This window comes from Barbus barbus (genome assembly GCF_936440315.1).
Source record: "Barbus barbus genome assembly, chromosome: 3".
NCBI classification, from domain to species: Eukaryota; Metazoa; Chordata; class Actinopteri; order Cypriniformes; family Cyprinidae; genus Barbus; species Barbus barbus.
The window spans coordinates 20,368,478-20,490,373 of record NC_136731.1 but is presented as its reverse complement, the minus strand read 5'-3'; the positions used below and the strand labels follow the sequence as shown (position 1 = coordinate 20,490,373).

At 41.3% G+C, this 121,896-nt stretch overlaps 3 protein-coding genes across 5 annotated transcripts; 1 reads left to right on the top strand and 2 right to left on the bottom strand.

Moving 5' to 3' along the window:
• Positions 1–2,115: 2,115 nt before the first annotated feature.
• LOC306855705 (serine/threonine-protein kinase LMTK1-like) lies at positions 2,116–79,061 on the bottom strand. 2 transcript variants are annotated; one of them, XM_079394518.1, is made up of 14 exons: positions 78,851–79,061; positions 40,632–40,765; positions 21,557–21,698; positions 16,775–16,854; positions 16,391–16,509; positions 16,084–16,171; positions 13,976–14,109; positions 13,577–13,661; positions 13,347–13,468; positions 12,647–12,796; positions 5,887–9,190; positions 5,610–5,754; positions 5,337–5,537; positions 2,116–4,380 (listed from the first exon to the last, which is right to left on the bottom strand). In XM_079394518.1, exons 1-14 carry the CDS (start codon positions 78,939–78,941, stop codon positions 4,352–4,354), a joined length of 4,824 nt encoding a protein of 1,607 aa, XP_079250644.1. In that variant the 5' UTR covers positions 78,942–79,061; the 3' UTR covers positions 2,116–4,351. The 2 variants fall into 2 exon arrangements, with proteins under 2 accessions (XP_079250644.1, XP_079250645.1); XM_079394519.1 differs by lacking the exons at positions 2,116–4,380; positions 21,557–21,698; positions 40,632–40,765; positions 78,851–79,061 and adding an exon at positions 17,063–17,185 and having other exon boundaries at positions 4,565–5,537.
• LOC306855715 (E3 SUMO-protein ligase ZBED1-like) lies at positions 25,663–27,764 on the bottom strand. Its single transcript, XM_079394541.1, has 4 exons — positions 27,475–27,764; positions 26,799–27,307; positions 26,408–26,594; positions 25,663–26,241 (listed from the first exon to the last, which is right to left on the bottom strand). The coding sequence occupies exons 2-4, from the start codon at positions 27,107–27,109 to the stop codon at positions 25,768–25,770; spliced, it is 972 nt and encodes a 323-aa protein (XP_079250667.1). The 5' UTR covers positions 27,110–27,307; positions 27,475–27,764; the 3' UTR covers positions 25,663–25,767.
• An 11,172-nt stretch (positions 79,062–90,233) lies between the features above and the next one.
• LOC306859372 (4-galactosyl-N-acetylglucosaminide 3-alpha-L-fucosyltransferase 9-like) lies at positions 90,234–99,316 on the top strand. 2 transcript variants are annotated; one of them, XM_079400387.1, is made up of 4 exons: positions 90,234–90,405; positions 90,789–90,849; positions 90,941–91,011; positions 98,250–99,316. In XM_079400387.1, exons 3-4 carry the CDS (start codon positions 91,005–91,007, stop codon positions 99,311–99,313), a joined length of 1,071 nt encoding a protein of 356 aa, XP_079256513.1. In that variant the 5' UTR covers positions 90,234–90,405; positions 90,789–90,849; positions 90,941–91,004; the 3' UTR covers positions 99,314–99,316. The 2 variants fall into 2 exon arrangements, with proteins under 2 accessions (XP_079256513.1, XP_079256514.1); XM_079400388.1 differs by having other exon boundaries at positions 90,234–90,679.
• Positions 99,317–121,896: the final 22,580 nt, after the last annotated feature.

The following is a 121,896-nucleotide window of genomic DNA, read 5'->3' as shown; positions in this document are numbered from 1 at the left end:
TATTTGCGCGCGTTCTGAGGCGCAGGTTTGTGCGCTTCTGATGAGCGCACGCACAAATCTTCTCACTGCGCGCGCGAGCTCGCGTCCTCTGGCTCTTAAATATTTGAGCTGGCAAAGCTTACATGACTTTAGTCTAAACGCCGATATCAACGTGTGCTGTTCAGGTCTCACCTGTGCGCGCGCTATCAGCACCCGGGTGACGATGGAATAAATGCTCATATTCCAGCATACGGCACTCGCATTGAACAAGAGTGAATGATTTGTCCACTTATTTTTTTTTTTTCCTTCTCAACGCTGTTGTTATAATGTACTGGGAAGCCAGAATGCGCATCCATTAACAGAAACATACATTAGCGAACCCTATTTGTTTTAGGTGTTATTTATAACAAACCACATGCGTTGTCAGAATTCAGTTGAACCGCGGTCCTAGCGCGTGCCGAACCGTGTGTGGAGAACCGTGCGGTTCGGTTTTTTTCCGCGAACCGTGCCACCCCTAGTGTATATGTATGTGTGTGTATGTATGTGTGTGTGTGTGTGTGTGTGTGTGTGTGTGTGTGTGTGTATATATGTGTATATATATATATATATACACTCACCTAAAGGATTATTAGGAACACCATACGAATACTGTGTTTGACCCCCTTTCGCCTTCAGAACTGCCTTAATTCTACGTGGCATTGATTCAACAAGGTGCTGAAAGCATTCTTTAGAAATGTTGGCCCATATTGATAGGATAGCATCTTGCAGTTGATGGAGATTTGTGGGATGCACATCCAGGGCACGAAGCTCCCGTTCCACCACATCCCAAAGATGCTCTATTGGGTTGAGATCTGGTGACTGTGGGGGCCATTTTAGTACAGTGAACTCATTGTCATGTTCAAGAAACCAATTTGAAATGATTCGAGCTTTGTGACATGGTGCATTATCCTGCTGGAAGTAGCCATCAGAGGATGGGTACATGGTGGTCATAAAGGGATGGACATGGTCAGAAACAATGCTCAGGCAGGCCGTGGCATTTAAACGATGCCCAATTGGCACTAAGGGGCCTAAAGTGTGCCAAGAAAACATCCCCCACACCATTACACCACCACCACCAGCTTGCACAGTGGTAACAAGGCATGATGGATCCATGTTCTCATTCTGTTTACGCTAAATTCTGACTCTACCATCTGAATGTCTCAACAGAAATTGAGACTCATCAGACCAGGCAACATTTTTCCAGTCTTCAACCGTCCAATTTTGGGGAGCTCGTGCAAATTGTAGCCTCTTTTTCCTATTTGTAGTGGAGATGAGTGGTACCCGGTGGGGTCTTCTGCTGTTGTAGCCCATCCGCCTCAAGGTTGTGCGTGTTGTGGCTTCACAAATGCTTTGCTGCATACCTCGGTTGTAACGAGTGGTTATTTCAGTCAAAGTTGCTCTTCTATCAGCTTGAATCAGTCGGCCCATTCTCCTCTGACCTCTAGCATCAACAAGGCATTTTCGCCCACAGGACTGCCGCATACTGGATGTTTTTCCCTTTTCACACCATTCTTTGTAAACCCTAGAAATGGTTGTGCGTGAAAATCCCAGTAACTGCGCAGATTGTGAAATACTCAGACCGGCCCGTCTGGCACCAACAACCATGCCACGCTCAAAATTGCTTTCTGACATTCAGTTTGGAGTTCAGGAGATTGTCTTGACCAGGACCACACCCCTAAATGCATTGAAGCAACTGCCATGTGATTGGTTGATTAGATAATTGCATTAATGAGAAATTGAACAGGTGTTCCTAATAATCCTTTAGGTGAGTGTATGTATATGTATGTATGTATATGTGTGTGTGTGTGTATGTGTATGTATGTGTGTGTATGTATGTGTGTGTGTGTGTGTGTGTGTGTGTGTGTGTAAATGTATATTAGTGTTGTCAAACGATTCATCGCATCCAAAAAAGTTTTGGAAACATTTTTCTGAAATATATACATGCATGTGTATATTTATATATACATAATAAATATTGTCTATATAGTACAGTACACACACAAATATTATGTAAACAAATCTTTTATTTTGGATGCGATTAATCGTTTGACAGCACTATATATATATATATATAATTGTCACAGGCACAAGGACAAACTATAGTTTGGTTTATTTTTAGAATAGTACAGTAGGACAAGTCGTGAGGACATACGGTTCGACATCTATGAGGCAGTAACAACAGACTTCTCCCCTCAACGCTACATTCAACATTCAGTTCACTTTAATGTGACCTTTCTTTGGCAACCACAACCAGCCTAATGAAGCACTGATGTTCTGAATGAGAAAAAGTACCTACTGCCGCAAGGTTTAGCACAGTATAAAACTCTTGAAAGGCATACAGCGAGAAAGCGAGGGTACAAGTGCAGTGATTGTGACTTACAGCATTGGCACAAATGTGTATGGGCTCCAGTGATTCAAGGCAGAGCATGACAGGTACAGCTGTACGTTACATTTAAATAGATCATCGTGTAAAACAGGTCATAAGTTTTCTCGGTGTTACACCTCAGATCATATAGGGACAAAATATACTGAGAGAAACTTGTAGAAACACATGAGGCCCACATGCCGTCTGGACCATCTGAATTGTTTTGTAGTATATTTTTGAACATCTATTTGTTATTGGATTTGACAAAAATAACACTTTTTACACAAGGCATCATCATAGACGGAGGATCAGATCTGCAGGAGCTGCCATTATTGTTTGTAACACATTTTGTTCACAGACGAGATGGTCACTCTTCTCTCTATAACTTGGTTGTGTCTTTGAGTGCCACAGTTGTGAAGTATACACCTGTGATAACCCGCTGGTTTATCCTGAAATCAGTTACTGTAGCTCTCGGATTCAAACCAAAAGTTATTCATGAGACTGATTACTGTGATGGACTTGCTAAAGACCTGATCCTGACAAGCACCAATAAACTTATCACCATCAGTACCACCAGGGTCATTCCTCTTATACTTCCTCTTATTTTCATGCCCCTATCATATACTGGATGATATATTAAATTCAAGTTTTGGAACACAAAGTGTTGAATGTCTGAGCTACAGCTCCATAGATGTATCATAAATGTAGTATTTAATTAATCCAAAGTCATACAGAAGCTTTGTGAAGAACAGACTGAAATTGAAATCGTTATTATAATCGCTTGATAATTATAAACATAACAGTGAAATCTTGCACTCATGTAAACAGTTGCAGTAAAGAAGCATTATGACTGTGCCATTCCAAAGTTTGGATGTATCTTAAATAACTTCAATTCTTCTATTTCTCACATAAAGTTACGGACCTCAGAGCACACAGAATGTAGCACATGAGCTTTTTTAAAGTGTTTAAGTGCCTTATATTTATGAAAGTTTGAATTGCTGCATAACAGGAATGACCCATATGTGAGCTATCATATTTATGCATGCTCCCATAATAGTTGAAGGAAAGATAGCTGGTTATTATCTGTTCTCCTGCAACACTGGCATTGCTTCTCAGTGCAAACAAGTACTGTAATACATCATTGTCATCCATAAATATTTTGGATATTGTGATTAGAGATTTAAAGATCTAACCAGAGAAGACGTGTTAATGAGTTAATGATTAAACTGCACTTTTAATAATATATAAATAAGATCTTGATTTTGATGAAGTACTTGATTATGGGGTAAGAGATGTATAAAGATATCTTAATTAATGAAAGTGCAGGGAGTTGTATGAAAGTTCTTCGGCATTAAAAATAAAGCAAAACACTGTTTAAGACTGTATGAAGACATTTAAGTGTGATGGTTTATATTGTTAATATATCTACTTTGTATGAGGGCAGAACATCTTGTAGCTCATTGGGTCAACCTGAAAAATGTGAAGCACTATGACAGATCTTTCAGACTCTAAACCACATATTGACAGTATGGGGCATGACAAGCAAATGAGGAGAGCAGCCTTGTATCTATATTGTTTCCTACAAGTTATGTGTAAAAAAAATGATGATTTCAGCATGATACTGATACTGAATTGTGCAAATAAGCTATAATCTTCATACTTCATGTCCTAATACATAGATAATAAATATGTTGTTATACAGAGCTCTTCTTCAGTTTTTATAACTGTTGTCCACAAAAAACTGTCACTTAACCACCATCTGTCTAGGAACACAAGGGAAGGGTTGGCTAATCCACTACAATATGAGGCACTGTGTCCAAACAGCATATCGGGTTGGCAGGACCCTTTTGTCCAGCACGTTTAAAAGAACAAAAATATAGCGATATGGGAGAGACCACAGCCTGATGAGACCAAATCAAACCATACGGGTTCTAAACACCTCTTCAATTAAATGGGTTAATGACCCCTTCACTCCTGGGCCCCATTCTCACTGTTACCTGTGTGACAAAAAGAGAGAGCTAGTTAACTTTCAATGTCAACCCTGCATACAGCAACAAACTCAAATGTAAAATCATTAGATCTAGCACCTAATGTTTCTGAACTGTATCAACCATGTCTTTATGTCTCACACTGCGAGCCTTAGTGCTCAATTCCGATTTTTGCTCAGATCCAATTTTTTTTGTATAGCTATTCACATTGTTGTTTTAAATGTGGCCAATATCATATTTCCAGTGTGAACAGATCATTGTTCTGAACTGACCCGCATTGCTTCTCAAAACTAGTCCAAAACTAGCCCAGTCATGTTCAGGGTCATGTTCACAATTGTGGGGTTGCATCAACCCACAAATTTGAAAAACACAGCAAAAGTGGAAAAAGTAGCCTAACTCCTCGGGGAAACTGTGGATTTGGCAACACTGTCATATGGAAGTAACAAACTGTCATATGGAAGTAAACACGGAGGACATAAAGTAAGCAATTATGTGTTTTATTTATAGTGTGATCTGCTGCAAAAGCCACTGAAATTTTGCGCAGGCAATATGAAAAATAAAGACAAGGATGTGACAAAAGAGTCACAGTTTCAGAGTTTTTAAACTTTTATGATACGAGCCCTCATGTTTTGCTTGTATAGAGTTGTCATTGTAATACTTATGAGTTCTGAACTGATCTTAGAAATGTCTCCCATCAGCACGGAATCATAACGAATGTCGATCTAGAGTGCCGTAAAAGTCGCATGAATTCCGTCATGACTGTTCACACTGCGGTCGCATTGCAAAACATCTGACCTGTATCGAATTTAGTACCACATAAGGAAGTGGCACAAATCGGAATTGAAAATATTAGATTCCATGTGGTTTGTGTCATGACAAAAACAGATCTGAGTCACATGCGAGCAAAAAAATCGGATTTGGGCCACATTTACCTGCAGTGTGAACGTAGCCTATGCAGAACTGACCTCCAATGGAGTCCATGTCAGAGTCAGACACATGCGTAATGGAAAAACGAGAGACACTAAATCGGGAAAGTGGTGGTGCTGGTTTTTCATCTGGAGACTTGACGGGAGAGTTGGGTGGTGTAGCAATCTCTTCAGAGCCAGGTTCTGATGTTGAAGGGCTTTGAATCAATGGAAAATCATCTTGCCACTGAAATGCCCCACCTGTTTAGGGTGAGAGGCTTGTGAAATGTCACTAAACGAGAGGTAATACCCAGGAATTGTTATTGAACTCACTTTCTTCTGAGACATTCCTTCCTGGTGAATCCTCAGGGTCAGTGACCCTATCCTGGGGTTGTGGCAGCTCCACTTCTGAAGCCTGGCCATTGGGTTCTTCCTCCACAGGAAAACTGTAGTCCCCAAGTTCACCTGTGGGGCTCTCCTGAATTGATACACAGCAAGACACAGGCTGTGAGTCAAATTAACACTGCACAAATCAATGTATTATTCTGAAAAGAAAATAACATGCTACTCAATGCACTAGCGCAATACTAAACAATATAATTCTACAAACCTGATCAAACAGAAACACGGTGACATCATCAAAGAATGACACCGCTTTTTTCTTGCTCTCCAGCTCATCGCAGAAAGACTGTGTAAGTATGGAGGGCATTTTGAGGAGGCTGCGTAGATGCCGTGCACTGCTACGATCGCTCACAATGACAGGCACCACAGGGAACTCTTCATCGCTCTCATCACTCTGCTCCTTTATGTTGTAGCTACGAAGTTCTTCATCAGACTCATCACTATCCTCTGAGTCCTCTTCATCCGCCTCCTCTCCATTCCCCAGTGGAGCTGGAACATCTAGGTCTTCTGGCAAGGCTGGAAGAATATTCTCCAAGGATTCATCACGCTTTGGTTTTGAAAGTGCTGAACCTATGCCACCTTCCTCCACTGAATCTTCCATTTCCTCGTTGCTTCCTTTCCTTGGAAGCTCCGGATTGTCCAATTTGTTACAGGCCTCTTGCTCCTCTGCTTGGATTATCTCACCACTGAAGTCTACTATGGTAGAGTCTGAGCCTAGTAACTCTGCTGAGGAAAAAACTCTGGTGTGTCCGTTAGCCTGCTCCTCCACACCTGAGGCCTCCTGTGTTGAGGAAGAACCTTCAGACACTGTGGAAGAGTAGCATTCAGAGTTTGGTTCCTCTCCAGAGTGATCAGATTCCAGCCCAATACCATCATCTGGAGTTGACTCCTTGGTCAAGCAACCCCCCATCTCTGGAGGAAAGGGCGAAAGCATAGATATCATTGGAAGCGATGCAGGTGATGGACAGAGATTTGGGTTTGTCTTTTTAAGACACAATTGTTTAGCATTAAGGGCAGCACTGTTGTCCTTTGTCACAGATATGTAATTTCCCTTCTCACTCTCCATGCTACGTCCTTCTCTCCCAAATGTCTTTTCTGGTCCCTCCTTTTCTGTTTTCAGATCAAAGGCATCATCCTCATCTTGGCGATTGAAGAACATGTGGACCCCTTCACTGGGACTCTTGTCATTCTCCATGTCATAGTCAGAAAAATAAGCAGAGTCTCTGTACTGATTCCTCTCACCAAGGCTGATCAGCGGTAGATGACTGCTGGATGGATGCAGGAGCATTACATTGACATCTTCATCTAGGTCCATCTGGAGAAACATGTCACACTCGTCTGATTCTACACTAGTGCTAAGGGCTGGATTCCCTTCAAGGTCTTTCAAGATAAACTCTGGGGATTCATTATTCTCCGTGTCATAGCCACTGTCTAAGGATTTCGGCTGAATGGACGTGTGGTAACTATCAGGGGTGAAGGCCTCACATGGACTGCTGCTAGAGGCAAGATTGTCCTCGCAGTGTCTGAACCCAGTCTCTCTCTGCAGTGTTCTTTGAGTTAGGTCAATATTGCCCACCTCTGCATAGTCCAAGGTATAATCTGCTAATACTCCAGAGGGAATGTCCATGCAGTCATCACTGCAGTCATTAATTTCCACTAGACTGACACTGGAGTTGTCGGGCACCATTCTGCTGTCTGTCAAATGGCTACACTCTGAGACGGTCTTAGATAGATCCGTAGGGCATGACACCATTTTTACACAAACTCCAGCAGAACCGTCTGTCCCAAGTTTCAGTTTTTGTGCAGGGGATATCCTTGTCTCAAGCAGCACGTTTTCTTTAGTCACTACAAGCTCTGATGAAAGAGTTGGTGGATTCATTCTGCTGCAACCTCCTACATGGAAGTCTGATGTATTATTTTTTATATGTTTATGAGCAATGTTCTTCTGCCGTGTATGAATAGGCTGACTTTCTGTGACAGAATGACATTTGGAAGATGATTCAACATCCTGAGTACTTTCAGGGCTTAAATGTAGGTATTCATCACCCTCTGAGTCAGCGTGAGGTTTACTAGCAGTGGGCATACTATCCGTGGCTTTCATGTATGAGTGGTCTTTGAGAGAATCGATGGAATTATATGCACAACTGTTGCTTGTCTCCAACACTCTTGATTTCAAATTCCCGACTTGAGAAGAAGGTGTCGGGTGACGTAAATCAAGGTATGCATCTCGAAAACCCACAGCTTGTGTACGATCGCTTAAACTGTTGTTGTTTGCTGAGTGGTTGGAGTTCCAATTTGTTAACATGTTCTGAGAAAACAGATCATCATCATCTTCTGAATCAGCACTCCCCCTGCCCAAATGAAGGCTATCACCCGCATCAATATCAATGCTCATGTAGTGGGGTCTGGGCACACTCTTTTGTAAGGGGCCCATCATGTCATAATAGGCCTTATTGGCCATACTTCTTTCTACAGTTCTCTGGTTAGACTCAAGGTATGGGTCACAATGTGCCAAGCTGGGACTACTAAGAGAGACTGAAACTCCAAGTGGGCTTTCCTTTACCACCTCCAGTCTATGGCAGAGGCTTCCCGACCCTCTTCTCCGCTGATAAGAGTCTGAACCATGCCCTCTTATCAAATGAACATCTAGCCCTGCTTGAGGTAATTGTTCACACTGTAAATTGTGCCTGTCATTGGAAGAAAAATAAACTTCTGACTGGTTTATCTCTACCGAGCTTGGAACTCCTCTTTGGAGTGGCTCCATGGTTAGGCTACTATCTGAATCATAATCATTACTGTTGGGTTCTTTAGCTGCTGACCAGTAGGTGATTGGCTGAGACCCAATGGGGCTCCTCCTGCCTGTAGAGGACGAGCTACTGTTGCTGGCTTCAAGTCTTGGGCTGTAATCAAGATTGGTGTCTTCTAAGTTGATGTTGCACTCAACTGGCTCCTCGATGCGGATGTAGTACTCACTACTTACTGAGGGGCTATGTGCACTTAGCACTGGAACCACACCTGGATGGTCTGACTCATAGTAGGATGGAGAAACCCCAAGAGGGAGGCTCTCACCCTTGCAGCTACCCGTGGAATTGCTAAGAGGGTAATACACCTCCTGGTAATGGGGATTATTCTTTCCCAATGGTCCACTAGCTGAAGAGGAGCAGTAGGGCTGCTCAGCTCGTGCCTGATCCCATTTATACTCAAAATTGAGCCCCTGGCTGGTCTCAGTTACTGTCAATATATCATCCCCATTCTCAGACTGGAAGCTGTCTGCCATAGAGAAGTGTTCAAGTAGAGGAAATGAAGAAGAAGTAGAAGAGGCTACTTCAGGTGCAGGTGTCCTGTGAGAGCTGCCGGAGCCCAGACTTGGCCTGAGAGAGTTCCAGCACTTCTCAAAGTCCTCCTTAGCCTCAGTCGCACCCTTAGCACACAGGTAGCTTAGCAGGAGATGGACTTCCTCCACAACAGGCCTCTGCTCAGGTTGCAGCCAACAGAACTGCATTACCTCATACCTGCTCACACACGCAACAGAAAAGCAAATATTTTAGATTATAAACTTTTATGAGAAACAAAATTGGTTGCCTGTAAAGGATTAGAAAAGAATAGGACCAAAAACTATGTTTTAGTATAATTTTACTAATGATTTATTAGTAGGGCCTCCAACCCTGCTCCTGGAGAGCTACCATCCTGTAGATTTCAGCTCCATCCACACCTGAACCAGCTAATAAAAGGGTTACATGATAATTACAGGCAGGTGTATTGGAGCAGGGTTGGAAATGAAGTCTGTAGGACAGTAGCTCTACAGGAGCAAGGTTGGAGACCCCTGCTCTATTATCTTGTTGTTATATGAGTACTTAAAAATGGATGCTAGTATGGACGATAGCCAGAACCCCATTTGTGATGATTTCAAATATGGACAGTTTAGCATGATAGTAGCCTTGCCGTCTTAAAGTAGGGTCATTGATTGTTTAGTATCCTGTGGGGAATGGAGTGGTATACTTGTACGCATGACTGCTCTTGATTAAATGGACAATGATTGGAGTGTTTGAGGGTAAAATTAATGAATGTGTGCTTCCAGGACTGGATAAATGTATGATTGGTGGCCTTACAGAGGGGGAAATTAATGATTGACCACACTGGATTTGAGGAGTATTGATTTGTTGGTCCTGCCAGAGGAACACTGTTCATCGCTGTTGGAGTTTATGTTCGTGAAGTGTCGACCGTTCTATCTGCCATGGGAGTTCACGGTCATTGTTATCGTTGCGGTCTACATTCCCCCGTGTGCAAACGCTAAGGACGCGCTTCGTGAACTGTACAGCGCTATCAGTGAACAACAAACAAAAAACCCCGACGGCTTTTTCATCATAGCCGGTGACTTAAACCACGCAAACTTAAAGACAGTTTTGCCAAAGTTCTACCAACATCTGAACTTTGCAACAAGGGGAAACAACACACTGGACTTTGTTTACACAACAGTAAAAAATTCTTACAAGGCTGTACCCCGCCCCCACCTCGGGTACTCAGACCACATCACTGTTATGCTAATCCCAGCATACAGACCACTTCTCAAACTCGCCAAACCGGTTCAAAAGCAGATCACAGTATGGCCAGACAATGCCACCTCAGCACTGCAGGACTGCTTCCAAGACACAGACTGGAACATGTTTAAAGAGGCAGCCACCTACAACAACCACACAGACCTGCATGAGTACACTGAAACTGTGACTGCTTACATCAAAAAGTGCACTGATGATGTGACAGTCACCAAGACAATCACCACACGTGCAAACCAGAAGCCATGGATGACAGCAGAGGTTCGTGGGCTGCTAAAGACCAGAGATGAAGCATTCAGATCAGGAGATAAAGCAGCCCTCAAAACAGCAAGAGCCAGTCTGTCCTGTGGCATCAAAAATGCAAAACGGTCATATGCTCAAAAAATCAACAACCACTTCACAGACAGCAGAGACACACGGAGCCTGTGGCAAGCCATTCAGACCATCACTGACTACAAGCCCCCGCCACAGGCCTGTGATGAGGACACATCCCTCCCCGATGCACTCAACCACTTTTATTCACGGTTTGAAATGCAGAATGACACACCTGCACAAAAACTGCCCACACCTCCCAACGACCGGGCGCTCTGTCTGTCTCCAGCCGACGTAAGGAAGACCCTATCTAGGATTAACCCACGCAAGGCTGCGGGTCCTGACAACATACCTGGCCGTGTTCTGAGAGACTGTGCTGCACAGCTGACAGATGTCCTAACAGATATCTTCAACACCTCCCTGAGCCAGGCAGTTGTCTCCACATGTCTCAAATCCACAACAATCATACCGGTACCAAAGAAATCACCTGTGTCCTGTCTAAATGACTACCATCCCATAGCACTGACTCCAATCATGATGAAGTGCTTTGAGAGGCTAGTCATGCACAACATCAAAACCAGCATCCCCAACACACTCGACCCGCTCCAGTTTGCATACCGTCCAAACCACTCTACGGACGATGCAATTTCCTCCACCCTCCACCTGGCTCTTACCCACCTAGAAAATAAAGACTCCTATGTTAGAATGCTGTTCATTGACTTCAGCTCGGCATTCAACACAATAATCCCACAACAGCTCATAAATAAACTAAACCTGCTGGGCCTTAACAATTCCCTGTGTAATTGGATCCTGGACTTTCTAACCGGAAGACCTCAGTCAGTCCGTGTCGGCCACAACACCTCGAGCACTACCGCAGAAGACAAAGGAGGTTGTGATGGACTTCAGAAGAAACTCCGTTGACCACCCCCCACTGACCATCGACAGCTCGACTGTGGAGAGAGTCAGCAGCACTAAATTCCTGGGGGTGCACATCACAGAGGATCTCACCTGGACCACCAACACCATGTAACTCTCCAAAAAGGCACAACAGCGCCTACACTTTCTCCGCCGGCTGAAAAGAGCAAGTCTCCCCCCACCCATCCTCACCACATTCTACAGAGGCACCATTGAGAGTGTGCTGACCAGCTGCATCACTGTCTGGTACGGGAACTGCAGTGCTGCTGACCGCAAGACCCCCCAGCGGACAGTGAACACAGCTGTAAAGATCATCTGTGCCCCTCTCCCCTCCATCCTGGACATTTTCCTTACACGATGCTCCAGCAAAACCAACAGCATCGTGAAGCACTCTACCCATCCCTCTCACAGTCTTTTCCAGCTCCTACCATCAAGAAGACGGTACCGGAGCATCAGAGCCCGCTCCGCCAGACTGCTCAACAGCTTTTTCCCCCAGGCTGTGAGAGCCCTGAACTCAAACCACCCCGCCCCCCTCTGAAACCCCATGCAAACCCCTACCTCCTGAAACATGGATATATGTATGTTTACATGCTCATGCACTACAAATCATCCCGCACTGTTCCCCAACCAGCTGCTTGACTCAAAATATCTCTCTCTGCACATGTACAGTATTTGTGAAGCATTCGTATAGTTTGTACTTTTATCTTCTATTTTTTAGTTTGTATAGGGTAAATATTTATGTGAAGCATTCGTATAGTTTGTATTTCTTATCCTTTATTCTCTTAGTTTGTATAGGGTAAATACTTATATATAGTATACTTATAGTTAAATCTGTCAGTAGGTTAGTTGTGTATAGGTTTATAGTGGTTTTTTTTTCCCCTCATTGTTGTATGTCTGTATTTATGTAGCACCGTGGTCCTGCGAGGCACGACATTTCGTTTCACTGTATGTATCCACGTAGCGGAATGACAATAAAGCTCAACTTGAACTTGAACTTGAAATAGCAGTGACTGGTGGAGGCACCTGTGGTTGGAAGATATTGATTGCTTTACATGTATTTAAAAAAAAAGTGATTGGTGGGTGTGTCTCTGGAGGGGAACACTGATCGGTTTGGATGTGGTGATTGCGATTGGCAGATGTAAGGGTATGGGTGGCTCATAATGATGATTTGGACTTGAGACGACTCACCAGCGTTCACACAGAGGTACTTTCAGCAGGGGCTTTGGCAGTTTGAGCTGCTGTTCCTTTACAGCATATGTTAAAACCTGCCTATCAGAATAGTGCCTATAAGGCTGGTTACCCAGTTCAAACAACTCCCATATCGTCACACCTAATGACCTGCAGAGTAAAAAAAAAATTAAAACAGAAACTATAACATAGAACGTAGAAAATTAGTTTAAAGTGCAAAAAGTCTGGAGAAAAGAATTTTTCTACATATAGCCTATAGTATGTCACAGGGCAGAGGTTCTAAAGCTTTTTTGTTGACTATACCTTTTTATACCAAAGTTTTTGGGAATTTGCAGAGAATTAAGGATATTGTATGCTGTGAATGGAAATTTTGATTATAAATGTTACCTTTTTTAAAGGTGCTGAGCTTGTGTTTTGTGCTGAAGCTTGTCAAAGCACAGCATTATCCTTGAAAGCATCTCCTCTTGGATAAGTTCTGCATGCTAGTTCTTCATTCACCATTTTCTAAATTTGCAACATCCTGATAGTTATACTGATTTAATCTTTGCGCTCAAGTTATATTTTAGTGCACACATCATGGCATATTTTATATATAAATTTGTCCTAAATTATGCAAAAAATCTTAATACAATAAAGATTGCAATTTAAAACAAAGGTTGAGAACCTCTGCCATAGTGTTTTTCTCTGAATTATTTCTCACCAGACATTGCTGGTCTTGGTTTGGTCCACCACTAAGAGATTGCCATGGACTTCATCAATAAGTTCTGGGGCAATCCATCGTAGAGGAACCCATATTTGATCTACTGTCACATAATAGTCATCCTAACAAAGGGAAAGGATGCACTGATATTCAGCAAGAAGAAATACTGAGACAACATCAAAATAATAGCATCAGCATGGCTGCAATCATAAAAGCCTTCATAGACTCGCCTTGTATTTGCTGTGGCTGAGGCCATAGTCCCCAATTTTAACTGCCAGATCTGAGGTCAACAGGCAGTTCCTTAGGGCCAGGTCACTGAGAACAGGACAGAAATGTTTGCATCATTTATAGTTCCTGTCATTGGCAAACTTTCATGACAAAGGAAGTCTGCAGTGTCATCTCACATTGTCTTCATGGGTGACTTACAAATAATTGATGATGTGTGTTGAGCAAGGGGTTTTCCCCCAGCAACAAAATCACTGATGCTGGAGTCTGTGACATGTACTCAGGCAGCACCAGGATATTGTTGCCAGGAGACACCAGAGCTGGACGTCCAGTGAGCGGTGGGGTGAAAAATAACCGAGAGAATCATTATGCGGGGAAAAGGCCAAAGGTTAGTGGATCCTCACCTGTGAATGTAATTGTGTTTGTGAAGGTACAGAAGACCAGAAGCAATCTCGCATGCCATCCGCTGAAGGATCGAAGGGTCAGGGGTCATTGAGTCTGCTGCCCAACAGCTACGGAGGTATCCTTTAACATCTCCCTGTTTAAAGGAAACAGTATTCTTAAGGAAAAACACAAGAATTATAATTTGTGTTATAGTGAGCAACTGTAATTCTGGTACCACTGTATTAGTTTGTAACTGTGCAAATGCACAATTTCTAATATGACCAGCAGAGGGAGCATTAAGCTGTTTAATTAACCCTATGCTAAACTCCACCCCCCCCCCCCCCCCCCCCCCCCCCCTGGATGATCAGACCAGCTTTACAGAAATGAATAGGACATGTCAGTTAACAGCTTGTTTTTCAGTTAAATGTGCTCATAAATTGGTAGAAATTGAGGGAATGTTATTCTTTTCTGTCTTGGAATGAAACAAAACAATGCTGTTTTTCTTATGTGAAATCAGAATCAAGACACACCACAATCTAAAAAAGCCTCAGTTATTTATAGTGCATATTAAACAATGAATAGATTAGATTGTGGGAAAGATATTAACATTACTTGGAAAAAATGTAGATGTTTTTATAGATGTTGCATGTTGATTTGTGAACGAGGTTGACCATCTAATACACAGCATGAACAGCATGAAAGTGGTAACATACTACATGCATTTTCTCTGTGTTCCTTATGTCTCTATTATACTGAAGGTGACCTGGCAACAGAGTTTAACATTAATTTTGTAATATTTCGGATTTAAAAACTACCCAAACCCACAGATTCTCCATAGACTTACATGAGAAAAGAACAAAAGTCTGATTATACTCTATGGCAAGAGTTTCTAAGATCAGATTGGAGTTTAGCAATTTTGAAGGCGTGGCTTAAAGGATTAGTTCACTTTTAAAAAAACTTTTGCTGATAATTTACTCACCCCCATGTCATCCAAGATGTCCATGTCTTTCTTTCTTCAGTCGAAAAGAAATTAAGGTTTTTGATGAAAACCTCTCCCCATATAATGGACTTCATTGGGACCCAAACGGTTCAAGGTCCAAATGACAGTTTCATTGCAGCTTCAAAGGGCTTTAAACGATACCAGACGATGAATAAGGGTGTTATCTAGCGAAACGATCGGTCATTTCAAAAAATAAATAAAACAGTTTAAGTTTTATAAGCACAAATGCTCGCCTTGCTCTGTTCTGTGATGCGCATTCATGACGTCACGTAATACGCAATTACGTGGAAAAGGTCACGGTTGAGGTAGGCGGAAGTACCGAGTCAGTAGGCTTTTTAATATTAAAACACCCAGGATTACGCACACGAAATGGGCATTTTAAACGATAAACTGACACAAAGACATTTGAATATGTGTATATGGTCCTCCTTCCGCACATTTGTAAACACTGACTCGGTACTTCCGCCTAAGTCAACCATGACATTTTTAACGTCATTGCGTATTACGTGACGTCATGAATGCGCATCACAGAACAGAGCAAGGCGCGCATTTGTGCTTATAAAACTTAAACTTTTTTATTTATTTTTTAAATGACCGATCGTTTCGCTAGATAAGACCCTTATTCATCGTCTGGTATCGTTTAAAGCCCTTTGAAGCTGCACTGAAACTGTCATTTGGACCTTGAACCGTTTGGGTCCCAATGAAGTCCATTTCATGGAGAAATGTTTTCATCAAAAACCTTAATTTCTTTTCGACTGAAGAAAGAAAGACATGGACATATTGGATTACATGGGGGTGAGTAAATTATCAGCAAAAGTTTTTTTAAAAGTGAACTAATACTTTAAAGAAGAGTCAACTGAACACCACACCACAGCCACTTGGACCACAGCGGTTTGTAGTTTCTTGTTCTCTATACTTATATAAATATGTGTCTCCTGGCAACAACTATACTTAGTTAATAAAGGGGATGCTACTTCAATACATTGTGTAATAATGGATATATTGTAAATATGGCACTTCATGACAAGAAGATTGCTGACTGCTAGTATAGATTATAAAGGGTCATTAGACCAACTCAGAGTATGTTCAGAAGACGGTGAGCGAAGCGGCTGGTACTAAGTTGCTTACCAGGGGGCAGTGCTCCAAAACAAGCAGGTAGGGCGTGACTTCTGAACACTGGGACAGACACTGCAGGAGGGCTGGATGCTGGAGCACCCTGTGGGATTTACACACTCAAACATCAAAACACTGCTCATATGAGAAACCGTTCAGTTGCACATTCCAAATAAGAGCTAATGTTAATGTTGTTTCAGTTTGTGCCTCAAAATTACATGTACTAACAAAAATGGCATATGTTGTAGCATAGAGCATAAGATGGGGGAGTAAAAAGAGTAAAAAAAAATGGGGTGAGAGAGATTAGAGGAAAGGTGTGTACCGGTAAGGCTGGACCTCTTCCAGGAACTGCATCTGCTCCTGTACACTGGCACTGGCCTTTAGCTCCTTAACCACCAACTGTGTGGTACTGAGGCCAGCATTCACCTCCCCCAGCAAAACCTGAAAGCCAGCCCAAACTGCACATTAACATGGCTCACACCTGCCACCTGTGAAACTGCCAGCACCGTTTTTAAAGAGAGTGAACACTTGGTGTGCAATTTATCTGTTAACTGTTTGTTTAACGGTAGCTCATAATGAAATTACAACAACATTTTGCGTACAGTGCACTGTGTGCAATATCAACCCCAAGAGTAGGGTACTCAAAAAACACTGCTTTTTTCTCAGCGCCACATTATGGTATTGTTTGAGTTATAAAAGGCCTCACCTTGCCAAACCAGCCCTGTCCCATTTCTTTGATGTAGAGGAGGCTGTGGCGTCCGAGATCCGTAGACTTCAGCAGCTGAACTGAGGGAAACAGAGAGAAAACATACATTCAGAGTTGGCATACAAATGGATGAACTGAACGCACAATGAGTGGTTTGAAAGAAACATCAAGAAAGAGTGAGCAATATCCAGGGAGGCACAACCATAAGAACCATGGTTATCTCAAACTACTTCATCAATGATTTAAAATGAAAGAAAGTTGACAAAAATTTAGACACTCTGATCCCACCTTGAACCATCATAATTCAGCAGATAAGCTCGGATGTTGAAGATACAGAAGAAGAGCGGCTTTCTTTGTCTGGCAAGAAACCATAGGATGAAGTTCCAGCGACGCAGTGGAATGAAGGTGCCGTTCTTCTCCGGTTCTCCATGTCTCCATTCACACGCCAGGGGTTTAACCCTCCAAGCCCTCGGACAGCTGAGAAAGCAGCGCTGTCTGTCTTCCTTCCCAGAGACGGAGCGCATCTCCTCGTGCTGAGATACAGCGTCCCACAACATTCCCATAATGCACCCGGCTGGAACTCACAGCTGGAGCCAACTCAACTTGAAGCTGGGGTAAACCTAGCGGCTCCTGCTGAGATCAGTGTTTAAAGTGCTAAATGTCCCACCAGGATCTGGACGTATGTCCGCAGCATAGCTCGGCACATGCCAAATGCGTCTGCTCACGCAAGCAATGCCATGAGCACATAATAACCCTCGCTCCTCTAGCCCCTTCCCTCTGTCTGTCTCAGCAAGACTATGGGGGCAATTGTAAACAAATAAAGCACTGTGAGCAGCAGAAAGACCTCTGTCATTAACACGAGCCCCCACACACCTCCTCCTGTGCTACCAGTAGGTCTCACAGTGTGCGTGTATGTGCCTCACAGACCCATCCCTGTATTAATGCACTAAACTGTTCTCCTCCTCTGCAGCGTTCCAGAAGCTTCTCATTCCAGCCCCTCACACTCCCCGCCACAGTTACATTGTGGCTTTTGTCCGCAGAGCAGCAGCGCCTGGTACCCCAGTACCAGCCCAGACACAAGGCCCATTCTTTGCCGCTCAGAGCCAGGATTGTCACAGCATTACCCCCCCCCCCCCCCCCCCCCCCCCCAAAAAAAAAAACACACAACTATCTCTCTTTTCTTCAGCAGACTTGAACTGGCCTTTTATATGATTTCTGTGGAATCTGTGAGTTGTGCATTCCCGTCCCACTCCTGGCATTCCCAGAGCAGCCCTGGGCCATGTTAAAAATGCATTAAAACACAGCACAATTGCACGAGAAAACCCAGGCTGGTCTACGATTGCACATTAACTAGAAGAGAAATTCTACTTAATATGTCGACATAAGACTTCAGACCGAGAAAAATTGCCAAATTAAATGGATACGGGGATTTAAGAAGTGCTAAGATGAATTATATTGTGTGAACTTCCAATATGGAAGAGGAAATATACCGTACATGCTGTACATCAAATTTTGTGATTTGGTGATTTATGCATGATGGTGTTGATTCTGGTATAGAACTAGCATGTTACCTAAACAGGGTTGCTAAATGACAGTATTTACCATGCAAAAGCAGAAATGTGTCAGATTTTACTACATCGTTTATATGTATTAGGAACGATGGCATGTATTATTGACATGTAAGAGAGGGAGATAAAGAACATGAGTGGATAAGTCAAGATGAGCATGAATTTATTATTAAAGAGTGCTGTTTGACAGAACGCTAAGCTATTTTAACAGCTTAAAATTTGTCCAATAAAATAGTGGGTTTGCTTTTTTGAGTCTTTTGTTTTTAGTTTAAGTGTATAATGTGAAGCTGTTTTTTGAACAGATGACAGACTTTATTTAATACACAGAATTTATTTATAATCATCTTTTGTCCAAGTTCTAGATAAAAAGATGACTTAATCTTATCAAATGTTGTAGCTTTAAAATATTAAAATTTCATGTCGACTTTATATTATAATTCATTTACAATTATATAAAGTGATATAGAGTGAAATAGGATTTGTTCCCATAGCTCAAGAACTGGTAGAGCATGGTGCTAGTAATGACAAGATTGTGGGTTCAATTCATGGTTTCTGAACTTTGTTTCTTGAGATCCACTGTGCTGCAGAGTTCAGCTTCAACCCTAAACGATCAGCAAATCAAGGTTATTACAGGTGAGTTTGATGAAGGTTAAAGCTAAACTCTGCAGGACAGTGGACTGTGAGGGCCAGAGTTGAGAAACCTGCATTAAACGCTCTGTAAGCTGCTTTGAATAAAAGTCTCCGCTACATGAATAAGCACAATGTAATGATTCTCCATGCTCGACCTCTTCCAGACTGAAGCTTATGTCGCAGTCAAAGAAAACCTGTAAATGTAGTTTGGGAGTGAAAAAACACAAGGGACATTCGTATGTGGTGTTTTTACTTCACTGCATTCAGTCAAGTGTTAATTTATGTCTCTTTGCATTAATATAACATGCAAAAGGATGAAGAGGGGGAGGACGGAAAGGGAGCGATTCAACCATGAGCCCTTCTCAATATCACAAGAGACTCGGTGCTACCCTCTCGCTCTGCAACACCTGGACCAATCACATGGCCGTAACCACGGGCAACGAACAGTCCAGAGGCTATTGGCTGGCTCCTAAATCTCTTTTGTCCAATCCGTGCCTGCGTTTCAAGCCAGCATCCCGCTGTCTCCCCCACCCTCCCCTGATGCTCTACACAGACAGAGTGCGTGAGTCATAGGGAGAAAACCTAACTTGTTCTCGGCTTCTCTCACAGCCAGCTTCCACGCAGTCTGGCATTGAGCGATTGGATATGACTTGATTCAAAATCAAACATAGTACATTCGGTAGATCTTTATCATTCCTGAAGAACATGTTAATGTTGTTTGCCTGTGTAAAACTCACTGCCATTATGGCATTTTGAGCAGTTGCCAGGGTGTTGCTATGTACTGTAGTTAGTTTTCTGCATTGGTTTGCCGTTTCTATGGTGGTTACTAGGTGGTAATTAAGTGGAAAATAACCCTATAAGGCTTTGTTCACATTCAATCTGTCAATCGTTGTCATTTTGAAAGTAATAAAACTGGATGCATTTGTTCAAACAATGTGGTCAGAATGGACTTGTTCACTTATTCTCTAAATGTCACATGGCATATGACAATACCTGTAGAGCCAAAATGAGTGTATTGGGAAAAAAATTTAATATGGGTCTGAATCAGGTTAATAAACATCATGTGTTTTTTTGTGTTTAGGCTTCAAAAATGCTAGAGGCATTGCTAATATTTTCAAAGTAGTCTCGTGCTCACCAAGGCTGAATTTATTTGACCAAAAATACAGTATAACCTGTAATATTGTGAAATATGACTACATTTCAAGTGTAAGTGTCTATTTGAATAGGTTTCAAAATGTAATTTATTACTTCAATGTCACATAATCCTTCAGAAGTCATACTAATATGCTGATTTTTCTGCCCAAGAAACATTTATTTTATTATCAGAGTTGAAAACAATGTTGAAAATTACTTAATATTTTCACATTCACATATGGTCATAGAGGTCATCTCTTCTGCTTCTGCTTCTTTTTTGCTGGGATATTTTTTAGGATATATTTAGAAAACTGTGATATATGATTTTAATCATTCTAATATGTTGATTTGCTGCTCAAGAAACATTTTTGATTATCATTGTTGAAACTGTGATGATTTCTTTTATGATTTTTTATGAACGTAAAGTTCAAAAGAAGAGCTATTTTTGGCTCTTTTTTGCCTTTATTACAACAGGACAGTATTTAGACAGGAAGCGAAGTGGGAGAGAGAGAGAGGGGGCGGGATCTGGAACTCTGAAGCACAACGGCGCTATATATTGGGGCTACTGGCAAATAGAAATAGAAATCTTCTATAACCTTATTGTCTTTACTGTCACTTTTGATCAATATCATGCAGTCTTGCTGAATAAAAGTATATTTCTTTCAGAAAACCCAAACTTTTGTATGGTAATGTGTTTACAAAACCTTCAACTTAAAATATGTGCATAAGCCATTGTTGGTTGCCGCAGCAAGAACTACTAAGAAATCAGTATCTTCTAAAGAGATGAAAATCTACAGTTGATTTGGTTTTCGGACGCATCTGTTTCATATCTGTTGTAATGTTATTAAAAACAGCTTAATTTCCATCTGTACTCTCCAGTGCTTCCATGCATTAATAACTTCCTTTCCTTTCTGCAGTCCAGTTCACATGCATCCATCATGCCAGGAGTCCTCTGGGCCAGTCTCACGCGCATTATGCAACTGACAGATGTGTGCTCTGCTTCCAGAGACGGTTCGCTCTCCACCCCTCTCTGCACTGTGAAACAAGGCCACTGCTCTTTTTCCGGAACCATCTGTTCACAATGGGCACAGTCCTATTCTTTACTCTTCCTGTCACAAGGCCGTTAGGAATGTAAGGGACAAATATCAGCATAGTGTGGCACTTCACTTCCAGTATTGTTTATTAATGAAAAAACCCTACCAGCGATCTTCTTTGCAATGTGTTACAGTGACAAGCAATAAACACCACAGTTAACACAGGTCACAGTCTAATCTAAATCATGTTTTCCATTAAAAACATGCCTCCTCATGATTGCCACCATGCACCAGCACTCATTCCATATCACTTGCACTGCATTGCATTTTCAGTACATGGAAAAGAACAGTGCATTATTCAAAACATTTCCTTTTGTGAATCATAAATAAATAACCAAAATGATACAGATTCTTACATGACTTGCTGGGCTGTTTGGACACAGGTAGTGAGACCTCCGTGAGGGGCAGGATATAAACCTCGGGGTCATTCTGAGCGCTGGGGGAGGCTAAAGTTGAAAGGTCAGCTTGGCCCTCCTCCCCCTCCGTATTTTCAAACTCCTGCAGGGAACAAAAGCACACAGAGACTTCAAATAAATGCTTTCTATTGTAATATATTTTAAAATGCAATTTATTCCTGTGACGCAGAGCTGAATTTTCAGCTCCAGTCTTCAGTGTCACATGATCCTTCAGAGATCATTCTAATATGCTGATTTTATGGTCAAGAAACATTTCTGATTATTATCAGTGATAAAACGGTAATACCTTTTTTCAGGATGCTTTGTTGAATAAAACAATTATTTGAGATGAAAAAAAAAAGAAATAGATGGCACAATTCAAACACAGGCAGAATATTCAGACTGGCATTCTTACATCATCTCTATTACTTTATGCATACTGTGAAATTAATATGGAATTTTAATGGTCTCTTTTGTCACAGTGTGCTGGCTCTCTTGTGTGATTTTCTTTGCTTTGAATGCTGGATGGCACATTTAAAAAATTGGGCAATCATCTGCTTGGACCCAATAACCTATCCAGCTCCCACATCTCCACATGTTGGCTCATACTCACACATTGTGACTATTGTTGAGCATCTGTGTTGGGGAATTGTAGTACTGAATCTGTGCCATAACCAGCATGAATTCAATTCCTGTATTTGATCTGAATTTGGATTGTGGTAGTAAACTATGGAATTATTTTTGTGTCAATAAAAATGAACATAACTTTATAAAAATGAACATAACTTTATAAACAAACGTAACTTTTCCAGAAACGATCAAAAATATGCCATTACAAAAGAAGAAAAACACAATGAAAATGAAAACAATTAACTCAGTCGCACAAATGTAACATGCTCTTCAAATAGGCTTAATTCTTTAATGATTTTCATAGATTCGTTTTCGCAAATCGTGGATTCTGAATGCGTTGCTACAGATTTCGCTTACACTTCGCAAATTTTCGTTTGCTGTTTTGGCACAAACCTCTCGTGGGGGCAGCTTAACAGCGATCCACTCTGATTGGCTAGTGAGCTTTTGATGGACAGCTGCTCCCTGACCTGGAAGTACAGACGTCAGTGGCGCACATATTGGAAAGCTGCCGCGGTGATTTGTGTGCAATACGTCGTGCCAAAGACTATAGAATACCTAAGACATGTCACTCGTATTGTTTTGAATGGGGAAAAATGCAACGACCCGCCTTCTGAATGAAAGAACCAATCGTTAATCAGTAAAGTCAGCACGTCACTGCAGCTGCCGTTAGAAGCATAGACATAGGCTGTGTCCAAATTCAGGGTCTGCATCCTTCGGAGTACTGATTTGAAGGATGTTGCGTCACAGCGCCGCGACGAAGGCTGTCCAAATTCGTAGGATCCTTCAAATGCGGCCCACAAATACGTCCTCCTTTTCCCCCGAATTGGAAGGATGGGTGTGGTGGATCCTTTCCCGTCCTACCTATCCCATAATTCTTTTCGGCAGAGCGTAATGGCGGACGAAGCGAGCGGTAGCGGAGTGGGAGAGGAGTTTCTCTGACAAAACAAGCTAAAGTTTATGCTTCGGCTCAATGAATTTGTAGGAGAAATTAGTAGAATACTTAAAAACAAATAAAAATAGGCTATAATGGCTTACCTGGATGTGACTGTCTTGTAGTCTGATATAAAAAACTCAACGAGCAAAGGTGAACGAGCAAAGAAAGTATTTAATTTATTTAATTGCTTTATTTCTTCCAAAAGAATTAAAATGAGGAGAATAACTCTTTGTTTGTCCATTTTCCCGCTTCTTGCTTGGCGCTGTCACGGTTGCTAGGCGACAGGATATGAGCAACGGGTAAGGGAGGGAACTGAAAGAAGGGTAGGCTGTCCAAATTCACAAACACCGACTTCCGGGTTTTGCGGACGTCGGAGGATCCCTCCTCCTTCAACCGGGTAGGAAGGATCCTAAGGAGGATGCAGACCCTGAATTTGGACACAGCCATAAAGAGTCTCTATTATGTCTATGGTTAGAAGTCCCAGTTGCTATAGAAACAGTCAGCGCTCTGAGACGTGCGCTCAGGACTGCGCATGCGCACTGGCTGATCTAGCCTGAGAAATAAGCTTTTTATAACGCTATTTGAGCAAAAGAAACAACATTTATGACACAGTTGTTGTCCGATTTCATTGGTGATTTCAGATATTAAATTTAATCGTAAGCTTAGTGAACCGTTTTGGAGAATTTGATGGTTCCCCATACAAAGAGATAGGAGCTGCACTTGGATGCCTGAGAGGCGTTTCAAAGATGGCCGCCGAGTGACAGGACTTGTCTTAAAGGGACTTTGGTCGTGCTTGGTTTATATTATTATTAAGATGAGCTCTCAGGAGAGACACAGAGTGGCATCATCGTCCTCCTCAGCTTGTCCCACTTAAGAAGCTGAGGAGGACGATGATGCCGCTCCGTGCTTCCAGGTCAGAGAGCAGCTGTCCATCAAAAGCTCACTAGCCAATCAGAGTTGATCGCTGTTAAGCTGCCCCCACGAGAGGTTTGTGCCAAAACAGCAAACGAAAATTTGCGAAGTGTAAGCGAAATCTGTAGCAACGCATTCAGAATCCACGATTTGCGAAAACGAATCTATGAAAATCATTAAAGAATTAAGCCTATTTGAAGAGCATGTTACATTTGTGCGACTGAGTTAATTGTTTTCATTTTCATTGTGTTTTTCTTCTTTTGTAATGGCATATTTTTGATCGTTTCTGGAAAAGTTACGTTTGTTTTTATAAAGTTATGTTCATTTTTATAAAGTTATGTTCATTTTTATTGACACAAAAATAATTCCATAGTAAACAGGATGCAGAACTAATTTGCATTTAAAGTAAGTAATATTATATATTAATAATCAATATTATAAATAACAGTATGTGTTGTACAGTTTGTGTAAAGCATTAAATTAAAGCTTCTAGGAATGCCCTTTTACAGTTTCTTACTCGCAGTTCATAGTTTTTACTTGCAAAAACCACACATTTCACAGTATTTTACATTTAATTTACATATAATGCAGGGGGAAAACATTTACATTTTTTCACTGTGCATGGTAAGGTGAAAAAAGCCTACTGTATCAAATTTAAAGCACAAATGTCATGATCAAAACTTAGCTAAAAAACCTGCAGTACGAGATCCACATATGATTGATAGTTTACACTTTTGAGCAAGTAAAATGCCTTTTATTGTCATTGTAAAAATGACAAATAACATTTTTCAATTCATCTCTCAATCATCATTGCACTGCATTAAACTATACCCACAATAAAAACTACAGAGCTTTGACCATAAAAGTAAGGATTTAAATTTCTTGCTGAGATATATTATTGGGAGATATGACAACTAATATTTATATGCATTTTATGTAAGTAGTCTGTTATACTTATAAAATCTCTTTGATTTACATTACCATTACAAACTGAAATCATAATCGCATACTTTTTGGCAATCTAAATATCAGCAACTGCACCAAATATTGCTCTGCTTGAGCCTATGAATAAAACTGAGGTGTCCTTTCGTTCCTTGGATTTTATCTCCATATTCTCCTATATCAGACAATATGAGCAAAAAAGGCCTGATGTATCAAATATGATTAAAAAAAGCATATATGCAAACCTTTTTTAGATTTTTTTTCAGATGCAAAAGCCTCTAAGTGCCATTTGAAATTTCCTTCTAAAATTATATATTTTTTTATCAGGCTCCTGTGTTTATATTCAATTATATATTAGTGGTGGGCATAGATTAATTTCTTTAATCTAGATTAATCTCACTGTAATCTTGGAATTAATCTAGATTAAAATGGCTCATTTGAATTCTGCCAAGGCATTCAGAATATGTGTGCTACCCAAATAATGACTAAAAGTAAGTCTTTGAGAACGGGTTTCTCAAGCCAGGTGGCGCATTAGACCAGGGGCTCATCTCCTGTTTCCAAAATGCATCACAAACTGCTTGAGAAAGCTGTTCTACTATGATAATTGGTAATGAAAATAAATCATGTTCAATAAGATGTACTTGTGTTTACTAACTGTTTATTCAGTTAAACATGAATTTTGAACTGTAGGCCTACATAAGAGGTCGTGATGAACTGTTTACAGTCAGTAGCTTTGTGTCAATCAGTCCACGTTCTATTTCTCCTTCTTCCACCAGTCACTCAGGCAGACCAGCTTGTTCACATTTTCTGGTGACAAACTAGATCTCCTCTTCTGCACAATATGGTCTGCTAAAGAAAAAAGTCTCTCGCATGGGACAGTTGTGGCAGGAGTCCCCAAGTATTTACGGGCAATGTGGGCCATCTTACCATAGACAGCAGTGTGCTCCGACCACCACTTCAGTGGACACTGATCTAGACTGGCACTGGGCTCTACCTTGTACCTCTCGACAGTATTGTCTTCTGGTGTCTCCTCATCTGATTCTGAGTCTGATCCCATCAGTAGCAGGGCTGTTTTCTTCTTGGGTGGCTCAGGGTTCTCCTCCCCGAGTGGCTGCAGAGCAGGTTCTTCTCCCTTCACCAACTCACTTAGCTTTGCCCACACTGGCTCCCTCTCTGCTCTGGGCAAGCACTTGAGGTCCTTAAATCGTGGATCTAGAGCAGTCGTCACCTTTGATGAATAAAAAATAATAATGATTGATTGATGAAAAGTTCGCTTTCCAAATCCAACCTCCATATTTCTTCATGACTCATTCATTTATTCATTGACTGATCTACTGGCTTAACAGTCTATAATGGTCAAACAATGCAGTTATCTTCTGGTCAGTCTGACATACCTTAAGCCATTCCAGGTTTATTTTCTCCCTCCGCTGGTTGAGGTCCTTGGTGAAGGCAGCCTTGAATCGCACAATATAGGCAGGATCATCATCTGAGATCTTCATCGCGTGCTGGAGGTGGCACAGGGCAGGTAGAACCACAGAGCAGGATACATACTTATCCCCACCAAGGAGCTCAGTGATGTACCTACACAGACAAACAGACAGACACACACACAGAGAGACAGAAACAGAGCAATAAATAATTAATGACTGATTCATTTAACTCAGATTACACATTTTTAAAGTTCTTAATCACATTACATTTAAGGGCACTTGTTTCTTAATACAAAGTGACATTTAAAAGAACTTGTATGCCAATTCATGAACACGCTATCTTTGTAGACCATACCTGCATGGCTCCAGCAGTTTCTCTAGCTTTGCCAACTTCTCATATTCAGCATTTGTTGGGAGGGCCAGATTGTGCTTCTGCTGAGACAGCGTTGTGTGCAGTGCGTCTCTGTTGCGCCTCACGCGCTTGATCATCTCAAGGGTGGAATTCCACCGTATTGGAACATCTTGCACGAGTGGCTCCTGAACTTGTCCAAGGGAGGCTTGCTGGACATTCAGCTCGTCTGAGTTGGCCGGACTGTGTTTGAAATGTCCGACCACTTTACGGCACTTGGCCAGTGCACCATCAAAACCACCTTCCCGAAGTGACATTACAATAGCTCTCTGTTACAACATGCGCAACACAGGGCAAATGCTCGAATGGCAGTATCCTCCCTGCTGCCACCATATTAGGAGCGCTGTCTGTTCCAATAGTGCTGATTTTGTCAGCTATCCCCCACTGATTAGCGACGTCGAGAAACTGCCTGGCACACGCTTCTGCAAAGTGACGCTCCTCTGTTTTCATCACACCTAACGGATAGACAAAGTAGATCTGAATAAGTTCACTACTAGTAGTAAACAACTAGCAATCATCAAGAAGCAAACATAATGTGGTGGTAATTCGTGGTGTCGTGGTAATTAATAGGGTAAGTAATTAAATTAAATTATGTAATTTAAAATTACATAACGTAGCCTACCTAAAACGAAGGAGTGAAGTTCTCAGCTGGCATCGATGAGGTGTACAGTAACGCCGAGGTAGTTTTCGTTCATGTCCAATGGTCCCCAGTCAGTGCTACACACCTCGCCTCTACCATCTTCTCATCTTTTGCGGCTTTCTCTGCGGCGTGCTGGTCATGTATTCTCCTCATGATAGTTCGCCTCGCAGGTAGTTTGTAAAATGGATCACCTGTGGCCGCCTGGAGAACAAGCTCGAGCCCATCATCTTCAACCACGCTGATGGGCCGGTGTTGTGCCGAAATCTGCACCCCTGCCAGATTATACATCCCCTCGTTGAAATCGCTACCTGATTGCCTAATCCCAACCCCACCCCTAATCCTAACCCCTCCCCCACACCTATTCCTAAACCTACCAATACTAGGGGATGCATAATCTGGCAGGGTGCAGAATTCGGCACGACACCGGCAGCTGGTGGCAATCCACTGAGCGAGGAGATTAGTTAGCTTGGCTGATAGAGCTGTGCTAACGGGCTTGCCTCGGTTGCACTCAAACATAGTAGTTTGACGACGACTCTTCCCCTGCGCTACATCAGTGCTTGGCCCGGCATCTTCTGCATTAGCTAAGGGATGCTTTGCGTTTAGGTGGTACTTGAGACTGGAAGAACTCCTACAGTAAACTAATTCCGCATTGCACAAGGTGCAAACAACCTTAGTCTTGTCGAGGTTTCCATTGGGAAGCTTCTTAAAAATAAAATTTCCCTTAAGCAAACCCGGCGGCTTCATAGCTGCATCCATGTTAGCACGTCACGTTTGATGTGGTAATTTCACAGTAGGCATACACACAGGTTCGAAGACTCGTTCTCGCCCCCTACAGTGCAATTCGGCTAGGTATACATCCGCGCTAAAATATCAAGGTGAAAGTCATCATAGCTTGCGTAGTATAGACCCAGCTCCCAACCCAACTTTGAGAATAGATTAACGGCGATATTTTTTATCGCCCGATAAGAGTCTCACGTTAACGCAGCACGTTAACGCCGATAACGGCCCACCACTAATATATATATATATATGTTGTGTCTGCAGATGTTAGTAGGTAACCAGTACTGTTGTTGACAGCAAGTTGTAGAAGCAGTTGTGAGCATCTTTTGTGTGACTGTAATGACTGTCTTGATCTCTCAGTCCAATTGAAATTCCAATTCCTATTAGCTTTGGCCAATTCAATTTACATTCTTACCTCACTTATGACTATTGTCCATGACTATAAGCCCTGTCTTTACCTATAAAAGAGCATTCTCTCTGCCTGCATTATTGTCTGCCTTTTTACAATGGACAACATCTTTTATCTGCTGCCGTAGTATCTCTCCTATTTTAAGAAGTACATTTCTTTATGTAATGTTACAATTGCTCTCTGAAGAAAATAGGATTTGGTGAGGAAGGAAAAAAACGCCATTTCTCTATTTTTCAGGAATGGGAAGACCTCTATTTCTTGCATTAAAATTTTTTTTTATAAATTTGACTGTGTGAATTTATTATGGGACCACTTATTTATTTAATTCTGGTACAGTCTTGGGCAGAAAGGTTAAATACGTAGTTGTGTGTATTTTCGATTTGGTTTATAAAATGCAGTCTTCTTTTTCCACTTTAAATGTAAAACAAGCTGTAAGAGCAAATCTATACTGAACCGCATCTGCTAATGTGGTGTTTATCATCAGGAGTGGATGTGGCTCGGAGGCAAATTAATGCAATATCATTTAGAACCACTTGAGGGTGCAAAGTAATTTACTTAATTCACACAGTCCATCTAAATATTTCATACTTCAATTTGTTATTCATGCATTATGTGTGCATTACTAAAGTGCTAACAGGACATATTTGAAGAGGAGGCAGCAATTTATCTTTATTCACCAGCAGTCGATAAAAACTTTGAAGTGAGCTACTGGTTTTCTCGCTTTATATTTTATAAGATAAGAGGCTGGGAAATGCTGATCTGCTGTTCTCTACCATACCATTTGTGCTCACAGATCTCCATTATATTTACTCTGAAACATAGTGTATAGGAGAGACATGGCAGCACCTATCATTACTCATTAAATTTGTGGAAAATAATACTTTTGTTCAGCAAGGATGCATTAATTTGATGCATTTTTTGACAGAAAAGACTTTCATAATGTAACAATTCACAGGTATTCTTAATGTTTTCTGTTTTAAATAAATGCTGTTCTTTTGAACTTCATACACTGTACAAAATGATTTTTCGAAATTATAAATAAAACAGATTATTGGTGTACATTTTAGAAGATAATGCTATTTTAGTCTCCCTACTTCCATTTTCATGTTTAATCCAATGCATTATTTGCCATTTCTTTGCAATTAATGGTGAAATTTGCCTAAACTAAACCCTAACCATATAGTGAGTTCATGTAGTTCATTAATATTACTCAGTAGTTAAATGTATAATTACTCTGTAACAAGGACACCTTAAAATAAAGTATAACTGTGTTTCAGTGTGTTAATCCTGAAAAAATATATATCATGGTTTACACAAAAATATTTACCAGCACAACTGTCTTCAACATTATAATTGTAATAATATTTCACAATGGTATGCTATGTATTATGTTACAATATTAGAAATATTGCACAATATTATGCTATAAATAAATGCAGCCTTGGTGAATTTAAAAACTTTTTAAGAAAATATACTTTTTTATTTTGGATGCCTGTATTAGGTATTCATCTTGGTGTTTTGTTTTATTTTATTTTTCATTTAAGCTTATCTTTTTAACAATACAGTAAGTAAATAATCTTATACAGTACATTTTAATACACTTTGTTTTAATACATGCCAGTGCAATTTTGATGAGTCTGACTCTGAGACAAGAACAATCTGTTCAGTCATACATCTAAAGATAGTATGACAGATTGAACAATGTACATTTCTATTCGACTTCGTCCAATAATAGACTATTTACAGTGTAGTTGTGGCATCCATCAACAGGGACTAACTGTTTGAGAGAACTAGTCAAATCTTCTCTGACAAATGTTTACTGACATACATAGTAGAAAGTGTTCAGTTTGATTTTGGCACAGGATGTTCGACCATCACTGCAGCCATACAGTCAGATTCTTCCCAACAAATGCACAATAAGAAGCCCAAACATCTTGATGAAAAGTACACCAGGGTGAAGCAGCCAACTCATTTCAATTAGACTCCAGCAATGGTTGTAGCTCACTCACTGCACTGCACTGGGGAGCGAGAGCTGTTTTCCATTCAGGAAGAGCAGCTGTCTCACTCCATCAGCAGCGTGTGCGAGAGGGGCTGGTGCTTGTTCACAATACACACAATCTCTAAAGAACTGTCAGTCACATTTAATACCAGAGACACATGTGAAATTTGGACGGAAAGTTGTGGTCTGGTCCCACATGCTGCAGCAAATGTCATCCACTCCTTAATAATGTCAGTTAAATCTACACCTTTGTGTTTCAGTTCAGTTTCTGAGCATTATTTAAGAGATTTATTCAGCATGTCTACCCTTACAAAAATATGCTATTGTTCTGCCATGGTACATTGCAAGGTTATGTGGTACATGCACCATTCAGAATTAAATTGCCTTTGAAATGTCAATTCATGTCCTGAATTTCAATTAGGGTAGAAAATCGTGGCCTAGGGGAAGTCGTGGCCTAATGGTTAGAGAGTCGGACTCGTAATCCAAAGGTTGTGGGTTCAAGTCTCGGGCCGGCAAGGATTGTAGGTGGGGGGAGTGAATGTCCAGCGCTCTCTCCACCCTCAATACCACGACTGAGGTGCCCTTGAGCAAGGCACCGAACCCCCAACTGCTCCCCGGGCGCCGCAGCATAAATGGCTGCCCACTGCTCCGGGTGTGTGTTCACGGTGTGTGTGTGTTCACTGTGTGTGTGCACTTTGGATGGGTTAAATGCAGTGCACGAATTCCGAGTATGGGTCACCATACTTGGCAGTATGTCACTTCTTCACTTCACTTCAAATAGAATGCATGATTTATTTATCTTTTTTTTTTTTGTCCTTATTTTGATATAATTGTAGAGAAAAGTAGAGTCATTAGATTAGATTAGATTTATTCAATATATTAGGCGCTGAGTTCAAACTGTATTAACAATTGACAATATATATATTTTTTTAAATAAAAATAAAAAAAATAAATAGATTTTTTAAATATTTAGATTAATTTATTAGTTACAATTAAGCACAACATTGATGTGTGTATATTATTATATTACATTATATCATATTATATTAGGTGCTGTGATTAAACTGTATCAGCAATTTCCAAAATAATTTCTTACTTATTCTACATTTCAGTTAATAAATTGATTCATTAATTAGCGAAAAAAATTAAATTAAGGACAATAGCCCCTTTAGCACCGCTTTAGTTCCAGAACTAAAAGTACAGTACTAAAGTACTGGGACGATTTTGCGCAAACTATTTCCCAATACCATTTAAAGGGATGCATTCGCACTGAAAGAGGGTACTAGGAAGTGACATGAGCCGGTCGACAGTGATGTCGTTTGTACGCGGCGTTCAACAACGTAAACAAACAACGATGTTAACAACAGGAGGATGGAGGACGCTGTGATCAGAGCTGTGTTTTTGTTGTGTCTCGCGGGTTTCACAATAATGGACATGGAATGTTTACACAGCGTTTTAAATCAAGACGGGTGAGGGCGTTTTTGTACACATTTATCCAATCAGCATACACTTACGTCACGATAGTTCCTATGGAACTGTTTTAGACCCTACTCTGAAGTAGGAGCTAATTTAGTTCCTCCAAATGCAGTTCCAGGAACTAAAACAGTTCCTAGTTCCCGCAGTGCGAACACGCAAAAAAGTGGATAGTTCCACAATTAGTTCGGGTACTATGAAAAGGTGCCCTGGAGGCTGGTGCAGGACCGATACAAGGAACGCCTCCATGGCGTATCAGGCAGTCCAGGTAGCCATGGCGGAGCAGGGAGCTCAGGTGGCCATGGCAGGGCAGGGAGCTCAGGGAGCCATGGCAGAATAACCCCGTGGCCTTGGCCTTGGCCTTGGCCTCGGCACTCGGCCCGGCCCCTACGGCCGGAGCCATATAGCCCCACCACCCAAAAAAATAATTGGGGGAAATCTCGGGTTCCCTGGCTGGAACCAGCTCTGGGCTTGACTCTGGATCTGAGGCCCTCCGTAGGCCTGACATAGGAACAGCAGCCCTCTCTGGGCCGGACTTGGGAACCGGAGTCTTCTCTGGGCTGGACGTAGGAGCAGGAGCCCTCTCTGGGCTAGACTGGGGAACAGAGTCTTTCTCTGGACTGGATGTGGGGACAGGAGCCCTCTCTGGGCTGGACATGGGAACTGGAGCCCTCTCTGGTCCGGACTTGGGAATAGGAGCCCTCTCTGGGCCAGACGTCACACCGACAAAGGCTGCTCCCACGATAGTTGATTGACCAATTGAGGTGTTTTGTTGCTGGATGTAATAATGAACATAGCAGTCGTCATTTACTCCCGACATCTGAGCCGCTGAAGACGCAGAAGATTAACGTTACTTTCATATTTGAAGAAAATGCGCCCGGCGATCTATATAAATGTGTCTATGTTCGCGTAATCCAGCTTCACCTACAGCAGAAGTGAGTATAAGGGTTTTTATGCATCTTTGCAAATCGCCTTTCTTAATGTGCTAGTTAGCAACTTTCGTGGCTAAATGCAGCTTAAGTAAACATTACGGCTCGTCAGCCCAAAGAAGAGAGGGCCTGGGTCAGCAGAGCTCATTAGCATTTAAAGGCAAATGCAACAGAATGGCTCACTCCAAAAAGGGCTGATTTTGACAAGGTAAAAAGGGTGTTTTTTACACTACCACTGATAAATTTTAACCAACGTATGTTATAGACTTCTCATTAAGACCCTAAACAATCATATCAACTTGTGGAAAATTGGCATCCGATTAAGTTTTTAAAAGGCATCCCTTTAAAGTTTACTATATAGGCACATACAGGCCTATAATACAGTCTTACTGACAGGTCTGGTTTTTGCTGTCACATTTAGGCTTAGAATGTACTAATGTACATTCTTCATGGAGACAGTTACAGGCTTATGCTATGGCTTAATGAGTTAGAAAGAGCAAGTAAGGCTAGAAATTCCTACACAACGACGAATATCATAGCAATCTCGACCATGTTTTCCATTGCCTTCCTCCAGGTCAGTCTATACAGGTCAGCTTGTTTTCTCTCTGAACGGCCATACAAACACAGACAGACTTTCCACAGGGTGGCATCCATGTGATTTCCACAGAACACCAAATGCCATGCTAATTAACTGTGCCACTGTGACGTCCTGGACTAGAAGCACGTTCACAGTCTGCCACAGACAGCCCAGTGTGGGACAGACATGGACAAACCATCCACCCACTCACACTCACTTAGAGCAGACGATCCTATTAAAAACAGACAGTCCAGACGCACGGCTGTACAGGCAGCATATTAACGGCCTGTAACTGTGTGCTGCGACGCTTCCTCTGATGTGCCACTCTCCAACTGCTGCAGTGCATGTGCACATAAACAGCTTGCTTATTCTGATACATTAATCCTCAGCTGTGTGTGCCAAACCAAATCTGATAACAACTTATCCCTCTGTCCCCATCTGTTCATATTCTCTGTCAAACATCTATGTTCCCTTCTAATTTTTGTTCTTGCAGAGTAAAACCTATTTCTATTAGGCAGAGGCTTCAGCCACCTGAGCAGAATTGCCCCATGCATCAGAGCCGTGCTGGGTTCCATGTGCCATACTTCAAAAAGAAATGCTATGGCTCTGTTCCTAAACCTAGTGAGCTGCAGTGCTGCCTAAATGGGCAGCTGTCTTATAATGCAGCATCCTGACTGAAATTAATGCCATGCATTTTGGTGACACTCTAGCAGTGGTATTGTGCGAAACTAAAATTGCAATACTCCAATGAACATACTGTAAATGTGACCATGGGCCACAAAACCAGTCAAAAGTGTCAATTTTTCAAAATTGAGATTTCTACACCATTTGAAAGCTGAATAAATAAGCTTTCCTTTGACGTATGGTTTGTTAGGATCAGACCATATTTGAAAAAATATTGAAAATCTGGAATCTGAGGGTGCAAATATATCTAAATATTGAGGAAATCACCTTTAAAATTGTCTAAATGAAGTTCTTAGCAATGCATATTACTGATCAAAAATTAAGTTTTGATATATTTATGGTAGGAAATTCAGTAAATATCTTCATGGAACATGGTCTTTTTTACTCAATATCCTAATGATTTTTGGCATAAAAGAAAAATGGATAATTTTGACCCATACAGTGTATTTTTGGCTATTGCTACAAATATACCCAGCGACTTAAGACTGGTTTTGTGGTCCAGGGTCACAAATATATTGCGATGCACTGTCAGCAACATACCAAGATTTTTTTATTATTATTATTCATTTGTATCCGTATATTGGATATACACTACAGTTTGGAAGGTTGGGATCAGTAAAATTTGTTAATGTTTTTGAACGAAGTCTCTTATGCTCAACAAGGCTGCATTTATTTGATCACAAATAGTGTGAATTATGATTACAGTTAAAAAAATAACTGTTCTTTTTTATTTTAATACATTTTAAAATGTAATTTATTCATGTAAAGCTGAATTTTCAGCATCATTACTCCAGTCTTCGGTGTCGCATGATCCTTCAGAAATAAGTGTAATATGCTGATTTGCTGCTCAAGAAACATTTATTATACTTGTTCTTATACTTGTGCTGCTTAAATTTTTTTTTTGGAAACTAATACATTTTCATAATTTTTTGATTAATACAAAGTTTAAAAGCATTTATTTGAAATATAAGTATTCTGTGACATTATAAATGTCTTTACTGTAACTTTTGAACAATTTAATGTGTACTTGCTGAATAAAAGTATTAATTTCTTTCAAAAAATCTTACTGACCTCAAACTTCTTTGGTAGTGTTTACTGGCCGACTTTTAATTGTACTTACTTAAAAATTATCTTTGAAAACATTAAACTTAATAACACTTTTGAATGTAATCTTTAGAACACCCCATTATGAATCCATTGTCATACTGTACATCGTGGCGTCATGCACTCATGATTTTTGAGGGGGCACGTGGCGGGGGGGGGTTTAGCTTGTCATGAAGAGGCACACAGCAGCCATGATAGCACTGCATAACTGATGTAGGCTCGTGTTTTATTTATTTTTTTATCATTTTTTCCCAACATGTTAACTAGCCCTATATCAGCAAATATCTAGATTCTCAAATATGTGCAAGTAAATGCGTTTTGCACCTTTATAGTTTATGTTAATTGATCAATAAATGGTGATGGGCAAAGTAGACTAATGGCGCAATCTATTAATTACACATAAAAACCCAACTTTTTACTTAAGTACCAGATATGGGTGTCATGCCATAAAATAGTTTTAATATGACTGACTTTGTATTTAATGTGAATATAATAACAATATTATAAGTTATAACTAATTAGAACACTTTAATTTTACAGAGAACAAAGAACATTTATTCATCAAGATGGCGCTGTGCATGGCAGCATTTGTGCTTGGCTCTCCAGTTGTTTTAGTGTTTTTGTTAGTTTTTCCTGTTTTTTGTTTGTCTAACACGATCAGTTTCACCAAGGAAGAACTGCTGAACATTCGGCAGAACACTCCAGAAAATCTCCAACCGGTTTTTCGATTATTCGGATGTTTTGCTGAACATAGTAGTCGGTGGAGCTGCAGCGCTCTTTAGACGTTCAGGACGCGCAGAAGGGGGAAGCGAGCCGGCGCGCTTGTGAAGCTCAGACAGCACGGATTTTGAATACCGTTACCTAGCATCCATCTGGCTCTCTACCCAAAAAAACAAAACGGACGAACTCCTTCTGCTTTCCCGACTTTTCAAACTCTGCTGCTCTGTGTTTCACGGAAACCTGTCTGAACGACACCATTCCAGTCAGCGCGTTACATCTGCCTAATTTCACGCTGATCAGAGCAGATCGCGACGCAGAATCAACAGGGAAATCGTGCAGCGGCGGGACACAATCTTACATCAATGAGAGATGGTGTACAGATGTAACTGTGTTAAAGAAGATGTGCTGTTCAGATCTAGAAACGCTTTTCATCAACTGTAAACCTTTCTATTCGCCGCAGGAGTTCTGCTCGTTCATTCTCGTGAGTGCCTACATTCCACCGCAAGCGCACGTGAGCTCAGCATTACAGAAACTCACTGATCTGATCACAGACACAGAACAACAACACCCGGACTCTGTTTTAATCATTCTCGGGGACTTTAATAAAGCTAATTTTACGTTAAATGTTACATGTCCCACCAGAGACAGTAATATATTGTATCACTGCTACACAGCGATAAAGGATGCATATCACTCTGTTCCACGAGCAGCTTTAGGACACTCTGATCACTGTTTGGTTCATCTTATTCCAACCTACAGGCAGAAACTTAAACCTGTATTAAGGACTGTAAAGAGATGGACTAATGAGACAGAGCGGGTTTTACAAGCCTGTCTCGACCTTACTGATTAGAGTGTTTTTGAAGCTGCTGGACGAACTCACAGAGACTGTAACATCTTATATCAGTTTCTGTGAGGATATGTGCATTCCTACCAGGACTTATCTAAATTATAACAACGACAAACCGTGGTTCACTGCAAAACTCAGACAGCTCCGTCAGGCCAAAGAAGATGCTTACAGGAATGGGGACAGAGTCTTGTATAAACAGGCCAAATAGACACTGGAAAAGGAGATCAGAGTGGCAAAGAGGAGTTATTCCGATAAGCTAAGGATCCAATTCTCTTCCAGTGACACGGCTTCAGTGTGGAAAGGTCTGAAAGACATCATCAATTACAAGACACCATCCCCCAGCACTGTGGAGAATCAATAACTGGTAGACGATCAACAACTTAATGAGTTCTATTGTAGGTTTGAAAATACACCATTCAAACCTCCTGCAACCCCCCTCTCCCCCACACCTGAACTGCAGATAAGAGAAGATGATGAGCGCCAGGTCTTCAAACGAACAAGAGAAGGAAGGTACCAGGCCCAGACGGTGTGACACCAGACTGTCTGAAATCCTGTGCTGACCAGCTGGCCCCCATCTTCACACAGATCTTCAACAGATAACTGGAGCTGTGTGAAGTCCCCTCATGCTTCAAACGCTCCACCATAACCCCCATCCCAAAGAAGCCCAAGATAACAGGACTTAACGACTACAGACGTGGCTCTAACATCTGTGGTCATGAAGTCATTTGAAAAACTGGTTTTGGCTTATCTGAAGGACATCACTGGACCCCCTGCAGTTTGCCTACAGAGCAAACAGGTCTGTGGATGATGCAGTCAACATGGGACTGCATTACACACTGCAACACCTAGACAGACCAGGGACTTATGTGAGGATCCTGTTTGTGGACTTCAGCTCGGCCTTTAACACTATCATTCCAGACCTCCTCCTGCCCAAACTAACTCAGCTCTCCATCCCCACCTCTGTCTGTCAGTTGATCAACAGCTTCCTGACAGACAGGCAGCAGCTAGTGAGGCTGGGAAAATTCTCATCCAGCACCCACACCATCAGCACTGGAGCTCCTCAGGGCTGCGTTCTCTCCCCACTGCTCTTCTCCCTCTACACCAACGACTGCACCTCTAAAGACCCCTCTGTCAAGCTCCTGAAGTTTGCAGATGACACCACACTGATCGGCCTCATTCAGGACGGTGACGAGTCTGTTTACAGACAGGAGGTTAAGGAGCTGGCTGTCTGGTGCAGTTTCAACAACCTGGAGCTCAACACGCTCAAAACTGTGGAGATGATCATGGACTTCAGGAGAAACCCCCCTGCTCTCCCCCCACTCACCATCATGGACAGCACTGTGACTGCAGTGGAGTCATTCAGGTTCCTGGGCACCACAATTTCTCAGGACCTGAAGTGGGACATTCACATTGACTCTATTGTGAAAAAGGCCCAGCAGAGGTTGTACTTCCTTCGCCAGCTGAGGAAGTTCAACCTGCCACAGGAGCTGCTGGAACAGTTCTACTCTGCCATCATTGAATCTGTCCTCTGCACTTCAATAACTGTCTGGTTCAGCTCAGCTACCAAATCTGATCTCAGTAGACTACGGAGAGTAGTCCGGACTGTTGAGCGAATCATTGGTGCAACCCTTCTCACTCTCCAAGAACTGTACTTATCCAGAGTGAGCAAAAGGTCTGGTAAAATCACTCTGGACCCCTCACATCCAGCACACTCCCTCTTTGAACTGTTACCATCTGGTCGATGCTACAGGGCTCGGAGCACCAGAACGACCAGACACAGGAACAGTTTCTTCCCTCAGGCAATCCATCTCATGAACACTTGAACTCTTAACAATAAACATGAAACACACAACACTATCATACTTTTTATTTTTATTTTACACACATACATTTCAAAATTGCACCTCTAACATACCTGTACATACTGAATTGTCTATTTTGTATATTGTGTTTGTGCTATTTGGCACATTGTCCATTTTTGTATATTTGTATATTGTTTATTTTATTTTAATTTTTTTTTTTTAATTTTTTTTTTTTACTATCTGTGTCCTGTCCTGTTGCTGTCATTCTGTCGCACTGTGGAGCTTCTGTCACTAAAACAAATTCCTTGTATGTGCAAACATACCTGGCAATAAAACTAATTCGGATTCTGATTCTCACAACATATACATTATCAGAGAACATTTTCATTTAGTCTAGCCAGAGTTCAGGCACTCTCAAAAACTCCCATTAAAATCATTGAAACTGTTTACATTGTGAAATTAATATCTTACTTACATTCGTACGCACATCTGCACTTTGTTGTTTCTGATGAGAGAATTTGCCAGATAATTCAGTCAGCGAGTGAGTGAAGAAAACACTGCGTTTCAGCGATGACTCATCTGAAGGTCTCTGATTGGTCATTGCATTCATAAGCTCAACAGAATCATGTGTGATTGTTTATAATTAGGGCTGGGCGATATGGCCAAAAAAATAATCACAATAATTTTTTTCATATCAGTCGATATCGATAATTATCACGATAAATGTCAAATCTTTATTTCTTTCAAGTTTAAAGCCAGAATTTTGCTCCATTTGCTAATTTTCCATAACAAAATAAATATCTAAATTAATTAAAAAAAATAATTTCTTAGTTTCTGCATGTTCTAATGAGTGATATTGTTTCAAATCAAGAAACGGGTTTTGGTTGCCTGATAATACTAATAATAATATCCCTTTTTTTGTCTCTTAGAAATCCACATTTGATAGTAGCTTGAGTTAGGATGCAGAGGTACATTTTTTTCATTTTTAAAATCAGTGACATCTGTAAAAATTGTACCAACCTCAGTTTTATATGGTTAAATTTATTCTGGCAAAGTTTTTTTTTTTTTTTTTTTAATTAAGCTTGATCTCCCATAGTAGCATACATTTAAATCATGATAAACACAATTAAAATCACACATATAGCACCTCAATACCATGGTAAAAATATAACTATATGGTTTTTAGGTAGCCTGTTTGTATGAAAAACAGTAGTCTAAAAACATTCTGTATAAATGCACACATACTATAGCTCTGTGCTTCCCAAACGTGTCCTGGAGGCCCCCCTGCCCTGCACATTTTGTATGTCTCCCTAATCAGTCTATAAAAAACAGTTACTAGTCAGACTAATTATGCAATGATGCTTCAGTCTCATAGATTGTTTCATTTGTCTTCAGGTTATCACATGTTTGAAGAATACACAGTTCGGTAGTACATAAAATAAAAAAATGGGCAAAAGAAAATGGAGGCTTTAATCCTTGAAGTAAAAAGGAACTCAAAGACATTTGTGTTTTGCACAGAAAAAAATTGCTGAAGATTGGCGTTTTCTTTGTGAGGCTGTGTTGGTACATGCGTACATGACTAGAAAGACAAATCAAACCTAACAGGCTGAATGACATGATGTACTTCTAGAAAAAATCAATTATATTATATATCAATTTTACAACAATTATAGGTTGTTGTAAAAAAGACTGAACTGAGTGACATGTCTATAAAAAATTAGGATAGGTGCCGGAGAAGACATTAATTTCTCATCTTCATTTAATTTGGAGGGCCATTTTGATGGATGAAATGACTAATGAGGACTGAGATCTCACCTTGAAGCTGATGTCCCCTTTCTTGCAGCACAGGCAAGCGAGCATGAGGAAGACAAACGTGAAGAGGCCGGAGAAGGAGACAGCAACCACCGCCAGAGAGGACGGCCATGACAGCTCAGTTAACGGGGAGCCACCTGGGGTGCACAAACAGACATTTAGTCTCAAACTCTGCTCTCCAAACCTCAGATATAAAGAGTAAAAGACTATGTTAAAGGTGAAGCTTAAATCACATAAACAGATTCCTAAACAATCCTTCCATCTGTCATTTATAGGATACATTTAAAGTCTGTGTGAAATCCAAATTGTCCCTATTCACTTTGTTAGCGGACATTACTAGTCTTGAGGTAAAAAAAAATTCATTTGTGCAAGTTAATCCACAGAAAATCAGAAAATTTCCAACTTCATAAATAAAAACTTTAAAACACAAAACCATTACAGAGTAAATTACATAATCATAATCTCCTTGTCTTTATGAATGAAGAGACTATTGTGAGCTATTAAAAGCTGATAAGAGAATAACACAGGTTTTATCTAAATGTTTCATAACAGCATCAGAAGAAGCATGCGGTTGCTGTCTGTAATTTGATTTAGTGGGCATCACATTTGACTAGATCACTTGTTCATGAAGGAACATAATGAAACCAGGGCTAATGGAAGCAAAATCTGCTTTTCTTGTTGTGGTGAATCACTCAGCGGTGGAGCCAGGGGTGGCCGTGGCCACCACTGATCTAAGCTTGGCCACCCTGCTCAAAACTGTATTTTTTTGCATCCACATCAAATGGGAGACTTTTCAGATGTGCACTTCAGCTTTGCCTCAGCGCGAGGCGCGAGTCAAATGAGCTCGGAAAAGGTACACCAGCCAAATGAGCTTCAGTAGAACAATGAGATGCTGTTAGGCTATATGTCAGTAAAACAAACTTTCCTGTCCTGTCAGCCGTCACAGTGCTCACAGCGCACGCTCTGATCGCGTCATCATAAATAAGCGCACAAGAAACTATGAGCATACGACGTTAAGTCATGTTAAGTAATGAAATTACCAAAAAGACAATTAAAGCTGCAAACTGTGCATACATGTATGTATGCATTACATTTCAGAATGTCTCTCAAATGCATACTAAAATATAGGCTATCGTGCAATTGCAGATCACAATAAGGTGCAAGCTGATATGTATTTTAATTTGTAATTTAATGCACAAGTAAATGTGAGCACAGTGCACTTATACTAGAAAATATGCTCTATTTTTTCATTAATTTTAAAAGTACAAATGAAAATGAAACCATTTAAATGCATAACATAACTCATTTTACATTCTGGCATTTATGTACTGTTGTCCTCAGGCCTTTTCACATTCTAATCACTAACTGCATGTTTGTCATATTCACTCAGTATTACTTGATATGATCATTCACAAATATCTCAATTACAATTAAGTAGACATGAATTGTATTCACCTGTGTTTTAGACACTAAAATATAGTCAACCACATTTTTATATTGAAATAATGAAGATTTCTGTGCCACCCCAGGCTGGTTGCTGGCCCCTCCCTCCCTGGCCACCCCTATAAAAACATCCTGGCTCCACCACTGGAATCACTGAGACACAGTCTGCATGATGATAGAGTATAGGGTTAAAAAAACCTAGATATGAGATGATGACTCACTTGTTATTCAGAATGAAGCGCAAGTTGCACTGTTTTATCAATTAATGAAGTGAGAGACAGTGAAATATAATGTGATCTTAAAGGGATATTCTATAGAAATGCAAGAATTTTTTCATCCTCCTGTGGCAATCAAAACCTTAGAAAAATAGAAAAGGTATTTTGCAGAATGCCCATGCTGCTCTTCTTCTCACACTGAAATGGATGGTGATTCAAATTCAAATTCAAATTCAAATTTTATTTGTCACATACATATACATACATAGTACGACATGTAGTGAAATGTATTGTACGACTGTCCAACAAAATTAAGAAAAAAACCTCAAGTTTACAAAAATACAAATAGCAAATAGAAAAAGTACAGTAAATATGAAAATGTGCAAAGTGGAAGTGTGGGGTGATGTGCTTAGAGTGGAGAGAGGTTAAGACTCCGAATGGCCTGCGGGAAGAAGCTCCTCCTCATTCTCTCTGTGTTCGCCTTCATGGAGCAGAAGCGCCTCCCTGAACGCAGCAGAGAAAAGAGTCCATTGTTGGGATGGCTGAGGTCCTTCACTATCTTCCTGGCCCTGGTCAGGCACCGCTTGCTGTAGATGTCCTGCAGGTCAGGGAGCTCGGTGTGAATGGTACGTTCCGCTGAACGCACCACCCTCTGGAGGGCTCGTCTGTCCTGCATAGTGCAGTTCCCGAACCAGGAAGTGATGCTGCCCGTCAGGACGCTCTCGATGGTGCAGGTGTAAAAAGTCTTAAGCACCCGAGAGGGAAGTCTAAAGTCCTTTAAGCGTCTCAGATGGTACAGACGCTGCCTGGCCTTCTTCACCAGGGTGCTGGTATGACAGGACCAAGTCAAGTCCTGCGTGATGTGAACACCCAGGTATCTGAAGCTGTCCACTCTCTCCACTGGAGTCCCGCTGATCGTGATCGGCTGGTATGACCGCTCCTGCTTCGTACTGAAGTCCACTATCAGCTCCTTAGTTTTGCTGATGTTCAGGTGTAGACTATTCACCTGGCACCAACTCTCCAGGTTCTTAATCTCCTGTATGTAGGCCGTCTCGTCGTTGTCTGAGATCAGGCCCAACACAACAGTGTCATCAGCAAACTTGATGATGGTGGTGGAGTTGGAAGTGGCCACACAGTCATAGGTGTACAGTGAGTACAGCAGGGGGCTCAGAACACAACCTTGAGGGGCTCCAGTGCTTAGGGTGATGGAGGATGAGGTGTGTTTACCGATCCGTACGGCTTGCTGTCTGTCCTTCAGGAAGCTGGAGATCCATTGGCACAAGTATGTGCTGAGACCAAGGACCTCCAACTTGGAGGTGAGTGTGGAGGGAATTATGGTGTTAAACGCTGAACTGTAGTCCACAAACAGCATTTTTACATAATTCCCTTTTCTGCAGTCCAGGTGACTTGTTGTGGCGTGGAGGAGGTGTGAGATGGCATCCTCCGTGGAGCGGTTATGTCTGTATGCAAACTGTAGTGGATCCAGTGTGTCTGGTAGTGATGCAATGATGAAGTCTCTGACCAGTCTCTCAAAGCACTTCATCACCACTGATGTGAGGGCTACAGGGCGATAGTCATTTAGGCAGGTGGGCTGCGGTTTCTTGGGGACAGGAACAATGGTGGACTGCTTAAAGCATGAGGGGACTATGGACTGTTCCAGGGAGAGGTTGAAGATCTCGGTGAACACCGGTGCTAGCTGGTCAGCGCAGGCCTTCAGAACCCGACCTGTGATACCATCTGGTCCTGCTGCCTTCCTGATGTTCACTCTCCTGAATGCCCTCCTCACGTCATGCTCCGTGATGGTGAACACGTTGTCCTCACCGGCTTCCTCAGCGTGCATGCAGTTAGCACTGCTAGCGCCGTTAGCGTGATTAGCTGCAGCCTCGAAGCGAGCATAAAAAGTGTTCAGCTCGTCAGCCAGAGAAGCGTCCGCATTCCCCGATCTGGAGGGTGGTGTTTTATAGTCCGTGATGGTTCTAAGTCCCTGCCACAGGCTCCTAGAGTCGCCATGTTGGAATTGCGACTCTAGTTTCCTCCCGTAGCGCTGCTTCGCCTCCTTCACCGATCTGCGCACGCTGTAAGATGCAGCCTTGTAATCATCCATGTTCCCGGTGATGAGCCCTGTGTTGTAGGCAGCGGAGCAGGATCTCAGGGCGTCGCGGATGGTTTTATCCACCCACGGCTTCTGGTTGGGAAACGTCCTGATGATGGTTTTCTGCACCGTATCATCCATTAGTTTCTCTATAAATCCCACAACCGCTTCCGTAAACAAGCTGACGTCATCAGAGCTGCGCCGGAACATGTCCCAGTCTGCGTCATCTAGCGCGTCCTGCAGAGCGGCCACCGATTGGTCCGTCCAGCGTTGGACCTCCCTCTGCACCGGGGCTTCCTGTTTCAGCCTCTGTTTGTAAACAGGCATGAGGAAGATGGCGGCGTGGTCCGATTTCCCAAACGGTGGTTGTGACTGTGCCTTGTAGCTGTTCTTGTATGGGGTGTAACAGTGATCTAATGTCCTTTCGCCCCTGGTGGGGCAGCTGATGTGCTGATGGAAGTTCGGCAGTGCACGCTTGAGGTTGGCACTGTTGAAATCTCCCAAAACAATGAATGCGGCGTCCCGGTGCTGTGTCTGGTGAAGGTGTAGTGTTTCATGTAAATCCCATATCGCAGTGTCCGTGTCCGCTTGAGGTGGAATATAAACGGCACTGACGATGACCGAGCTAAATTCCCGAGGGAGATAAAAAGGGCGACATTTGATGGTCAGAAGTTCAAGATTCGGTGTGCAGGAGCGTGAGAGGGGAACAATGCTCGCGCTGTCGCACCAGTGGTTGTTCACCATCAGACATACTCCACCTCCCCTAGTCTTCCCCGAGTCCAGCGTTCTGTCCATGCGGTAAACCGAGAAGAACTCGGCCGGCTGGATGGCGTGGTCTGGTACCGCTGGGTTCAGCCATGTCTCGGTGAAGCAGAGAAGGTTGCAGTCCCGAATGTCCCTCTGGAACTTGACTCTTGCCCTGAGGTCATCGAGTTTGTTATCCAGCGACTGGACATTGGCGAGCAGGACACTTGGTAAGGGAGCGCGGTGTGCGCGTGCCCTCAGCCTGTTCCTGACGCCGGCTCGTTTCCCTCGAGGACGCCGGTACGGGTCGGGTCCTTTGTTCCTCCTCAGGATCTCGCTCGGCCAGGTTGGGTCCGGGTTCAAAAACGGCGAAAGGTTAGTGCATTGTGCACCAATAGAAATAAGAGTGGCCCTGTCGTATGTAAGAATGGCCATCTTACAAAAAGAAACCGGTGTTTATAGTTAACAATACGAAAAAATAACAAAAGAAGACAAAGTTTGGTCGGAGCAGTCGTGACGGCAGCCGATCTCACCGGCGCCATCTTAGAACCACACTGCCAAACTCCAAAAATTACAAAAAAAGCACCACAAAGGTACCATAAAAGTTAGTCAATACAACTTGTGCCCTAAGTCTTCTAAAGACATACAATAGAGAGCTGCAGTGATGGTGTATTTGTGTAAACCAATCCAGAAGTTTTCAACACCCTGATTCCCTTAACAATAGGATTTTCTGTTGGCTTTTAGACTAAGAAAATAAGTTCTGTGGCCAACAAACATTTATGATCCTTACATGTTCATCAAAATAATTTCCATACATAAAAACAACTTTTATTCATTTTAAATACCTAAACACAATTGTCCAAAGTAAAAATCTAAAGTTAGTTCATAAACAAGCTACACCACGGTTGCATGACTTCAGTGTCACCAACAGGAAGCTTCGGACAAATCTTTCGACCTTTATTTAAACTCTACAAACTGGTAAATTTGAGTTAGAGTAGTTTGACAAGAGCGTGAAATTATAGCATGAATTATTTAGTAAAACATGAAAACATTTGAGCTTGTGTTAATCAAAGCTTAATCATTTCAAGGTTTTAAGACTCATTCATAAAACACTCTAGCTTTATGTGAGAAAAAGACCTGCAAAAAAACATGAAATTTAAATTGAAAAGATCATTCATGAATATAATAATCCAGAGGCATAGGAACGACCTGAAGAGCGGGAGAACACATAAACCTATTAGCATGGTTCATGAATAAGAATTACACTGACAAACCCACTAGTCCTACCTGACAGAGCAGAGATTGTTAAAATGGCGCCAGATAATTATTATCTCCCAAAAAGTAGGAAATGTCCTCTCAATGTAAAATTGAGGCTGTTTAAACATGCCTCCCAGCTGCCCAGTTTGATTGCTTGTATGCAAATGAAGGAGAAGAGATGGGACTCGGGCCAAAAGCATTTAGGCCTTTTCACACTCTGTCATTACAAGGACACCACAGGGGCAGGTGTCACATTTTGGACCAGTGAGATTTAATCTGACTTTCACTGTAATCCTGCTGTCAGCAGGAGACACACAAAGACAAATGCAAGTGCTCTCTCTCAGTTGAAAAAGGACATGAACATACTGATCTGCAGAACTCTGCACCACAATGGCAATGTGTCCTGAAATGGAGGAAGTGGCTTGTTTTGCTGATATGCTGACACATGTCGCTGTGAACACCGTGTTCCACGCATGACGTCTGTCAGGGGTCATATGGGTTGAAAATTAGACATGGGATGAAAGGTATAAACACAAATACAAGAAAACCGAAATCTTATGGGCTCTGTTTCAAAACCTAATGTGCCCTGCAGTATACTACCTCCAAAGGCAGCTGTCTTTTAAGGGAGCATCCTAACTTAAACAGATTGTCATCCAATACCATTTTAAAGTTTGGGATTAGTAGAGGTTTTAATGTTTTTATGCTATGTTTTAATATTGTGAAAAATTAGAGTTGTCAACGTTAATCTAAAAATTTTAATGCGTTAATATTTTTTAATGCAAATTAATCGTTTGATAAGGTTTGACCCTTTCACAACGCGGAAGGTTATCTATCATTGTGTGTTAAGGGTACAGTGAACCAGTGTGTAACAGGGCTAGCTGTTACTAGTCTTTTTAGACTCTCAACTAAGGGGCGATAGAAAGCTGAAACCCCAAGTAATTTAACCAGGTAGTAGAGTAGAAGAAGGGAGAGTTGTTTGGAAGAGGGAAGCATGGGCTGTGTTTGAAATGGCATACTTGCTTACTGCTCAGTACACAGTGCATACTGCCGACTATTTTTTAAAGAATAGTGTGTCAACGAATGTTTCAGAGTAGTATGCTTAATTGTTACATGACAAACACAAACATTAATTCAGCACAGCTGTCAAGGTTGTTACCTTACAAACAAATGTGCTAACCATTCTTTTTACAAAGGCTTGTTAATAAGACTTCATATTAGTAAACAATGCTATATTGCCCAATTGAACTCATTTCATAATTGATCAACTTTACATAGGCTATTGGACTGAACTGAATGAGCTGTCTTTAAATGAACTATGATATTTTTGGCAGTTACACTAATTGGAAAGAGTAATATATTCTAGTTACACTAAGTACAAATAATGATAAATTCTGTTTACACTAAAATAGCAGCATTTTCTTTAGCAACAGGTGTGTAAATAGTAGTTAGGTGGCAGATATTTAGCCTATAGGCACCTTCAGTACTGTAGTACATTATAAAACAGCATGCAATAACATTGAGTGCAAATTATCATATATTTTATTTGATGAACGCCACTTGCCACTTTATTGGGGAAAAAACCTACCTACAGCTAAGCACACTGTATTATTAATGAGGCGTTTAGTCTCCACTTTTCAAATATTTACTTTTATTGAAAATAAATGCCTTTCTGATTTGGTATATGATGGGAAAAGGAGTTGCACAAGTTTGACAAAAGGCAGAATTGAACTAGCACGCATCAACAGCACACATCTCGTGTCTTTTACTCACTGCGCCACTGATTCTACAGAAATACGCGTGTCTTTTGCAGTGCTGTTAATTGCAACCAGGCATTGGTGGCCGGAGTTCATGTAAATAGCCTCTGTTAACAAATTGGTCTATTTGTCCTTAGAGTAAATACATTCCATTTCTTTTTAGAGCTGCTTGACTGTGGAATTTAATTCTGTTTGCTTAATTGAAATATTCAGTTTATTTATACATTTTATTTATATATTATACTACTGCTGTCACGACCCGGGCTTGAACTCGGGTCTCTGGTGTGATGGTTGAGAGATCTACCACTGAGCCACGGAAGTGGTGAAGTTGGACCCAAATGAAACACTTAAGGCATTACTCCAGGAAACGAAGATTTAATAAAAAAAATCTTTGCAAGGATAACTCAACAAAAGTTCTTCTCGGATTGAGGAATTACAACATCAAAAACGATGGAAAACCAAAGAGAAAATAAAAACTCCACGAGGGAAAAGGAGAAGACAAGACAGGTTTTAGCAATGAGACATGAAACGTGAGGTTAATTCTAAGTGAACGGGGAAGAAACAAACGGTAGGAAACAGGGTTAACTTTCCTTGCTATGCGAAAAGGCCCAATGTATTTCTGGGAGAGCTTCCTCGATTCGACCCGAAGGGGCAGGTTCTTGGTGGCTAACCAGACTCTTTGACCAGCTCGGAAATTAGGCGCCGTCCGACGGCGGCGATTAGCCTGACGTTGGTATCTCTGGGAAGTCTGAAGAAGGGCACGTCTAACCTTTCTCCAGGTCTGCCGACAACGTTGGACAAAACGCCGGGCCGAGTGAACGTCAACCTGTGACTCTTCCTCAGGGAACAATGGGGGGGTATACCCGAACTGGCATTCAAAGGGGGATAGCCCAGTGGCCGATGACTGGAGGGTGTTGTGGGCATATTCTGCCCATATGATGTAGGTAGCCCAAGAGGTGGGGTTATTGGCTGCCATACACCGCAGAGTGGTCTCCAGATCCTGGTTAACCCGTTCCGTCTGGCCATTAGACTCAGGATGGAACCCAGACGATAGGCTGGCTGTGGCCCCAACCAGTTTGCAGAAGGCCCCCCAGAACCGGGACGAGAACTGGGGCCCTCGGTCGGAGACCATATCCCGGGGAATTCCAAACACCCGGAAGACATGGTTCATGAGGAGCTCTGCTGTCTCTTTGGCCGAAGGCAATTTGGGCAGGGGAATGAACCGTGCGGCCTTCAAAAACCGGTCCACAACCACCAGGATGACAGTGTTGCCTTGGGATGGTGGGAGTCCCATGACAAAGTCAAGAGAAAGGTGCGACCATGGCCTACGGGGAACGGGTAAGGGATGGAGCAGTCCCTGAGGTCGCCGACGTGTAGTCTTTCCCTGGCTGCACACGGAGCAGGCCTCCACATAGACCTTAACGCCATCCTTGATGGATGGCCACCAAAACCGCCGCTGGAGGAAGTCAAGAGTGCGGGTAATTCCCGGGTGGCACGTCAAGGGAGACTCATGACCCCACTGCGAGACCCGGGCACGGGCTGATCGAGGAACGTATAGGCGTCCCGCTGGACCACCTCCTGGGTCTGGCTCTTGGGCTTGAGCCTCTCGTACCACCCTTTCCAGTTCCCACTGAAGGGGCGCGACAATCCTAGACCTCGGGATGATTGATGCCAAAGGCTTCTCCTGTGTCTCGGGAGAGTAGGCTCGGGACAGGGCATCCGGCTTGACATTTTTGGTGCCGGGTCTGTAAGACAGGAGAAACTGGAATCGATTAAAAAACAAGGACCATCGGGCCTGCCGAGGGTTCAGCCGCTTAGCCTGCTGGAGATATTCCAGATTCTTGTGGTCCGTGAGAACCTGGAAATGGTGCTGAGCCCCTTCAAGCCAATGCGCCACTCCTCCAAGGCGAGTTTAACCGCGAGCAACTCTCGATCCCCCACATGGTAGTTGCGCTCCGCATCCGAAAGGCGACGAGACATGAAGGCGCAAGGGTGTACTTTTCCATCCTCACCCCTTTGTGACAGGATGGCTCCTACACCCACCTCCGAGGTGTCCACCTCCACCACGAAAGGTCTTTCTGGGTCAGGGATCGAGAGAATGGGAGCAGACGTGAAGCGGCGCTTGAGCTCCTCGAAGGCCCTCGCTGCCGCCGGACCCCAGTGAATCTTGATTCCTCCCCCCTTGGTCAGTGCCGTCAAGGGGGCCACCACAGAGCTGAAGTTAGTAATGAACCTCCTATAGAAGTTCGCAAAGCCGATGAAACGTTGAACCTCCTTAACTGTGGTGGGAATAGGCCAGTTGAGGACAGCCTCAACCTTCTTAGGGTCCATCTTCACGTGGCCAGGAGTGATGATGAACCCGAGAAACTGAGCCTGGGTAACATGAAACTCACATTTCTCGGGCTTCACGTAGAGATGATTGTCAAGGAGTCTCTGAAGGACCCTGCTGACGTGCCCCTCGTGCTCCTTCAATGACCCCGAGAAAATGAGAATGTCGTCAAGATATACAAAGACGAACTGATTAAGCATGTCCCGAAGAACGTCATTTATCAGTGCTTGGAACACAGCAGGGGCATTGGTGAGCCCGAACGGCATCACCAGATACTCATAGTGGCCCGTGGGGGTGTTGAAGGCCGTCTTCCATTCGTCCCCCTGTCGGATCCGCACGAGATGGTAAGCGTTGCGTAGATCCAGTTTAGTAAAAATGGAAGCCCCTTGTAGTAGCTCGAAAGCAGTGGCCATGAGAGGAAAGGGGATATCGATTCCGAACCGTGATCTTGTTGAGGCCCCGGTAATCAATACATGGCCTAAGACCCCCGTCTTTCTTTCCCACAAAGAAGAAACCTGCCCCAGCCGGGGATGTAGAGGGGCGGATTATGCCGGCTGCTACGGATTCCTTAATGTAGGTATCCATTGCTGTGCGCTCGGGGGAAGACAAGGAGAAGATCCGACCCCTGGGAGGGCAAGAGCCAGGGAGTAGCTCAATGGCACAGTCGTAAGGGTGGTGAGGTGGTAAGGAGGTGGCCCGGGACTTGCTGAACACAGCTTTGAACTCATGATAGGAACTGGGGACTCGAGACAGGTCGACAGACTCTTGAAACTCGGAACTAGGGGCTGAGTGACTCAGGCAGGTGAGATGGCAAGTGGAATCACAACTATGAATGGTGCCGGCGGACCAGTCGATCCGGGGATTATGTTTGCGTAGCCAGGGGTGGCCCAGGATAACAGGGTACTCGGGAGAGTCAATCAGATACAAGGTCTCCTCCTGCTGGTGTTGATGGATGGTAAGTTGCAGGGACTGAGTGGCCTCTGTTATTCTGCCCGGTTCCAGAGGTCTACCATCCAACGCCGTAACTGCCTGGGGATGAGGAAGAGGTTGGGTAGGGATTCCAAGTTCCTTAGCCAAGGATAGATCCAGGAAGTTGCCTGCGGCACCGGAATCGATCATGGCCTGGACCAGATGCTGGTGGCCTTCCCAGGACAGAGTGGCCGGAACCGCTAGAACGGCGTTAGTAGGAGGAGCTCCAATTTTCCCCATCACGGCCCTCCTGTAGCCGGGTGGGGATAAGCGTTTCCCGAGAGCTCGGAACAAGTGGAGCGAAAGTGGCCGGAAGCACCGCAGTAGAGGCAACGTCGCTCCCTCATGCAACGTTCCCTCTCGTTGGGAGAGAGCCTGGAACGACCCAACTGCATGTCCTCCGGGGAGTCATGGAGCTGTTCAGGGACCGGAGAAGCCCTGGATGCAGGAATACGAACTGGGGAAACAGATCTGCTCTCACGAACCTGGGACTGAGGCGCTTTACAACGAGCCACCCTCCGCTCTCTCAGGCGGATGGCCATCGCAATGAGGGACTCAAGATCAGCAGCTGGTTCTCAGATGGCTAACTCATCTTGAAGGGGCTCGGACAGCCCTCCCTGAAAGCAGACCATCAACGCCTCATTGTTCCATCCACTTCCTGCCGCGATGGTCCGAAACTCGATAGCGAAATCTGCTGTGCTGCGGGAGCCTTGACTGAGAGTAAGCAGGCGCTTTGAAGCTTCCCGACCACTGACTGGATGATCAAATACTCGCTTGAACTCTTCTTTAAAGGCCACTTAGGACTCACAACAGGCATCTTGGGATTGCCACACCGCGGAGGCCCAGGAGAGCGCTTTGTCTGAAAGAAGGGTAATTATGTAAGCAATCTTGGAGCGATCTGTAGGAAAGCTTGAGGACTGGAGCTCGAATGTCAGGGAACACTGGGTGAGAAACCCCTGGCAGGAATTTGGATCCCCAGCAAAGGACTTGGAAGGTGGTAATCGAGGCTCTGCAACTGAAGTAGGCCTGTTGCCACTCGGAGCTGAAGCAGAGGGAGGTGAAGCGCCTGGGAGCCGTTCAAAGAGCTGGCGGATGGAATCCATCACAGTGTTTGGTCATTAGCTCCTCCTGATGGCTGAGAACGGCTTCATGGCGCTGGAATAATGACTCGTGTTGGGCAAACCTTGGAGGTGATTGTTTCTGGGTCCATGTGTGACTCGGTTTTTCTGTCACGACCTGCGCTTGAACTCGGGTCTCTGGTGTGATGGTTGAGAGATCTACCACTGAGCCACGGAAGTGGTGAAGTTGGACCCAAATGAAACACTTAAGGCATTACTCCAGGAAACGAAGATTTAATAAAAAAATCTTTGCAAGGATAACTCAACAAAAGTTCTTCTCGGATTGAGGAATTACAACATCAAAAACGATGGAAAACCAAAGAGAAAATAAAAACTCCACGAGGAGAGAAAACACAGTCAGATAGCAAATACAATCAAAGTCAGGAACTCAGGATACCTTACTTGGGGTAGCAAGAGAGGCTTAGCGCGACCAGGCAGGAAACACAGGGCGAAGACTCAAAAACCGAGTGGTGAAACAAGGGAAAAATACACAACTTAAATACACTGGGGGAAAACAAGACACAGGTGAGCTGGATAATGCTAACAAGGCCACACGAAGACGAACTAAGGCAAAGGAGAACACAGGGGACCTCTAGAGGCACGGAGACAAACTACAGGAGGAAAGATGCTGACAACTGCAGTATTAATATTATTATGCAATTTCTTTGAAACAATGTATAAAGCGCTATAGAGATAAAGGAGACGTCATTTGACTTGATCGGAAAAGTGCCGTAGAGATTAAAGTATAATTTATGTACAACAAATGGTATTCTTTTTAGATGCACAGTGATAGTTTGTAGTTTACATGTATGTGTATATACGTACATATACAAGTGTAACATTTATGATTATTATTCCTGTTCGCTCACGCGTTTGAAGATGAAACATCACATGGAGTGCATTGAGTTCTGGGAAACAGTATCCCACGCAGCGTCTTCAGATATATACATCAAATTTCAGCCAATGTAGTAGGTAATCCGGGCATACTATTCACAGTTAAATTTCACTGGACTTACCACAATGCACTATGGATTGACTTCACAAACAATACATGCATTGCTGTTTTAGAATTTGCCAAAATGAGGTAAAAAATGCATAACAATGCTGCATTCCAAAGCAGTCTTCACATCGGGAAAATAGCTATGACACCTTAATAAAGCTGTCTATGTAGGCATCTCAGTGGATTTTGGAACAGATGTGACCCAGGAGCAGTGGAGCATGTCTGTATACACAACACCACATGCAGAGACACGGTCAGCAACGTGTTGGGTGTACGAAAGCATTTCTCCCCCCCACCCTTGCGTCTCCATGGCAACAGGCTGGCTGACGCGTCATGTTGTATTGCACTTTGCTTTTTGTCAAATCTCTCCTCAGCCCCCACATTTCATAATGATGACACATTTCTGCTGATGCATTAACAGCTGCTCTTTCAGGTTTCCCTCTCGCACCCAAGCATTCTCACAGTGTCCTAAACACAGCCTGTATTCGAAATCGCCCCCTTTACCCTCAAATAGTGCACTAGTTGAGGGGACGGCCATTTTAAGTGGTGTTCGAAACCATAGTGGACATTCTCGAGTGCACTCATTCAATCCCACAATGCACCGCGAAAACGAGTGTACAACCTATGTACACTCAACCGCTAGAGATGACCCAGAATGCACTGTGAGAGTGACGCGCAGAGTGAATTTCCGCGTCTCACCAGAAGATGGTGCCTGCAGCTGAATTCATTGATTTTAGAAGCGCTCGTCCACGGCGAAATACAGGTAATACAACACAGGTACAAAATTAATTGTAAACTGACTATTAGGGTTTATAAATAATTTCCGTGAAAGAGTTCAAGTTAAATCCTTCAATCTTACTATTGGAGATGCCCGGTTCAAATGATTACTAAACAGCAAGCAATGCAAAAGCGGCAGTCCTTCCGATGCACAGTGTCTGAATTCACTCACTCGTTTTCATTCACTCCTTCAATGAGTGGACTAATGTAGGGAATAGTGAATGAGGGTATAGGCGGCGATTTCGGATACAGCCACACAGTTTGGTTCACTGGGTTCTGTGATACAACATTTCCCTGTCGTTTTGAAATACGAGAAGGATGTCGCATGTAGACATAGGTGTTCAGGATCGCATACAATCAGAGTACTTCTGCAAAATGCGGTATGCATAGTATCTACATGCATATTCGCAGCAACACCAAAACCAGTTGTCTTAATGAATGTTAATTTAAACAATAAACTGGTATATTAATAAACATAAATTTGCATTGCAGAAAATAAGCTCTGACCAACAAATCTTTATGATTCTTATACATTTATTTCATCAAGGCAATCTTCACTAATTAACACAACTTTTATGAATTTTGAAGCCCAATTACAATCGCAAGAAGTAAAAAGCTAACATTAATACAATTAATGTCATATTATTTTGGATTTATTGCATTCATCCTTGAGATTTGAATGGTAAATGGGGTGTTTTGGAAACATGTCTGACTATGCATACTATATAATAACAAAAAAAGGCAGTATGTTAAAGGCATAGCTCACCCAAAAATGAAAATTCTGTTATCATTTACTCACCCTCAAACCCATAATATTTTTGTAAATCTTTGAAACACAAATTCAATTTTTTTAATGAAACCCGAGATTTCTCTACCCTGTTAAAATTCTACAAAATGTTCAAGTTTAGGCTTTTATTCATATATAAACATTGATCAACGTACATCAAACATGATAAAGGGAAGTTCGACCATGTTTTGGTAAGGCATGAGAATAAACCTGTTTTAGGCATCAAGCAAATATATGTCCCTGCTTCCATTTATCGTATTTGACGAGTTCTTTGTAGTTTAATTCATCAATTAATCTGTTCAAACAGTGTGTTTATAAAGTGATAATTTCCCCCAAGAAAACATTGTTTAAAAGACTCATAATATTGGGTAATATCTTTGATTTGTCTGCACTATTGACCTCTACAGTCAACTATAACATTTCATGACTGATGAAGTTTGCAGCATTGACATTGTGACTGAACTAAACTGAATCAACACTGAACCAAATTGATCTGAATAATGATACTATTGTCTTGTGTTCTTCACAACACTACCACCATTATTTTCCTGTTTACAAATGTGAATCTGCTTTGAAACAGGCAGTTTTATATAAAGCACTTTGGAAATACATGTGAAGTCTTGACTTGAATTTGACTAAATCCCTCACTTCATATGATTAGCATTTAGGATGTCTTTATTAACTTTTTGAATCTTTGGAAATTTGGTGGAACAGACTTTTAGTAAGTTAATTAATTGTGTTTTCGAAGATAAACCAAATGACGTTTGGAACGGCATGAGGGTGATGAGCATATGTATTCACATTAACGCTAGTGGAACACAAAATACTTTCAGCTTTAAAGACGAGCAGACAACAGCTGATAAAGTTGGAGTTGTGGCGTGTATGGAGAAAAATAATAAGTTGATAGTTGAGGGTGAGTGAATAGATGGAAGGAAGGAGGGGGCAGCAGTCGCTGGGGAGATGAGACATCTTGTTCACTCCATCATAAAGCAGTGTGACTCACTCCTCTCACATAGGATTTCATTAGACAGGGTTCCCTCGAAACCTAATTCTCTTACTAGTTTAGCCTCTTTTGTGGGTCTTGCCACTGAACCAAAGAACAAAACTTCTCTAGTTTTGCCGCTGGTTTCATTCATGTTTCAAAAAAAAAAAAAAACGACTTCACAAATAGTAAGGGGAAATTAACTGGAAATAGTGTGTATTAAACCAGCATTTTTACACACATTTTATTGTACAGTAACTGTGGAACCTGGCAGTGTTTCCCCTCCACTAATATTTGATGATCATACCCATTCTAAAATATCTTGCTCCAATATTAAAAACACAGGAACATCACCATAAATGATTGATACGTACTCAAAATTGTGAAGACTTACACTACTAACCAGGGTTGGTCTTGCAACTTTGAGCTAGAAACTTGGATGTCAGCAGGTTCATGTTCAGCCACATGGTGTTAGTTAGCTTTAGACCAACATGATATTACCAACCAAAGACTTATAATATATAGGCTTATGTCTGTCAGCTGCCATCTATAAAGAATGTTTTTGTACATTAAGTGTTCTGGATAGTAATGGACCAAGATATATTCTTCACAAGTACTTGTAAAATATTCTGTCTACGCAAGCTTGATATGTCTGTTTTCTGTCACTCCAGCTATTTTCATGGTTTGAAGAAAAAAATTATGAAGCAAATGAATTGCAATATTGCATCCTTTATGAACGACCCCTATTGCCAACACAAACAACTAACTGGAATTCATTAATTTCCAATAGAGAGTAATACGGGAGCTATATGGAGGTCCAACAATATTCATATTGTCACGAATCCTGGCCATGCACTTCCACTCATTCACCACCAGAGGTCACCCGTTCACCACATGGACTTTTCACACTACACAGCACATTGGACTCCATTTCCCATTATCCATTGCACTGACGACACGCACAGCTGTTCACAATTATCACGCCCACACCTGATATCCATCTCGCAATCACCATCACCCAATAACTCACTATTTAAGCCTGGGACTTGCTCTTGCTCTCGGCCGAGTATTGTTTAGCATTTATCACTCTCCTAGGGATTGCTACTTTACAGAGCCATTGCCTTAGTCATAGTCATAGTCATAGTCTTAGTCATAGTCTTGTCTTGTTTTCCTGCCGTGTTTGACCCTGCTCGTGTTTCCTGGATTCACCCTTCGCCTCTGCCGTTTGGACTCTGTTTGCTCCCCGTTTGGACTATTGCTTTCGCTACTGGATTATCTCTCTGCCTTGCCCCTTTGGATACTGTTTGTTGATCGTTGACCCACGCTTGCTCCACGGATTGCTTTTTCTTGCCCTTGCCATACCTGTTTGCCACTGTTTGACCCTGCCTGTCTCACCATGTTTTATAATAAAGCTTTGCACATGGATCCGCACGTCTCACGTCTCGTCAGCCCCGTAACAGAATACTCGGCCCCACATGGATCCAGCGGCTTTTCAAAAGGACATTGGCCAGGTATGGAGTCTGCATGGATGCTATTAACCCTCGAGCAGGGCTCGCGACCGCTCGAGGTTTATGTACAGGAGTACTTAGACCTCGCCTATTTTTCTGATCTGCCGGACTATGCACTTATAGATTTTTTTTGCGAGGGCATTAATCAGCCGCTCCGGTCAAAGTTGATCCGCGAGGGTCCCCGTTCATCTCTCAGTCAATTTATGAACTATGCTTTGCTGTGTGTGGGCTCTTCTTTCACTGTGGGTGTCGCGGAGGAACGCGACACCGCACTCACTCACAAAATGGCGGCAGCAACAGCACCCCTTCACGTCTCCGCCGTCAAGCCAGAGTCTGCTCACGTCAAGCCAGAGTCTGCTCACGTCAAGTCAGAGTCTGCTCACGTCAAGCCAGAGTCTGCTCACGTCATGCCTGCCAAGCCAGAGTCTGCTCACGTCATGCCTGCCAAGCCAGAGTCTGCTCACGTCATGCCTGCCAAGCCAGAGTCTGCTCACGTCATGCCTGCCAAGCCAGAGTCACACCACGTCTCAGTGCTCCAGCCAGAGTCACACCACGTCTCAGTGCTCCAGCCAGAGTCACACCACGTCTCAGTGCTCCAGCCAGAGTCACGTCACGCCTCAGCTCCTCAGCCAGAGTCTCTTCACGCCTCCGCCGAACTGCCAGAGGCTGTTACCACAGATTCAAGGTCAGTCCTTCGAGTGCTGATATCCAGTGTGATGGACCCACCACTGATGTCAGTGCGAGTAGCTGGCATTCCCAGGGCCTCAACCCTGGCTGTTACAGAGACTGTTCCCCTGACCTCAGTGCTTCCCGTTATGGCGGTTGCCATTTTGAGTGTGTGGGCTGCACACTGTGCTCCTGAGGCCTCTCCTGTCCACGAGTCTGCTCCAGTGCCTCCAGAGGTGGCGGCTTTCGCTGCAGAACCTCTCGAAGTGGTGGCACCCGTTCCTGAACTCACTGTCTGCCCTGTTATGGCCACGGAGGCCATTCCCGAACTCCCTGTTTACCATGTCACGGCCAGGAGTGCCGATCCCGAGTCCCGAGAATCCAGTTCTCAAACTACGGCCAGGAGTGCCGATCCCGAGTCCCGAGAATCCAGTTCTCAAACTACGGCCAGGAGTGCCGATCCCGAGTCCCGAGAATCCAGTTCTCAAACTACGGCCAGGAGTGCCGATCCCGAATCCCGAGAATCCAGTTCTCAAGTCACGGCCAGGAGTGCCGTTCCCGAGCCTCAAGTGTCCGCGCTGCAAGAGCGCCCTCAAGTGTCCGCGCTGCAAGAGCGCCCTCAAGTGCCCGCTCCTCCGGAGCGCCCCAAGGAGGCCGTCTGCGAACTCACGCCCTGTCCTGTCACGGCCAAGGAGGCCGTCTGCGAACTCACGCCCTGTCCTGTCACGGCCAAGGAGGCCGTCTGCGAACTCACGCCCTGTCCTGTCACGGCCAAGGAGGCCGTCTGCGAACTCACGCCCTGTCCTGTCACGGCCATGGAGGCCGTCTGTGAATCCTCGTCATGCCCAGTCACGGCCATGGAGGCCGTCTGCCTATCCTCCTTCTGTCCTGCCACGGCCATGGAGACCGTTTACGAGCTCTCGACCTGCCCGGTCCCAGCTCCTGAGACCATGAGGACTCTCTCTGTGTTGTCTGTCTCTGTTCTCCCTGTGGTGTCTGTCTCTGCTCTCCCCAGATCCCTGATCCTGCCCTGGCTTCCTGACCAGTCCACTCTACAGTGGAGATTCTCTACCCAGTCTACGCCACACTGGTGGGCTCCGGCTTTGTCTGCTCAGCGGTGGTGGTCAGCTGTCTGGTTCTGGGGGTTTCCTGCTTCGCCCAGGTGCACTCTGGTCCCGTCCTGCCCTGCAACAAGGACTCTCTCAGTGTTGTCTGTCCCTGCTCTCTCTGTGTTGTCTGTCCTTGTTCTGCCCAGATCCCAGTCTCCGTCATGGGTTCCTGCCCTGTCTGCCTCCCTGTGGTGGTCCTCTGCCCTGCCATGGTGGTCTTCTGCTCGGGTCTGGTGGTTGTCTGCCCCGCCGTGGTGGTCTTATGCTCGTGTCTGGTGGTCATCTGCTCCGCCGTGGCGGTCCTCTGCTCCGGTCTGGTCACCTGCTCCGCCCTGGTGGGCTCTGGTCTCGCCTGCTCCGCCCTGGTGGGCTCTGGTCTCGCCTGCTCCGCCCTGGTGGGCTCTGGTCTCGCCTGCTCCGCCCTGGTGGGCTCTGGTCTCGCCTGTTCCGCCCTGGTGGGCTCTGGTCTCGCCTGCTCCGCCCTGGTGGGCTCTGGTCTCGCCTGCTCCGCCCTGGTGGGCTCCGGTCCCGTCTGCTCCGCCCTGGTGGGCTCTGGTCCCGTCTGCTCAGCCCTGGTGGGCTCTGGTCCCGTCTGCTCCGCCCTGGTGGGCTCCACTGGTCCCGTCTGCTCCGCCCTGGTGGGCTCCGGTCCCGTCTACTTCGCCCTGGTGGGCTCCCGTGCCGTCTGCTCCGCCCTGGTGGGCCTCTGCTCTGTCGGCCCTGACCTGGCCTCTGGCTCCGCCCTGGTTTCCTGCTCTGCCAGTTCTGCCTCTATCCCCGGTCTTCCCACGTCCTCAAGGACCTGGCCCTCCTTCCCTCCCCCTGCTCCGCCACCGCCCTCCTGGATTGTTTAGGAGCGTCTGGAAGCCGCTCCTTGGGGGGGGGCTATGTCACGAATCCTGGCCATGCACTTCCACTCATTCACCACCAGAGGTCACCCGTTCACCACATGGACTTTTCACACTACACAGCACATTGGACTCCATTTCCCATTATCCATTGCACTGACGACACGCACAGCTGTTCACAATTATCACGCCCACACCTGATATCCATCTCGCAATCACCATCACCCAATCACTCACTATTTAAGCCTGGGACTTGCTCTTGCTCTCGGCCGAGTATTGTTTAGCATTTATCACTCTCCCAGGGATTGCTACTTTACAGAGCCATTGCCTTAGTCATAGTCTTAGTCTTAGTCATAGTCTTGCCTTGTTTTCCTGCCGTGTTTGACCCTGCTCGTGTTTCCTGGATTCACCCTTCGCCTCTGCCGTTTGGACTCTGTTTGCTCCCCGTTTGGACTATTGCTTTCGCTACTGGATTATCTCTCTGCCTTGCCCCTTTGGATACTGTTTGTTGATCGTTGACCCACGCTTGCTCCACGGATTGCTTTGTCTTGCCCTTGCCATACCTGTTTGCCACTGTTTGACCCTGCCTGTCTCACCATGTTTTATAATAAAGCTTTGCACATGGATCCGCACGTCTCACGTCTCGTCAGCCCCGTAACACATATGCAGAATTTCCAGATCTGTTTTGAGCTTCAGGCACGTTGAATAATGTAGAAAGACTGGATGTGATGTATTCTTATGAAATCCATGAGCTCAAGGTAAGAATTAGCAATATTTTTATTAATACCAATAAATAAAAAGCTATTCTTTTAATACTATTTCTGTAAAATGGGTGGTAATAAATAATTATGTCCAAAATAACTTTTACTCAATCTCTTTTTATTTAAAGATTCCATGTTTAATTCGATGATACTTGTGATATTTTTCTATTTTTTTTACTTTTAACTACTAGCAATTTTTTTTAGTAAAAATTGTTTTTCAGGATGTCAATCTGAATTTTTGGGAGTAAAAAATACTGAAACTATAAAATGCAGCTGTCACTCCTGTAAACAAACAAAGCTTTAAGAGTCACAAGTGTATATAACTGTAGTAAGTATGTGACTTAAGGAACTTGATTTTATGAGCACCCAGATCCAGTTTATTACAAAGCTGTTGCATTTTCAGCACTCTCTGCTATTGAAAAGGGGCAACAAGAGAAAACGGGGGAAATAACAGATAGATAACAGATAGATATTGTGAGAAGAAGCTCTAAATCTTCAGCCGTCCTAACAAACCCATGTCAGGGCCTCTATAGTAAGCTCGTGACTTCACAAGAGAGGTTCATGACTAGACATATTGCGGCAACAAAGCCCTTGTGGTGTTTGTGGTACCACTGCTGTATTCTGATGAAAGACAATGCAAGAGGTGCTGATAATAACACACAGTGACTGCAGAGAGCCTCAGGTGCAGAGCCGCTCAGCTTAACCTGTGCTGTGAGAACGTCCTCTAACCGCACAGGACACTAACAGTGGTGCAGTTTTGGCTGCTTTACATTTAATCTATCATCACAGATGAAGGGTTACTTAGAAAAGCTTTTATGTTACTAATATCAGTAGCTTATTATCTTAATATGATGATAATAACATAACAATCTAAATTCTTTAGGTTAGTTTTGGATTACCCCAAGGTCACAAATGTATGAGCCTATTTTCACCTATATAAAAGTTAACTTTTTTATATTTTATTATGGCTATGTATATTACTGAATCTCTTATGCTTACCAAGGTTTGTGAGATAGTATTAAGATTTAAATTTACTTTTTCTATTTGAATATATTTAAAAAGAAAACCATTTATTTCTGTGTTGCTAATCTGAATTTTCTACAACATTACTCCAGTCTTCAGTGTCACATGATCCTTCAAAAATCATTATGATATGCCGATTTAATGCTCAAGAACATTTCTTTTTATCATCAATGTTTTGACTAATCCTCAATTTATTTGTTTGTTTATTTGTTCATAAGCAGAAGTGTAATTGTAACATTATTTTACTGTGGCTATATTTATACATGATTATAAGTTTATATCTACCATTTGACTGCAACCTTATATTTTCCAACTGTGACTTTAAATCTCACAATATGACTTTTATTTTCATTTTTTTCCTACATTTTCTATGTGCGAACACCAAAACAATGTCACTATTACATGGTCATATTTTATCTTAGAAAAAAGTTAGGGTAGGAAGCAAAGCGAGGCAAAGTCAAGTAAGATGGAAAAAGAGGAAATAAGCAAGTAAAGCTGATTTATTGAAACTGGGAATGAAGCGGAAAGTGACTTTAAGTACAAAACCGCACATCAAAAATAGGAAGAAAAAGTACACTGTCATCCATTTTCCATAACATTATCAAACAAAAAGTTAGCTAGATGAAGCAGAGAGAATATAATGGGTAAACGTGAATAAACAAGAAAGCTGATGGAGCAGTGCCCTGCAGGTCATGACTGCAAAGTGTTGTTATATTCAACAAGGCAGGGGCGTAATTACTCGGGGGACGTGTCCTCCCCACTTTTTATTAAAAGTAAATTCGTCCCCCGCACTTTTTAATTGAACAGTTGTGTTCTCGACATGTTGAGGTTTTAATGGAGCAATGTATATAAATGCAGAATGATTTAAAATTCAAAGAGACAAGATCATTTATACATGGCGTTTTCGTTTCCATGGCAATCAGTCACTCAGTTTGTGACGTCACGACATGCCCAGTCTCGTGCCCGCGGTCCCGTGCTGTATCCATCATTCATTAGAGGTCGCGATGAGTTCAACTCTTCACTTCTCTTTTACGAAGAAGTCAAGCAGCGTAAGTTGTCATGTGAGATCCGAATAGTGTTGCACAATGTTGAGTGACTCTGCCTATTGCTCTTGTTGAATAATTAGCAAGTTTTGATGTTCATTATATGGAGAAAAAAAAGCTGCCTGGACAAACATGCACTTATTTATTTTCAGTGTATTTTTCCGTAACTCTTTTGTAACGTATTTTATTTTAACACGTATGTATGTTATTAGAACCCTTCAAATAAGAATAAAGATAATGTTGAACTGAGATTTTACAGCGTTTGCAGCATTGTGACATATTTAACTCTGCCAATACTATACATGATGTATTTCAATCAAGTATGCAAGCACTGATCTGATACAGGACCGATCTTCATTTAGGGGTGCTCTGTCATTATTGCACTAATTTGACGTTTTTATGTGTTGTCAAGAATGAACAAGAAACAGTCAGCCTAGGTTTGTTAGGACGACACGCAAGAAATACAAACTTCACAGCTGAGAAGAACTGATGGCTTTTAACACCTGGCTGGTTTTACATTGTATAAAATATATTAATACACAATCGTTTGTAGGATTATATATGGACCAATCATAGAAAACACATAATTAGTCAAATATAGAAAAATAAAAAATAACATTAGTATGATGAACAACTTCTCAGCTATCATTTTTAACTACAGTAGGTAATTATTAGCTTACATATTGGTTGTTTATTAGCACATAAGCACATATTAATTCTGTATTCTTCATGACCATATTCTGCATCCCATAATCCTAAACTTAACAACTACAGCGACTACCTTACAAGCTATTAATAAGCAGTAAATGAAGAGTTTATTGAGGCAAAAGTCATAGTTAATAGTGAATGTGTGTTTATCATTCTAAAGTGTTAAAAAATTATTTAGGATACAAATGATTGGTTATTGTCCAGCAGTGTACTTAAAGTGTTATTTTCTTCTGTATGTCACTATTCCCTGTATGTACATGTTTCAAACACTACTTTATTTGCTGTAGACAGAGGCAGAAGTGAATTCACAGTTGAGAGTGAATGAGGCAGAAAGTTTCAGTGAGGCTTCAGAGGTAAGATTATTTACAGCATTGTCTATGATAAGATATTTCTTTTAACAGACTAATCAGACTAATGTATAATAGAACAGAACAGAATAAAGAAGCATGTGAATGTGCAAGTATCCATTACTGTGTGCCATGTACTCTACATACAACACACACAAAATACAATCTGAAATATGTAAACAATACAACAACTTATACTCAAAAAGGTGCATATTAGTACATTAGAGTACCAATATGTACCGTAATGTACAACTATGAAACTTTTTGGGGTAAATAAGGTACAAAGATGTGCTTTTAAAGGTACTGTCCCAGTGACAAGCTGTTGTATTTCTTTCTTCCTTTTTCTTTTTTCTATCTTTCTTTCCTTCTATTTTATAATCATATATAATAATATAATCATAAAGCATATTAAGCAAAAAGGTATGATTAAAAATAAAACCTGTCAATTAGACAAGGGTTAACTGAAAAAAACAACAAAAAAGAACAGGTATAACACTAGACATTCCGTCCCCCCCACTTTTGAAATGATGGCTATGCCCCTGCAACAAGGCATACAAAAGCATTGAGATTTGTCTTTTTATGACACATACTGTTTCACTTTACAACACAATGCCCCACCAGAACTTTAATTTTATTTCAGTTACCAAAAACATTTTTTTTAATTCTAGTTTTAGGTTGTTGTTGTTTTTTTACCACAACAACAACCAAACTCTTTCAGACAGGGAACATTATTCATCAGACAATGTTGCTTAGGGTCATCTGGACGAGCAGCACATTTTTCCCCTCTCTCACACAAAAAACAAGACCCAGCTCCATTTACTTCAGTGGATAAGCCTGTATCAGTGGGAATCAGAGAATAAACGATGAGCACTAGAATGCTGGTGGAGGTACTCGTTCAGCTCCACGACAGTATTGACCTTTACACACTGATATAGAGCAGAGTGCACCACACTCTAGCTGAGACAACAGGAAAATAGGGCAAGTGACATTTAGGGAAGAATATTGGGCCTAGTATGGGGTGGGATTGGGGGAATGATTCACATTTGTCCCAGTTTGGCCTTCTTGGAGTTTAAGGAACATCAAGAGGGAAAATCTGGCTCTGCTATAAATCATGGTGAACTGCCTACACCGAAAATAATGGGTTTTAAAAATTTTCACAAAGGAATTGGTAGCAAGTTTCAAAACTATGTTAAATATTACATTTTAGTATAAATGTCAACATTTTTCATGAAATTTTGGTAACGCTTTTGTCACGTGTCGGTTTCCTTTCAGTTCTGTTGCCCTTATTTGGTAGGTCCTGTCCTTGTTTAGTTAATGATTCATCCTATTCACCTGTCTTGTGTTAATTATCTCGTTTACTCCTTTGTTCCTGTTCCTTTATAAGCATTCAGTTTTGTTCTAGCCTTCGTCGAGTCTAAAATTAAAGTTATGTTTATGCTGTTATTTCTGTTGTTAATACATTTGCACGATTAAAAGAACCTCATTATCCTGAATCCCTCGTCTTCCTGCCTCCTACGATCAGCAACGCATAACAGAAGACTAGACCGACACAGAAGATGAGGAGGCGGCTGATTTTGATTCCCCGCAAGGGAGGTCCGGGGATCATCAGCCTGCTTCCGTCTGCCCGCAAAGATGATAGTTTAGCCGCCCGCGGCGAAGAGTGTGCCACCGATTGCGGCGAAGATGGTTCCGTCGCCCGCAACGATGATGATGATTCCGCCCGCAGCAATGATAATGATTCCACCCGCGGCAATGATGGAAGGGATCCTCCGGTGTCTAGAGAGTGTCCTGCCCCGATGCAGAACCAACTTGCCAACCGCAGCTCGCTCCAGCTCGCCGTCCGCAGGGAAGCCAATACCGCCGCCATTCGCGGCCGAGATAGTGCCTCCGCCGTCCGCGCGAAAAATAATTCCGCCGCCATCCGCGGCGAAGTCAGTGCCCGCGCCGTCCGTGGGGAAGCCAAGCCCGCCGTTCGCAGGTATATCAAGGCCGCCATTCGCGGCACATACAAGCCCGCCGTCAGAGAATATGGCTCACCGGCACTTGGTCCAGCGATTCTGGATTTGGCGTTACCCCTGGAGTTCTCTGTGCCAATCCTAGATCCTAATAACATAAAATATATGATGCAGTAAATTTTTCACTACATACTGGGTACTTATTGTATTATTACAACATAAAGTAAAGTAAAGTCGTGACGTATTGTCAAGTATGGTGACCCATACTCGAAATTGGTGCTCTGCGTTTAACCCATCCAAGTGCACACACACAGCAGTGAGTAGTGAACAAATGCACACACACACACACACACACACACACACCGTGAACACACACCCGGAGCAGTGGGCAGCCCGGGGAGCAATTGGGGATTCGGTGCCTTGCTCAAGGGCACCTCAGTCGTGGTATTGAGGGTGGAGAGAGCGCTGTACATTCACTCCCCCCACCTACAATCCCTGCCGGCCGGGGACTCGAACTCGCAACCTTTCGATTACGAGTCCGACTCTCTAACCATTAGGCCACGACTTCCCCCAAACATATATCTTACATGACATTGATACAAATAGTAGGCCTATACTATAGTATAATTTTGTAATTATAGCAAAGTTAAAAACCACCATAGTCGAGATTACTAAAGTATGGTGAAATTTTGTAATGAGTTTCTGCTCTGATTTGGTTTAAATATTGATATGAAAATTCACCTGATAGAAGAACATTGCATATGGTCATCTCAGCAGAGAATCATGTCCGTCGAGGTGCAGTAGTGGAAAACTAGATTACCTGTTTCCAACTCCCCCGAGGATATAGCATATAAATATACCATCATAATACACATTTACCGAATTGATGTTTTTTTGATAGCTGTAGTGCTGTTGGTGCACTTGAGCTTCCGTATGTGGTTTGAGGCAAGTAGTATAAAATATACTACAACATTTTTCTCAACTACTATGCAAACATATACCCTTGTTACGTGTAGTTACTGTGTAAGTGTAACATCCGCGGGCTGTAATCTAAAGTGAAGCCTTGTTACCCTCTTGTTACGTGTAGCTACTGTGTAAGTGTAACATCTCAGGCTGTAACAGCACTACAGTGATCAAAAAACATCAATTATACAGTAATTATACATGTTGTGTATTATGCTGTTATTTATCCTGGGAGGAGCTGGAAACAGGTTATCTACTTTTTCACTGTATTTCACCTCGACAGTTCAATGCTGGTGACCTGACTTGCTGCTCAGATGACCATAAGCAATACTCTTTCATCAGGTAAATTTTCATATGGGAATTTCTAAACCAAATCATATCAGAAGCTCATCACATAATTACCCAATACTTACAGCTCAGTTCAGTAATCTCCATGATCCCACATAAATAACACTAGTTAATAATATAGCTTATATTCTTTAGTAAACTGTGGTAAAATGTATAAAGACTATGGTGTTTTTTTATTTCACTATAATTACTCAATTATACTAGGCTATAGTATACAGTTTACTATTTATATCAATGTCATGTAAGATATACATGTTGTAATAATACAATAAGAAGGCTACCCAGTACGTAGTGTAAAAATATGTTGAATCATATATTTTGTGTTATTACAATAAGGCAATTGGTTACACTTTATTTCGATAGTCCACTTTAGACATTCTACTAACTATAAGTAACTTTGTAACTGCATGTCAACTACATATCAACTAATTCTCATTAATTTGCAACTACATTTTATCACGGACAAGCTCACGGCTTTGCAAAGGAAAATTGATGGATTTGGAAATCAGAATGGACAAAGAGAATAGCCGTGAAATTGGAATTAGGCTATTCGCACCAAGACCAAACAATTGCAATCTTATCTTCTTTTCGGTTCCCCCAGACCAGCGCGGGCCTCAGACAAGGTCGCTGTTGGGAATAACAAGCCCGGGAAGAACACTGCAGTGAGACGCTCTTGCGTTCCTCCCCCCTTCCACAGACACTTGTTGATTGTTGACTCTGTCTGGGTCCTGATCAAGGCTGTCTCCATGGCAACTTGCTGTGTCGCTATCACATTCTGCAGACTGAGACAACTTGATTTGAATGCCATTGAATTGAATTGAATTGAATTGAATTCGCTTGGCGGGTCTCCAGGCCTACAAATACACAAACTCTACATACATACAGACACACATACGCACATATATACAGATATGCATTCACCGCCCCACCCCCGATCCATCGCCTTCGCCATTTTGTACCGCCAGTCTGACAAGCGGGTCTGTGACCAGCGCTGAGAATGGCTGCCGGACCGGATGGCTGCTTGCCGGAGCTGGATTAATTCCCCTGTTGCAAAGTCTATGTTTGTGTCTATGTTGTATTGATTGATTATGTGCTTTTGTTGCTGGGGTGTTTTTCCTGTTCTCACACTGTACTTCCAAAGGAGTATAGTTTCGGGGGTTATTTTTTTCTCCCCCCTTTCCTTATGTTATGCTGTATTTCTTCCTAAATTCCCTGTCTTCCTGTCCTGTCTACCCCCTTGTCATATTGTATGTATGTTGTGTATGTATGGACAGGTTGATGGCTAATTTCGCTGGTACTTGTGACAATAAAGGGCTACTACTACATGTCTACTAACTCTCAGTAGGGTAGGTTTAGGGTTAGTAGAATAAGTTGACATACTTGCAAAGTTTCTCATAGTATGTTGTATGTTGTGGACCCATCAAAATAAAGATATTAAGCAGACAGTCTACTAATACTCTAATGACTGCTAGTTAACATGTAGTTGCAAAGTTACTTACTGTTATTAGAATGTCTAAAGTGGACTATCAAAATAAAGTGTTACCAGGCAAATTGTTCTAAATCATAATATTGTAGCCTAACACAGTAGGATATAAATACCATGTAATCCTAGAATAGTTACACCTTGCTTATGAAATACTAACAGTGTAAATACTTTAATTTTCCAAGTCATTACCCCCTTATTCCCCAATTGTTTCCGTTTACCTAAATGTACGTTCATCTTTAAGTTATGCTGACGTGGAAAATCGCAGACTCTACATACACGTAATTTCAGAATAGGTACCCTTTAGTTATAAAATACTTACAGTATAAATGCTTTATAATTCCGCAAATTCTGTAAATTCTGTTTAATTACACGGTACATTGCGGGCTGTAATCTAAAGCGTTACTGAAATTCTAGTGTACACTTAGCATAAAAAACATACACTGTTTGTAATTTAAAGTTAATCTTTAAAAAAGCACTAATAATTTAATAACACTTGTAAATGTAATCTAGCAGACCTCAAATTAATGAACTTTTTCTTTTTAGTATAGTTCATTTATCAGTCTTCAGCCTTAAAGCTGCAATACATGAAAATACAAGAATTTTCATGAATTAATCGCTCATTAATTGACAATGTGTAAACAGTTTGTAACAAAAAAAATTCACTCTGTGAAAGCCTGTATAGGCTGGTATTTATGTAAAGGACTCGGGACGTTTTGGCCGGGAAAATCAAAAGTATGTGACATTTACACACTCTCAAGAGCCTCTCTTCTGTTCTTTGACACATGAAATTAATGCTTATGTTAAGATTAATGCCAAAATTACTATTCTGTACTGTAAATGTGTCATGCAAAGAAAAGGGATTAATTCAATCTATAATTAATCTATATAGTCCACAGTCTCAAATGCACATCAGAATCAAACTATCAAAGCAGTGTAATGATGTTGGTGAACTGCAGAGCTGGCGCAAACATATCCACATCGCTTTGATCAGAAGGTTTCTTAACTGCTGCTTTCTCACCGTTGTCATTTTTGTTGTGTGTTTATTTTTAGAGGAAACTTCATAGCACATATCTATATATTCATCATTTATATGTGCTGTACTTTCATAAATTTCTCATGTAGTTACCTTAGCAACATGCTATTTGAGAGCACTATTGAAAAAAATTGTGAGATGAGTTTCCTAAGCAGTGCAATTTCTATGACAAAGATTCGCTAATGCGTTCAGTTATCAATTATGTTTTACTCTCCGCACCGTTTAACACATTTTATCATATTTGCACAGATTTCTCACCACAATCACAGCAGAACATGTGAAAAAGTGTAGAGATCCCAACAGAGCCTTATCATGGCCTATGCAGAAATACACACAAACACACGAGTAAACAAAAAACATCCTTTCATTAAACAGTCAATGCTGAATCAGTGGAAAAGTGCTGTGGTCTGTTCACTGCCCTAGAGAAGATTTGATGCTGACAGCTGCCTTCTGTCAACCACTGAGTGAGTGAGACGACAAAACCACAGAGAGAGGGAGAGAGTGATATATTGCCAAATTGCTATTGGGTGTTGCAGCGGCTGAAAGAATGAAGACATTGAACCATTTGGTGATTCAGAGAAGGAATGTTTCTTGGTGAAGTTTCAATGAGGGTGGAGGGTAAACAGCAAGTGGCTCTTTTCATTGCATGTAAAGCGCAGAACCACTAGTTCAGCACAGATGGCAACCCATAGTTTTCGTAACCACAGTAATCAACGGGGCTTGATGGGTGATGGGGAGCAAGCAATCTTAAATGCCTCTTCTCAGAAGCTTTACTTCTGGAGCTGTTTACATCTACTGACCGTGAATGAATTCTTGTAAACAAGGCAAACAGACAGTCACTGAAAGGATAGAATGAGCACTATGGAAGTCAATGGCTACCACCAACCATTGGTTACCAAAGTTCTTCAAAATATCTTTGTTTGTGTTTCGGATAAGAAACACACTTGACTCAAATTGATTTTAACAGAATTTGACATTAGCATGATCCTGAGTTAACAGTGCAATACAAGAGTCCCTTTCAAGGAAAATCAGTTCACTCTGCAGCCATATTTTGCAATGCCTCTGAGGCAGCTATTTTAGACATGCAAGATCAGCTCCTTTCTACTAAAATGAGGAAATATTAAAATCTCAAAAACTGATAGCCAATCTCAGTTTTAAATAACAATCTCGATTTAAATAACATATTTCGAACCTGATCTCATAAATGTTCTCTCTTCAGCATTAAAAAAGCATGACTTTACCAACTGGCCAATTGGCTTTTTTGTTTAGAAGGCAGGACTTATTACAGCATATTGCACATTGCACTTCCTTCTATTCAAATTAATACCAATGAACTATTTGCATATACAGCCTTTGAGCATAAAACTGCATAGAAAACAAATACTGGATAAAATAGTATATTTTTACATTAATTAGATTGATTAGTATTTTTATCAATAAGTTTTTTGTATTGAGTTCATTGTAAATATATATTTTTTCTCTTTTTGGTTGGATTTCCTTCACTGAGTTCACTGAATTGCATTATCTTCTCCATGAATGATACATGCCATGCTGCCTTATAATTTGGTAAAAGTTATCTTGAATGGCAATGTAATTATTTTTATTATCGTTTGAAACTGACTTTGTGTTGGGAGCGCACCTATGATGCCTTAAAATGCTGTTTATGTTCCAACTCACTAGGTTTTGGAATAGATCCTTTGACCAGAACCCCAGCTTTGTTGGGTTGTCTCCATCCCTAGATAATTCATAATTAATTACTCAAAGTAATTTATTTTTAGTGCAGGGTATCTTTGCATTGATGCTCTTTTCATGCCCCCACAGAAACACTTATGAGAAAACTAATTTGTTTCTGTCTGTGTGTGTGTGTGTGTGTGTTTGTGTGTGTGTGTGTGTGTGTGTGTGTGTGCGCGTGCATGTTTATGTGGTTTATGAGGACACAAATTTGTATAATGACATGGGTATGACAGAGGTATTACAATATGAAGGTGGTTTATGAGGACACTGCCTATGTCCCCGTAATTCAAAACATACTAAATGGTGTTTTTTTGAAAATCTAAAAATGCACAAAGTCTCCTGTGAGGGCTAAGTTTAGGTGTAGAGTAGGTGTAGGGCAATAGCACACACAGTTTGTACAGTATAAAAACCATTACGCCTATGGGATGTTCCCACTTTTCACAAAAACAAACGTGTGTGTGTGTGTGTGTGTCTGTGTGTCTGTGTGTAGACACATTCAGGAAGGAGGCAGGCAATATGTGTGACACAGATAAGAAAACAACATCCAAAAACAAAACACACACACACACATAATTAGAAACATTTAAAACTGAAACTCACATTTATATCTCAACACAAACAAATGCACACACAGGCCAATAAATATACTTAAACTATATTCCATCAAAAAGATTAAATAAACACATAATTTTCCTCTAAAAGCCTGAAGATCATACCAGCATCATACAAGGAAACCCTCACCACAGATATGACTATTCACTGAATAAGAACATAATGATCTTTCTCATCCGGCTTAAAAGCTTTCCTGTGTCGTTCCTTATTTTGACGATATATGCTCACATATGATCACATATGCTCAGCGCACACTACAAGACTAAATGTTGAATTGACTGAAAGGCAGATTCTGTTTCTTCCAAAGTACTTGAACAAATTTACCTTGACTAACCTCGTATGTAATTAAATGTTACACCTACACTGTACCTGATCATACAGTAGATGTTTCATTTGTTCTTGTTCTGAATGCTCTACATAAATCTCTCCAAATCCTCTCAAAGACATCAACACACTGCAGTCTTCTTCCAGGCTGCCTCACATGGCACGCAGCATTCGTGGCATTCACCCAGATGAGGTCAGGATGAGGTGGTGCTTCTTTTGTAATGGAAATTACTTAGTGGACTAAGAAAAATCTTAACAGAAATGAAATCTGAGAATGGTGTCTGGGTCAGAATAAAGTGGTGCCCCTGACGCTTCGCTCCAAGTGTTGTTTTTTTACTAGCACCTCAGAGGCTTGTGTTACTTGGCTTAAAGTTTGATTTATGAAATCTATTCTGCACTGTCAGGAAACAATATCGGCATAAGCCAGAAGGACAACAAAGGCAGCATCTTCTCTAATCCAAAGAAAGTACAGATTTACTGATATTACTTCTGGCAGATACCAATAAGCTGAGAATTATTTCATGGTTATGCCTGATAACCATTAAATGTCTGATATAAAAATTCTAGACTTTGTTGTCAAAGTAGATTAAAACTAAATCTGAAATCAATCATTTTAACTGCTCCTTAGTAGGGCTGTGTATTGGCAAGAATCTGGCGATACGATACGTATCACGATACAGGGGTTGTGATACGATATATTGCGATACTGTAAGCAAGGCGATATATTGGGATATTTGTTATTTTAGGAATAGGATATATATTTTTTAGGAAAGCTGTCACTAAGAACACACCACCATATGCATACCTTAGCAAAAAAATAAATAAATAAAATAGTTTAACCAGAACACACTGCAGAACACACTGGGATCTGCATTTGCAATAATACATTTTTTAAACCACTTTTTGTGCAGCACGAGTAAAGGGGGAAATATACAAGTGCTTGCATGATTCTTTAGTTAAATGTATGTATAAAATGTATTTTATAAAAAGATAAAAATATACATATTTATAGACTCTACTTTAAAGGTTCACAGTTTAAGTTTACAATTGTGACATGCAATGTCAAAACATTTAATCTGAACAAAAAATGACATCTTTAATATCAATGAAAAATAAAGTGCTTGCAGGATTCCTAAAGAAAACTAAACAATTGTAAAACAATCAAACAAATACAGATGTTAAACATTCTCAGAACCTTTCAACTTGGATTTCACAGGTTTTTCAGTTTGTACTGTATGTATGTTTCGCGTGGAATCGCCGAGACCGCGACGCGAGCACCGCTCCAACTGCACAAAACACCCCCGAATTACGAGAGAAAGCTGCAGCTGCGCGGCGACTCTACCGCCCGCCGCGCCCCGCGCAAAGGCTCTTCAACACGGGATGCGACAAGCGGCAGAACCGAGGTTGCGCTCGCGACGCGGTCCCGGGGCGGACATTACCACAAAAGCCCAAATGGCGCCACACTTCAGCTTTGTACAACGAAACGAGAACTGGAACAATTCTTTCATCCTGGCAGCGAACTATATTAACGCTAACATTAGTGGAGTGCCCTGATGCTAGTTTTTCCTGTCACTGTTTAAGTTCAGAGATGAAGACTGATATCTAGTGGTCGGGATATGAACTGAAAACGAAACAACTGCCATGAATCTTGTATGATTTTTTTTTTTTTTTTTAAATATCGATATTCCGTTTTGGAGAATCGATACAGTATCGCCAAATAAAATATCGCGATACTCACGTGTATCGATATTTTCTAACACCCCTACTCCTTAGGCATCACAACATTATAATGTACAGTAGTGTTGTCAAAAGTACCTACTTCAGTACCAGTCACTTTTTAACATTTTAGATTAGGGAACACATATTCTCTATTAACCATGAGTTTTCCCTCAATAAACTCCTAATTTGCTGCTTATTAATAGTATTAGTAGTAATATTACTAATAGTAGTTGTTAAGTATGGGGCAGGATTAAGAGATTTAAAATATAGTCGTGCAAATTAAGGCATTAATATGTGCTTTAAAAGTATTTATAAACAGTCAATATGCTAGTAATATGCATGCTAATAAATAACTAGTTAATAGTGAGAATTAGTCCATAAAATAAAGTGTTACCGAAGTTTCCATAGTCTTTTTTTTTATATACATATATATGTGAATAAAGCAGCTTCCCTAATACAAAAAAAGTAGAGTGAGACTTGATTTTGTCCATCAGAAATTGATTGGATTGATTGTTGTCCTTTGCTACTGCTGCGATCTCATGTGGATGACAGGTTGTCCCAGCGAACAAGACATCAGAGAAAAGAGCGAGGGGAATTTTTTGGATTAAAAATTACAAGAGCACATGCATTTTTAATAAAATGATGTGCACAGATAAATCACTTATAATAAATACGGCAATACTCCATTTAAAAATAAGAATTGTCAATTTAGATTTTTGGTGACTTTAACAAACCTGCACTTTTAAATGTGTTGAGAGAAGCAGCTCATGTACTTCAGGCCCTGGTTGTAAATCTTGTTATGGTTCTGAAGAGGCCTGAAATACAGCTTTGAGCTTTTGAATTGCATTCTGTTGACTTTCTGATCTTCAGCAATTCGCCATGATTTTGAATCCAGACATGACCCTATCCATGGTGCTGATTCTGATCAGGTACAAAAGCCATGTTACTGAAGCCTGCATAGGTATTTCATCAGCAAAGCAACAGAAGATGTAGGCTGTAGTCTAAAGAGTGTGCTTAAACAGCTTCCTGATGCACACGATTAATAGCTCTATCAACTCAGCATCGATCTGTCGGCAAAGCAGCATGTTCATAACAGAGAACACTCAAACCTAAACATCATCAGACAAAAGAGAACAAAATATACAGACGAAATCCACAGCATTTCCAAATAGCATCCATCTTAAAAATAAAAATACAATTCTGATTGAATGAGCACCGGTTGAAGTCCGCTTTACACATTCTATATTAATGCACTTGCATATGTAAGTCACTCTACAAACAAGCAGCTTTTCACTACATAAGACATTAATTTATGGACTGGAGTGTGGATTACTGTGATGCTTTTATCAGCTGTTTGAACTCTCATTCTGACGGCACCCATTCACTGCAGACGATCCATCGGTGATAAAGAAACAAACTCATCTATATCTGGGATGCCCTGAGGGTGAGTAAATTCTCAGCAAATCTTATTTTTATCTTAATTATTCCTTTGAGACTTTCATGAGACACTTCACATAAGTGCTGTTTGTCCTACACAACCGCTTATAACCATTCAGGTGTCTAAGGGGTATTTATTTGTTAATCATCTAAAAAAAGCTAAACTTCAAAGCAAATTGGAATCAGAGAAAGTCTGGGATGAAACAAAACCCTCATAAATTTACAGAAAGCTTTAGTAAACAGTCACAACCACAGACAGGCCTTGAAGTATTGTGCAATCATCCTCTAACTGAGGATGAGGATTGTGTTGTGGTGACCAGGGAACAGTAAAGCCCAGTTCACAGACAGTTCCAGGCCAACCACATCCGTGATGTATGTGGTTTTATAGGACACATGCATAGAGCCTGGCCTTGAGAGCCTTTTGAATGCTTTAATGTGGTTCTTTCCAAGTCATCTATGAACCATCTTAGCGCAACAACCCTAAACACAGGGATGGGTATAGTAAGTAATGTATAGGCTGTAGTTCTGATTTCAATTCAACATAACCATTATGGTTCTATAATCCTTTTATAAATAAATAATAATTTACTATAACAAATTCAGTTGTGACTATCTAATTGTAATATAATTGGACTGATTCTATACTACAATTCAAAAGTCTCTAATGCTCACTAAGACTGCATTTATTTGCTAAAAATATACAACAGCAACATTGTGAAATATTATTACAATTTAAAATTATTTTTTTTAATATATTTTAAAATGTAATTTTTTCCTGTGCTCGTAAAGCTGAATTTTCAGCATCATTACTCCAGTCTTTATTGTCACATGATCTTTCAGAAATCATTCAAAAACATACCGGTTTGCTGCTTAAGAAAAAAAACATCTCTTATTCTTTTTTTTTTTTGAGGATGAATAGAAAGTTCAAACAAAGAGCATTTATTTGAAGTAAAAATATTTAGTAACATTATAAATGTTACAATGTAACATTATAAAACATTCACTTCTGATCAATTTAATACATTCTTGCTAAATAAAAGGGTTTTGTTTTGTTTTGGGGTTTTTTCCCAAATATGACTGACTCCAAACTAAATGGTAGTGTAAGTTTCTCATTTCTCAGGTCAAGCCTAGATGGCAAAGGTAATGACTTATGGTTCAGAGAACAAATCGCTTCAATTCAGTGAGGGAGTGAATCATTACAGTGAATCAAAGTAAAAACTAAAGATTTATTTTGAGAGTTATTCTTAAAAATCTGCTTATATTTAATTTGCAGATGAATCAGATAAGAGCCTGTTTTTAATCTTTTTAAGAAATTCCAGAACACAATAATTTAGATTTTTCGCTGTTGTTCTTTTTTTAAAAGATGGAACCAGTTCTTATACAATTCCCTACCCCATACATTACACTAAAAAAGTCCTAACCTTAAAACAGCACTTGACATTCAAACTGCTGTAATGTGATGAAGCAAACTGCCCTGTGCCATTATAATCCACATGACTTTGCCACGTCCTTGTGTACGTCCAAGATACTGAGGGTGGGAGACTGATTAGTATCCTGTCACTCGCCACACCATCCATTGCCACTGAAACATTGATTCTCAATCCCATTACTTGGCCAGTCAGAGTAACAGATTGCTGCTGACTCCAGCCCGTTATAGGGCATGCATATCACCAAGGCAGCCTCTAGTCAGTCACCCTAAATATGTCCTCATAAAGCATGAGGGAATCTTTGCAGGCTTAGCCAATGCCCTTCCCGCACTACTATCATCTCAAACCAGGGTGTAATTTTGTGAATCAAATATGGAAACTCATATCCTCATTTCATCTTTATTCTTAAATATAAAGGTTATTTATTGACATCAATGGTTCCATAAAGAACCTTTAACATCCATTGCACAAAAGGTTCTTTATAGTGGAAAAAATTTTATTTAGATCATTAAATTGTTCTTCACACTATAGTTCTTTAAAGAACAGTCCACTTAAATGTTCTTTGGGGAACCTAAAAAGCTTTTTTCAAGCCTTTATTTTAAAGAGTATTGAGCTTGATCTGATTTTCTGTCATTGCACACAAGAGAAATGAGGGACATTATATGGTTAGCGGAAGTTCCCTTAGAAAGCAGGAATGCAAGCGTGCAATTGAATCAAGCACAGGACTGTGCACCGGTCAAGGCATCTTTTCATCTATAATTCCTTGGTCGTGATTGGGAGTGTCCGTGGCCCTCATATTGCTCAATCTAATTACAGCAGTGGGCGTTACATAATGGTTTGTTACAGCTTCCCAATCAGTGAGCCATTCAAATGCGAAGGGCATATCTCGTATGCCTGTTAAAAACACAGACAGTGAAAACCACAAGCATTGGTGAAGAAGCTGACCCCCTCCGCACCCCAGATTCAGAGGCAGCTGAACAGTACTAATTCATTAGTATGCTGCACGTCACCTCAGCCAGGGATGCTTTTGGCTCTGTTTAGAGCACTACATATTTCTTTCCTCACCTATGTCACTTTAATTCATGCCGCTTGGCTTTCTAAGGTCTATGCACACACTCTGATGCATCGCATGCTGTATACACTGCTCTTAATGAACGGTGTGAGCCGACTGCAGACATGCAGCCTCTCTCACCAGGCTGCAGGACACGCATGAAGAGCGAGCTTGATGCCACAAGAGAGGGTGTGAATCTCAGTGTCACAGGTCAGCCTCCAACCACAAAGGGCGTTCTGCCCTCACGGTCACTGAGTGAGACACCACAGGCTGCTGACTTCTCGAGGAAGTAAACAGCAGTGCTCAGATATGTCAAGCACACAGACGTTATGCAACGAAACTGCCTTGGGAACACAGGACACACAAGAAGAGGAAGACAACAGTTCTGGCTAACACACTATAAAGGCATACAAATATATGTAGCAATTTCATTTAACCACATTATTAAAAATAAATAGCCTAAACGTTTGCAAAAACATACATTTAGGCCTTCATTGTGTATTTTTAAAATGTTTTAACCAAATGTATGTGGCTGTTTCAACATGACAAATATAAAGTCTAAATTGTTTCATCCCATTGGTAGCATGTACATCAGCACATATTTAATGAATAATAAACGGTTGCGGGTCAGAATATGTTATGTTTTTACTCACCTGGGTCGAAATGCGAATTGAAGGCAAAACTGAGATTAAATAAAACCGAGGACATGACCGCTACAAATACCGACGCTTTCATCCTCCTCATAAGGCTTCAGATTTACTGCACGACACAGCGATTGTACATTAAATAAAGAAAAATTGCTTCATAAAAGAAAATTAGACATGAGGGTGCTCAGACGCATCATGAAACACAGCAGCGCTCACTTCAGATGCGTCGGATTAAGAAACAGATGCTGGGAAACATTTCCGCTCGTCTCCGTGCTCTGTTTAGCGCGTTTCAGTGTAAACAGCGCGGTGTCTCCTCGTCCATCAGGCTGTTTACTGAAGGCTCCTCGGGGTAGACCACCTATCAGCGTCGCTTTTTCTCCATGTGCAGGCTATGCACCAAGATTTTGGTGTCTGGCAGCAGTCCAGTATCATTCCTGCAAATGTTTTGCTCTACCTGCAGCTGTGCCCTTCGGACACGCAGTGTTTGATATATACTTAGAGCTCTGGGCAGTTTATTTCGGCGTGTATGATGGAGTGTGTAGAGGAGGATTATTAATGCTGCAGTGGCACTGAAAGACAGGAGAGCGCGCTCGAGCGAGCGCAGTCACACAGCAGCACCGTGACGGGTTTGGTCGAGAAAAAAAAAACAGTCGGTGCTCAGAATCTGATCTGTCGGAAGTAAAGACTCTTGCCTGTCTGACGGAATGCTTACACTACAATATAGGTCTTCCCTGTTGAAAATAACAGCTTGAACCATCTTAAACTGATTTGCTGGTCTGGTTTAAGATAAAGGCTGACCAACAGAAAGTGACCGAAGTCCCTCTAAAACTAGCAACATACAACATATAAGACTGGGAGATAAACAAAACATCAAGAAATACCACCATATTGTTTAATAAACAAGATAGATAGAAAAAAACTATAATAGAAAAAATAGAAAAAACTATAACCCTAAATGGCACATAGGCTCTGTAATGTTGGTAGAACAAAATTGGAGAAACAGATTTGTCAAACTCTGCAATGTGAATTTGTGTTCACATTCATGACAGTTTCAAAGGTTTCTGTTTCCAACATGTTTCCAAATGTTTTTTCAGGGTTGAGCATTGTAGCCAATCAGAGACATATCTGTTGATTTCTTGAACGCAATGGCCAATCAGAGGTTTGTAATTTAGTCAGAATCCACTCATCACTCAGAACACCAGAGTTTTGTTTAGTGCTGAGTTAAGGCCCATTCACACCAAGAATGGTAACTATAAAGATGACACTCTCGGTTACTCACGTAACCTCGGTTCCCTGAAATGAGGGAACGAGACATTGCTTTGGGAAATACATTTTCCTCGAATACTACTGAAGCCTTATTGAATCACGTCAGGGAAACTGGCCAATGGCATTCAAGCGCGCAAAATATGAGCGGGAATCCCACTCTATATAAGGCAGTGCTTGTACGTTATTCATTCAGAATCTTTGACTGAAGCAACTTGCATTCTAAGATCCTGAGCTCGATGACATGGCAATGACACGTCTCGTTCCCTCATTTCGGGGAACCGAGGTTACGTGAGTAACCGAGAGCTTTCCCCTTCAATTCGGTCACTCTACATTCTACATGCTTTGGGAACGTATAAAATCCCGCCGTGTCACAGCGATGGAGCCTGGCTCGACTAAGTATGTCAAGTTTCACATTCAGAACCGTAATGAGAGCGGCAATGATATTTGCCGCTCTTGGTAAACACAGCTCAGGTCTACAGCACCTAGTCGAAGCCATGTAAAAGTCAAGGGGGCGCGGCAACTACACGATGCCGCGTCACACCAGGGGCCGCATTAACTCCAGTGAAACAGAGAATGTGAAATGACGGCGGCTTCGGCGCTTTCACATATATATTAGTTGAAATTGTTTAATTTCAATGAAATCATGTGTTATGATGCACGGCCATAGCGGTGCTCAATGATGGTGATCAAGTCCTAGAAGAGGTGGTGAACTATATCAAAACATTGTGATAAACTGTTAGCATTGAATTGGTGGTGCGTCAATACATGGTGTATACGCCGAAGAGCAGCAGAAGAGGCGTGCGGTCCTCCCGCATGCTGCGCTGAGGAGGAGTGGGAACGCACAGGAGGTTTCACGTTGGCGTGCTTTGGCAGGAAGTGGCTAATGGCCTTCGATTGCTTCTGTAAATGTCTCCACCACCACGGATTCACGGGAACGTCCAGAAGGGCCATTTTCTCTGAGTCCTTCAATTCGGTCAGAGTAAGCCACAGGTGACGATCTAGCACCACAAGATTCCCCATATTGCGGCCGATTGCTCGAGCTGTTACCTTCGTCGCTCTGAGGGCCAGATCCGTGGCGCGTCGGCTTAGAGATGGGCAGCGATGGCTTCTTCCAAGGGGGGGAGGAGTTTGACATACCCCACTTGGTCAGCTCCATCCACAGAAGACAGGAGGGAGGATCCCAGGTTATGCAAGTTCCACGACTTTTTTATCTCGTCGTGCACCTTGGGGACAAAGGTGTAGGTCTCCGCGGGGTGTCTTTTCGGCCGCGATCCGACTGGAGGTACCACTCGTCCGGACGGCTTCTGGCCGGCTCGGCAGGAGGCGCCCCCTCCAACCCGAGCTCATCCACTGCCTTGGACAGGACGCTTAGGAGCTCGACATCACTGTGATGGAGGTCACCCGCGTCGTTGACGTGGGGTGCAGTGTAATCCAGCGGGCTGTTAGACCACTCTTCTCTCGCAGACGCTGCCACCGAAATGGCATCCTCCTCCTCTTCAGTGCACTCCATGGCACCGAAAGACAACACATCTTGAGTGTTGGGGGAGGGACGGAGATCAGCGGTCATGAAGCGCACTGGAAGGGGACCTGCAGCAAGGGGGTGAGGAGAATGTGGGCACTGAGACGGCGCGGGTTTGTCACCTGATCCTGACAGATCCGCATCAGAAACTCGCGGCACTTTCCTCCTTGGCTCGAAAGAGGCTGCAGAGAAAGAGCGCGCCAAAGCTAGTTGGGCGAGTTCATCGCCTTGGACGATGGCCACACGGAGCCTGAGAGTCAGGAGACTCATATCTCCACAGTGGGGGCAGTCCGACCCCCCAAACGCCGCCTCTGCATGGGCGCGACCCAGGCAGAAGACGCACGATTCGTGGCCATCAGAAGATTCGATTGGCTCCGCACAGGAGAGGGTCATCTTTGCTTCTGAAGCTCACCGGAACACAGCAAGGAAAGAGAAGGCGTGTCCGCTGCAGCGTGTTGATCACGCTGAGTAGTTTTTTCGTGTTGATAGGTTTCTTGCTTCTAGTAGAAGGTTGGCTGAAGGAAAAGATTCTGAATGAATGACGTACAAGCAATGCCTTATATAGAGTGGCATTCCCGCTCATATTTTGCGCGCTTGAACGCCATTGGCCAGTTTCACTGGCGCGATTCAATAAGGCTTCAGTAGTATTCGAGGAAAAGGTATTTCCCATAGCATTGTAGAGTGACCAAATTGAAGGGGAACGACGGTTACATTGGTAAGTGAGAAAATGTATTAATTTTAGCTTATTTTAGTTACTTTTACCTAAACCCTTTTATTTCAAGAAGCTAAAAGAAGAAAGGCAGTTTATCGCGTTGTCCAGGCCTGCGCAATTCTCCGCCGGGAGGTTTGTCATTTTTAATTTGAATCCCTAAAGTATCTTGACAAAAACTGTTGTGAATTGATTAATAATGCTGGCTAGAGTTCATGTTATGTAATATTTTTTTGCCCTGTAGATTGTATTGGACCTATACGTAACGTTATAGGAAAAGATGAAACAAAGTTTCGGTCAGATCACTGTCAGACCATAAACATGAATTCAAACCAAGAAAAACAAAGAGAGAAGCTGATGGAGATGTTTCCATTTTTCTGTGGATAACTGTGAGTATTTGGTGTTTGCAGTTATAGTATAGTCAAATATAATTATTTGTTGTGCTGAAGTAATTGTATATTATTCTAAGCACGCTGTATTTGGTTGTTGTATATGTTCATCTAACTCAGAGAGCAATTTTAAAGTCTTACCACCAGCTTATCAGAGGGCTGAAAAGTGGAAGTCAGTAATAACACAAAAGGTACATTATTTATTTTTCCTGACAGTACCAACTGAAACTCATCAATCAGATAATCTGAAGTTACTGATATCTTTTTTTTTCTTCTATTTTCCACCTTTTATCATGCAGGTTCTTATGATAGATAGATAAATAAATAAATATTTTGCACTGTCACTGCAGGTCTGGACTCTGGAGTGCAGCATTACTACTTGTTTGGTCATCAGCATTCAGATGAAAACACTACACTCCTCTCTAATTCAAGTAAATTTTAAGATTTTATTTAATTGTGAGAGATTATTTTCGTTTTCCTGTTGTACTATACTCTCATAGGTCTAATAAATGTTTCTCTGACTTGTATCCCCATCTTAGGATGTCAAGCTTACTCATCGCAAGGAGTGTTAGCATCAAAATGGATGTGTCACTGACCAATAACACAGAGATGCCAGAAGTATCTGTTTGCTGTCTACTTTTTGTTCAGTATGGAGCATCCAAAAGCCATCACTCAGTTCATTTCAATCAGCACTATTTAGCCCTTCCCAGTGCTGAAATTGTCATGGGTCCTTTGGTTTTATTGTTTAAATGCTTATCTGAATGTAAAATTAATATTTAATGCTTATAAATATAATGACAATACTATAGTTAGTCTTTTAGCTCCCTTTTTAGAAACATGTGGTTCACCATCTTTCATGTGTTACAGAATTGGGGAAAGTTGCAGCATCCAAAACAAAATCAAAAGTCAGACTACTTGGTTTATAGGTTTAAGGAGAATGTGGAGTAAATACTTGACATTTATTAAAGGTAAAAGGTAATGACCTGGTGGTGAGATGCAAAATAAGAGTGTTATTAATATACTATTTGAAGACAAACTTTACACATTCTAATTTGATGTGTTTATTTAATTTTTTTATCTTTTTGCATGTTAACATTCCATTCAATTGTTGTTGTTTTTTTGTGTGTGGTTTCTTAGCAATCAACGTATATTTGTGACTGACATGTTGGATGGGTGAGTAAGGTGGAGGGGGTTGAAAAAAAAATATTTCTAAAACCGAGAGTGCTATTTTAGACAGGTAAAAACGAAAAATGAAGTATGACTAAATAAAGAAACATGGATTTATGTTAATCTCTGTAACTGTTGCACTATGAACGGCTGTGTTATATATTGCTTGTCATTGTAAATGCTAATAAAACTGTCTTAAATGATCACACAAAACCTTGATGTGTTATGCTTATGGATATTTCAGTTTTTCTAGTGATAAATTAGCCATATGAGCTGTTTAAGTCTTTAATAAAATTTTATTAAAATAAAACAAAAATTGAACCTCTTTTGATTGAACCCTTAAAAAGGGTTCTATATGGAATTTTTTAAGGGTTCCATATATGAAGCGCCTGATAGAACCTTTTTAGGTTCTATATAGAACCTTTTCTTCTAAGAGTGTGGAATAGATTTTCTGTTGATATGATTTCGAACAAAGTGGTTATTGAATTTGTCCTCAACAATCAAAATCCCTTCTACTGAAATAGAATTGTTAGGCCTATAGAAACAGGATTAAAGGTTTGCTCTCCTTTTCATCACGTTACAACCCCATAAACTTAACCAATGCAGTCAGAGCCGGAAAAAGAATTGATTAGTTCACCTCCCGAGTCTTCGGGTTTGAGTCGTTCATTCTTTTGTCATGTGACGTGACAGCATTGGATAGAGAAATTAGTTAATTTGAATTCCTTACAAACGGGTGCATAGTTATTATTATTATTATTATTTACTCTTACAGTTACGTGATGCGTTTCTGGTCTCAAATTGTAGCTTGTAAGTAAAAGTATAAAGTAAAGTCGTGATGTATTGTCAAGTATGGTGACCCATACTCGAAATTGGTGCTCTGCGTTTAACCCATCCAAGTGCACACACACAGCAGTGAGTAGTGAACAAATGCACGCACACACACACACACACACACACACCCGGAGCAGTGGGCAGCCATGCTGCAGCACCCGGGGAGCAGTTGGGGGTTCGGTGCCTTGCTCAAGGGCACCTCAGTCGTGATATTGAGGGTGGAGAGAGCGCTGTACATTCACTCCCCCCACCTACAATCCCTGTCGGCCGGGGACTCGAACCCGTAACCTTTCGATTACGAGTCCGACTCTCTAACCATTAGGCCACGACTTTTTATTTCTTACAGTTTATAAATGTGTGAATTTCTGTCATGATGGTTCTTTTCCATAACACTGAATGTGGTAACCAAGGTAATAAACTAAAGAGTTGGTTATTATTATTATTATTAAGTCTTTTCCCCTCAGACTGCATAGGTTTAGTTTATGGGGGTGTCACGTGATGAACAAACGACTCAAACCCGAAGACTCGAAACAGCCCTGCTGAAAAAAGCATCCATGCAAAAGCAGAGAGGTCAGTGTGGTGTACTGTAGAGACATCTGTCCAGGCCAACATCTGATGTACTGATGTCTTCAACTGGAAACCAAGAAAACATGCAATAAATATAGTACAGTTCAAAATCCATCATACACAGCCACTATAACATGGCTGCCTAATCCTGTTCCTGGATATATGCCTTCCTGCAGAATTCAGATCTGGACACCCCTGCATTATGAAGTATCACATCTGGTATCTGGTATTATAAAGTATCAATCCAAGTTTAATTTAAGATTAGGATTAGATTATAATTTTCGTACAAGATTAATGATGCAAAATATAAAACCCCCAAACATTTACAAACCTGATATGGATAAATACAAGACAGGAAAAGCGTGTTTGTTACATAGGAAAGCCTTTCACTGATGCACTGTGAAGTGAATTTGTTGAGAAGTTCCTCCCTAAAGTAGAGAAAAATACATCGATAACACAGTAAAACTGTATTTTCATAATGGGTCATTTAATAAAGTCACTATATTATACTTTTTAAAAGGTTTCATTAATAACGAAAGGCATGTAACTGCATTTTAGGTTCATTTACAGTCATTTACATTTGCATCATAAATACATACTCAGTCCCAAAGTGCTCTTTAGTAAACATGGTAAAAAGATGCCCAAACTGATTAATAATTTAATAGTTGTAGTATATAAAAATTACAAAAATGTCATCATGAGATGTTTGAGTGTAAACAAACAGAGAAAATATAGAGGGAGAAAACAAAGCTAAACCCTCCATCTAAATTTTCTCAAACAAGTCAAAGGAGTACAGTGGCGGCTGCTGGTCTTTCAAAGAGGGGAAGCTTATTTTCGGCCTACATCATAAAAATTGTCCATTTATTTATACGTAAATTATTTTCAAGAAAATGCTCTGTGACCCTGTCGTACCAACTAGGCGTCTTTTCCAGTGACTTGACCAGTGTCCTCTCAATGGCCAGCAGAGCTAGGCTGCTTAAACGGCCTTGGCCCATTGTGTTACGGGTGTAGGACTTGAGCCGCTTTAAACAGGAGAAGCTCCTTTCTACACCTGCAGATGTAGCTCCAATTGTTGCCACTAATGAGAACAGTTTGTAAAGCTGAGGCATTGCACTGTCCAACTCCATGTCTTTAACCCTCTGGGGTCTGAGGGTGTTTTGGGGGCCTGGAGAAGTTTTGACATGCCCTGACATTTTTTTCAGTTGCTTATAAATATATAAATGGCTAAAGTCTAATAACACTGTAAACAGCACAAACTGGGCTAAAACTGGGTGAAAGCAGCATTTATGTGTGGTTAGTGAAAAACTAAATTTTTGAAGTCACTAAAATAAGGCCATAAGATTCACTTGTGAGTGCAGTTAAACATTTTATTAGGAACAATCAAAGCTGTCTTTCAAAGCTGACTTTTTAGCATCATTACTCCAGTCACATGATGCTTCAGAAATCATTCTATTCTGATTTGCTGCTAAAAAAAATATTATTATTCTTATTATTATTGTTGTTGAAAAGAGCTAAGAAGATTTTTTTTTTTTAATGAATAGAAAGTCCAGAAGAACAGCATCAAAACTGCACATTTTGGTATCGATCCGATACCGAGTAAATACAGGGCCAGTATTGCCGATACTGATACCGATTCCGATACTTGTCATTTAAAAAAAAAACAACATAAATTTAAATGACCAACAACAATTCAAAAAATTAACAATACTAATGTTGATATGACTAATATTATATTTACCTTAAAGCTACGTGGATATTATTTGCCTTTCTAAAAGGACTTTGCAGGTAGGGGAGCCCAGAACATGAAAACAATAAACAGTTTAATGTTAAGTATTTTCCTCCCATAGAAAAGAGTTATAAAAATAATTAACGTGGCTTAATAAATTAAGAACGTAATATTAAAAGACAAAACTCAATATACACCTTATTAATGTTTCAAACTAGATATACAAGTAAACAGATGTGCCCAGACTATGAAAGCAACGCTCAAAGTTTTCACATTATGCATTTTCCTCCCATAGAAAACCATTATAAAGAAAAGTTTAATGTAAGTGGCTTATTGAATGAAGACATCGATATGAAAAAGAACTATTAAACCATAACTCGTTTATTATTGAAAGGATTTTAGTATGTTATGTACATACTGTATTTTCTGTTTGTTTTATACATACTGTAATATTTGTTTGTTATTATCGCAATAAAAATACTGTGATATGAAAAGGCCAAATTCGGTATGGTTTATACAAATATATAGGTCTACTATGTATGTACAGGTAAGCAGATGAACCCAGAACATGAATGCAACACGCTGAATTTAATTTTCTCTAATTGCAATATAAAAACATTTAATATGGTGCAATTAATGAATGGAGGAAGACCAAATAAATAAATAAAGACTAAATTCGGTATACAACTTGTTATTAAAATATAATATGTTGCAAGCAGCTGAGCCCACAATATATATGCAAACATGCTAAACAACATGTTAAGCATTTTACTCCCATAAAAAAACATTATTATGAAAATTTAAAGTGTCTTAATGCATTAACAAATAATTTAAAAAGGCTAGACTCAGTACACACCTTACAGTGATAATGTATAAAAAGGACAAACTCGGTATACAGGTATAATATGCACTATGTGCACTATCCCCTTTTCATTATTTTTTGTTGCTCGGAGCTCCGCTCCATCTCTCACTGTATCCGCTCGCGCTCGGAGCCGCTGAGTCAAGTGATGACAACCAAACATAGCGTAGCCAGTGTTGCCAGATTGTGCTGGTTTAAAGGACAAGATTTAAATTAGCAGCTATATTCATTCATTCATTTTATTTAAGTGATTGCGATGGCAAAGTGGCCTAAAGAGTCTAAGAGTGACTCAAATCTGAATGAATAGAAGACTTCTAAATGTAATTGTAACTGAAATAAGAGAACAGTTGAATGGTTTAATCAAAACTGAATATGGGACTATACGATGCTGTTCTGCTTCAGAACATCTTTTAAACCGTCCAGACTCTCCTCTGGTATGCATTGACAGCTGCTGGACTTGAACAGTTTTGACTGCAAAGTTCTGCATTATGTTCTAAAATGTGTACTTCATGAAATGCGTGCTGTAGTTGAAGCACAAGACAAAGGTAAGCGCGTTATTGTTGTTGATTGTTATTATTATTATTATTATTATTATTATTATTTATGTTTGCTCTCAGATTATCATACAGTATGTATCAATGAATAACACATTTTTTGGCTGTCATGGGTGTGTGCATGAGTGCATGAGAGTAAATGCCAGCTAATTTATTGCGTTCTGATCACTTTATTGTGCACTTTTTGCTCAAAAAAAAATATTATTCTTACTGTGGACATTGAAAATAATCCATGTGTTTTTCCGAGGGTTAAAGTCATCGGTTAATTTCTTGATTGCCACTTTGAAAAGATTTTTGGACATTTTAATTTTCTGTCTCCCTTTAACGCATTTGCCCTGTTTTGATCCATATTCCTGTGAAATTGATTTAACCTATCTTTATTTTATTTTGTCATTATTTTATTTTAAGGAGATAAATGGTCCTTATCAACCTTTATTGACGTAAAATTAAAACATAAGATAAAATTATATCACATTATTTTGGCAGTTAAAAATTTGGGCTGGTTTTTGTTGAAGTGGGCGGGTTTTGGTGAGCCTTTGGGATGGAAATCGTCAACCCGATCTCGCAACACTGAGCGTAGGGAGGAGATGTGAAAAGAGCGGAATATACACCGAATGGCTACACTTTGTTGTATTTAAATACAACAAAGTATTATTTAAGTACTTTAGGTTAAAAAATAACCTAAAGTATCGATCTTATCAGGCTATCGATATTAGGATCTAATACTAATCGTTTGTCTGAGGCACTTTTTTGGCTACTTCAGCAGCAAAATAATTCGTTTTTCTGAGGTGAGTTTTAGAATTGATAACAAATAAATAAGTTTATAAATGTATAAAATACAGTTCTTGAACTCTAGAAAGACGCTAAAACCCTAATGAATAAAATACATATAGTATATAAAATCAAATAAATAAATTGTAAAATTCACAAACTTTCAAAGTTCAGCTTTCTTATTCAGAGTCTCTGATACTGTCAATATAAAAACATATTTCAGTTAACAAAACCATAAAATTTAGTTTTTTTTATTGGTAAATTTACACTTATGTGAAATTTGGTCAACAGAATAAGTAAATTAATTAAGTAAAAGTACTGTTTCTCTTGGTCAGGATAGTCAGTAAAGCCAAAAAAGTACATTTTCCCATAAGAGTGAAGGTTTTAAACACTGAATATTCTCACTAATAAACTTCTGGCCCTTACACCATCGGGTAACTGAGTATGTACAGTGCCAAAATAAGTGCAGTTTCCTCATATTCATTACAAAAAGTACAATTTACATTTATTCCTTTTTTTTGTAAATAATATTTTGAGTGTGCCACATGCATCAGACGTTTAGCCAACAGCCCGCGTGACGACTGAGACTAGTTATTATTATAGTCCATTTATTATTGTCCATTTTATTTAATTTCTGTATTTTCTTAAATGTGTGTGTATAGAGTATTTACAGAGTGTTAACTTGTAGTTTTAGTTACTTTTTCTTATTTGTAAGTCGCTTTGGATAAAAGCGTCTGTTAAATGACTAAAAGTAGCCTAAGTAAAGTATTATTAGCTTATTTTATTTGTTGCTACAAGTTGAAAATGCTGCCAGACTTCCGAACGGCCTTTCTTCTTGTCTGGTTCCATGCTGACCATTCAAAAGAGGTCAGTCTGTTCAGAGGTGCTTGACACGCGAAACCTTTTACGAAGCAGTCACGCGGTTGTACACGAAAGTGAAACTTCGGACGTCACTGATCATGTGATTATGGCAAAACGAATCAAGGGCCGTTTCTCAATACCAAGGACGAACTGAATTCTGGGTTATGGCCCGTATCAAGTCCGCAAAAGTCACCTCTCGGTGCATCCTCGGTAAAAGGGGCGGATCAAGAACACATCCGGGGATTTGAACTGGACTTGGCTAGATGTGAACTTTGAATTGGAACAGTACTTGGCAGCGACTGATGACGTTTCACAAGTCCACAAGAACACAAGTACAGACAGGTACGCATATTGAGAAACGGCCTAAGCTCCGGTTCACGGCGCAGAATGTCCGACCAGACGTTACCGGATATTCCGTCATGATGTTTCGAAGCGAGCGTATAAAAGGGCATTAAAGTGTGCGAGACGTGAATTTAAATTGTATTTATTTACAGAGGTATATATATTATTTCACGCTTCTCCTAGTAAGTTTTGCCTGTGGCGCAACGCAAATCCGTGAATGAATATTACGCATGTCGATCGAGCTCACTTCTAACGAGCTGATGATCTGAATCAGGTGTGTTAACTAAATATGAAGAGCTGGGGTACACGAGGACTGGAAATGATAGCTCATTAATTCAACCTAACTCATATTTAAACAACTCTCGCTTCTTGTTGTTGGCCAGATACAACGACAAAGGAAAGAAATAAGGACATAAGATCGTTTTCAGTGCACCAAAACGTCAAGTAAGTACGGATGTAAAAATGTATTGACCGATTGTATATAGTGCTGTTTCTCACTTCTTTTAAACGATTGACAACTTTGTCTTGTTCGCAGCTAATCACTGATCTTCACTGTATATTGGTGTCTGCTGGGCCAAGCTGTGTTCCTCAAAAGAACAATGTTGAGTGAGTTTTCTTTGGAAATGATGCAACTGTTGAGTAACTACACAATAATTTATAATGTCATGAACACGCTTCTTCTGGAAAACAACAGTGTGGTGTGATTTACTTTCCGTCCTCATTGATGTATCCGAAACTTATTTTCTCACAGTTTTGATAAAAACGAATTTATGTTGATAATGCATTTTGATTAACAAAAATGTGTGTATATTGATCTACACAAATATATTCTGTATACAGCTACATCTGAAGGGCAGGACTTTAAACAAAGAATACTTTATACTGAATATCCCGTTTTCACCCCCACACTTAATGCATCGTGTTGAGTAACTACTAGGGATGTGACAAAATACTACTCACAAAATACTGTCTCACGAGAACGTGAAAATATCCTTGCAAAACATTTTTGCAGTGTTTATATTAGAGCTGCACCATTAGTCATTAAAAAAATGCTAGCTTCAAACACCCATGCGATATTATTCCTGAATGACAATGATTCAGCTATGACTATTAGGACTGTTTAACATCGCGAGTGTCAGTGGAGCGTGAGAAGCACTTTTTTTTTGTGCGAAGTGCGAAGTCCTTCAACAAAGCCTCTTATTGCTTTCAAGTTCGTAGAGCATTCAATAGATTTAAAATACATTTTCAATTCAAGTTTGAATCTTACAAAAAGAGGTGTGCTATGTGATATGGGTGGCGACTAACACTGTACTCCACTAACACCTATTTCACATCGTAAGCGTCTTAAAGACGTCTGCATTCATGCTGCTGCTGATCCAGAAAAAGCAACACAAACACACATCATTATTTCTGTTACAGACATTTAAATAACAGAAGTAGGCCTACTGGGATAAAAGCTTATAGTTTGGGGATAAACACGTGTTGTCTACAGTAGCGATCAAAACGAAAGTATCTTAACACTTGTATTGTAACACTTACCTTCCGCCAGGAGGTGGCGACAACCTGTTTAAAAAAATGTATTTGACATTGAATCATTAATTCAGGAGATTTCAATAGTGAAACGAGTCGTTATGAACTGAGACACTGACTCCTTCATTGAATTTTTGTTCAAATTAATGTATATTTTTAGAAGACTTAAGCAATGAACATTTTGTCAGAACCACTAATAAATTACGTTACTTTGTTAGTTATTATATATATATATATATATATATAAAAAAATTATATATATTTCTCAGAATCATGATCTGCAATTTATTTTAAACTGATTTCTCAATTTATCCAGAATCGTGCAGCTCTAGTTTATTACTGCATATAATTAATTAAAATAGAAGTTTAATTTCATAAAGTACAAGTTGACTTCAAAATGCACCTACTTTTTTTTTTTTTTTTGCATTGTTTTTTCAGTTGAATAAAAGACAATTTTTCCATATTTCATTGAAGATTTATAATAATAAAAAAAAGGCTAAAAATCTCGTCTCGTGAGAAGTGTCTTGTCACACCCCTATGAACTACACGACGTTGAGTAACACTGCTTTTTATAAGACATAACGCTGCTGGAGTAGGGGAGAGCGGGGTAAGTTGTCACACTGTTCATAACTCCAAGCCTCTATCTCAAATCAAATAGCCACTTTGTGTGACTACTTCTATAGTCAACTTCCTGTTCACATGTGGTCAAGAGCACACTAATCTGAGGTTAGCACAATTTTCTTATTTTTTGGCTTAAAAAGTAAGAAAATTGCGCTTTAAATTTTATGCAATACAACTTTGTTAGGTATGAATGTTAAAAATTATTATTTTGCACAAAATAGAGGAGACAATAACGTGTCTTTTGATACTTTAGCTGACGTGCTATGTTGAGCTAACCTTGAGATTTAGCCAACATTAGCACACATGTCAGTTTGGGGCAAGTTGTCTCAATGACTTTGGGGCAAGTTGTCACATGTGACAACTTGCCCCAGTACAAATAAACACATAGAACTGCAACCCCCTTGAACATTCAAGCTGGCTTTACGGTGGCTGGGGTTCAACCTTACAACAGAGATGTATTTACAACAGAGATGTATTTCTGGAAACCGAGTTTGCACCATCCTACGTCACAGATCGCCCCATTCAGGCAGCTAAAAGAAGAAAAATCATACAAGATTCATCATCAGATGATGAAGAATGCTTCTGCCTCGTCTGTGTGGAGCCATTTTCAAACAGTCGTCCAAAAGAGACCTGGGTAAAATGTGTAAAATGCAACAAATGGGCCCATGATGCTTGCACCTCAGGCCAGGCAATTTATGTGTGCCAGAATTGTGACTCTGAAAATGAGTCTCATTAGTCAGATACAGGGCATCTGTTTTGTTCAGAGGTTAAACATGTTAAGTTAAGCGAGTTATCTGCAGCATTCCATTCAGTTATCATGGATCTACAGTGGTATGAAAAAGTGTTGGCCCCCTTCCTGATTTTTTTATTTTATTGCATGTTTGTCACACTTTAAGGTTTCAGATCATCAAACAAATTTAAATATTAATCAAAGATAACACAAGTAAACACAACATGCAGTTTTTAAATGAAAGGTTTTTTTATGAAGGGAAAACAAAATCCAAACCCACATGGCCCTGTGTGAAAAAGTGTTTGCCCAGCAAACCACAGTGAGAGCCATTATCCACAAATGGCGAAAACATGGAACAGTGGTGAACCTTCCCAGGAGTGGCCGGCTGACCAAAATTACCCCAAGAGTGCAGCGACGACTCATCCAAGAGGTCACAAAAGACCCCACAACAACATCTAAAGAACTGCAGGCCTCACTTGCCTCAGTTAAGGTCAGTGTTCATGACTCCACCATAAGAAAGAGACTGGGCAAAAATGGCCTGTATGGCAGAGTTCCAAGATGAAAACTGCTGCTGAGCAAAAATAACATAAAGGCTTGTCTCAGTTTTGCCAGAAAACATCTTGATGATGCCCAAGACTTTTGAGAAAATACTGACGAGACAAAAGTTGAACTTTTTGGAAGGTGTGTGTCCCGTTCCATCTGGCATAAAAGTAACACAGCATTTCAGAAAAAGAACATCATACCAAAAGTAAAATATGGTGGTGGTAGTGTGATGGTCTGGGGCTGTTTTGCAGCTCAGACTTGCTGTGATAAATGGAGCCATGAATTCAGCTGTCTACCAAACAATCCTGAAGTACAATGTCTGGCCATCTGTTCGTGACCTCAGCAGGACAATGATCCAAAACACACCAGCAAATCCATCTCTGAATGGCTGAAGAAAAACAAAATGAAGACTTTGGAGTGGCCTAGTCAAAGTCCTGACCTGAATCCTATTGAGATGCTGTGGCATGACCTTAAAAAGGCGGTTCATGCTCGAAAACCCTCCAATGTGGCTGAATTACAACAATTCTGCCAAGATGAGTGGGCAAAATTCCTCCACAGCGCTGTAACAGACTCATTGCAAGTTATCGCAAACGCTTGATTGCAGTTGTTGCTGCTAAAGGTGGCCCAACCAGTTATTAGGTTTAGGGGGCAAGCACTTTTTCACACAGGGCCATGTGGGTTTGGATTTTGTTTTCCCTTCATAATAAAAAACTTCATTCAAAAACTGCATGTCGTGTTTACTTGTGTTATATTTGATTAATATTTAAATTAGTTTGATCTGAAACATTAAAGTGTGACAAACATGCAAAAAAATCAGGAAGGGGGCAAACACTTTTTCACACCACTGTATGTGCAAGCCAGAAAACATTTGAGTTTAAAGTTCAAAGTAAAGTGGTCTTGCCACTTAATGTGTTTTGACTGAAATGTGTATTGTTTGTATTTAAATAATTGTTTTTCCAAATTCTCTAGGCATTTTAGATCATCTAGTGTGACAACTTACCCGCCGATGGGGCAAATTGTCACAAGTGCACATTCTCTATTCAACAGTCTACAACTCCGTAATGAGATAAGATATGAAAATGTAATGAATACAACATATGTGCCCAAGACTTCCTTTCATTTGGTATGACATTTATACCATTGTGATGTATGGTGCTCAGTAAATGTTAGACAGTGTGAAAAGTGTGACAACATACCCCGCTCTCCCCTACACAACATGGAAGTTGTTGTTATTGGCAGTAGTTGAACGTGTACGATGTGCCGTAAGCATTCGCTTAATTCATTATAAACATCTAATTTTGCCAGCACGGGTCACATGTGATTTGGCCATAAGGGCTCAACAGTGGTTTAAATTTTTACTTGCCCTGCCACCAAAAATAAAAGTTTGCTATTGTTTTTAATACCAAATTTTATAGATATCAGTTAAATTTTACAATTCACGATTCCAACTGAAGACAAGTGAACAGTCAGTATGAACAAATTATAAGCATAATCAAATATAAAATAACATTGCATAGCCTTTGTATGGTTTTTTTTTTTTTTTTTTTTTTTTTCTGTTCAAGCGCAAGTAGCGGAAAGGCAATTTGGGGCTCTGTGTGCGCACAGAACATACTGAATGGACCTACATTTCATGTCTTCTTGCCCTTTAATGCTTTAAATTCTCTTGAATGTTTAAGTTGGCAAGGCTTAAAGCTGGCACCAGGCCGTCTGATCGGGCAGTCCTTATTGTCCAGCCGTTGGCCTTTATTTTAGGCTTAATTAAAAAGGCTAAAATACAACATTGATGGTAAACACTTAAAAACATTGCTACTGCAGCTCGTTGCAAAGGTTTCACTCCTCAGTTATTGCATTAAAAATTAAAATTAGTGATTTAAAAAAAAATGCGAAGATCCACAAGCAGAAAGACATACTTGTGAAGGTAAATCAGAAGTGCACAGACTGTTTTGTGAAGGTAGAGGCTACATTTACCTTCACTAATTTACCTTCCTGGGCCTGTATTCATGAAGAATTTTAGTGCTAAGAGTTGCTCCTAGTAACAAAATTCTTAGAAATGTGGGTGGTTCCTCTTAAAATTAAAAAAAGATCCTAGTAAAGAAAAAAGTAATTCAGAAAGCATCTTAACCCTTAATAGAGGTCTTCAGGTCCAAAATTGTTAGGAGTATGGACGAGGACTTTTAAGGGGCTTAAGAGTTTCTTTAACAGCGGAGAAAATGGACGAAGGGAGAAGAAATGTTGCACACAATGCATGACAGTGAGTTAATAAGACACTACACATTAGATCGTGCAGGGATCATGTTTGTGTGTGTGTGTGTATATATATATGTGTATATATGTGTATATGTATATGTGTGTGTGTGTGTATATATATATGTATATATATGTATATATATGTGTGTGTGTGTGTGTACACATGTTGTGTGTGTGTGTGTGTGTGTGAGAGAGAAAGAGCTAGAGGAAAAATTCCGCCTGTAATTTCAAAGTGAAGGCTTATAATATACCCTACTCTTAAAAGCGCTCTTTTATTTCCTTCTTGACAACCAACCAATCACAGTCTTCAAAAGACTGTGTCATTCCTAGCAATGGGGTCAGCCCCGCCTCCTCACTAAGATGAAAGTTTTTGTCTTTTCCTCGCTCAGAGTTGCTCTCAGATTGGTCCTGAATCACTCTTAAGCGAAGACTCCTAGTTAGACATTTTTAAGCTAAAATAGGAGCTCTCTGAGAGGATTCTTAGAATCTTTATGAATATGGGCCCAGCACTGTTCCTAACTTAATGTTAGTTCATAATGAATTTAATCAACGCTAACACAATTAAATGCTACACATTTTTAGATTGTGTAAAATATGTCCGACTATGAGCATATGTGTAGTTCATGTAGTGATATTTGTGTATATTTTATGACAGACCTTTAGGTTTGGATGTTTTGTTAATGGCATTTATTACTTCAAAATTATTTGTGATTTATCAAGATTGAGTGAATGAAGACTGTAGTTCTCGTTGATGAAGGGCCCCTCAAGAGGTTAAGCCCAGGGGCACCTTGCGGTGCTAATGCAGCCGTGTGTGTGTGTGTGTGTGTGTGTGTGGTTTTTTTTTTTTTTTTTTTTCAAATGTTGGCTTCTGTGTATTATATTTTTCATATTTGTAAGAAATGTATACTTTTATCAGTTAAATTGATTAAAAGTAATGGTAAAGCCTTTAATTTTTAGAAAATATTTGTTTTGAATTAATGCGTTTTTTTTTTTTTTTTTTGCAACATTGATAAATCATGTTAGAATTATTTGTGAAGGATCATATGACACTGAAGATTGGAGTAATGGCTGATGAAAAATGCTTACATCTTTCCTGCTATAATCATGTGTAATGATGATTATATAGGCTATTCGGAGATCTATTTGTCATGCACTGAAAACAACCATAGATCATATAGCCTACACACTGGCTAGAAACGCTGCTTTGAGAGGCACTGAGCGGATTTCTCATTCAGTTGGTTGCCACACACTGAATCGTTTGAAGCAGTTTCTCATGTCGCAACAGTAACGGGCTATTTTATAAAATGGAAAACAAAAAGAGTGCAAGATGAAGTGGATGTTTACCCAGAATCCACAATAGAAACTCTTGCGAAAATGTCTTCTAAAGTTTAATGACTAAGCAGCTATTTATTATACATTCAGCTTGTAAACGACTGCAGATTTACAAAAATGTATATTCAAAACAGTATTTAAAAAGAGAAACTTTTTTTTTTTTTTCACTTTTCTTGATGGGGCTTGTGTCCCACTATTGACGAGAAATTAATCTTCCAAACTACGCTGGCGCCACCTGCTGGTCTAAACAGTGTAAATACAACGACAACACAACCCAAACATGTACAGCAGGGTTCCTAAAATCAATCTGCTGCAGCGTTTAGCTCCAACCCTGATCAAACTCGCCTATCTGCGATTTTCTAATGATCCTGAAGACATTGATTAGCATGCTCATGTGTTTTTGATTAGGGTTAGAGCTAAACTCTGCTGGAAAGTGGATCTCGTGGGCCAGATTTGAGGATCCCTGATGTACAGTAACACGTTAGAAACCGATCGCAAATGTTTTCAAGAAAGTATTATAATGTCTTAAGTATTCTACAAACCAATAGGTCTACCACTACATATGAAGTGTATTTGTGTTTTATTATGGCTTCTTTCATTCCTGATCTTGGTTCATTAATATTGATTCTGTTAGAGATTAATTGATGATCAGTACCATGTTTGACTACTTTTGTGTTATTGTTCAGTTTTAAGTAGTGCATAATCAATGTTTACTTTGAATATAGAGTTTGAATATACTGTAAATTTAATCCATAAAGTAAGATGTGTCCATAGCTAATGTTTTAAGAATATTTATGAGACTATGACCCAGTCCCATCAAGATTTTTTTCTTTCTCCGCAGATCAAAAAACAACACTTAATCCCAAATCTTTGCTTCTTCTGTTCGCTGTTGGACTGAACACATTTTTAATATGTGAATACCTCAATTGTAACAAATCACGAACAATCCAACAATCCAAAGACAAGCACCTGGAAAACAGCACTATCCTGCTTATATGGTTTTGGCCATTTGGAGAAAAGTTTGACCTAAATTCCTGCAATTCCAATTTTAATATTGATGGCTGTTACCTATCTGTAGACAGAAATCTTTACAGCAAGGCTCACGGAGTACTGATTAATCACAGAGAGATTAAAAGCGACCTGTCAAATTTACCCACAAAACAACGGCCTTTCTTCCAGAAATGGATATGGATGAACTTTGAGTCCCCACAAAACACAAGACGACTCGGTGGTTTGGAGAACTTATTTAATGTGACCCTGAATTACAGACGGGATGCTGATATTGTCCTTCGTGAACAGCTTGTGTTTAAAACGGAAGATACAGAGGATAAGATATTTCCACAAGTTTTGGACAAGAAAGACATGTTAGTCTGCTGGATTGTGAGCAACTGGAATGAGAACCATGAAAGGGTAAAATACTATAATGAGCTCAAAAAATATATCAAAGTTTGTACTTTTGGGCGTCATTTTGAAAACCGAGTAAGTGATGCACAATACAAGGAAATATTAACTACATGTAAGTTCTATCTGTCATTTGAGAACACAGACTCTCATTATGACTACATGACAGAAAAGCTGTTCAATCCCCTCTTACTCGGATCGGTGCCAGTGGCTCTTGGGGCTCCAAGATACATATACGAAAGGTTTTTACCGAAAGATGCTTTCATCCACGTGAAGGATTTCTCCAACCCTCAGAAACTGGCTGAACACCTGCTGTCATTGGATAAAAATGTTGAAGAATATAAAAAGTATTTTCAATGGCGAAAACACTTTGAAGTCAAACTTGTTAATTATCCTCAAGAGCATGCATGCCGTGCCTGTCAATATATACGAACAAATAAAGACTACCAGGCTTTTTTAAACCTTAACAAATGGTACTGGGATACCATCAAAGATGGGACCTAAAGGTCAAGGATGTATTTTGATGACTGCTTTGCTATTGCTAAACACTGGAAGATACTACTGCTCTGCACCTTTTGTATAAATTTAAAACTGGAATACACTACTTCTAAAATCTGAACAGATTTTACCAGTGGGAAAGGTTTTCAGACTTTAATGATGGATGACAAAATAACCTAAAAAAAAACACGCGCTTTATTAATCGTATCCAAAATAAAAGTTTTTGGTTTACGTAATGTGTGTGTTACGGGGCTGACGAAACGTGAGACATGCGGATCCATATGCAAAGCTTTATTAGAAAACATGGTCATACAGGCAGGGTCAGGAGACAGCAAACAGGTATGGCAGACGCAAGACAGAGCAATCCGTGGAGCAAGCGTGGGTCGATGATCGGCGAACAGTATCCAAAAGGGGCAAAGCAGAGAGATAATCCAGAAACGAAAGCAATAATCCAAACGGGGAGCAAACAGAGTCCAGACGGCAAGGCGAAGGGTTAATCCAGGAAACACGGGCAGGGTCAGACACGGCAAGAAAAACAAGGCAAGACTAAGACTATCACTAAGGCTCCGTAAAGTAGCTATCCCTGGGAGAGTGATAAGTGCTATACAATACTCGGCCCCGAGCAAGAGCAGGTCCCAGACTTAAATGGTGAGTGAGTGATTGTGAAATGATAATCAGGTGTGTGTGATGTGTGAATGGTGACAGCTGTGATCTGTGCAATGGATTGTGGGAACTGTAGTCCAGTGTGCTGTGTAGTGTAAGAGTCAATGTGGTGAGTGAGTGACATCTGGTGGCGAGTTAACGGAAGAGCATGGCCAGAATTCATGACATAGCCCCCCCCCAAGGAGCGGCTTCCAGACGCTCCTATATAGTCCAGGAGGGTCGGTGGAGCGGAGGCGGAACAGGGGGAGGGACGGAGGGCCAGGTCCGTGAGGAAGTGGGAAGACCGGGGACTGAGGCAGAACCGGCAGAGCAGGACACCCCAGCGGAACCGGAGACCAGGACAGAGCAAGAGCCCACCAGGGCGGAGCAGACGGACCAGGAGCCCACCAGGGCGGAGTAGATGACCACCAGACCCGAGCAGAAGACGGCATTTTTAGCCGGGACAGGGCGAGGGCTCACAGGCGGCCTCTTTAGCCGTGACAGGACAGGGCGTGAGCTCACAGACGGCCTCTTTAGCCGTGACAGAACAGGGCGTGAGCTCACAGACGGCCTCTTTGGCCGTGACAGGACAGACAGTGAGTTCAGGAACGGCCTCCGTGGCCGTGACTGGGTAGACAGTGAGTTCAGGAACAACCTCCGTGGCCGTGACTGGGCAGACCGTGAGTTCAGGAACGACCTCCGTGGCCGTGACGGGGCAGACAGTGAGTTCAGGAACGGCCTCCGTGGCCGTGACGGGGCAGACAGTGAGTTCAGGAACGGCCTCCGTGGCCGTGACGGGGCAGACAGTGAGTTCAGGAACGGCCTCCGTGGCCATGACTGGGCAGGACGAGGATTCGCAGACGGCCTCCATAGCCGTGACAGGGCAGGGCGAGGATTCGCAGACGGCCTCTTTAGGGCGCTCTGGAGGAGCGGGCACTAGGGGGCGCTCTGGAGGAGCGGGCACTTGAGGGCGCTCTGGAGGAGCGGGCACTTGAGGACTGGATTCTCGGGAAACGGGATCGGCACGCCTGGCCGTGACTTGAGAACTGGATTCTCGGGATACGGGATCGGCACTCCTGGCCGTGACATGAAAACTGGATTCTCGGGATTCGGGAGTAGGTGCCACCACTTCGGGAGGTTCTGCAGCAGAAGCCGCCACCTCTGGAGGCACTGGAGCAGACTCGTGAACAGACTCGTGGACAGGAGAGGCCTCAGGAGCACAGTGTGCAGCCCACACACTCAAAATGGCGACCGCCATAACGCGAAGCACTGAGGTCAGGGGAACAGTCTCTGTAACAGCCAGGGTTGAGGCCCTGGGAATGCCAGCTACTCGCACCGACGTCAGTGGTGGGTCCATCACACTGGATATCAGAACTCGAAGGACTGACCTTGAATCTGTGGTAACAGCCTCTGGCAGTTCGGCGGAGGCGTGAAGGGACTCTGGTTGAGGAGCTGAGGCGTGAAGAGACTCTGGCTGGAGCGCGGAGACGTGGCGTGGCTCTGGCTGGAGCGCTGAGACGTGGCGTGGCTCTGGCTGGAGCGCTGAGACGTGGCGTGGCTCTGGCTGGACGTGAGCAGACTCTGGCTGGACGTGAGCAGACTCGTGACGATCAACTGTGACTTGGCTTGACTCGTGACGATCAACTGTGGCTTGGCTTGACTCGTGACGATCAACTGTGGCTGCCATTTTGTAAATGGGCTCTGCTGCGGCCTCCATTTTAGTCACAGACAAGGTGTTGCATTCCTCTTCCACGATACCCACAGTGAACGAAGATTCAGCACACAGTAAAGCATAGTCCATATACTGAGCGAGTGACGTACGGGGACCCTCACGGATTAAACGTGACTTGAGAGGCTGATTAATGCCCTCACAGAAGAAGTCTATGAGTGCACAGTCCGGCAGATCAGAAAAATAGGCGAGGTCTAAGTACTCTTGTACATATACCTCGAGCGGTCGCAAGCCCTGCTCGAGGGTTAATAGCATCCGTGCAATGTCCTTACCTGGCCAATATCCACAAGTAAAGCCGCTGGATCCTTTGTTGGCCGGTCTCCTGGAAAAGCCGCTGGATCCTGGTGTGGCCGAGTATTCTGTTACGAGGCTGACGAGACGTGAGACATGCGGATCCATATGCAAAGCTTTATTAGAAAACATGGTCGTACAGGCAGGGTCAGGAGACAGCAAACAGGTATGGCAGAGGCAAGACAGAGCAATCCGTGGAGCAAGCGTGGGTCGATGATCGGCGAACAGTATCCAAAGGGGCAAAGCAGAGAGATAATCCAGAAACGAAAGCAATAATCCAAACGGGGAGCAAACAGAGTCCAGACGGCAAGGCGAAGGGTTAATCCAGGAAACACGGGCAGGGTCAGACAAGGCAAGACTAAGGCTCCGTAAAGTAGCTATCCCTGGGAGAGTGATAAGTGCTATACAATACTCGGCCCCGAGCAAGAGCAGGTCCCAGACTTAAATAGTGAGTGAGTGATTGTGAAATGATAATCAGGTGTGTGTGATGTGCGAATGGTGACAGCTGTGATCTGTGCAATGGATTGTGGGAACTGTAGTCCAGTGTGCTGTGTAGTGCAAGAGTCAATGTGGTGAGTGAGTGACATCTGGTGGCGAGTTAACGGAAGAGCATGGCCAGAATTCGTGACAATGTGTGTGTGCTGTGTATATTTATGTATATATAAATACACATGCATTTATATATTTTAAAGTGTTGTTTATATATTTATAACAAGTTATATTCATATAAATGTATACACGTACATATTTTCAAAATATATACCGTATGAGTGTTTATATACATAAATATACACCGTACACACACATTATGTAAACAACTTTTTATTTTGGATGCAATTAATCATTTGACAGCGCTAACTGTAATGTATATGTAATTTAGCTGTGTTCTAAAATGGTCTCAAAATATGAAATGCAAATGGATGAAATTATATTTTGAATCTGTATTTGATTTCCTGTGAAATTGTTCAACTCCAGCTGCCCAAAATCTGTACGCTCAAAATTGTTTTTTACTTTAGCATCTACTCATCCAGACTGCAAATCGTGGCAAAATCTGTGCAAAAGTTGTGTAGTATATTCCAGGCTTTGTATGTGTTAATAATTAAGCACAGTGCTTTGCAAATTTGAAGTTGTACTTTTCAAAATGTTTTACTTAACAGTATGTGTGCAAAAGGACAAAGGTTGAAAAACAAAACACTTTTTCCATTGCTACAAGAGTACATTATAAAAGAAAATGTCAAGCATCTTAAAAGGAGGGGTCCTTGGCGTAAATAATCATTGCTTTTGTTCTTGCCAAAGACCAGTTCTGATATGTCTGATTTTTATATATATCTGATTTTATCCAAAAAAATGCTTTATTTTATACCTTATTTCAAAGATTTTATATTATCCATTTATGTTAGTCGTTATAAATGATGTCTTTTTTTTTTACACTTAAAACAGTTGAGCATCTGTAGAAGTGTTGCCACGTACAGAATGTGTGACTGAAACTGTGGTGGTGTTTTAAAATGAATCAGTTTTATATTTTATTTATTTATTTATATATATATATATATATATATATATATATATATATATACATACACACTTGTGTTTATACTAATACTTAATGTGTTTATACTAAGTGCAAATAGCTATAGATTCTGTGTGGATTTTCTGCCATTTATACTAATTGCAATTGCAAGTCATGGAAATGATCTGCACCTCAGTATTGTAGTACATAATACATTTTAATTTAAATTACTAAATGAATGTTACCTTATTGGGACAAAAATGCCCTCCCTACACTTACCCTACCCTCTACCAAATAGTAGAGTATGGCGCTAGCAACACCAAGATCATGGGTGTTGCTAGCGCCATAGGAAAAGCAAGAGCTGATAAAATGTAAAAACTGTAACTTGAATGCAAGTCGCTTTGGATAAAAGCATCTGCTAAATGCATAAATGTAATGTAAATGTACCCGATGCTTTAAGTCAGTGTATGACATCAGAGTACCGCGAGAGCCATTCTGTCTTTAGAAAATGTTTTTTGTCATTTTCATTTCATCTTGCATGTTGTTATATGCCTGATAAAGAAGTATTTGTAAGCTCGGCGCTGCTTTGTGTAATGTATAGCCCAACAGCCGTTTCTGGGGAAACCTCTATTTCTCCTGCTGTAAAGCACATTTTTAATAAGTCCGTCCGAGTAGTTATCGCTGCATCTCAGTCTGTCTGATTTATTCCACAAACATATGTTGCTTGTTATTAAAAAAATAATCTGCTCTAGCTGTTGTTACTGATTCTATTTGGATGTCTGGCCAGGGCCGGCGCCAACAGGGAGGTGCGGTCAGGGTAGGCAGGGTAGGCAGTGCCTCACCAATGTTGACATTACATTTATTAATTCCAAGAGCTTTATTAATTCACCTCAAACCACATTATTAATTGCATTTATTTTATTCCAAATATTATTTTTTGTAACAAAGTTTTTCAGGAATACACATAATATACTCATTTTGCCATTGTTTGCTCCTAAAAACCATTGTTTCATGCAGGAAATGCAAGGCCATGGCCATTGAGGCAGAGGTTAGCAGTGCCTCTTTGGTCCATAGAACGTAGTTTACGTAGATTTGCGCATGCGCAATCAGTTCTCATGCTGTCTTGAATTATCAACATTGAGGCAGAGACCGAGCTTGCTTCATGTCACGTGATCCACTCGCTCTCACTCAATCCGCGCTTCCCAATATAGCATCTAGCGGCGCCTAGCGTTGGCTGTCAACTCATGAAATTGAGTAATACACCCAACAAAGAGGACTTTTACAACAAAGTAATTGACAGCTTTGTCCAGAGGGATAGACGAATGGACTTCGTCTACAAATAAAAGTAAGCACCCCCTTTAAAACGTAAACTATTTTTTTTTTTTTTTTTTTTTTAAACCCGTATATTGGCTTTGTGTGTGTTGTCTGATGGTGGGCTATAGGCCTGCTGTGCGCTGACACCAAAATGTTCTCTCTTCCATCACCTCTGCCACATTTGTACTGTATGTCTATCTGTGTGATTATGGTGCATTTCGTAAGGGTTAAAATGTTGTTTTCTAGTTTTCTTTTTTTAATCCTGGTGCGCCGTCGCCAGATGCTCATTGCGCGTCGGTGTGTGCGCCTAGCGCAGTTTGTAGGAGCGAATAAGCTGTTTTTGTACTTTAAAGCTGTACTGCTGACACAATGTTTTCTGACTGTAGCCTATTCAAATCCTGGTGCGCCGTCACCAGACCAATAGCGTGTGTGTGGCTGTCTGTGCGCGTTTGCGCGTTTTGAAGGAGTGACTAGGCTGCTTGTCGGTTCGCTGACACCGCGCCGCTTCCCTCTCTTACTGTGTCCCGCACAAAACATTTGTTTGTTGTATAAGTCATCATAAGATAGATGTGTCCATTAATTTGATTATTAGATTTGATTGTGCATTAGCCTCACATATGACTGACTTTGCTGTATGCAGGCAGCGATGTGATGATGCCTGATATGAACTTGGGTTGCTACATTAACTGAATGAATATATGAACATATATGCCACATTGATAGGTCACAGCCTACCCATGACAAGATTTCACCGCACGTTACTGGGCGCCAAGTAACTTGCTGTTGACTGTTGATGACAATAAATCTTTGAATTGTAACTTCTGGAATCTGACTCTTCATGCTTACCTGGTCTTGAAACACTACAGGGGGGCCCCCTCCCCCTCCCCAAACGAGTTACTGTGCACACATTGCTGTGCATTGCTGTTGTTGTGCTGTCCGATTTGGTTTTGCTCTTCAGATTGGCTCTAAAATAAATTTTTCTGTATATATTTCTTATAATTATTTGTGCAAAATAATCATTAAATTATGAGAGGTGCTTTAAAAAATATTTTGCTCATGCATCTACATTAAATCATCCATTTTGTGTGTTCGAGAAATCAGTGTCAACTGTGTTACTCCCTATAAAACCTCCTATAAATCAGCAATGGTTTGTTCCAAAGTCACAGGTCCAACATCACCATGTATTTTCCTTTTTTGGAGGGAAATTTGAAGACGGTGTGGAAAGTTATAACTTCTCCTCTTCAGTATTTTATCTATATTATTGTCTGCACGTAGAGTAGATTAATTGACCGTCCACTGTTATCAACATGTTCTGGTGAACTTGCGTCACATGTTATATTTATAAATATGTAGAGAAAGAATATAAAAACATAAGTTAATAAAGGTCATGTACTAACTAGTCTAAGGTCAGATGTTTGCACAAGGCCCTAAAATGGCCGAAATGTCAACTGTGTTATCTGTCAACTGTGTTACCCATCAGCTGTAACACAGTTGACAAGGATTAACAATGTTGGCAATTCAGGGTCAATTTATGCAATTTATACACACTGAGGAAGGCCTTTGAGCCGAAACGTATGTGTCCTTGTCCTATTGGTGATAAAATGTAGAATAAAACGAAAAGAAAAGACTATTTCATGTGTGTGCGGATCATGGTTTTGTCTAATAAGTGATTTAATGGATCAATGCGCCTAAACGAAAGATCAAGCGACGAAAGAGTGCGGTGCAAACAACTTTTGTGGGTCAAGTTATGCTCCCACTGAGTGCTGTTGATAAAAATAAAATAAAAAATATTCACAAACTATTGTCATTACACAGAAATTACATAGGAATTGCCTAAATACCATGATTTGCATTAGAATGGATAAACTTAACTGATCTAATCACGCCCACACTTTCTATGAACTCAGTAGGCTTATCCATCATATTATATACACATTATATTCACATTCCTCATGATTGACTTAAACCTATATAATATTGTAGATTGTTTCTAGTTCAAGTTTATTTGTATAACGCTTTTTACGATACAAATCGTTGCAAAGCAGTTCTACAGGAAATTAAGTTTCCACAATATATTTATATATTGCAGAACCTTAATATATTTAATTTATGGCAAAATTTGGTAATTCTGTATGTTGTGAGCGTTGGCCTCCTCTGAGGTCCTCTGAGGGGTTGGCATTATCTTTTCTCAGGTGTTCGGTCATCTCAGATCATTTAAGGGTTGGATCCAGACTGAAGCTTCTGTAATTCCTAGTTACCACGGGATGTTAATCCAATAGAGACATAATTAGCGTAGCTGCTGTTCCATCTAAGCAAAAATGATTTGTTCAACCCAAGCTAAAGAATAATAATAAATGTACATTTGATCAGATATAACTGCAGTACAAGATTATAAGATGCATTATGTGAATGCTTGGCTAAAGAGATGTGTCTTTAATCTAGATTTAAACAGAGAAAGTGTATCTGAACACCGAACGTTATCAGGAAGGCTATTCCAGAGTTTGGGAGCCAAATGTGAAAAAGCTCTACCTCCTTTAGTGGACTTTGCCATCCTAGGTACTACCAAAAGTCCAGAGTTTTGCGACCTTAGGGAGCGGGTTGGATTGTAGCATGGTAGAAGACAAGTTAGGTACACAGGAGCTAAACCATTTAGGGCCTTATATAGGCAAGTAATAATATTTTGTAAATGATACGGAACTGAATAGGTAGCCAGTGCAGAGGCTGTAAAATTGGGGTAATATGATCACATTTTCTTGACCTGGTAAGAACTCTAGCCGCTGCATTTTGGACTATCTGTAGCTTGTTTATTGAAGATGCAGGACAACCACCTAGCTGTCACGGTATATTAATCTACTGCCTCCTTCATGTCTCGTGTATCATTGTCTGTGTCTGTGTATTGTGTGCGAGTGGGCGTGTCCCTCGCTCGTGATCAGCGCGCCAGCTGATCTCAATTCCCACACCAGCTGCTGCCAATTCACTCAGCTATAAAGCCTCACTAAATCTTCTCTCCCTTGTCAGATCGTTGAATGTTCCTGGATGTGTTGGATGTGCCTCAGTCAGTGTCTCTTCGTGTACCTTTGTCTTCCTGTTCGTGTTCGAGTGTGTCAGAAGTCTTCGTCCCACCCGGATCATCACCTGCACTGGATTCATCCCCGACACTCTTCACCTGCACTGGATTCATCACCGACACTCTCCACCTGCACGCTGTTCATCTGGTCCCTGCGCCACGACATCATCCGAGAGACTGTTGTCTGTATTGTGCTGTGTATCTGACTATTAAATATATTTCACCTGCATCTTTGCTTCCGCCTCAGTTTCGTGACAGAACGATCTGACCAGAGAATGGAAGCAGCAGGCGGATCATCCTCATCTCTGGAGGACTTCCTCAGAGCCAGCGTCTCTCGGATGGATGCCCAGGATAAGAGCATGAACGAGTCCGGGCTGGCGATTCATGCTCTCATGGCGCAGGTGTCCGAGCTCACCCAGAAAATGGAACATCTGCAAATCTCTGCTGCGCCACCCACACCGCCAGCTCCCCTCATACCACCAGAAAGCGTCTCCCAGCCAGAGCCCCGCCTACCAGCTCCGGAAAGGTATAGTGGTGAGCCGAACTATTGCAGAGCATTTCTTACGCGTTGTTCTATGCATTTTGCTCTGCAGCCTAGGACCTTCGCCAACGAACAGAGCAGGGTGGCGTTCGTGCTCACCCTTCTGACTGGGAGAGCAGCACTATGGGGAACGGCAGTGTGGGAGAACCAGGATCCATGCTGTACCTCGTTTCAGACACTCTCCGCCGAGATGAAAAGAGTCTTTGACCGCGCGGCCGCGGGAAAGGAGGCGGCCCGGATCCTCGCGGATCTGAGACAAGGGGAGAGATCGGTAGCGGATTACTCCATCGAGTTCCGGACCTTGGCGGCAGAGTGTCAGTGGAACGAGGAGGCGCAGTGGGATATGTTCCTGCATGGGCTGGCTGACCGCGTCCAGAGGGAGATCTATATGCTGGATTTACCCACCACCCTGAATGGGCTGATCGAACTGGCTCTTCGGGTGGACTCCCGACTCTCGCGAGTTGAACGGCGGAGGGTTCCTACTCGATTTCCGGAGGAAACGCCGACACTCAGAGCCAGTGACAGGGACGCGGTCAGCCCCGTCTACGATCCCGAGCCCATGCAGGTCGGGCGAGCTCGGCTGTCTCGGGAGGAGAAGGAGAGGCGGAGGTCCCAGGGCCTTTGCCTTTACTGTGGTACGGCGGGACATTTCGCATACAACTGCCCAGTAAAAGGCCAAGCCCGGCAGTGAATCTGAGGCTACTGTCGGGTGGGATTTCCGCTGAAAAGACCTCATTTACATCTACACTCCTCCCGGTAAGACTAAGGTGGACAGCACACACTCACGACGGTCAAGCACTATTGGACTCTGGGGCAGAAGGTAATTTTATGGACCACAAGTTTGCTCTCCGGATTCAGGTTCCCCTCCTACCCCTCACTCATACCATCTCAGTCCACGCCCTCAATGGCCAAACCTTGCCTACCATTTCCTTCACCACTGGACCCATCACACTCATTGTATCTGGCAATCACACTGAAATCATTTCATTTTACATTCTGGACTCCCCCCTGGCACCCATTGTTTTAGGACACCCCTGGCTTACCAAGCACAACCCCAGGATAGATTGGCAGCAGAAATCTGTATCGGAATGGAGCACTAAATGTCATGAGTCTTGTCTTGTGTCTGCTTGTCCGTCTGTTTCTGTTTCCACTTTACAGGAGGAGGCAGGGGATTTGTCTAACGTGCCCACGGAGTATCTAGACCTGAAGGAGGTGTTCAGTAAGTCTCGTGCTGCTTCTCTCCCTCCACATCGTCCCTATGACCGTGCCATAGAGTTATTGCCAGGTACGTCTCCGCCTAAGGGCAAATTATATTCACTTTCTGTTCCAGAGAGAGAGGTTATGGAGAAATATATTTCTGATTCTCTAGCAGCGGGGTTCATCCGGCCCTCCTCTTCTCCCGCGGGGGCGGGGTTCTTTTTTGTGGGGAAGAAGGACGGATCACTGCGACCTTGCATTGACTACCGAGGGTTGAACAGCATCACGGTAAAGAATACCTATCCTTTGCCGCTGATGTCTTCAGCTTTCGAGAGGTTGCAGGGAGCGTCGATCTTCACTAAATTGGACTTACGTAACGCTTATCATTTGGTCCGCATCAGGAGGGGGGACGAATGGAAGACTGCTTTTAACACCCCCAGGGGGCACTTTGAATACTTGGTCATGCCCTTCGGGCTGTCCAACTCCCCGGCAGTCTTCCAGGCACTCGTCAACGACGTGCTGCGAGATATGGTCGATCAATTCATATATGTTTACCTGGATGACATATTGATTTTTTCTTCTTCTCTCCAGGAGCACGTGCAGCACGTTCGACGAGTGCTTCAGAGGCTGTTAGAGAATGGGCTTTTTGTCAAGGCGGAGAAATGCGCTTTTCATGCACAGTCGGTTCCTTTCCTAGGGTACATCGTGTCGTCTGAGGGAGTGCGCATGGACCCTGACAAGGTTAAGGCTGTGGTGGATTGGCCAAGCCCAGACTCCCGCAAGGCCCTGCAGAGGTTTCTGGGGTTCGCCAATTTTTACCGGCGGTTTATTCGCAATTTCAGCCAACTAGCCTCTCCTCTGACCGCCTTGACCTCCCCCAGAACTACGTTCAGGTGGTCAAACGCAGCTGAGGCTGCGTTTGCCAAACTGAAGGACCGCTTTGTTTCAGCCCCCATCTTAATTACCCCTGATCCATCACGTCAGTTCGTGGTGGAGGTCGATGCGTCAGAGGTGGGGGTAGGTGCAGTGCTATCCCAGCGCTCTCCGGCAGACGACAGAATGCATCCATGCGCGTTTTTGTCCCACCGTTTGTCCCCTGCCGAGAGTAATTATGACATTGGTAACAGAGAGTTGTTGGCAGTCAAGCTAGCATTGGAAGAATGGCGCCACTGGTTGGAAGGGTCGGGGGTACCTTTCATCGTATGGACCGATCACAAGAATTTAGAATACATTAAAACTGCCAAAAGATTGAACTCTAGGCAGGCTCGGTGGGCACTTTTTTTCGGACGTTTTGACTTCACTCTCTCGTACCGCCCGGGCTCCAAGAACATCAAGCCCGATTCTTTATCACGCATTTTTGACCGTTCCGATCGCCCGTCTACTCCCGAGTGTATTTTTCCGGAGACCCTTATCATCTCCGCACTCACATGGGAGGTCGAATCGAAGGTCAAGACGGCCTTGCAAGGGGTAACGCCTCCGGTCGGTTGCCCACCGAACCGGTTATTTGTGCCAGAGGGATTACGGTCCGACGTTATTCAGTGGGGTCATTGTTCCAGTGTGGCTTGTCATCCAGGAGTCAGTCGCACTACATCTTTAGTCAAGCAACGATTTTGGTGGCCACTTATGGCTCGCGATGTTCACAGTTTTGTTTTGGCTTGCTCAGTTTGTGCCACTGGTAAGACTTCCAATAGACCCCCAGATGGGCTCCTTCAACCGCTGCCGGTCCCTTCGAGACCCTGGTCCCATATCGCTCTAGATTTTGTCACCGCCCTCCCACCCTCTCAGGGTAACACGGTAGTTTTGACCGTGGTGGACCGGTTCTCGAAGGCGGCTCACTTTATTCCCTTGCCCAAATTACCCTCAGCCAAGGAGACAGCGGTAACAGTCGTTGACCACGTCTTTCGGTTACATGGCCTCCCGACGGACGTGGTTTCCGACAGAGGTCCCCAATTTGTGTCCAAATTTTGGCGAGAGTTTTGTAAATTGCTGGGTGCTACTGTTAGTCTGTCCTCAGGGTTTCATCCCCAGAGCAATGGTCAAACCGAGAGAGCCAACCAGGATTTGGAGAGAACGTTGCGATGTCTGGTCTCCAAGAATCCTTCCTCATGGAGCCAACAACTGTCAATGGTGGAGTACGCCCACAATTCGTTGCCAGTGTCATCTACGGGCCTATCTCCGTTTGAAGGTAGTATAGGTTACCAGCCACCAATTTTTCCTAGTCTGGAATCCGAGGTCGCGGTCCCCTCCGCTCACGCCTTTGTCCAGAGGTGTCATCGCACTTGGACTAGAGCCCGCGAGACTCTACTCCAAGTGGGAGCGCGCACCAAGGCCAAGGCCGATCGCCACCGGTCTAGACCCCCCGTATACGTCGTCGGTTCCAAAGTGTGGCTTTCTACCAAGAACATTCCTCTCCGCTCCGTTTCTAATAAACTTGCTCCCAAATTCATTGGCCCGTTTGCTGTCACTAAAATCATTAGTCCGGTGGCAGTTCGCCTCAATCTTCCTCCAGTGTACAGGAGAATTCATCCCGTCTTCCATGTGTCCAAAATTAAACCCGTTTTTTATTCCCGCATTAATCCGCCAGCCCTGGTTCCCCCACCGCCGCGACTCGTAGAAGGGGAACCTGCTTATTCAGTCGATCGTATTCTGGACTCTAGGCGGAGGGGACGCGGATTCCAGTACTTGGTGGACTGGGAAGGTTACGGTCCGGAGGAGAGAAGTTGGGTGCCTGCTAGAGACATTCTGGATCACTCCCTTATCGATGATTACAATCGACAGGTAAGGGAGTCTGGGGACGCCAGGAGGCGTTCCTAGGAGGGAGGGTACTGTCACGGTATATTAATCTACTGCCTCCTTCATGTCTCGTGTATCATTGTCTGTGTCTGTGTATTGTGTGCGAGTGGGCGTGTCCCTCGCTCGTGATCAGCGCGCCAGCTGATCTCAATTCCCACACCAGCTGCTGCCAATTCACTCAGCTATAAAGCCTCACTAAATCTTCTCTCCCTTGTCAGATCGTTGAATGTTCCTGGATGTGTTGGATGTGCCTCAGTCAGTGTCTCTTCGTGTACCTTTGTCTTCCTGTTCGTGTTCGAGTGTGTCAGAAGTCTTCGTCCCACCCGGATCATCACCTGCACTGGATTCATCCCCGACACTCTTCACCTGCACTGGATTCATCACCGACACTCTCCACCTGCACGCTGTTCATCTGGTCCCTGCGCCACGACATCATCCGAGAGACTGTTGTCTGTATTGTGCTGTGTATCTGACTATTAAATATATTTCACCTGCATCTTTGCTTCCGCCTCAGTTTCGTGACACTAGCAGTGCATTACAATAGTCCAGTCTAGAGGTCATGAATGCACGAACTAGCTTTTCTGCATCAGAAACAGGTAGCATGTTCCGAAGCTTGGCAATGTTTCTAAGATGGAAGAATGCTGTTTTTGTAACATGGGAAATATGATTTTCAAAGGACAAGTTGCTGTCTAATATAACACCCAGATTTTTGAAATCCAAAAGATTCTGTATACTGTGTTTTGGTCCAATAAGTAATATCTCTGTCTTATCTGAATTTAATAGGAGGAAGTTATTGGTCATCCAATCTTTACATTTTTTTACACAATCTATTAGTTAGTTTAGAAGTTTCATCTGGTCTTGTTGAGATATATAGTTGAGTATCATCAGCATAACAATGAAAACTAATCCCGTATTTTCTAATAATATTACCGAAGGGCAACATGTATATTGAAAATAGCAGAGGACCTAGGACAGATCCTTGTGGTACTCCATACTTTACTGGGGCTAATTGAGATGACTCCCCATTTAAATGAACAAAGTGGTAGCGATCGAACAGGTAGGATCTAAACCATCTTAAAGCCTGCCCTTGAATACCAGTTTAGTTTTGTAATCGATCTATGAGTATGTCATGGTCTATAGTGTTGAACGCAGCACTAAGATCAAGTAATACCATCAATGAGATGCAGCCTTGGTCTGAAGCAAGAAGCAAGTAATTTGTAATTTTAACAAGTGCAGTTTCTGTGCTATGGTGAGGCCTGAAACCTGACTGAAATTTTTCATAGAGATAATTTTTTTGCAAGTAGGAACACAATTGAGCAGCCACAACTTTTTCTAAAATTGTAGACATAAACGGAAGATTTGAAATGGGTCTGTAATTTGCCAGTTCATTAGAATCTAGTTGTGGTTTCTTAATAAGAGGCTTAATAACCGCCAGCTTGAATGGTTTTGTATGGTAAACATACGTGCCATTTTTCCCGGACATGTACTGGCCAGGATTTCTACATTGCCTAAAATATCTAGGTTTTGGCTTTGTTTGCGTGTGTTGTATGACTTCGGTTCCTTATGTTTTCAAAACGCTCTCGAGGTACTTTGAATCAAAGCAATATAGAAATCCTGGCCAGGACATGTCCGGGAAGAATGGCATGACTGATAAATTTTAAAATTATTTTATTGAACAAGTCCTTACAATTTGAAGTGTCATGATCCATTATAAAACTTAATTTAACTTTATAATAATGTAATAGTCATTAATGTGTGTGTGTTTAAATTGCTTTATGGATACTAAGTTCATACCTGTCAACTGTGTTACTTTGTCAACTGTGTTATGTGTGGTTTTTATGTTATAAATCTTTTAAATGTGAACTAAATCATCAGACAAAAAGATGGGGATATCTCTGGAGATGGATGTCTTTGGTAAGGATGGCGAATAACGCTAAATTCAGCATACTGTGGATTTATATTGAAGAAAGTTTCATCCTTCATGATAGCATCTCACAAAAAGTCCATTATGATGCCCCAAATTCATATTTTCAAATCAGTTAGACAGGTAGCATCAACAACTCTGGTGAATAGACTCAAAACATGTGGTACTTCATACATGTTTCCTTTGACACATTTGTCCGTAACACAGTTGACAAAATAATGAATCAAACGATAATTTTCATTAACATATTTAAAAAGTCATTAGAACTTAAGCTTGCCAAATACTTAATTTAGCACATTAAGGGGATATATTATTCAACCACCTAGTTTATTTATCAAAAAAGAATACTAATTTTCTGACTTCTTGGCTGATCTGAAATGTACCCCTAAATATAGAATGACTCTTTGGCGAGATTCAGCAACTGCACGCGATCACAGATTGCACGCTTCCCTGCGGGTGTCGCTGTTGGACAGTGTTGTAATGTATGGTAATTGTGTTATTACTCCTTACTTGTTGATGGCGCTCTCCGTCTGGAAATGGGTTGTGAAGATAACCTGTTTAACGAGAGAAAAGCAGTTCAGTAAAACAGATCGTCACGTTCATCTGGTGTCTCTGTTCATTATTAAAATATACATTCAACAAATATCACAAGTGTTACTTTGTAAAAACAAGTGACTCTTAGACATTTAATATCATATTTAGTCATTTTTGTTTTATTTTTGTAAAATCGATTATTTTCTCATCCAATTTTGAGGAGAGGAGACACTGCCTGCCTTGCCTCCTCGGAGGAAACGTCCTGTTCAAGTCATTATTGAGACATGGGACAAAACATGTCCAGCAATTGTAACTGCTATTAGGTTTAAAAATAAAAAAATGTTCAATTATAAATGTTATGGGGATTAATAATAGACTGTATTTAACACAATTATCCCCTTCAATTTAATTGTATCATTATTATGTGAAACTATGACTATTACTATGACACTTATTGTCTTCTCACTACATCTAAAACAGTGTGTCCACAGAGAAGGGTTCAATCATTCATATGCTATAACATGGACAAAAATGTTTTTAATGATGAAAAAGACATTGTCTTATGAAAAGCAACACTTAATATCTCGTATCAAAGCAAGGTTGTTTTTCGGTGGCACATGCATGTTTCATAAGGTTTCAAAGTTATGTCCCCACTTTTTGTCAATACCGTCAGACATTTATTAAAATGTAATAAAATCAGGGGCAGCTGTTGCTCTAGGACTCCCTTGCCACAATCCTCCTCTGCAGAGTAGTGTCAGACAGGCTCTGCTACGTTTTATAGTTTTATAATATTTTAAATCCTAATGATAATATTTCCTGGTCACAACCATATGTCAACACCATCTTCCAATTTCTGAGGAAATTATTTGAAATATTTAGATCCTTTTATTCTCCTGAAGCAGGTTCCATTAGCATCTAGCATCAACAGAAAAAAAAGACTACTACATGAGCTCCATTTGTTTTGTGAAAGAAATGCCAAATTTGTCAATACCGTCAGATGTCACCACCATAAGATTTTGTGTTCAAAAAATACTTAAATGTGACTCTTGAATAAAAGCTTTATGAATAATAACATACTCACTGTTTGTTGTGTTTGTTTTAATACAGTAATTGGTTGATTCAATGTATTTGATAGTTAAAAAGACTACAAATTCAGGTTTTGCGTCACCACCGTCAGATGTGTCAACTCCATCAGAAGAATATTTTTATAATTTCATTATGATATTTTATATTTGTTGTGGAATTGTTGGTCACATGTGAAAGTGTAAGCTATCTGCTAACATGAAAATATGTTCTGAAATGTAAAAAAACACCTTGAATGCTGTTAAAGATAAAGTTGAAATTATATTACACAGTCCAAGGTAAAAAGCACATTTTGTTAAAAAAAAGAGAAAAGTTGGGAGGTTGCATCAAAGCATAGCTCAGTAGCTTAGTACATATAAGATACATAAATGTTGTTTCATTTGTCTGAAAACCTTTTATTTTTTTCAATTTTGCACCCTGTTTTGTCCCACTTCTCAAGAATGACTGGTATATATTTTTTAACTTTATATACAATGACAATTTGCTGACATAGTTGTATTTATCTATGGAGTCTTTCTCCTCTTCTAGGCCTCAGCAGTGGATGTACAAGGTCACACACTAACAGACCGACACTGTCAGTTGAAAGACATTGAAAGAGTCATATTTGCAGAGCAGAACATCAAGGGACTTGAGGCTCTTTTGACCTGGGCCAATAAAAATCATCTAACAACCATCTAGAAAGCACCAAGAACACCCTAGCAACCACTGAAAACCATTTAAACACTACATAGAATTTCCTTGACAACAACCCCTAACACTTTACCGTTTATTCCAATAGATTACCATTTCATACAGCCGTGGCCAAAAGTTTTGAGAACGACACAAATATTCATTTTCACAAAGTCGGCTGCTTCAGTAGTTTTAGGTCTTTTTGTCAGATGTTACTATGGTATACTGAAGTATAATTACAAGCATGTCATAAGTGTCAATGGCTTTTATTGACAATTACATTACGTTTATGCATAGACTCAATATTTGCAGTGTTGACCCTTCTTTTTCGAGACCTCTGCAATTCGCACAGTCTGCGCCTGAAAGCTGAAGAATGCTGCCTTTTGGAGGTTACCTTCTAAGGTAGGAAGGCATCAAGGCCATCCAAATCCAATGCTAGTTTCACTTCCTGTCACCTGAGATTTGATGGATTTTTGAAGGCAGCATAGATTTATCCTTCTCTACCTATGATCTCCCACAATACTGTGCATTCAATTCAATCACAGCTGAGCTAATAACAAAAACAAAGATGGCATCTGAAAGTTGTGGTTGGTGGTCCGTTTGTGTAAATGTATGTTCGTCTAGTTTGAAATTAGTATTGTAGTAATTAAGTATTCACTAAATTACCACCAAAGCGCTTTCTATTTTGTTGTGGACCATTAAATTATTATCCTGCCTCAAAAGCAAAATTAGCTTTGTGAGGTATGTGCACAAACACTGATATGGCATACACACCATGTTGGTTTTGTGGTTTGTGAAGGAAGAGGTGGCTTTTGGGTAGTTTCTGGTTAAAATTAAGTGCTATATAAGCACTCAAGATGAAAGCAGAGGTGAAAAGTACACTAGGAGCTTCTAAGAAAGAGGAAGGGCAGCACAATGATTATTTATTCTTCTTTCAGGTTGTGCATAAATCTCAATTTTAAAAAATGGACCCTTCTGACATGGTCAGATTTGTTACTTGTGGCACTACTTTCAATTGCTTTTTGGACTAGGGTTTCATTCTTGGTGCCTGTGAACATCTGTCTGCCAGCAACTCAATGTTCTGGAAGGCAAATTTAAGGGGGAAAAAATTAGATGGGAGGGGCTTTGCCATACTTACTGTGTCCTGCTCATCTCTGCCAGCATTACTTGAAATTTTCCCTTTAAGTTGTCATTGCCCTAACCAGTGAATGAAGAGCTCTGTTGTAAAGGTGTCAGTTACCAAGAATGCTCTGAAGCTTGCCGTAGTCGTGGCACAGATTGAATTGTCATATAACGACAAGGAAATAAACATAATACAATCAGTTTAGCTGCTTACGGTGCTCTTCAGGAGTGAACACTGCAAAACAGAAATGCATTGAAATTTTATGTGGTAGCATATGGGTCTCACAGACAGCATGCAGATCAAGCTTTTTTGTTAATAAATAGCTGTCAGGTGATGGAGCTGTGGTCTAGAGGTTAGTGCACATGCCCCAACACGTTGATGTTAACATCCCAGGTTTGAATTCGGCTCGTGTCATTTGGTGACCCCATTTCGCCTCACTTCCCTTTGCTTATTTTTATTCTTACTGTATATAAAAAAATTAAAAACGAAAATTCTGTCATTTACTCCCCTCGTCCTGTATGATTTACTTGTGTGGAACACAAACGAATATTTTCAAGAATATAGGTAAACAAACATGGACGTCAATGGGAACCAAAACTGTTTGGTTACCAACATTTTTTTAAATACCTTCCTTTGTGTTCAGCAGAAAAATGAAATGCATACAAAATGAGGGCCAATATGACAACAGAATTTTCATTTTTGGTTGGATTATCCCTTAAATCCATTAATTGGTTTTATTCGTGATAATATGACTGAACTCACACGATTACGTTAAGGTACAACAACAAAAATAACGGTTTAAGGTTAGATTAAGTAGAAATAGCTTTTTAAGATAACAACTGCACAGTTTCACTTCTGCACGATGGCAGAAGTGGAAATTAATGTACATGAACCTAGTTTAGTCAGTTATGACCTAACATAGTTATTATTAATGCAATGGCACTCATATAACTAGGGGCCTCAGAAACCTTCTGCCTCAAGATTATACTAAAAAGTATTAAAAATAAATAAATTATTATTAATATATATAACTATAATCTGAAGTAAAATGTTAAAATAATAATAAAATATATTAAAATTAAAATAAAAAATAGTACAAATATTTATTTTCCCCCTAAATAACTTTTGAATTGAAGAACATGCATTTCATGAAACTTCTGAAGTCACAAAATGATTGTGGTTAATTAATTATCAATATTTCTAGTTTCTGTTAATAAAAAGGAAACAAGCAGCTTTGTCAATTGCAGCACAAATACCGGAAATAGCTTGTATTGTGCTAAACAACAAGAGTCAAAAAGGTTGAAAACCACTGATATAACTGTTTGATAATAGACTTTGTAAAAATCTGACTTGAAGTTCCCTCAAGAATCAGTTTGTACTGTAGTAGTAGTAGCTGTTGGCCAGAGTTGATGGGTTAAGTCTGTTTGGATCTGTAGAGCTATGCTGTTTCACGCTCTGCTCTGGGAGACTCATCTGTTCATTCTGAGACAGAGCAGGTGAAAACTAGGATGTGTGGTTTAACTTATGTCTTCACCAGAATGGGACGCTACCTGTCTGTTTACTTTCTTTGTTACTGTCTCTCCGTGATAACCCGATAGCTTGGCAGTTTCACTTCTCATGTTCTGCTAACCTTTTAGACTAGTTCTGCTATAGAGTTTAATTTAGAGCTTTTGTGTTTCTTCACTCGTTTCCCTGTTGCTGGTCTAAATATACATTATGCACTGAAATGTCTTCTTAAATATGGTGTGATTATACTCTGTGAGAGTGCAGGTAATCATAATCTTGTGGTTAGCCCATGCAATCTTTAGTTTCAACCAGATAATGTATTCTGTAGAAAGTAAACTGCATATAATGAGCACCGTTTGTATGTTTCTGGCAGGGTGGCAACCGACCACAATATTGACAACACTACTTACCTACTGCGAGACTGGCTCATCAATGTACAGAAACTCTACCATTATGTGGAGTGGAGACCAAAGGAGGAACCAAGGTTTGTCATGTTTCTTCACTTGTGGTTTCATGGAACTGGTTCATTTTTGCATTTCTTGTACTACATTTCTCATTCAGAAAATATCATGATGAGGAGGGACCAAAGGATTGGACGAATGAGCGCTATGCCTACGTCATGAAACTGCGGCAGGCAGCACTTGACTCTGCACGAGAGATGTGGGCAGACTATCTTATGGTGAGTTTACCACACACTGTGAAAATATAAATGATTACAGAATGGTCTTTTTTGGTTAATGTGCAACTAGCCTTATGTTTGATCAATAAAATATTATTGGTAGGGACTCCACCCACATATGTTTAGACCCTGGACAGCCCATGCAGTATGTATAATAAATGCTTAGTTATTAAATAACACATTGTTGTTCCCTCTCATGACAGGTGAATTATGCAAATGTCATGAACAATGAGTGTAAAGTGAATTGGCTGAATAGAATTATTCCCTTCTTTGATAATTCTTTCCATTTTGTCTTTGTTATTCCTAATGAAAAAGTGGCATTTTACCCGTTATGGGGAATAAATCAAATGTATTTTGGCTGCATGTTTTAAGATTAAGATTAATCTAAGATTAGGATGGGTCAAAACATGGCTCAACTCATGCATGATGGCAAAATAGTCAGTGGTGAAGCGATAGATTTACAATCGTCTCCTCTTATATTATATAACCAATAGGGGCTGGTAGTTTTCTGATTTATGACTTGCGAATAGTGTGTCAAAGATAATATGACTGGAGGGATCTGGAGAGAGGAACAGGTGTAGTGGACATGGCAGTGCTGTGTTCTCCTGGAGCCTGTGGTGACCTGCAGTATTCCTCTCTGTATAAGAGAAGAGAACATTTATGCAAGCAAACACAATATATTTAACGGCAAAATTAATTATATCGTAATATAAAAAAAATTATTGCAAATGAAATTGTTGGTAAGACTGTTTTAATTACAAAATTAAACTCTTTACAATTAAAGTAAATAGTTATTTTTCTTCAAATCTCACAAAATCATCATACATCTTTTTCTCAGGAAACTACAGAACTGTACTGGGCATAAGTGTCACTCTGGCTTGTTTGTGAAATGTGACCCTGGACAACAAAACCAGTCAATTTTTGAGATTTTTTTTCAAATATTGTCCTATCCTAGCAAACATATACATCGTGGAAAGCTTATTTATTCATCTTTCAGATGATGGGTGGTTTGTTAGGATACACTCTTAAAAATAAAGGTGCTTCAAAGGGTTCTTCACAGCGATGCCATAGAAGAACCATTTTTGGTTTGTAAGGCTCCACCCATCCGGCCCAAGGAAGGTTTCCGGTGGTGGATGAAGGTTTCCTGCGTGCTCGGTCTTTCCAAATGTGCAAAGTTCTTCAATTTTAATTAAACTTTAATCTGACTCCATTTTATCATTTAATCTGACTCCATTTCTTTATGACCTCGTATTTAACTTGAAATACAAATTGATTGCTTGTCCATTTCTAATTTATTATTCTGATATTTGATTATTCTAGTTAACTCTTGACTTTATATTTACTCGTTCATTCGGTTGCTCATGTCTTTAACAAGGATGCAACGTAATCTACTAGAGTCAATAATTACAGAGTAAAACAGAATAATGTCAAATGTAACAATTTATTATCAGTCAGGTAAATATTGTATGTATTATGTCAATTCCACAGCAATTCAAAGAGATCAAATCATATCAATACAAAACATCGAATTCTCAAAGATAAATCTATGAGTAAAGAATGCATACCTGACTTTATAGTAATACATAGTGTGAGCATTGAGACCCACCCTACGGGCTTTCTGGTTACAGAATCGCCCTGATCCTTTTGCCAAATTTCTTTAAGTACTTCAGACCAGAATAAACATCCCCCAAACTCGAGACAGGAACTAACAATTTGGATTTGCTTTGATCAAGCCGAGTTGGCACCTTTTGGGACAGAAGGTAATTTGCATGAAAACCACTAGGTGTTGGTCCGCCCTCTACAGTATGCAAAATGTCTCTGAACTCTTAGGATTTGTATTACCTTTTAGTTTACTTCTTATAAGAATGAGACCATTGTACCAGTCGCCCTGAGACAATTCAAATGATACCAAACATGACTGTAAATAACATTTGCATTAATGTAGAATATTACATTCTTCTTTTGACCATTCTGAGTGAAGGGAAGG

Excerpts from the sequence above, each read along its gene's own strand:
- LOC306855715 (XM_079394541.1), bottom strand. The coding sequence starts at position 27,109 with ATGTCACTTCGGGAAGGTGGTTTTGATGGTGCACTGGCCAAGTGCCGT. Across the intron at positions 26,595-26,798 it reads AAACTGCTGGAGCCATGCAG|GTACATCACTGAGCTCCTTG; the intron begins GTATGGTCTACA and ends TTGTCTGTGTAG. Across the intron at positions 26,242-26,407 it reads TAAACCTGGAATGGCTTAAG|GTGACGACTGCTCTAGATCC; the intron begins GTATGTCAGACT and ends TATTCATCAAAG.
- LOC306855705 (XM_079394518.1), bottom strand. The coding sequence starts at position 78,941 with ATGAGGAGGATGAAAGCGTCGGTATTTGTAGCGGTCATGTCCTCGGTT. Across the intron at positions 16,855-21,556 it reads CAAACAGCCCAGCAAGTCAT|TTCAGCTGCTGAAGTCTACG; the intron begins GTAAGAATCTGT and ends TGTTTCCCTCAG. Across the intron at positions 16,172-16,390 it reads GAAGAGGTCCAGCCTTACCG|GGTGCTCCAGCATCCAGCCC; the intron begins GTACACACCTTT and ends TAAATCCCACAG.